This window comes from Gallinula chloropus (assembly GCF_964237585.1).
Source record: "Gallinula chloropus genome assembly, chromosome: 1".
In the NCBI taxonomy this organism is placed as follows: Eukaryota; Metazoa; Chordata; class Aves; order Gruiformes; family Rallidae; genus Gallinula; species Gallinula chloropus.
The window spans coordinates 178,349,809-178,493,987 of NC_140085.1; positions in this window are offsets into that span (position 1 = coordinate 178,349,809).

A 144,179-nucleotide genomic window follows, 5' to 3' on the forward strand; every position below is an offset into this window, starting at 1 on the left:
AGCCATGTCGTCTCTAAGTTCTGTAACCAAAATGACTTATGCAGCTTCCTAGGCAGAGGTCCTGTGGGAACACGCAGCCACCCAGGTGTCAAGCTGCAGGGTGTGCTCTACTCTTAGTCCAGTACAGGATGGCAGTGGTGACCATGCCCGTGGGAGGTATACCCAGGTAGAGGAACTCCTTCACTTACTGACACAGCTCCAGGAGGAGGTGAGCAGATTGAGGAGTATCAAGGAGTGGGAGAGAGAGAGACTACTGGAATTGCACCCTAGCTTCCTTGGGACAAGTCCAACAGGCAGACAGGATACACAATATGGATGATTCCCCATCATCTCTTCACCCAGCAGAATGCAAGTGTAAGGGATGGTGGACATGGGCTTATGAAAAGCACGTCCTGCTCACTTAACCTCATGTCCTTCTATAATAAAGTGACCCACTTAGTGAATGAGAGAAAGGCTGTGGATGTTGTCTACCAGACCTCTAGTAAAACCTTTGACAACATTTCCCATATCATTCTTCTTGAGAAACTGTCAATTGTTTGACCCCAGCTAGTAACTCAGTACCACAAAACCAGTTGTTCAATCATCCCGACTGGCCAAGGGGATGGGGAGGATAATGGAAAAAAAAAAACCCAAACAAAACTCATGGGTTGAGATGAAAACAGTTTAATAGGAAAAAAAGGGAAGATAATAATAATAATAACAACAGCAACAATAATAACAATAAAATAAGTGATGCACAAATACAATTGCTCACTGGATGTAAAAAGATAATAAAGAAATCTAATGCCCAATCTTTTTTTGGAGCAGCAATTCCATCTCCCAGTGAGCTTCCTGAGATATATATAGAGCATGATGCTATATGGTAGGAAATACCCCTTTTGCAAGTCTGGGACAGCTGGCCTGGCTGTGCTTTCCCAGTTTCTGGTGCACCTGGCAGGGAGTGAGAAGCTGAAAAGTACTTGACTAAGTGTAGACACAACTACCTAGCAACAACTGCAGACATCAGTGTGCTATCAATAGTATTCTCATACTAAATGCAAAACACAGCACTGTATGGGCTACTGGAAAGTAAACTATACCAGTTGAAACCAGGATGTGGTTCAGTGGTGTACTAGTGCTAGGCTAACGGTTGGGCTTGAATTTCTTACAGCTCTGTTCCAATCTAAACGATTCTATTATTCTATTATAATATAATAGAATGGGATAAAACTGAATCACAGCATTTGATATTACTGACTTAATTTCAGATGCCCATCCTTTATAGGAAACCTAATCTGTGCCCTAAGTGGTCATTGAGGATCATCAGCAGTGCAACCAAAATACAGAAAATAATGTTCAATTACATATTACCATTAAAACTGAATTTAAAAATTGTAAGCTCATTTGCACAGAATATTATTATTTTTCACCTAGCAAATTTAAATATGCTTTCAGAGTCTTTGATGAATTCTCCCATAACAAACAGAATACTTGCATGCAATTCACCCTTGAGAATCTCATCATCCTTTAAATGATTTCTGTACATTTCCTGAAAGTTACAGCATTGTTTAAAAAGCAATTTTAGATATTGTAGGATTAAAAATAACATCACAGGACTTTATATTTGTTTTCCTCCCTGAATACCCCTCATTTGTTGTTATTTGTTTGTTTATTGTATTACAGAAATTTATTCAGGCTCCAATAATGCAAGGGATCTATTGTGCAAACACTGCGCAAATACATAGTTAGAAACATCCACTACTTAAAAGATTTTCCTACAGTAATGACCAAATAACTGCCATAGCATTTATTAATGCTTCTTGATATTTCCCCATAAGACCCTGCTTCCTGTGTTTTTTAAGTTCTTTATTCTTTTATTTGGCCTGAAATCCTGCATGCTGAACTTTATGTGCAAAATTTATCTTTTCAAGGAAGCAAGGAAGGAAGCAAGGAAGGAAGGAAGGAAGGAGGGAAGGAGGGAGGTCTTATTCAGGGACCTGTTAATTTCTGAGACCAATTTTAGTGGCCAGACTTATGTTGCACTACAAAACAGAGAAACATAAATTTATTTTATTGACTCCTTGACTATTTTTTGGGAGTGTTCTGTGAAGAAGAAAAGCAATGCTATGGGACTTCACTGTCAGTAATGTGCTCTGAACTCATATGTTGAAAAAGTAACATATTTTTTCCTTTCCAGATATTTCATCTGAGACATGAGAATGCTTTGAAGAATTCCCGTATCCATTGGGTGACAAATGTAATTCTGAGTATCATGCAGAAATGAAGTAACACCACCTTTTACTCTTCTAACTGGAATGAAGTTCATATAAGTTTTCATAACACACTTTTGAATTACTGCATTTTCAGAAATATTCAAGAGGATTCAGAGTTACTGCTGGTTGCCTCAGGCACTATATGTTTCGCCTTCAGCTGCCCCCCACACACATCAAGCTTTTCTGCTTAAAGCTTCTGGGTTGCACAGAGAAGGCTTATGTTCAGACCTACTGTGACATGGAAAACTACATCAAATTACTTATTTCTAAAATGTTCTTGTTCGCTTGTTTATGTTACATTTTATGACTACTTTTTAACTTGTTACTATGTGAGATTTGTGGTATATAAACCAAGTTAACACAGCTTCTTATTATCGAAATCTATCATATTGTATGCCATAAGCTATCATTTTAAAAGACTTTTAGGGTTTAGCATTTATGTTAGTAATACATCATTTATTGCAGAAAAAGAGTAACCAGAAAACCCATTTCCTGTCCCCACAATTGCTTATTTTCCCTGGTTATGACAAAACCAAGGAACAAGCTCTTCCCTGTAACTCTAATAAAAGATTCCATCTGTAGCACTTTGAAAAACAGAAGTGCTCTACCAACAGGATAGAGCTATGCCTCTCAACTTGAACCATTTCTGTTTTCATGTTCATTAACTCTCTGGCTGTCCTGCTGAGGCAGTCATCAAGATTGCCAATTGTGATGGTGTTTCTGCTGAGAGTGCTTGTCCACAAGCAAACGAAAAACATTAACTAACATAAAGGACAGTGGTTTTAAACCTCATTCCTCAGACTAGTGAGAAATGTGTTCTGAAACAATATCAATGCTTTGCAGTGGGACCAGAGGAAAGCTTTAAAAGATATCCTTAAATAATTAAATGCCAAATGTTTTCTAAGTCCTTTTAATTAATTCTGAGTATCATTCAGAAAGTTTTTCAAAACTCGAACCATTTTACAGTAAAGATTAGGAAAAAATCTTTAGAGTCTGGGAAAGGTATTGTTGAGCCTGTAAGTATACTTTGGTTCTTGACACTGTGATCATAATTTTATTAACCATACACATCTATTTATATTGCACATATCCCTTCAATGAAAGCTCTTCTGCTCAGGATATAATTTACTAAAAAATACTAAAAGAAGTCTCACAGATACTTAAAATAGTCACAAAAAGAAAACATATTAAAGGCAGCAATAAAGTCAAAATACTAGCAAAGCCCACTCCACACAGGAATGTCAGTCATAACACATCCTGCCTTCAAGAATTCTTCATCACAAATGCTGTATTATCATCACAACACCCCCAATTAAATTACCTTTGCAACATTTGTTTGAGGTATGGCATATATCATCAACAACATGAGATCCATAATCCTGGTTATCAAGACCATACTACCTGAAAATTAAATTATTGTATTGCAAGTGCATGAAATAGTATGTTGTCTATCAGGGAATATTTGCATTTCCCTGAAAAGTACTGACTATACATTTCTCACTAAACACCAAATATCTACACTTTGATCACAGCTCAAGGCCTTACAGTTTTGTAACTTAATAAATTCACCGCTGATATCATTAAGTATCTGGAAGAATAAGTCCCTTCTTATAGGTAAACATTTTTTTTTCCAGGATTCAGATAGGACATTCTAATTGCAAAAAAATGAACAGTTTACATTTATTGTGCAGTTCAGAAACAAGAAAATTATACCAATAAACTTTTTATTCAGTGAGTTTTTAATATAAATATATAAAGCCACATTAAAAATCATATTTTTATTTCATTGATGTTGTTAGCAAGTAATTTCAGTCAAGATTTTGATTTAAAATAATAAATAAAATCAGTCACATCCTTGACACCAATAGTCAAGGAGTGCATATTCTCTTCAGTCTTGGATGTTGGATTCTCCAAGGACAAAAGAGCCAGCACAAAGTTGGTCTTGCACTCTTATTTTCATTTCTCATGAATAGCCATGAAGTAATATAATTAGGCATCCCTTATTTAAGTGACCGAGTTAACTAATTAGATTCTGCTAAAAAACAGCTATTCAAAGAACTACATTATAATTCATTTTTTTACTGATCAGTCTTGCAACAGAGAGAATCTACTTACTCCTATCCACACAATGGCTGATCTCCTAAATGCCTCTGTAGTTTTGTAGCAGTGGTAGACATCCATCTTGCTTCAGGAAATGCTAGTTCAGGTCCCTTGATAACTTGAAAGATTACAAGCCCAAGAATGAGTACACAAGAAAGTTGCATAATTAAACAAAAATAATTAGGTTAACAAAATGCATAAGATTCATCTTTAGTCAGGGTATTTACTTATTGATTTTTTAAGTTTAATTTCAAAGGGGAGTAGAAAATGCGATGAAAGCCAAATGTGTTCTTAAATCATATTTTTATAATGTAGAACAATGCAATGATATTAATAGAAGTAGATTTTTAGACAAGCAGTCATGTAATATGTCAGAGTTAAGTTTCACATTAGATATTAAAACAACAACATCAACAAAACAGGGGGAATTAATTTACCCATCTCTGCTAGCTGGTTTGTCATAATACAACAATTTTGCAAATGTAGTGCATTTAAATCTGCAGACAGTGGGATGCAAATCACTCCAAATTAAAGTCATGGATGGAAACATAAATCTAGAAATGGGGATCAGAGGAGTGCATTGAAACCAGAGTACTTTCTGAATAGTATCTAATGGGAAACAAAATGTACTTCTTTCTCAGCATCACACCTCCCTCAACATACTGCATAAGTGAGAAATTTACACAGTGAATATTATGCTAAGCACTCTGTAGCACTAATATTTTGCTTTATAAACAAATTTGTATTTATTTTTTTAAACTATCATATATTAATACTTGAGATTTTCCAACCTAAACAGTGGCACCATTCAGTAGTTCTACTCATAAATTGTTCCCAAAAATGCTTTCTGGAGATCATCAAGCTGATATCTTCCAAGTTTTTTTAAAAATTTAGCTGCCAATAAATGTATCAATTTCAATACATATAATAGCTTTCAGGAAGCTGAGATGAGGTTACATTAGTGTATATTCCTTGCAAAACCAGTAATAACATAGGAAAACGATTAAAAAAACCCCAAAAGCCTGCACACTACCAAGAAAATGTGCTTTTATTTTTTTTTCCCTAATTGGATTCTGATTCCACGCGTTGGTAAGAACTTCAAAATACCAGCCTTATATTTAATTAATATTTAGACAACACTCTTAAGAAAGAATATCATTGCTTTACTTTCACCACTTGATTGTTTTATAAGAGAAAAACAGATGTCTGTAGAAATAGGCAGGTGCTCCAAAGATTCTATCGTCTTTTCCCAATTTTGGAAGATGTGCTGTCAAACTGCATATTCCACCTTTATCAGTGTCCTCTTTCACTCTCTGAAGAAAAAAGCATATATATAAAAACTATCCCAAACAAGAAGAAGAAATAAAAACCTGGCAATACATAATTTTGGGGTTGTGTTTTCATTTTCTAGGCTTGGGTCAGATCAAAGTCAGTAGAGTTCTTTGATTTCTTCAATATCCCTATGGAGGGCGTTATCAAGGGACAGCTAGAATACATTCTTCTCTGCTGCAGACTGGCAAAGCAGCTGAAGAGGAGCTTCTGGGAAATCTATGACAAAAGATGAGAACCTATTATTCCTTCAGAAGAGTACAAACAGGACCAGGAATTGAATCATGTGTAACTTTGTAGTCTGAGTGTCACATTTGCTGTTTGATGAAAGCCAAAAGGCTTCTTTCAGCCATGAGCTGAAATACTGAGCTGCTGGAAGACCCAATTCTCTTGCATTAACATTTAATAATCTCAAAGCCAGACTTTGAATGTCTGGATTATACAAATACAGAAAGTATTTTCTGTAGCCCTTGTCTTGCTTCTTTCTTCTTATAGCTGTATACCTTCAGGGTTGGTACAAGGTTTGCCAGTGTTCTGTGAATTGTTAATTTGTGATGCTAAATATATTTTGGTTTCTGTGGAGCACACCAAAATTTGAAGACATCCTACATAACAAGAAATGGAGGAAAAGGCCAGTATTAGTGATCTGTTAATGAACATTGAGCTTAGACTGCACAAATATGAAGTCTGAAGTGCCTATTCCATTTCTTGTAAAGAAATTGATTAATTGGGAAAAAAGGTTAATACTATAGTAAAGTAATAATTAACCAAGATTTAATTCAATATAATCTGCCAAGTCCTACTTTAGTAGGAATGTCCTATTGGAAACCTAAAAATGAAAAACAAAATCAGGAAATGCTGTCTGTAATTTCCCAAGCACTGTTTTGTCAGTACAGAAAACAACAACAAAAAAGATATGTAAGTATGCCCTTTGTGCGGGTAAGCACAGGTTATTAATTTCCTCAATTTTAGTTACTGACTTTTTTTTATAATCACTTCCTTTTCATTCCGACCCCCAGAACTTGTAAGTTTAGTTTATTACTGTCTTATCCAAATGCCATATTTAGAGAGTTTTAACTTCAAAGCATGTATTTATAGGGCAGAAATAGGTGTCAAAAGGCTTTTTGTTCTTGTCTCCAAGTTTTAAAGCTTTATCAGAATTTGTATATTGTATTCTTTCCTACCAGGGACTTCACTGTAGAGAAAGAAAGAAAAAAAAATAATTTAGATACTGTGTTAGTACACTGGGATTTTTTGTTTCAGCTCAGACTATTTTTCTTCCACTGCCTGCCTCCTCTTACACACTCTTAGTTCTTCCTTTTCTACTTTGGTTTAAAAAGTAAAGCTGCAGTATGATAAATTAAAGGTAAACTTTATAAGTTAAAGGAGAGGATGTATCTAAGATTCTCTTTCACAAAGTCCCTAAAGAATAGTGTCAACTAATGTGCAGCACTTGCTCTGAAATGAAGATTAATGATTAGGTGAGATGTTTGAGTTGCATAAGCTTTTCTTAGCCATCTGTTTAAACATGAAAATAAAATGTTCAAGCTTAGAAGTTTTATTTCAGCAGAAAAGAGAAAGGCATAGAAAGGTAAAAATTGAAAAAAAGCAAGCACGATTTTTTTTTTTTATTTAAGGAACTGTTTTGTTATAAGCCATTAACACTTTCAGAAATGTTTATTCTGAGACTTGGTTAAATTTACAGCATTCTACAAGCATTGAATTTTCTTTGTACAGCAGTACACATGAGGCTGACTGATCTGGGATTATGCTGCTTTTTTTCTCCCAAAAACTTGGCAAGATTTTTCAGAAATTTTAGAGACCCAAGATAACAACTTTGAAGTTGGATGAACCATAATCCATGAATAAAATCAATGTAAGACCTAAGGTTTTGATACAAATCATACACAATATATTTCAGAAAACATAGGAATGAAGGAAAGAATGCACAACTAATCCAAAAACCTTAAGGGTTCTGAGAACAGATGGTTTTGTAGAATAAACATAAAAATTTCTATTAAGTTATACATCTCTTCTGTATAACTACATATAAAGATGCACAATGTGGCATGCCATTAATCCATGACAACTAAATGTGATGTGCTGTGCTATGCCCATGTATGACTTAAACAAATGTACATTATAAAATGTATTTTATCAAATTGGGTAGATGAAAGAGGCAACACTATACTGATTATGTAACTCAAAGATGAATTATATTACCTTCTATGTGAGCACAGAAGTTTTATTTCACATCTATTTGTTTATACAACAAACATTCAGTTTGTAAATACATTTCCAATTACGGAAAAATACATGCTCTGATAAATAATATTCATTTTCTACTATATTCAGGTAGTCTTGCTGTTGATTTTGGCTGAGGCTTTTTTGTTTTGTTTTGTTTGAGGTTTCTGTTGGGGTTTTATTGGTTTGGGTTTCTGTTTTTTTTCTTTTCCCCTGTCCTTACTATTTTGTTTTCATTCATTTGGTTAGTATATAAACAGCTGCATTCTAAGTCCTGATTCTGAGTCCTTCACATTCAGGTGCAGTCCAGCGAATTCAAGTTACTGAGTTGAAAGCTGGTAACGACATAAAGTATCTAGAATCCTTCAGTGGCGGAATCAAATTTTTGTTTACATGAAGGTAAAGTTAGGTGTGTTCACAAGCATAACAAGCTTACAGAAGCTTAGAGATGAGTCAAAAATTATGTTTCTAAACCATTTCGATGAATGTGGTCTATATCACGGAATCACAGAATCACAAGATCATAGGGGTTGGAAGAGAGATCATCGGGTCCACCCCCCCTGCCAGTGTAGGCTCCCTAGCTCGTATTGTACGGATAGGTGTCCAGATGGGTCTTGAATATCTCCAGAGATGGAGACTCCACCACCTCCGAATATCTCCAGAGATGGAGACTCCACCACCTCCCTGGGCAGCCTATTCCAGTGCTCTGTCACCCTCACTGTGAAAAAGCTCTTCCGCATGTTGGTGCGGAACTTCCTATGCTCCAACTTGCAGCCATTGCCCCTTGTCCTATCCCCACAGACCACTGAAAAGGGGCTGGCCATTTCCCCCTGCATCCCATACTTAAGATATTTATAAACATTAATAAGGTCCCCCCTTAGTCTTCTTTTCTCTAGGCTGAACAGTCGCAGCTCACTCAGCCTCTCCTCACAGGGTAGATGCTCCAGGCTCTTAATCATCTTCTTAGCCCTCCTCTGTACTCTCTCCCTGTCCTTTTTATACCAGGGAGCCCAGAACTGGACACAATACTCCAGGTGGGGCCTGACCAGGGCAGAGTAGAGGGGAAGAATCACCTCCTTCGACCTGCTGGCCACACTCCTCCTGATGCATCCCAGGATCCCATTGGCTCTCTTAGCCACCAGGGCACACTGCTGGCTCATGGACAACCTGTCATCTACCAGGACCCCCAGGTCCTTCTCCACAGAGATGGTCTTACTGAAAGCTGAAACCTATCTTTCTTTAGGGCCATTATTATTTCAGAATTGTTTGGTTTTCCTGACCATCAATTCAGTCTTTTGTGGGTATTAATTAGGCACCATTGCCTTGTTATAATATGTCAAGGCCATCTTTTTCTTATCTGCAGCTGACAAACAGTAGCTGAATGGACATATACAAATACTGAACACTAGAATAACTTCCACCAGCAACCCTTAATGGGTGATTTGTTATGAAATTAAAGAGATGAACTGGTTGCTCGTCTATCTCTCCATTTTTGATTATCATGCCACGGCATCCTCTGAGGAGCCTGTGTACGTGTATTGCTGACATGGGGACTGTCCATATCTGGTAATGTAGCTCTGACCAGGGCAGAAACCATCTTTTGGTACTTTATCTGCCTGATTACAAGAAAGATAAAGTGTTGTCTGCAACTGAAAGATTGATGTATGTGCATCAAATTAAAAAAAAAAAAAGGCATATATGGGTCATAAGTACCTGAACAAAAGTAATATATATTAATAAGCAGTTCTGAAAGTACTGCTTCTATGATTCTGAATCACTTCACTTATTTAATCACTTTTTAATAGCAAAACTTAGGAATTGTTAGCATAGGCAGTAGTGAAAAATTGTCAACTACTGAGAACATGTATGATATACGAAAAATGGATGGGGTTCTTAAAAATACAGCGTTAAAGACCTGTCTTGAGCAAAGTGTTATCCAATGAAATTATATCTAAATCAAAATCTAAGTGCAGACTTAGTGAGATTTCTTGATGGGCATTTGAGAAGATTCAGTATACGTGATATTTTTAAATTTGAGCCCATCACAGGGACTAATCTTTAATGTACATGGCAGACACTCAATCTTCTCTGCTTCAGCAAGGAAAATCTAAGGCTTCTAAAGCTTCTCTTAAACATTAGTAATGCAATCTCAAAACTTACAAATATTTTAACTCCCACATATTACTAATCATAATAAAACTGTTTTAAACACTATAAAAATGTTTATTTTTATACTTTTATTGCTTTTTCATGTATGAACCTTTGATGTTTTACTACATTGCCGAGTCAGATCACTGTTCCCACATGTTGATAACTGCAATGAAATGTTTTTTTTCTATGATTCACAGTTTTCCATGACCCTTTAACTCTTTTTGTACCAGTCACATTCTGCCCCCATGATTTTTTTGAAGACTCAGCACATTTTGTGTTCCAAAGTTTCAGCTAATTATATTTCATTAAAGAAATAATGATTGTACACAAAATAAAAATATTAAACAATTTGATGCTGAATTATGCCATCAATATCTTTGAATTATGCCCTTGGATTATGCATTGTGTCAAGTCCTACTGTACAAACCTGCTCATATTATTATGAGCAATATAGTACTAGCATTATTACTAGATATTCCTAGTATTATTACTAGATATTACTAGTATTATCCAATTTATCCAATCTAGTGTAAGTACTCATAAAGTGTGCACTGCTTAATGAAATAATGCAAATGGGGAAAGCTGGGGATTTGAATAGAAGTCATTTGTTATGATTTTAGAACTTCAGATCTGCATTGCCTCTTCACAGACAGTGAAGTTCAAATTAAGTGCTGCAAGTAAAAGAACCTTCTGCATGAGCAGAAGCCTGGAAGTCCTATTAGCCCCACTGCACGGGGGTTGGTCTTGATAAATTCCGTTTATGTTGCAACATTGGTTTCATGCTTCTATACTTGAAGTGTAGATGTAAAACAAATCTGCGAGAATTTGTGCCCGAAATTGCTCGTGAAGATTCTCCTCATGCCTTAGATTCCCCTCATACCATAAACAACAATCTCAGGGTTGGACTCTTCTGCTTATCTTCAACCAATGCCAGATCAAACTTTGCTTCCCAGAAAAAGATAGTGCTTTCTTCAATTCACCTCTTCAAGAAAAGTTTTTTTAAAAAATTTTCATGTATTTTCACGCAGAGGAAGGAGTATTGGCATGTTGCAAGGTTTGTATGACTCCGAAGTTATGATGTAGTGGCAGATTGAGAAACACTACTTAAGCACTGGACATGGTAGAAGAAAATAAGATCTGTCCTTCCAATTCAATTTGCACACTATTTGTAATTATTATTTTTTCACTGCACCATTAAAACATTACAAATATATAATTAAAGGAGGTTATTGTGACCCATCACTATGAGACTATTTGCAAAGAGAAAATGGACTACATACAACTTTGTTAGATAATTTCTGATCTATGAAACCCGTCTGAGTCATTTAACTTTCTTAGAAGCCATTTTAAGTGGCTTTGTTCAAGACTTCATGAAAAAAGAAAATAGGCAATAGTATGCATTAATTCTTTCTCATTGTCTATTTTTTACTGAAAAAAAGCCCCAAACAACTTATTACGCCTGCTTTTATGTAAATGAATGATAAAGTTCTATAATCATTATGGAGGCCGAGAAATTAAGAGAATCCTCACTCCCATTTCCATAAACTTGATTTTGGCTTGTGCTACCATAGCATATTTTTTTAGGTGTTTCATATTTCCTTTCCATTTCCCTCCTCTTGTCTTAGCTAACAGACATAACAACTGAAGGTCATCACCCATTAACATTTGGTATTCCTAATGTATTAGCAATTTTGTATTGTCGCACTATATTGTCAGTTGACAATATTTGCTACTTATTCTTATACTTGCATCCTATGTTGTTCAGCAATTTTCTGTCTTATTTTTGTGTCAACGCTATAAAAGAAAGGATTCAAAACAGTGAAACATTTTATGTTTTGACTTTTTTGTCAGTATAATCTTCTCTCCCACCAACTATTAGCTGGAAATGTAGTTCTCTAAACTAGTATACATGACACACTAATCACACTAATCCCCATGTGGGGAAGTTATTTATTACCGTATCTATAAAATAAATAAAAAACCAAACCAAACCAAAACAAAAACCAAAATTGCAAGCATGTACTTTAGAGGTTTTTTTGTTTTGTTTTGTTTTTCCTGTGAGTTCAATTGCTTAGAGTTAAGTCTGCAGTCTATCTTGCAAGTCAACTTCCTATGAAGGCCATGATAGCATTTTCAGATCCCATTCTAAACAGTATTAGTAATTTCTCAACCTGTTACATGACTATCCTGGTAATTATCACTCAGCAGAAAGTGTCCAAGCAGAAATTTGAATACATTCATTAATTTGTTTTTTATGAGTAAAAGGATAAGGCAAAGGTTACTAAAAGTATTTGAGGCAAAAAGGAAATAGTCTAACCAGTGTTCCATTCTGAAACAGAGATTTTTCAGGTAGCTTGCTGCAGGAGAAATAATTATAAAGAAGTTACCAGAGAGCGTTGAGACCCAAACTTTGCCCAGTCTTTGGTCTTTGACTGGTCTTTGGCCTTTTGTCTGTTTCTCCTTCTAAACTTGACATGTCTAATAATGCTAATGCAGCCAGCATAGATGTGTGTCTGTCTCTTGACATCAGGAATTGTAACGTGCTCTGTCATGGTTTTACCCCAGCTGGAAGCTAAGTGCCACACAGCTCACCCATTTTTTCCCCGTCAGGATGGTGGAGAGCTTCAGAGGAGTGAAAGTGAGAGAACTCCTGGGTTGAGCTAAAGGTAGTTTAATAGGTAAACCCAAAGCCACACACACAAGCAAAATAAAACAAGGAATTCATTCACTACTTCCATCATCAGGCAGGTGTTCATCCATCTCCAGGAGACCAGCACTCTCTTATGTGTAACAGTTACTTGGGAAGACAAATGTCATAGCTCCAAATGCCATTCCTCTCTATGCTCATCCTTCCTCTTCCCCAAGCCCTTTATATATTGAGCATGATAGCATATGGTATGGAATATACCTTTGGACAGTTGGTCATCTGTCCTAGCTGTGTCCTCTCCCAACTTCTTACATACCTTGAGTCATCCTTCTGGCAGGGTGGTGTAAGAAACCTTGACTCTGTAAGCACTGCTCAGCAATAACAAAACTATCTCTATATTATCAACACTTTCTAATACAGATCCAAGACACAGGTCCATACTAGCTACTATGAAGAAAATTTACTCTACCTTAGCTGAAACCAGGACATGCTCCTACTGACATTGTTTTAAGAACTGTCATACACTATTCTCCATTCTTTTGGCATCTTTCTTTAATTGAATCATAATAAACTTACCTGCTTCCTCAGTTTTTCCATTTATATGGAGTAGTAGATGGTGATGAAAGATAACTGAACTTTGACTTGATGAGTTTTACCAACATGGTATAAATAATCAGCAATTCATTATATGCAACTTATTCCTCATTTCATTTGCCATATCCAATGAAATGCTTCCTTGCAGTGGTCACGTCTGACAAATCACATAGCTGTCATGAGTCTGAGGAGCAGTTTGCATAATGAGGTGGCTTTGTCAATTTTAGTGAAAGAAACCATTTCTATTTTGTTCCACAGCTTTTGAGGAATGGTGCACACCAGTTCTCTTTCCACTTTCTGCTTGTCAATTCTCATTTATTTCCCAGCTTCTCATGAGTGTTGATTTACAGTATTGCAACCATGCACAAACTTCTTTTTTTAATATTAGTGTATGCAATATATGCACATGTACAGCCAGTGGCACATACGTGTCACACCATCTTGATTCATAATAAACTTTAATTTCTAGGATAGATTCAGGCCTTTTTTTTTTTCTTCTAATGAAAGACACATGACATCTCTGGGAAACACTGTTATACATTATTGCATTCATCGACCTCATCAGGGAAGACAGACAGAATATTCTCAGGTGTACACAAAGACAGGGGAGAATTCAGTGGATCCAAGCAAGACCAAGGAAAATCCTACTAAGATATTAGGCAAGGGGAGGAAATCCCAACAAGTGAAGTCAAACAGGTTGCTCAGAGAAACAGTGAAATCTCTGCAGATATTCAGAATGAAAAACAAACTCAGCAACCTGGTCCAAGTGAGCCCTTCTTTGAATGTAGAATGGTATTTCAAAGCCTACAGATATGTACTGGAGCAAATACTTAAATGCACCAAAGAAATTCAAACTTGGATTCAGAGTAACTGGTAGCATGTACCCCAACTCTTTTTTTCAATGTCTTTTGGAATACCAAAGTTGAGTTTCTGAAAGTTTGAAATAAGAGAATTTATAGTTTGAAATTAGGCGATTAAGAATAATGCCATTTTAGAGATAGCAAGAAGTTGCAGTATTCTTCAGTTGCAGTTTTCCTTTCTCGTAGACAATCTTACTAGGAAAAAATCATGAGGAAAATAACAGCAGGCGCTTTTTTTCCCCCATGCTTATCTTGTGTATGACATACGGCAGTTATTGTTTAAGTGGGTTTTTTGGGGTATTTTTTGGCTATTGTTTTTCATACTATCTGATCTTCCTGAAAAAAAAAAAAAAATCAGGTTTGTGCCTAAAAGCTACTAGCAGTGTTCTTAGGTTTAGCTCAGAAACAAAATTAGACAGATGCTTCAGTTGTATTAGGGCATTTAAGAAGGAAGCAGTTAAGAACTAGTTTTAGTGAGCTTTCATGTATCTAATTACTTTATTTGACATAATTTCTTCTTTCTTTTCTCCTTTTTTTTTCTTTTTGTCTGATCACATTACATTGCCTCTTGGAAATTATTCTAAAAGCTATCTTTGTGTGGATATGCAAGTCGTCATAAAATAGAGTGTAGGGTATCTCAACATTCTTGTGCAAGCTGCATTTCAGTTCTGTGGGTATTTTTCTTTTTTTGCCCCCTTTATTGTGGTATAATTATGATTTAACAGTATATTGGTCAGCTTTTATTTTCATCTTAAACCAAGAATGTTAGTGGTCCATTAAGATTATGACAAATTTTGCTTGCTGAAAATACTTCTGAACTACTTCTAAAGACCAGGATTATCTGAGACAGCACTTAATGACTGTTCTCATTTTAACTAATAAAAGAGTTTCTCTGTGGTTTTAAATTATTTTTAAATATTGTTATAAATACTTAAAAAATAATTTTCATTTATGTCATAGTTTTCAATTGGTGACAAAAATGCTTACTTTAAAAAAATTACCATAAGTAGCTGATCTGCAAACAGCATTAGGCTGCAGCCATACTGGTGTCTTCCTTTTTTTACGAATCTATATTTTTACATACTTGTGTCTTTTGGTTTTTTAATAGTTACTTCTTTTTGTAATGCAAAGTATTGCAATACATGTTTTCATTTCATGTATAGTTCTAATTTCTAAGGTTATAGTCATAATGAAGGCAAAAAAAAAAAAATATTTAAACGGGGAAAATTAAACATTCAGGGATTTTTGATTCTCCTGATCATAAAATATAATAAAGGATTTTCTGAAGGACAATGATGAAGGATTTTCTGATTGTCTGAAGAATTATCTAAATTCGTCCTCGGTATCTCATAAAGAGGCAATCAGTAGCTTCTTTCTTCCTTTTTATTACTTATTGTTCCACACCTAAGTCTGACCAAAGAAAAGTTATCTTCATTTAGTAAAATATTCAGACAATGTACATGGCTTCTTCTCTGGTTCAGCATAAGAAAGACATGTATAATTTCATACATACAGAAGTATACAATGTATATAAATATATAATACATGTAGAGTGTGTTGTGTGGGTTTTTTTTCCTTTTTTTTTCCAAACCTAATACTAGGGGCACAGTATTTAGTTATGAACCATGGCAAGATCTCATCTTAGTCAAACAGAAAATTCTTTAAATCAAGATTTTCAACACGTACACATACACATATACACACACTTTCATTTCTTGATAAACAATGCATTTCAGTGAAGGAAAAGGACTTTTTATAAGTATTTATGTCAAAATAAATAAGTTGTTTTGAATGTTTTGCATAATTCCTCTTTACTTGTTTGGAAACATTGTTTTCCTTTACTTGCATGAGCAAGGTAAATCTTTTTGAGTTGGTTCCTTTGTTGTTATGTATCAGGATTTTCTCACAGGCAATTGGCTCCTTACTTACTAAAAGAACTTGTCTTTCCCCCAAATGTCTATATGACCTTTTTTGTTCCAACTTCCACATGTTACAGCATGCTGCATATATTCTTTCCTAGAGAGGGACATAAAATTTTGAATATGCTATGAAGTAGTGGTTGCAAACTTAGTCCACTGTATTTTAGTTAAAGTACATAACACAAGCTTCAAAAAAATCTTGATATTTGGTCATTAATACTATATGTTTTATAAAACAAAATATAAAGTATGTAACCTAGTATTTTTTTTTAGGATTTATAATTCACATGACACTGTGTTAACTATTACATAATAAGCTGTAACCCATGAAGTTACATATGAGATGGTAATTAAGGTAAAAATACCTTCTAAATTAATATTAGTTTTTCATATTTTTATATTGCATGATTCAACTGGAACTGTTCTATTTCAAGGCTCTAAGGGAATGGAGGATATAGTTCAATTTTTTGGTGTGTGTTTTTGTTTCATTCAAATCTAAGCTACTGTAGAATTTGTTTCTGTGGTCTTAGTGAACAAAATACAATTTTCAAATAAATTTATTATTTTCTATAATGGCATTAAATTATATTATGCTATTAATGAAAATTACTACAGACATGCTTGAGGACATAAAAGAGACAATGAAGAGCAGAAATGAGATGGCCCAGCTATGTAAAGCAATTCTACATGAACACATTTGCTGGAATTCTCTGAGTTATGGGGCTCCGAATTAAGTCCCTTCTCTGAGTGCCATGTGATGGTGAATGCATAATCCACATCCCTAAAACTTAGTCAAAGTTAATCATAGCATAACAGTCTTTTGAAATTCAAACCATTGGTTTTGTTTTTAATTACTTTTACTTGATTGAAAAGTAACTAGATCTGGGTGAAGAAGAGCCGAGTGAAATATTCATTGTTTCCTGTTTTTGACTTAGCAATTGAAGTGGAACATTAAAAAATATTGAAAATGAAATGTCTTCTTGACATTTTAGCATAAATGTTTACGGCAGCGTGGCTGTTTGAGAAAAACATGACTGTCCCACTAGCTCACACTGTCACTTACTCTTAAAGAAATAACTGCAAGATAAAGCTGTAGCTGGTTTCACATTAAAAGATTACTTTAATCAGGGACTGAAACAATGACTATGTTTTACTTAATGAAATGTTAATATTCGTACATCTTTTTTCTGTAGAGCATGGGTAAAGAGTGGATAAATTCAAAGGAGGGGAAAAACAATCCCAGAGATTGGCATAGATTGTCTTGCTTCTTAAATTCAAAGAATTTTCTTTTTTTCTTTTTAAATTCAATCAGGGGTTATGCTTCTATGTGCTCTTTCCATGCCATGTTATGTCTGGGTCTGGAAGCAGAAGTGCCAAAATATTGTGAAAAGCTGTTCTCATGGCATTTTCTTCTAAGACTGAGACTGCTAAAAAATCTGACAAGAAAACCTCTTTTCAGACTTCTGCCCCAGTTTTGCAGACTTGAGGGACTTGTGTAGTCCTAATAAGCTTCAGCTAAGCATGTGAACATTTAGATGCTCATCTCAATCAAACCGAAATTCCAAACCTTCTGAGTCCCACCCATCACCAATCTAAACCTGAAAGCTACAGTTCTACCTCTGGCAATAGTGTTCAAATGAACGTCCATGCCTTTGAAGGAAATGTCAAAGTACACTAGGTATGTCAGCCTGCACTAAAGAAGCACATTTCCTTGATGCATTGTATATGGCACATCATTCAGCAGCTGAAAGTTTAATCATCTAGCCTCTAAGTTCTTTTCACTTTCCAAAGTTTTCTAGCTATGCCAGTGTGCATATCTATACACTATGCAGGACGTTCCATACTTTCCTGTGTACTTTTCAGACAGGAAGAAAAGCAATGAAAATTGTTCTTAATATAATGAACTAGGGGAATATATTTAGCCTCTTAAACTCCAAGTATGACATGTCAGTATTTGGAAAAAAAAAAAAGCCAAACAAACAAAACAAAACAAAACAAAACAAAACAAAACAAAACAAAAAAAAAACCAAAAAAAAAAGGAGAGGAAGGGATTAGCAAGTATAAGTAAAGAAATCTAATGGTTTTGCATAACACAGGTGTACTGAGGAGAGTTGAAAAGGTAGAAAAGGAAATGTCAGAAAATAGATTTCAGTTCTCTATTACATATTAAAAAAGTCAGCAGAGATAAAGGCATGGCAGAAAAATAAAGAAAGTATAATAAATTAAATTACACAAAAGAGAGTTCTTTATATGTAGTGTACTATTAGTAGCAGCTGAGAAGATTGCTTTGGTATCTAAAAGATTCTTTTTTTCTGGACAGAAGGAAGTTATATTGTTTAAGAATGAAAGAATAGAAAAGACTATATATTCCTTAGAAACTATGGCATTTATGTTTTATCCATTTGTGTAAGCTTCAACTAATTCCTAAGGGAGTACATGTAACACTCAGACTGGACCTGAAAATAAAAAACAGAGTGAGAAATATAAGATATTAGAACAGCTTTACTTACTGTTTGCAAATGTCAACCTGATTTGCTGCAATAGTGTTAGTTAACACTAACTACTTACTGAATCTGAAAGACAAATGTGTTATTCACTAAATAATAATATGTAGAGTGTTTTAAAAGTGTTTGTGAAGTAAAATACATCCAGAACTATTGATTTCAGTTCTATGTCTGATGACCTAGAATACGATATCCTATTTCTGTTCTCTAATTGGAAGCCTGGTTGGTTTATTTTCTTTCCTAAATTCCATTATTTGTCATAGATATATATTTAGGTAAACACAGTCTTAGTTACAGGCCTGAAATCTCCAGAAATTCTTTTTACTGTACTACTATGATGTGAAGAAAACCAATGAGATTAAAAAGCAAAAAAGCAAAACAAATCCCCAAAAAATTAAAATCCATAAAGAGTTAAAAAATTCCCATGAATAATTTCTCTGGCCAGCACCATTGCAGTTGCAAATCTTTTATAGCTGGTGCCAAGTCAACTGCAGTTCAATTTGGTTTACAATGTGCTCTCCCAACCAAGGGACATGAATTGCTTTTACTTTTCTAATGAGAACATAATCTTATGCAGACATGTTTTCTGTTATCTATGCAGAATTTTAGTAACTTCTATTGTTTTCAAGTAGAAAAACTGAAGTAGTGCATCAAAACCAGTTTTCTATTATCTATGACTACTTAGGACAGTGATAGGATTTACTCCCTAGTGAGCAACATTCAGATTGCTGCTGTAAGTGACCTGCAGTAAATCTGGATCAGGTTGTCTTCCTTCCTCATCTATCGTAAATTTCTTTTTTTACACTCAAGTTATCATGTACTCATTAGAACGTCAATGAAATAACACATGAAAGAAGACAGTAGTTTACATGAAGAATAAGATAGCAATGTAGCATGCAATATTTCATAATGAAACAATTCTAATATAGCTGTACAGAATGAAATATGCATTAAGGTGAAATATATACTTGTAATACATTAATGGAATGGTAACTTCTAGTTTCAATTTAAAGGACACATCCTAATTTCTTTTGTCAGAATTCATGAGACTTTCCCATAAAGGCTACTGAATTACTCCAGCATTGATGCAAATGCTAGTCCAGTAGCATAAAAATTGAATTTTTTCTAATACATAGCAGTATTAAAAAAAAAATAAAATTCTTAGCACACATTTCATTAGTATATAATAAATTGCATTCTAACAGTTAACTAAGTAAGCCAACAGTTAGCCACAAGTTTATGATAATGCTACATTACAGTACTGAGAAATAGATAGTTTTAAAAGAATATTAATAAATAAGAAACATTCTGAAATAGAAGAGGACATCAATAGCTCATTTCACCTCCATCACCTTAGAAGTCTAAGCAAAATTTACACAGCTGTACTGTATCAAAACCATATTTTGGATCAGAGACACCAGAAACCCTGGAAGGAGGATTACAGGATCAACATACTTGCTTTAGGTGGTGAAGATCTGTTGGCAACAAACATCTGTGATAGTTTCAGTCATTTGATTACAATGATTATGTTGGAAAAGAAATCCTTGACTTCCTTGAGTACTTATTATTTATCTAGAAATGCTACCCACTGCGTAAGCCCATTTCTTTATGGCATTTACTTCATGCTGTGAAGAAATAAAATAATGATGCAAGGATCCAGTTGTTGTTACAATGGCTCCACAGAACAAGGAACACAGGATGTTTGATGCCACGCTTACCATGACTTATCACAAAGGAAAGAGCATGAAGAGATCTGTAATGAATAGATATGATTAAGTAGGGCATGAACAAATTTGAGAAATATTGAAAAGCGCTAGGCTAAAATGACACATCCCAATACTCTTCAGTAGTCCAAGGAAGAAAAACATTACTTATAGAGAAAATTATCTATTTAAAATTATTATTTTTGTTTTCCCTTCTTTTCCATTAGTTCTTTAGCATATAAATGTTATTAATTTAAAACACTATTGTGCCCTAAGAAAAGAGATGCAGCTGAATATGTTGTAATTACTACCATCCACAGGAAATCTTTCAAAATTTCATTTTGTTTGTTTTGTTTGTAGAATATCATGAAGTCTACACTTCGTCATAAAAAATATTTACCTTTGGCACAACTTGGCCTTTAAAAATGAAACCCTCTTTCCTGGATCTTTTCTATTCCTTTAGGGCATCCTCTCCCCATAAAATAATGTACTATCTACTCTGTAGAGTACCTTTTTGTATGGCAAAACACTAGGAAGGGGACATCCTGCACTCACAGAATAGTCACAGATCTTGTGATCAGAAAAGCATACCTCATTTTCTTACTCTGGCTGTGTGTCTTTTCCCTCTTCAGGTACTGTAACTGCTAGGGCTAAACTACAAATGCTAAATGGGATTATATAGAGAGAATACAGTTAAATCAAACTTCTTCTATGACACGTTAAATCCTGTAGCCTGAAACAAAGACATCAGGGTGGAGATTGTAATGGATATACCTTTAAATTATACTAACCCTTGATTTGAGTTGCATGTGTGGTGGGTTGACCCTTCTTGGAGGCCAAGTGCCCACCAAAGCTGCTTTATCATTGCCCTCCTCAACTGGACAGGGCAGAGAAAATATGACAGTGTTGTGGTTTTGTATGTCTGGGTTCTGGTATATAAGAGGGGGGTTGCAGAGGTGTCTTCTTTAAGAAGCAGATAGAACCTTTCCCTAGGCTCAACAGAGTAAACACCAGCTGAGCTCAAGGACAGATCCCACCTCTGACCAAAGACAAGCCCATCAGTGACAGTCATAGAGCCTCTGTGAATCACATTTAGGAGGAAGAAATACACAAGTAGCTGCTTTTTGTCAACAGAGGAGGGAGTGAGATGTAAGAAACTGTGCAGGCATAGAAGTCAGTGAAGAAGGGGAGAAAGGGAATGAGGCTCTCCAGGCGCCAAAGAGCAAGATTCCCCTGCAGCCCGTGGAGAAGACCCATGGTCGAGCAGGTTGTCTGCCTGCAGACCATGGGTGATGACAGGGAGCTGAGAGCACATCCCATCTACAGCCTGTGGAAGACCCCAAGTTGGAGCGGGTGGAGTCACCTGAAGGACTTTGTGACCCCATGGGAAGACCACATTGCAGCAAGATCATGGCAGCACCTGCAGCCCATGGAGAGATTGACCCATGCCTGAACAGGTGTGTTGGGGGCACTTTTGATTGTGGGAGACCAGTCTGGAGCAGTCTGGGCCTGAAGGTCAGCACCCCATGGAAGGGATCCATGCTGAGGCAATTGGTGAGAAGCTGGCACCCCCGGGAAAGGAGTCAAGTTGGAGAAGTTCATGGATTACTGTCTCCCATGGGTGGGACCTCACAGTGCAGCAGGGGAAGGGTGTGAGGAATGCCCATCCCCCATTAAGGGAAACAACTGACTGAAAACTCCATTCCTGTCCCACGTCCCCTGCCATGCCACAATGTGGGGAAAGAAGGGAGAGAAATCATGAATAAAGTCTGCTAAGAAGGGAGGGGTGGGAGGAGGTGCTTTAAGATCTGGTCACACTTCTCGTTATCTGACTCTGGTCTCACTGGGTGTGCAGTGCAGTGTAATAAATTAGAGAGTTTTCTTTCCTTTATTCTGTTTTGCCCATGACACTAACTGCGGAATGATCTCTCCCTGTCCTTATCTCGACTCCTAAGCCTCTCAATATATTTTCTCCCCTGTCCAGCTGAAAAGGGTAGTGATAGCACGATTTTGGTGACCATCTGGCTTCCAGCCAGGGTCCAACCACCACAGAGAGGATTGTGGTTCTAGGCAAGACAGGGAGAGATTGTTCACCATTTACAATCACAGGCAAACCAGACTCCACCTAGAAAAACATTAATTTATTATGCAAGCAAACCAAAGTAGAGCAATGAGAAATAAACCCAAATCTTAAACTCCAATGTCTAAATGTCCACTCACCCCTCCCTTATTCCGATGTTCAGATATACTCCCAACTTCTCTACTTACTTCTCAACAGTGGTTCAGGGGTATGGGGAACATGGATTGTGGTCAGTTCTTCACAAGTTGTCTCTACTGTTCCTTTCTCTCAGAGGGAGGACCCTTACATCCTTCCTATGCTCCAGCTTGGGATCCTCTCTCCACAGGTCCACAGATCTTGCGAGGAACTTGCCCCACTACTAGCTTCCCATGTGGTCACAAGCTCCATTGGGTGCCTCCACCTGCTCCAAAAAGTCCTCCATGGAATCTTTGCTGCACAATCTTCCTCCAGGTGCTGGAGGAGGGGGTGAACAGCCTGCTTCACTACAGTATTCACCACAAGCTGCAGGGGAATCTCTGCTCTGACACCTGGAGTAGTTCCTCCCTCTCACTCTTCTCTGAACTTGGTGTTTGCAGAGTTTTTCACATCTTCTCACTCCTCTCTCTGGCTGGAAAAGTAGTTAGAAGGGTATTTTTCTCCACCTTAAAGATATTATCCAAGACACACTACTATCATCGCTGGTATGTCTTGGAGCCAGATTGTATTGGAGTCTAGTAAAATCTCTTAGCACCTTCTTGTGGAAACCACCCCTGTAGCCCATTATATTAAAACCTTACCATGCAAACCCAAAACAATGTTACAGGAATTACTATAGCAGGAACTGCCTGACCAATGGAGGACAAGCCTTATAGGAAGCAGTACGAGTATAGTAGTCATCTGATCTGAGCAGGCTTTGGTACCCAGAAACACAGTGCAAAACACCACCTCTCCTGTCATAAGTGACCACCATAAGAGATGTACCTCAAATCCATGGACTAAATTAAGTATGTAGAGATTTTGTGGACATTTTATGGAGAGTTCACAAGGATGGTTCATAGTCTAAAGGAATGATATCTCTGTATTTTTTCAAAAGTTGAGCAGGGAGATATCAGATAAAGAGGATATTCAGTGGTGTGAGACCTGATCATGATGTATATGGTATGCAATAAGGGGTGAAGACTGCTCTTGTTTTGGCTGGCATAGAGTTAGTTCTCTTCATAGTAGCTAATATAAAACTGTGTTTTGGATCTGTGCTAAAAGTAGCGTTGACAATAGAGGGATGTTTTAAATACTAAGCTAAACTCATGATAGAATTAAATCTGGACAGGGATGTCAAGGGCAACAATAATCTTCTATAGGTATGCCAGTGATAGAAGGAAGACTAAGGAAAATCTGCCCATGTAATCATTCCAGATTACAGGAGACCTAGTTGCCTGGGAAATGAAGAAGGCTCAATGACTGTCTTCACTGGCAAGTACTCTAGCCCCACCACCCAAGTTTCAGAAAGCAAAAGAGGGGACTGGGAAAATGAAGAACTGCCCACTGTCTTTCAGTGTCAAGATGAAAGAGGGTAGATTTAGATTAGTTATTAGGAAGAAATTCTTTATGGTGAGGGTGGTGAGGGCCTGCACAGGTTGTTCAGAGAGGGTGTGGATGCCCCCTTCCTGGAAGTGCTCAACGACAGATTGGTTGGTGTTTTGAGCAACTTGGTCTAGTGGAGGGTGTCCCTGCCCATGTCAGGAGGGTTGGAACTAGAATATATTTGAGGTCCTTTCCAAACCAAACCATTCTGTGACAGTATGTTTCTATTTACTATTAAGCTGAGTTTACACAGAGTCAAAGCCTTTTCTGCTTTTCACCCTACCCCACCTGCAACTAGGGTAGCGGTGCACAAGAGGCTAGGAGGGGACACAGCCACAAAAGCTGGCCTAAGCCAAGGCAAGGGATATTCAATACCATATGATGTCATGGTTTAGCATATAAAGCTGGGGAAAGAGGGAAGAGGGGGATGTTCAGAGTGATGGTGTTTGTCTTCTATAGTAACCATTGAGCCTGATTGAGCCCTACTTTCGTGGAGATGGATGAACATCTGCCTACTGCTGGGAAGTAGTGAATTAATTCCTTGGTTTGGTTTCATGGACAGCTTTTGCTTTACCTATTAAACTGTCTTTATCTCAAACCATGAGTTTTCTCATTTTTACCCTTCTGAACCACTTCACCATCCCCTTGAACAAGAGGCCATAATTGCTGGCTGGGGTAAAACCACAACAATATCCTAATGGGGATAGGATGTATATATTATTCACACATACATAATGACTGACAATATTAATAAATGAATAAATTAATAACTGATATCCATAAAAACACTACAGAAAAGCTCTTGTTCTGAGGTGAGTACTCAAGAAAAGCAAGTTTTCACGTTTTCAAGTAGAATCAGTTCACAGTCCAGAACTATCTTTAATGCAATAATCAGCTGTTACGACATAATATGGAACATAGTATGTGGTAGACATATACCATATGGGCAAAGAATAGCTCATAGCACATAATCACATCTTTATAGTAGCAAAGAGAAAGAAAAAAAAAAAGAAAAAAAAAGAAAGAAGGGAGAGGAAAGATTTTTTAATATAAATTATGCTGTTCCTTTTGACATACTTTTCCCACATATTTTCCATTAGATTTTTACATCTTAAAGTCATTCTCTAGTGTTTAAAATTGCTTACAGTAATCCATCCCATTATTATAAACCAGTATCTGACATTCAAAATGAGAAAAGCAGATTCTTTCCTAATTATATGATTCTATTAAGAATCAGTTTTTATGTTCTTTAATCTCATTAATTCCATACTTCAATGTATGTTCAACAAATACTTGACAAATAAAACAGGAAATTAATTCTCCATTATAAAAAGGACTACATACAAAGTAACCAGCATTTTCGCTCAGTGCAATTTGCATCTGTGGCAGAAATATGGATTATGGAACATGTTAATTTCTATTTGAAACACAGCTCTGACAATTGAGAAGCAAGAAGAATGCTATAATATCAGGCAAAGGGAGTCCTACTTCAGTCTTTTAGCTTATCCATTTGCCTGCTCCTTGTGAGCTTTTTTTTTTCCCTGCCCTTCAGCGATTACATAAACACAGTGGCCAGTGAAGGTAGCTTAAAAAAGTCTTTTGAGGAAGGATCCACCTGCAGTGTTCTGATTTACATGTCTCGTCCAAAAATGCTGTGAGCTGATGATGTATGATGAAACAAGGAGACATCCTGGGTTTTATGTTTCACATCATAAACACAGTATGGAAAACAGTTCGCCACTAAAATACTGCAGATGAAGCATCAGTCACAGGCTACCAGAAAAAGGAGCAATCCCAAAAGAAGTCCTAGGTGACGAACTAAATAGGTGGGACTTATCTATGACTATGGACTAGCAAGGCCTCTTCCTTTACCCTGGTATCTCTGTTACATATGCTTGAAGATATGTAATTTAAAAAAAATAATCCACAAGCAAACAAAACAAAGAAAACCCCAAAGCCATAGAAATGAATTTCTGTTTTCTCAACAACTTTGGGAAAATAAATTTGAAAGGAGACAACAGGTACCATGTTTACAGGGCTGCAGGTTCAGGCATTTGTTTTTCACTTTACCAACAGTGAAGTTAAACAGTGTGAATTGTAACACTTCTCTGGATAGTTACAGATACATATATGCATACAACAGCAAGAAATCTCAAGAAATTCTGATTCTGTTTTTCTAATATGATAACCAAATAACTCAGATACATTTTACTAAACAACTGTTCTTTGTTGGCTGTGACTCTGTATTTTTGCATTTGCTCATAGAAATACAGTCACAGGGAAAAAAAAAAAAAAGAAAAAAAAGGTTAGGGTTAAATTATTCTAACATTTCCAGTAGTACAAAAAACCTCAAGTCTTTCATAGAAACTAATTTATTCACACCAATTAAAATGGTTGATCTTCATTTATTTGCCTTATATGTACTTCAACAAGATGCTGAAATTGCTGTTTAAGCCTTTTCATATTAAACTAAAAGACTGTTCTCAACTCTCATAGATCTTTCATTTTTCAGTCACTACTCATTTTAAAGTTTCTATTCTGAATTCTCTGTAATAAGTGGATTTCCTCCTTGATAAAGTGATACTGTGGTCTCAACTCTTGCCACTTAAAAGTCTTTACATTATATTGATCATTCCTTTATGTTATTTTAAGTCTATGACTTAATATTCTTAGTTACCTTTTTAGATAATATAAAATCATTCTAATAATCTCTAGATAAAGCTATTGATCATAGATTGAAGATAGTGCAGGAGAATTTGCAAAACTATCTCCTTCCTGTACTTTAGCTTCCCCATACTCTGCTTTTTATTAGTCATACATATTGGCATCATCCTCACATGCAGGTGTCCTGTTTTTGGCTGGGATAAAGTTGGCTTTTTTTCCTAATAGCTGTATAGTGCTGTATTTTGGATTTAGTATGACAAAAATGTCGGTAACACTGATGTTTTAGCTGTTGATAAGTATAGCTTACACTAAGTCAAAGATTTTTCATGCCCTGCTGGAGGTGGAAGAATGCTGGAGGTGCACAAGAAGCTGGGAAGGGACACAGCTAGGACAGCTGACCCAAACTGACCAAAATCATTCCATAACATATAATGTCATGCTCAGCATATAAACTGTGGAGAGTTGGACAGGGTCACTGGGAGCACATGACACACATGCTTCTCAGGGGCTGTCTGAGCATTGGTCAGTGGGTGGTGAGCAATTATTTTTCATTTGAATCACTTATTTTTTGGGGGTTTGTTATTTAGTTTTCTTTTTTACTATTATTATTTTCATTTTCATTACAATTTATCATCATCATTATTATTACTATTACTAATACTATATTTCAATTATTAAACTGGTTTTGTCTCAACCTGTGAGTTTTCTCACTTTCATCATTCTGATTCTGTCTCCCACTGCACTGGAGGGAAAGGGAGTGAGGGAGCGGCACTTCAGTGTCAGGCAAGTTTAAACCATGACACAGGTCTCTTGCAAACATTGTTGCCCTGGGTTCAGCTAGCATAGGGTTAATTTTTACCAGAACTTGGGATGGGACACAACCATGACAGGTGACCCAAACTATCCAAAGGGGGTGTTTTATACCATATGAAATCATGCTTAGTATAAAAGAGAGCTAAATGGAGAGGAGAGGCATGTGGTCTGAGTTGTATGTTCATTGGTGAGAAAATGCATTGTGTATTATCAGATTTTTATATTTTGTTATAGGTACTATTGCTGTTATTTCCCTCTCCCTTTGCTGTCCCAGTAAACTGTCCTTATCTCAACCCACAAGGCTGGCCTTGTCTCCATTCTCAGCATCTCACTAGGGGAGGGGTAAGCAAGCAACACATGATGCTCATTAATGTAATATACTAATTTTAATTTCTTCTATTAATATTTGTAAAAATTGGGAAGAAAAATCTTCTACCTCTGGCTCCACTGAGAACCCACAATCAGTGAGGCTCCACCTCTAGTACTATTTTTGTGGTCCCTCCTAAAGGAAAGACATTAAGGTGGTGGACCATGTCTGAAGAAAGGCAACAAAGTGGTGAAGATTCTAGAGAACAGGTCTTATGATGAGTGGCTGAGGGAAATGGAGTTTTTGAGTCTAAAGTAAAGGAGGCTGAGGGGAGACCTTCCCACTCTCTGGTCTCACTGGGTGTGTAGGGTATATTTCTCCCCTGTCCAGCTGAAAAGTGATAGAGTGACTTTGGTGGGCGTCTGTCCTCCAGCCAAGGTCAAACCACCACAATATGTGAGCACTGCTAAGAAAAAAAACAAAACATTGATGTGTAATCAACAACTTTCTAGACCCAAGTGCAAAGCACGGCACTATATGAGCTGCTATGGGGAAAACAGAAATCACAGAAATCACAGAATTATCAAGGTTGGAAAAGACCTAAAAGATCATCCAGTCCAACCATTCACCTATTACTACTAGCTCCCACTAAACCATGTCCCTAAATACAACGTCCAGTCTTTCCTTGAACACCCCCAGGGTCGGTGACTCCACCACCTCCCTGGGCAGTGCATTCCAGTGCCTGACTACCCTTTCAGAGAAGTAGTGCTTCCTAATGTTCAGCCTGAACCTCCCCTGCCGCAGCTTGATACCATTCCCTCTAGTTCTGTCGCTGTCTACACGGGAGAAGAGGCCGACCCCTAGCTCACTACAACCCCCCTTAAGGAAGCTATAGAGAGCCATAAGGTCTCCTCTGAGCCTCCTCTTCTCCAGGCTGAACAATCCCAGCTCCCTCAGCCGCTCCTCGTAAGGCCTGTGTTCCAGACCCCTCACCTGCTTAGTAGCCCTCCTCTGAACGCGTTCCAGGGCCTCAATGTCTTTCCTGTAGTGAGGGGCCCAAAACTGAACACAGTACTCGAGATGCGGCCTCACAAGTGCTGAGTACAGGGGGACAACCACCTCCCTGTTCCTACTAGTAACACTATTTTTGATGCAAGCCAGGATGCCCTTGGCCCTCTTGGCCACCCGCGCACACTGTCGGCTCATGTTCAGCCGTGCATCAATCAGTACCCCCAGGTCCATTTCCTCCACACAGTCCTCCAGCCACTCCACCCCAAGCCTATAGAGCTGCTAAGGATTGTTGTGGCCAAAGTGCAGGACTCGGCATTTGCTCTTGTTGAACCTCATGCCATTGGCTTCAGCCCAGCTCTCCAGCCTGTCCAGATCCCTCTGTAGGGCCTCGCTACCCCCAGGCAGATCCACACTCCCAGCCAATTTAGTGTCATCTACAAACTTACTGAGGGTGCACTCAATGCCCTCATCTAGGTCATCAATAAAGATATTGAAGAGGACAGGCCCCAGCACCGACCCCTGGGGAACACCACTCGTGACCGGTCGCCAGCTGGATTTAACTCCATTTACTACCACTCTCTGAGCCCGGCCCTCCAGCCAGCTCCTTACCCAGCCGAGGGTGTGCCCATCCAAGCCACGGGCTGCCAGCTTCTGCAGGAGAATACCGTGGGAGACAGTGTCAAAGGCTTTGCTGAAGTCTAGGTAGACCACATCAACAGCCTTTCCCTCATCCAGCAGATGGGTCACTAGATCATAGAAGGAGATCAGGTTGGTCAAACAGGACCTGCCCTTCATGAACCCATGCTGGCTAGGCCTAATCAAAAACTAACTCCATGCCAGCAAAACAAACACAAGCTCCAGGTAGATGTGCTTTGTTTGGTCAATGTTGGTAATTTTTTCATAAAAATTAAAAAAAAACCCAAAAAACATAACACCCACACAGACACACAGACACACAGACACACACACACACATTTTGTCTTTAAATTATTGCAGGTTCCTGCTAGACTGAATTAACAGGGAAGGTACATTACTGATACGCATTTCCAGATGTATTTGGAGAAAAGAAGGTAGAATTTTCTTAATGAAACTATAGAATCTGAGGAAAAGAAAATGTGAGACTGAAATATTTATATCAATAAATTATTTTAGGTAATAAAATATGATTTTGAAGCTTCTACTCCAATAGTATACATAATTTCAATTATTTTATTTATTTATTTATAATAGAAATTATGTTTAACTGATTTTCTTAGAATAGCAAATTTAAAATTAAATAATAAGGAATACTATTGAGTTTTTTTCTTAAAACAACTGTAATAATACAAGAGGCACAAATTCAGACAGCAAGAACAAGAAGGATATGAGCTGCTATTCCGCTAATATGCTTACAAACAACATCTGGCATCATGTTAGGAAACTGCACCAATAATAAGATTCTCTCTAGCACCATGTGATACACGTTGATTGAAGAACATAATAATCAGATCGATGTGCTTCATAACTCTTAGAACTGTCTGTGGCTTTATTCCACATTTTCAGACTTCAAATAAAGTAGGACAGTACAATCACTGTATCATAAAGAAGCCTTTTCTATTCATCCATAAAATCAGATCTACCATGTTTTTAATTTACGAGCAAATTTGCTATAGATTTTCTTTCTCAAAAAAATATTACCTGAAATGTTACTAGCCTGTGAAGTTAAAATTAATTCCAAATTGCATTTAACAAAATAAAATGTAATTAAGTCAGAACTGAATTATACTGCTCTTATTTTTATTGTATTAACTATTATTCATGTATAATTTATTCACAGAAATAAAATGTTTTGCCATGATTCTATCTCATATTCCAATGGAATGTGCACTATGATATATTTCAATGGAAATCGATGATTTCAATATCCCTTACGCAGAATATAATGGCCAGAAGACTGTTTGAGACTGCATGATTGGAAAAAATGATTCTGACAACAGCAGTTAGAACGATATCAAAAGCTGTTCCACCAAAGACGTTCCAGAAAGTCTCTCAGTTTTGGAATAATAGACAAATATAGCCATAATGTTGTAAAAATTTAAACATTGTGGGCTGTATCAGTGGAAAATCAGTAAGTATAAAAAAGACCAAGACATGAAAGAATTTACAATGAAAAGTTTTTCCTCCTCTTCCGTTTTCTCTTCCTATGCTTACTCGTATCCTTTGAATGTAGAGTGGGAGAATGTGTAAAAGAACTGTTACATTCTATGAAAAAACACAGCTAAAATACATAATTTCCGTCATTATTTTTTGTGCAATATTCTAAATATTCATTTTAAAGCTACATCTTTAATTAGTTTCTAAAGAAAATATATCTGTCTACTGTCATACCAATTGAGAGGGAATAAAACCCCGTATGATTATTAATTTTGCATTACGATATTGGCAAGAAAAATAATATCAGAACTTTAATACTTTATACAAAGTTAGCCAAATCTACCTGGTCAAAATACTGAGAAAAAAATTCTTATGAGGACAGATATCTCTCTACAGGCTTCTTCTTTAAATTTTAGATGGAAATGCAGACCTGTGAGAAACACCACTACTTCTCTGATAATCTCTACCTAAAAAACCAAAACTGTTAAAATTCTAATGTGTATGAACAATATAGAAGAAAAAGAAATGCTATAACCTTGCTAAAATTCATTTGAATACTAGAGAATTTTAAACATGAACCATGAAATAAAAACACTCATACATATATAAAAAAAAATAAACCTGGAATATACCCTCACAAAAGTACATTACAAGAGTTAGTATCGCTCATTAAAAGTCTAAACTTTCCACGTGCCTTCTGGTGTAGTACAGTTATCTGAACTATTCAAGCCTTACTCCAAGATACCACCAAGAAGTGAGGTATTTTCTTCCATGCTTATATTTTCTTCATTTTTCTTTTTTACAGAAAATGGCCCCAGCTGGGTATCCTTTATGTGTGAAGAGAAAGAAACCAATGTTCTGTTCATTTCTCACAAGCACCTGGTTAAAGTTTAACAACTTGTGGGAAAATATTTGGGTTTATATTACCAATTGTTAGAGTTCAAAGTTAAAAATGGAGGAAAAGCAGTTAGACAAGTTGAAGGAATATAAATTCTTTAAGGCTGCTAAGGACAGTTTTTATAAACTTTTTCAATAAAATCCTTGAGATTACATTTAACCATCTATTAGAGTAAGTAGTATTCTGAAAATTATTAAGTTAATTTTAAATTTTAGCAGAGATATTTGAAATTAAATGTTTAAAAATTAAACAGTACAAAAAAAATAAAGAATTTTTTTCCCCAAAATTTTTGAAGTATATATATCATGTGAAAAAGTTTAAATGGGTTGTATGCTATGTTTTAAAACCAGAAGAAGAAAAGCCCTCTTGGCATAGGTCTCATAAAGTAACTGTTCCACTGTAGTTCCCTCAGTTGGCAACAGTGTGATTTTTATCAATCAGACTTAACATTAAAGAGTTTTTTGTGGGGTTGTCTTTCTGGGTTTTTTTTTTGTTTTTTTTTTTTCCAGTACATAGTTTATGGAAATTTCTTTATTACTTAATATCACACTTTATCCTATCCCAGCAGGATAGTGAACACTTCAGACTGGCCTGTGGAAGGAAAAAAAAAAAAAGAAAAAAAAAAAGATTGTCATTAAAATTCATGACACTCAAGTTTACTATTCTGTTTGATATCTATGTTATCTGAACCCACTGCTGATAATACTGGCTTTAATTTGAAATTGATTAGTGATGAAAAAATGTTATTTGTTTTCCTTTAAAACTCAGTACTGAAAGGGTTCTTACCATGAGGTAAAAAAGGAATTTGACAGAAAGTACACAGGTCAACCAGAGCCATAACCCATGGGATTCTGACAAGCAGGTGTTTAAAGAGGTCAGATTTAGCTCTCCTGAATTCCAGGGTCATAATCTCACTTCCATGCAGGATCTTGAACTCCACCTCATGGTCATTGTAGTCAAGATTACCCCCAATCTTCACATCCTCAATCAGTCCTTTGTTAGTATAAGGTCCAGCAACACCCCTGTCCTTGTTGGCTCATCTAACACCTTTTATGATCAGTGTTCTACAGGAACTTCCTGGGCTGTGTGTGCCAGGTAGTGTTGCCTTTTTTGCTGGTTGCTAGCAAATATCAGGGTGGTTGAAGTCTCTCACCAGGGCATGTGATCATGAGCCTACTTCCATGTGTCTCTAGAAGGCCTCATCAACTTCTAAGGGGGCATGAGTGGGATGCATTTCCTGAGAAAGCTTTTTCCTCATTTTAAAATATAAGCAATGCTAACAATCTCTGCACATTCAGAGAAAGATTATGAACATCCTATTTGACCTAAAAAATGACATGGTATGCACATAAAGTAGATTTTTCAGAGCTGGCAAATAACTCTCCATTTTGTAGATTCCAGGATGTTCACATATGGGACCACATACTAGAAGAAAAAGCAGAAAGTAGATGAGAAACTTGACTAAGGAGAATTGCTAAAAGAAAGATTATTTTTGTCCTTTGTTTTCATCAGCAAAAATAATTTATTATCCTGCAAAAACAGGTTTGTTGTTTAGAAATTTTCATCTAAGTAATCTCATCCAAAATCTATCAATATTGTAGCCACAAAAATACACTCACATTTTATACTAATGAACTTGTTTTTTCCTTTTATATTGTGTTTTCTAAAACAAATGTAAATTTGACACTAAACACACTCTGGCAGATTTAAGAGAGTGCAAGCATATGTGCTATCTGTTAAATTAACCTGGAGAGAAAAGGTGAAGAGATGCTCTCCGAGAGTGATATTCTCTTCAAAATCTTATTGACACCAGATGTTAGTCTTAGCAAAAAAGCCTTTTTGTTTGTTTGTTCGTTTATTTATTTTTGTAAGAGTAGGAAGCTTCATTTGTCCAACAGCAGAGCAAGCGTGTTGTTTTAGGCAAGGAGAGAAGGAAATTAAAGAGGAGAAAAGCCTTGGGGCAAGTTTTAATATACAAAAGCAAAGAGTTACAGCCATCTGGCATTTTGACAGAATGGATCAACTTCCCTCCTGTAGCTTCTTCTTTCCTTTTAATCTGCAAGGTTAACTGCTGGCCTGCCTCGCAGGTATTTATAGTAAAAACATGCAGGTTTCTGTCTGCTGAGCATGCTTTATGTTTACTCTACTTAAAACAAAAATCCTGAACAGCTTCACTATCTGTTTAGATCACTGAACATTACCACTACTGGTCTACGCTTGCAGCCTTCTCTCATACAGAAGTCCCATTGAATTTAAAGGGATTTTGCGTAAGAACAGTGGTATCAGCTTCATATTTGCATTCTGTCTTTATGAGATAAGAAGTGTTCACAACTGTTTTAATGGGAAATATTAAACTACTGTTACGTGATTGCATGGGCTTTCTTTTGCAAGACTGAAGGATTATTATACCTTCAGCTAAAGCAACTTCTACAGGCATTTTGTCGACAGGTAGCATGCTGAATAGCAGTCAGTAATTTGTTTATGTTACAATGGCTGGTTTCCACTGAAAATAACAGCCACTACCATAACAACAAAAAAGGCTATGTTTTAGGTGGCTCATTTTCACTGCAGACAGAAAAGTAATATATATGTAACAGCATTTGTTACCTGCAGGTCATTTAGCTCTCAGTGCCCACACAGTTCCCTTAGGCTCCTTCTTGGTACAAGAATTCCTGAAAAACACAACCACAAATTCTTCATGACGAGAATGGTTACAGAAACATATAATATGTCTTCCCTTGTGAACACTGTGTTATCTATAGGAAGACAGTAGTATCATTTACCTGTAAAACAAGACCAGTTTGCTCATAAAAGACCAAGGGGATACAAGCTCTGTTAGATACCTCAAAATTCAGAAGTAGCTTAACTCCGAGTTTCTTTTAGATTGACAGCAGGATTTCCAAATTCCATTTACATTAAGATGTCTCTAAATGTCATAAGCAGTCAAAAGAATTTAGATTAAGGATACTTTTTTAAAAAATGTTTTAGATTTCCTTAAAATTATTTCAGTACTTGAAAAAGATGTTAGCATAAATGAATATATGCCCCCCAATCTCCAAAAGCTAACATTTCTTAGGTTTTCAAGGTTCTCTTCCGGAAACTGGGTAATGCATGAGATATTGTAAATGTAGTGGAAATATTTTTCAGTTGATACTTGCTTTCCCAAAGACTGTGTTACAAGGTAGTTTTGAATTGTCACAGATGCTTATAAAATAATACCTATAGGAGTGTAGGTGGTGAAACTGCTATTGTTCTAAACTGAAAAATATAAGAAGGAAACAATGTCTATTCTTTTAATAGAACTGTAGCTGAAATGGAAAACATCAAAGTGCCTTTGCTTAACTAGCTTGGTATAATAATCAAGATATGGCAATAATCTGGAAACATGTGGGACCTTGAAATTATTTCTAATAAATAGTGGAAACATAACACCACATACTAGCAATAGTAAGAAACATAAGCTAAGAAAGCGAAAATCATCCAATCGCATTAAGGTCTTCGCTCTCAGGTAAAAGAAATCTTGCTCAAAAGCCAAGTTCAAAATTAAGAATGAACACATTCTTAGGCATTTAAAAAAAACATTTGTATAGTTATTGAAACTAAGCGTTGTTGGTGTGGGGTTTCTTTTAATGATATTTTATATTCCCCGTATATATGTCAAATTAATGTTAAAATAAAAAGAAAATGTGTTTGATTCAGCTTCCTTCTTTATTCTAGCACACATTTAACTCAAAAAGTGGAGATGTAATCTGAAGTAACATCCGCTTCCTCTGCTTTTTTGTAATGTACAGTCACATTCTCAGGAGTTTTGCAGCAGACCGTAATCAGAAGGGACATTCCAACCTGAATGCCAGAGGCAAAACTTCAAAAATTCTGCTGAAGAATATGCCCAATGCCCTTCCCCCTCCCCTGGAATGCTCCCTGGACACTGAGCCACAGCTTCAACAGTGACCAAAAAATTAAGTAAAAGTGCAGTCATGGACCTAAGGAACTCACAGTTCAGATTTTGTTTGAAGTGATTGCCATTTTAAAGAAGCATTTGCAGTTCTAGGATTCATGTGGAAGAAATAAAGACAGAAAAGACAATCGGGCACAGGGGAAGAAGAAATTAATTACACATCCCTGATTCAAAGGTATTTTTTATAATAATAATAACAATATTATTATTATTATTATTATTATTATTATTATTATTATTATTATTATTATTATTATTATTATTTCCTCTGTTGATATGTACGTTTCTGTGTGTGAGTATGTACCTCACATTTGCCCTTTCCTCTACAAAAGGACACTGATAGAATAATGTAGGAAATTGAGCTAAACATTCTTTATTTTTTAGTTTTTGTTTTATTATCAAGTGTCTTGACAGATTGGAACTGTGAATATTTTAGGAAAAAATTAGTTTTATCTATGGATAAAAATGAATTGTTATTATATATCTTCAGGCACTGGAAACCTATAGCTGGTTGTGGAGTTTTAATATTTTTTTCCCAAATACATCTTTTAATTCCATATATTTGAAAGAAAACTATTCCTATTAAATATATTTAAATGTTAAGTAGATATTAGATTAATTAGGTTTGGGATTGCTTTTCTGGATTGAGAAAAGACCCCAAAGTAACTAAGACATTCAAGTCCAGCAAATGAAAATATGTACCAAGTTCTTATGCTGTTTGTTATGAACTCTCTTCCACCTTTTGCTTTGAAGTCCATGAACATCTTTTAGCCAAGACTCTACTGGCCACCACAAATGTACTGTTTGTTTTCACTTTGGCACAAATTTTTTTCTTTCCACTACCTAAGAAATCCACCCTAGTAAGTTTCAGTGTAATCAGTCAAACAGTGCTCTGCTTGTTAGCAAGCAAGGGTGAAAATGTACCTATCTTTTCTGTCACCATTATTTTCCTAGCATGCAGGACATAATTCATGTTTTCCAACCACCACTATTGAAATAAAATACAGTCTTACATTTTGGCGCTCAGAATTTCTGTAATCTGTGTTCTTGTCTTGTTTCTTTAGTGACATGATATGACATTGATTCGCATTTATTGGAAATTTAAGAAAGTTACAAGTCCTCATTCTTGCCAGTTTTCTTGGGGTTTAGGCCAGGAAAAAAAACACAAAAAACCCCAAAGAAAAACCAACTGACCAACAATAAACATTGAAAAACAAAAAAAGAAAATGTTATGCTTCTTATATGGAGGTACTGTGATATTATTAATAGGAGAAGAAAAAATATTTCATAGTTTTATAGCACTTTGGTTTTCCAGCACTTTGGTTTTCCAACAGTTCTGCACCTAACAGCTGACACAACTCTATTTTATTGATCTTATCTTTGAAATTAGGAAAGGACTACTTTTTTCTGGTGCTAGTTCATGCTAAAATTTATTCAATATTCTGATATTGTGTATTCATAATGAAGGCTTGCTGTTTTCTTAGCACTAAGATATTTAATTTGGTTACATTTCAGGCTAAAGTCAGTCATGACTGATATTTTACAGGCACTTTTAGAGATCTTTTAAAAGAAATTGTTGTTGATATTTATGTGTAGATGTTTAGGAACATGGTTTAGTGGTGGACTTGGCAGTGCTAGGTTAACAGTCGGCCTTGTTGATCTTAAAGGTCTTTTCCAACCTAAAAAATTCTGATTCTATGATATTTCAGAGTTGAAAAATAAAAAAAAGATATTGTAGCACACCCAACCCAATAAAGCAGCAGTTCAAAGTACTGGATGGTCCATTTCTTCCCTTCAGTATATGCATTACATGTACATATGTATTCTTTCCCGTTTCCCACCATCTGTCCCTCATACAGACACTTCTAAATTTTTGAGCAGACAAGGTGAGGGATATGAATGTTTTAGACTGTATAGCTTGAAGACACAATTTCATCCTTTAATTACTTTCAGAAAATCTAATGGGAAAATTCACAGAACATTGAATATTCTAGTGTACCTGTCCTCCTTGCTGGATATAATGAAAGGCTGATTTACAACTGAAAACAGAGTTGTCTAATAAAGGAAGAACAATTCCATATGAGCAGTTAGTAGAAAAGGATAAATAAGGTTTCACTGTTCAGCATAACTTTTACCTCCTACACCACTGATTGGACTGAAATGAAGCTTTGATTTGATTTTTCATAGATTACATGGAAAAGTGATCTGTGAATTCACAGCTGACTAGTGGTGGACAGAGAGACATTTCTCTTAAGCATTGCTGCTTTCTTAGTCATTTGTTTCCAACTCAACAGCCTGTTGAGAGATGCTGTCAGTTCGCCAGCTCGCTGGCCAACTCTACCAGTTAAGGAAAATATAGAAGTGTCTGCCACTTGCTTCAGGAGAAAAAGGCAGACCTGACACTGTCCCTTTGTTTGTTGTCCAGTTCAGTTCTATTTGTAACCTTACTGTGTGATTACCACTAAGTCATATTTCTAATCCAATGGAGTTACAAGTACATTTTATGTGCACAACTATATTGAGAAAATAGTCAAGAGTTTTCATAAGTCATATATTCCTAGAAGATGCCTGGAATAATTTTATATTTTTCAAAGTTAGAACTTCAAGTGTGAGTTTGAAAACTAAACTACCACTTTTCCAACTTCAGCTACAAGTACAGTTTCAAACACAAAAGTAAAACATGATGGTAAAGAGTCATTGGCATGATGACTTACTAGAGAAAAATACAAAGTATTTGCAACAGCATGGGAAGTAGAAGCCATATGAGTAAATAGATTAAATAGAATTTGTGCTGTATGGCTGAGAATAACTGGATTGTTTGGGTTACTTAATGTCATATATAATAATGAACTGATGTTTACAGAATTGCTAACGGCTCAAAAGAAAGCAATTGAACAAACTGACAGAATGTTAACGCTTCTCCTGCACTGTGAAGTGGCTGGAATTTTTGCTCACTTCCTCTCATATTACAGACAGAAAATGTTTTAATATTCTTACTATCCTCCTACACCTGCTTTCTGAAAGAACACCAGCTGAATTGAGAAAGCCAATCTGCTTGCTGGTATTCAGAAATAAAAGGTACAATTTAATCAAAGGTGGTGGTCTTTAGAATAACAAGGAACATTAAGAAAAGGATTTTCTGCTCTTCAGAAATATTACAGAAAAGAAAACCCAGGTTTTTGTGCAATGATCCTGCTATAATAATATGACTGTTGCTTTACTGGAGATCAGAAGTGTCTACAGCTGTGTCAGTCTATATTTATGACTTTTTACAGATTGCTCCTTCCAGTATTTCAATGAGAGAGAAAGTCTTTCCCTTTGTAGGCTAACATCATCTTCTTTCAGTACGTTTCCTTTTTTCCTTAACTTTAAGCCACTGACACAGTAGGTGGTTGAGCCAACTGAAACAGAGTGGTGTGTGTTCTCTCATGTACTTAGGCAGACATTTACCACAGTCCTCAGATCTCATAGCTCAACTGTGAGACTTTTTTTTTTTTTTTTGCCTCTGCTCAGTAAAACCTTTTACCCTAGGGGATTAAAAAAAAAAAAAAAAAGCAGCCATCCAGTATTGCTCTAGTTAACTTTCTAGGTAACTGTAATGAACAAGTACCATCATTCTGTTATTGATTATGACTGCGGACATTTTTCTCTCAGGTATTGTTACTACTAAAATTTGAAAACAAATTTAAAGAAAGAAGTACTTATTATGACTTACATATTAAATGTTTTTAGTTACAACACAGAACAGATAGATAAAAAGGATATAAAGTTTGATAAAACAATGGTAATAAGAATATTTTTCATAGAACATTATTAGAAAATTGTTAATTATTGTCATCTTCATTATAGCAGTGATATATAAGGCTTTCTACAAACCTGAAGTGATCAGCTTTGTATGCAAGCACCTAAAATATCCTGGAACAATATTATTTTTGGTAATGATGATACTTTTGTCAATGTAAGAATAAATTAGATTAATTTCCTTAAGGGAAAATGTGAAATAAGAAATGCAGCTAATAGAATGATTTGGGAAGGCATAAAGTCATATCTTTTTAAATCCTAATTCAAAGACCATTAGAAATGACACACAGAAACAAAAAATAGTAGCAGATTTTCAGTATCATACATCCTGAATTTAGATATTATTTTTTTTTTAAGATACATTTACTACAATTAAAACAGCATCATTGTTTATATCATTGCTTAAATAACCCAACAGTGTCTTCCTGGTTGTTCCAAATGTTATTTCTTGTTTTCCAGCCTGGCTTCTCTTCAAATAATATATGTAAATACATATGTAAATAAATATTCTCAAGACATAGCATACTTATTTGGGTTGGAGCATATGTGGTAGAAATCCCAGAAGGAGATAAAGTGATGGGACATCTACTGCAAGGTACGAAAAGCAAGGAATATTTCTCTCTGCCTTTCACCTCCAGCTGAATATTGGTTTTGACATATGTTTTGGTCAGACTACTTTCTCTTAACCCAGGCAATACTAACGATCTTAGAAGCTATTATTAGACCTAACCTATATAGAACAAAAATTTTAGTAAGTCATGTGTTATATCTATAAAATGCATATGAATCAAACACACTTATTTTTTTGCCTGCATTCTGTAGATACTGAACGCTTCCTTACTGTCAACAGGCGGGGTTAAACCACAGCTGAAAGCTTCTCCCTTCAAACTTTTCTGGAAGGAATTTGTTCTCCCTTTTGTCAGGTACTGAAGAGAGCCATATACAGCTAAGAGACCCTGGCTTCTGGTTCCAGTCACTCATCCTCAGCAGCCCAAAATCAGCATGCTGAAATATTCAGCTGTTGCTGCAATATGCCCAGAAAAGCTACAAAATGTGGGACATTTCCAATATCCTCATACATTTCAGAGTACTATCCTGGCTTGAACTTTTAACAACTACAGCATGTGTCTATGTTTTAACTCGGGCCTCCTGTTGATGTATCAAATTTACCTTAAAAAAATATCATCTTGTTAAAACATCTAAATAATGCAGATTTGTTTCCTGTTTGCTTAAAAATATTATTTATCTATTTGTTTATTACTTCTGCTTGTTAATTTTAAAGGTCCAGTAATACACTGGTACACAAATTGTCCATCCAAAGTGATATCCTGTAGAAGTGAAAGCCAAGTACATCACTGGCCCCCAAAAATCTATGTTATTCACCACAACCTGGGAAAGAGGCAAGACCTAATTCCCATTTTAATTAACTATTAAATAGAATTCAGAATTTTGGATAGAAATTCACAATGAAATGGCAGCTGGTCGAATGTGCTATGGTGTATCTAGTATCGTTTTTTCTCCAAATTATTTGCTTTTTTAATAATTGTTGTGGTTTTATGTGGCAGGGTTCTGGTAGAGGAGGGAGGGCTTCAGGGGTGACTTCTCCAAGAAGCAGCTAGAAGCTATCTGCAGACCCTACAGAGCAAACACCAGCTGTTTCAAGGATGGAGTCATTGCTGACCAAGGCTGAGTCCATCAGTGATGGTCATAGTTCCTCTGGGAATCACATTTAAGAAGAAAATGCAAGCAGACAATTTTTGCCTCCAGCATAGGGAGTGACAAGCTGTTAGAAACTGTCCAGACACCAAGGTCAGTGAAAAAGATGGAGAGGAGGCGCTGTTAGAACCAGGGAGAGAGATTCCCCTGCAGCCTGTGGAGACAACCCATGGTGGAGCAGGTAGTCCCCCTGCAGCCCATGTAACATGATAAGCAGCAGGGACCCCACCTGAAGCCTATAGAGAGGTCAATGTTGGAGCTGGTGGAGACATGTGGAAGACACTGTGACCCGTGTTGGAGCAAGATTCTGGCAGCACCTGCAGCCCATGGAGATATTGGCCCATGCTGGAGCAGGTTTGCTGGGGGGATGTATGACTCCATGGGGAGAGACATTCCATGATTTCACAGAATCACAGAGTCACAAGGTTGGAAAAGATCATCAAGTCCAACTGTTCCCTTTCTATGCTAAAACATATCCCTAAGTACCTCAACTACCCTTTTTTTAAACACATCCAGGGAAAGGTGACTCAACCACCTCCCTGGGCAGCCTGTTCCAGGCCCTGACAACTCTTTTAGCAAATTTTTTTTTTTTTCTAATATCTAATCTAAACCTGCCCTGGTGCAGCTTCTTCCCCTTGTCCTATCACCTGTCACCTGAGACATTGAGAGACCATTGTCCACCTTTCTACAACGTCCCTTCAGGTAGTTGTAGGTGGTGATAAGGTCTCCCCTCAGCCTCCTCTTCTCCAGACTAAACAACCCCAGCTCCCTCAGATGCATATGATTTGCCCTCCAGCCCCTTCACCAGCCTGGTTGCCCTTCTCTGGACTCGCTCAAGGACCTCAGTGTCCTTCTTATGGTGGGGAGCCCAGAACTGGACACAGTACTCAAGGTGCGGTCTCACTAATGCTGAGACCCTGTAGGGACACAATCAGCTCCCTAGAACTACTGGCCACACTATTTTTGATACAAGCCAGGATGTCATTGGTCTTCCTGGCTGCCTGGGCACACTGCTGGCTCATATTCAGCCTGCAGTCAACCAACACCCCGAGATCCTTCTCTGCCTGACAGCTCTCCAGCCAGTCTCTCCCAGACTGCATCCCATAGAAGTGGCCCATGCTGAAGCAGCTGGTGAAGAGCTGAACCCCTGAAGGAAAGGACTCACATTGAGAATTTTGTGGAGGACTGTCTCCCATGGGTGGGACCCCACGTTTGAGCAGGAAAAGAGTGTGAGGAATGCCTCCCTGCCCCGCACCCCACCCCCACTAAGAAGGAAAACAACTCATAAGGAACTGATGGAAATCCCCATTCCCCATCCCACCCTCATTCCACCTTGGCAGGGAGGAAGGGAGAGAAATCTTGAATAAACTTGAGTCCATGAAGAAGAGAGGGAGGTGTTTTATTTCTCATTAGCTGACTCTGTTTCCATTGTGTCTGTGTGTGTAGGGTGATAAATTAGATGTTTGGGTCGTTTTTATTCTATTTTGAGTCTGTTTTGCCTGTGATGCTAATTGCAGAGTGATCTCTCACTGTTCTTATCTCTACTCCAAGCTTTTCAATATATATTTTCTCCCCTGTCCAGCTGAAAAGGGGAGTGATAGAGCAGCTTTGGTGGGTGTCTGGCCTTCAGTCAGGGTTAAACTACCACAATTATAAAGAAAAAACAAAGAAACAAACATAATGAAAGAAAGTACTCACCAGCCAATCCTATTGTAACATAAACAAAAATGAAAGGCAGAAGTACATGTGGAGTAGAATGCAAGATGGCAGAGATGTTTCATGACCAGTGAAACCTAACTGTATCACTGCTCACCACATCAGCAATAAGACAATATGAAAATGTGTGCTTCTATGGTACCTTGGACACCTCTAGACCTAACTAATCTGTGAGAAAGACTCAGCTTTGAGAAGTTTTTTTCTGTGAATAAGTTACAAGGGAAGACAATGGAAAGGAGGAGATATTTGGCAGTGGGGGCGGGGTGGGGAGGGAACAATGATCTAAAGTACTGAGGTGCTTTGGACCTTCAAGATCATCATATTCCAGTTGGAGAACCAAGGATTGACTTGATTATTTTATGGCTGACATGCTGAAATAAGTCAGTGTTTGCAAAATGTACAGAAAAGTATTCATGCAGATAAATGTATACTTTCCTATAAACTTGAGATAAGGTATACAATATAGCCAAAGGGGATTTTAAAACAGGAGAAGGTCATACAGACTTGTAGGAAAAGTGCTTATAAGGAAATGTGTGTAATATAAAGTCATAAAATACAGTAAAAGGTTTTTGAAAAGTCTAGTGAATCAATGGTTTAATGTGATGGCTCTTTTTAAATGCAAAGAAACCAAGGCCAAACTGAGCTATTATATGACAGGACCATTTGTAAATATGATTAACTAACTCACTTGGGTTTTTTCTCTCGTAATTTCTGTGCTAACCTTTCTTAATTGATATTCTTTGAAACTAATGGAACATTAGGTTGCACAGTCAGTTCTACTGGACCCATCCAATATATTTGACACTGCTTACCTTGTGAAAGTGAATTGAAATCCACAGGAATGAAGTATAATATTGCATATATTTCCTTTCTGAGTAGTTTGGCCATTAGAGTGGCTCAATATTTTATATATATATATATATTTAATAAGCAAAAAAGAAGTTTAGAAAGTCTGCTTATGTAACTACATTGACTGGTCTCTTCTTCAGGTTTCAAAAGGACAAAAGACTGTAGTTTAGAAATTTCTCATAACACATGATATGGAAGTCTAATGTCAGAAAAGTAAAAAAAAAAAACCATCATGCACAAAGTTCTTCCACCTTAGTTTTGCAGAAGTTGGAGTTTTTAGCATCTTACCAGTTCAAAATATTTTTTAACACTCAAAAAAAAATTCAAGGGATAAGCCAAAGAGACAGATGGGATTTTCCCTATTGCAAACTATTGCAATATGAACTTTTGTTGAAACCACAGTGAACAGTACCAGAAGGTTCCTGCAGAAATAGTCTTAATTTCAGTTTGAGATATGATAACCATATGCTTGTTCCTTGTTCTAGGTATCTAGCAAGTAACTGCATGAAACTAAATTTTTAGCCTGCATGAGAAGATTTTCCTTCTGTTTAAGTTTGTAGGTGTGGAGTAATGTTTTATGCAGACAGCTAGTCAGATAGCTTACACACAGATGTCTACACTTTAGGTTATGTATGATGCACTAAATGAGTCCTACCCAAAATGCGCATCTTGGACAGGATTCATCTCATTTAACTCTAAACTTCAGAAACTTAGGCATCTGTGACTGAGTTCATCACTTTCTTCTCTTTGTAGTTAATGGAGATTAAAAAGGAAGTATTGAGAGAGTTTTTTCACCCTAAGATAAATATACAAAACCAAACACTCTCCAGAGGCCTGCAGTGAAGACATTTTTGTTTCTATTTTGAACATGGTCATGCTTCCTTTACAGTCAGAAGTGATAAAAATTCTCCTGTATAGTTGAGAAATACTCTTCTAAAAACCCAAATGAAAACAAATATTTTGACTTTGTTCCAAACTAAATATGTGTTTCTTTCAACACAATTTAAGAAATGCAACTTTGGCTTTAAAATAGTTGGCAATTGATTTGAAACTTGATAATTTCAATTCAAATAATAATTGATCTGTCAAAACTTTTTTTTTTCTTGTACTTAAGTTGTGCTTTTTCTTTTTTTTTCTTATTTTTACCTAGAACTGTCAAAGCCATCATAGAACAGTGGCATTAGTATCTCAAAAATGCCCCCTTCTATCTCTCAGATGATGCAGTTATCTTATTTCTATGTTGGGATCTGTTTGTATTCATTACAAATTAACTGTTTCCCCTCCTGATGTGTCTTTTACTTCAGCATAGCAATGTGGGGGGAATGCAAGAGTTAATCTTCTTGCTTTAAACATAAAGCTTGTATGAGTACACTTAGTAGTTAGTGTTGAGACTTTGATGTAATTGTAGAGGAGTTATTTGTTCAGTTCCGTGCACAGTACAGTTAGAATTCAAGCCTTGACAACTCTGGCAGAGTTTTGTCAATTAGAATTTTTTTACAATATCCAGTAGTTTTTCCAGACATTATTAAGGCAAATAAATGAAAGCAAGAAAGAAGCAGTTATTAGTTCCAGATGTGAGGTTTAAGGAATCCATGATGTCCTGGTTTTGGTCAGGATGGAGTTAACTTCTTTTGTAGCAGTGGACGGAATGCTGTGTTTGAGAGTTAAAATGGAAGCAGTGCTGGTAACACCCTGATGTTTTTAGTTGTTGTCAAGCAGTCAAGAACTTTTTCAGTTCTTCATATTTCCCTATTAATGAGAAAAGAGGGGACGAAGCCAGGACAGGTGACCCAAACTGGCCAAAGGGTGTATTCCATGCCAATTATGTCATGCTCAGTATAAAGGGGGCTGGTGGGAGGAGGAGCGGGCGGCTCCAGGACGCACGGGTTTTGGGGGACGGTCGGGTTCCGGGTCGGCTCTGGCTGGTACGGGCTGAGTTGTGGGTTTGGTGAGAAACTGCTTTGTGTATCACCAGCTTCATATATTTTTTGCTCTAAAGTCCTGTTAGCATTGTTATATTTTATCTTTCTGCTATGCTAGTAAACTATCCTTATCCCAACCCACGGGCTTTTGGTTTCTTGGTTTTGGGTTGTTATTTGCCCCTTCTCTTGCCTCACCGCCCCCCGCCCCCCCCCCCATTCCCCTCCCTTCTCCCCCTCCTCTTTTCCTTTAAAGAGCAGGCAGCTGCGTGGATCTCTGCTCTCAGCCGGGGTGAAACCATGACACATGAGCTGTTACATAAGATAACATCCGAAACCTATCTTCTTCGATTATTATATCACTTGCACTCACCTGCCCTCTCTGCTTTAAAAGAAGGTGCAAATTTCCATCCTATACAGAGTCTTTATCATCGAGTTTTAATATTAGAAGTTGTCAATGGAAGTTGATGGTCTGCATCCCGATGTTTCATACTCCATCCACATTATATATCTTTTAAAAATAATAATAAAAAAAAAACTTGTTAAACTTTTGATACTAGTAACAGTTTTATAGCAATTACTAATTCTAAACTATGGGAAAGCTGGTCAAACCTCTATGAGAGGTTTTGGTTGAGAAATCCTTAATCCTTAGTCTTCCCCACTTTCTGGGACAGGAGAAAAAAACTTACCTTTTGGACAATGTTATTACGGTTTTCTTGTTCGCTACTAATCAACTGCAAAGGTCACATAGATGAAAAGGTAGTTTTATTGTCCTTCCTTTAACTGATTAAGATAAATGTTTTTAATTAATTATGTTTGTTTGTTTGTTAACCACAAGAAAGTACATTTTTGTCACAGACTTTACAATTCTAGAAATCAAAACTAGAAAATTTGGTTTTGCATGCCATTTTGCAAGAAATATGAAGATTAATTTCTAGAAAAGTATAAAATGTATGCAATTATTTGTCTTACTGTGAAGGCCAATGTTTCAACATTTCTAGGGACTGTTTCTCTTTTAACAGTCTCTACAGTAGGCTATTGCTCCACAAAAGGAAGTACTAGCACTGTCTATAAGGGCAAGAAGTGTTAGTGGAAGTCAACCTCTTGCTTTTAATCTAAACAGCTCTCCTCACATATCCTGATTAATTAAGATTATATTACAAAGGATTTCACTACTTTTACAATGCTGTGTTCCTTGGCAGCTTCATTCTCAAGTCTGTAAAACTTTCAGTGTATTTTTTATTAATGTTTCTGCTATTAGATGAATAATCCATAATTCTTTATGTAGCAAATCTGATTTTTTATTAGTGAAGGTATGTAATTTTTTTAATAGCTTTCATAGGGTGGTAGATTATCTATACCATGGTTGTAGTAGTTGAGAATGGGGGAAAATACCAATACCCAAGCAGTTTCTTATTATTTTTGAAATATCTAATAACAATCTTGACAATTAAATCAGCATTAATCTATGTCATAGTGCTTTTATTCATTATCAGCTGACTTAGAAATCAAAAAAATGTGGACCTGTGCTTACTACTGCCCTTACTAAGAATTTGGAATTTGTATTTACTGAGAGCCTTTTATCAACTTTTGGCAGAGTTATAGGAAGATCAGAAAGACCACATTAATTTATCTGTTTATCCCTGAGCAGAAGATTGACTTGAATGTTTGAAAAATATTCCTTAAAAAAGTGTCAGCATAGCTGTTGTAAATGTCATTATTTTTGTTTTCCTTTGGAAAAAAAAATATAACTGTTCCTTTCTATTTGCACTGGAGTTAATTTTGCCTTTGTTTTGACCATGGGTGCATGGCTGTTTCAAAATATTGGAAAAGGGCAAGGAGCCAAAATCATTATCTTCACTTGAAGTGTTTAATACTGAACGTAAATATTGGAGGGGCTTGAGTGCCCAAGCCATCCCTCCAGGCTTTATGCATCTGATTAGAAATGTCCCTGCTGCATTGTCAGCTGGTCCCCATCATGACTTCAGTCCAGTGTTGTCAAGGAAATAATAACATAGAGTCTTCCATTGCTTATCAGAATGGAGGCAGTGCTTAAGGAACACATGGGCTGATTTCCCTTCAAATATTCCTGTATAATAAAAATTGTTATTAAGAAATTAGCAAAATTAGAAATAGACATAGAAATCAGGCTGCTTTAGATGCTAATTATTCCTGCATTTTTCATGCAGCATTAAAACATTTAGTGTCCAGTGAGATACTGTGCATAAAAAGAGAAAGTAAGCTGATCACTGCTTTCCACTTATACTTCCAGTGGTCAAAGTTTCTGTTCTCTGGTCTAAAAGAACAAAACAAAGATAATAGCTTTTTTCACTTCTTCATGGAACAGTAGCACCTGAGAGAGACAGAATTTATTGCAACAATCCATTGCCAGGAATACATTAAGCACATGGAGGAATAAAGGACATATGAGAACGCTTTTCTTTCAGAGAGAAAGGTGGAATACAAAAAATAACACCATTTTCCCAAACACCATCCCTTAAGATTTACAGGGTTTTTTTCAAATTAAATTCTTTCTGGTCATTACTTGTTCTTACTTTTCTAAACAGTGCAATGTATTTCTCAAATTATTTTCAGAGTACCATGAAGTTCATAACAAATTTTAAAAGAGCTATGTTTTTTGTTTTATACTGACTTAACTTATTACTATGTGCTGTTCTCAATCTAGAATCTTGTAGAGATTGTAAAGGAGTATATATACTTCAGTGTGGGATAAACATTTGTAATTGAACTTTTAATCTCCAAGGACTGGGGATTTATGATTTTTAGAGCTGATGTGAAATGGTAAAAATATGCCAGACTAGTGTAGTCCATTATTTAACTTCACACTGCATAATGTGTATCATAATGCATCTTCTTATCAATATATCTCATCAAAGCTCATATTTCACCTCAAGCTGGATGACTGTGTTAATACTGCCTTTCAGCATTTTTTATTTAAATAGGTATTGGAGTAAATTTTGAGTTTGATTTGTGGTTTGCTGTTATTTGGGTTTTTTTCCCCCCATGTTTAATGAATACATATTTAAATGTAATGTTACATCTTCCCAAATAATCAGCCCCATCTTTGCTTTCTTTAAGTTTGATATCTGCAATGTAATTGATCATACCAAACCAGAAATAGCTGCCATAGTACTATTGTCTCACAGTTTTGGCGTATACGGTTTGCAGGAAACATTTGTGATATTCTGGATTAGAAAGAAGAGCAGAGGAGGTGTGACACCTGAAAGAGATTACACAGGTGCATATAGGTATCATGCATTCAATTAGTCAATGAAGAGAATGTCAGGAAGACAATTTGATTGACTTTAAGGAATAGAAAGTGACTGTTAAGGAGGCTATATATTTTCACTGAACAAACAAGATGACTAAGATGTCTAGCTTGCCTTATGGCCACAAATTCCAGGTATTTGCAGTAAGCAGATGAGCTTGGAAGTCAATGCTACCTGATTCTCACTCATTTATAAATGCATGAAAAGGTTTTTATGTTATTAGTTTCCTAATGTTTTATTATCCAGTCAAGGAGTAGAAACAATATCATGAAAGAGTAATAAGACCAAAAAGAAAACCTCAGTATCATCGTCAGACTTTTTGATATATGGAATCAAGTCATCACATTAAACTAAGAAAATAAGAATTATTTATAGAAATAATTCAAGACAATAAATGCCAAGAAATTCTGATTTATTTTTGCAAGCAATTCAGAAACAAGGAAAATGATGCCAGCTAAGTTTGTTAAATAAAAAATTCCATTCCTCTGATCTGTATCTTGTGTATTCATTGTGACTAGTCAGTGTTTTGAACTGCAGTTGTCTGAAGGAATAACATAGGATGATAGGAAAAAAAAAACAAACACCCCTAACATTTATTTATTTATCTATTTATTTGTTTACAATCTTATCCAAGGCATTTATTCATAGAATTTTAAATTAATTGCTGTGGAATACAAATGCAGTTGTACTCATATTAATGGAATTCTGTTTACTTAGCCCTACAATTATTTTGTCCCACTAGATAAGTAATCTGGGTAACAGTATTTTCAAGAAAATATTCTTTTTCTGTTGATCAAGAGGAAATGCTACAGAGTATTAACAGTTCCACCCAATACTATTAAGTGTGTTTGGTTCTCAAAGCTTGCGTTAAAACACAGTTTCTTTGCTCACAGGCCTGAACTCAAATCACACCTCTGTCTAAAGGAAAAGGTTCTGCATTGCCTGGCGAGCTTCTCTTTTTGTGACATTTTGGGACTGCTGACAGGAAGTTTTCAGGTTATGCTTGACATTTTGATAAGTAACATCACATGAATGATCTTAACTTTGCCTAACTCATGCTATGCTTCTTTTCCTTGCTTTTGAATTCTTCTGAGAAAGAAACAACACTCCTAATACCTTTCTTTGGTCTTTTTCATAATAGGTGATAGAACACACAATTTCTTTACATTTGCTGTAATTAAACTTAATGAAGAACTTTCATTTGTTCTTTATCCAAACTTACTATTTCATCATAGTTCTAGGTTTTTCTTTCAAACCTAGAATGAAGAGAAAGGGGGCAATGTTGCATAAAAGGGTGAGAGTCTGATGTGTGGCTGGGGGAGGCCCTCCCATTAAGTCATGAGGTTCAGAAAGGACCCCCTTTCTTTCTAAACTCTTTCTCACAAAGGAGTCTAAGTGCAACTAGGTCCAGTGTCGTCTTAGACTTGGTCAGTGGTTTATGTCTAAAAGATTGTGTGTGGCCACACAGCAATCAATGTTTGCCTGTTAGAGCCCCCTAAAGGTCTTTCACTGGAACAATTTTACAAAGTTAAAAATGGTAATTTATTACAGGGACAGATATAAAAAGTCCAGAATTGCCATTGATAAATGCACTTACTGCCATAGTGGTAACATATGATTATAGTGCCAACGAAGTGCTATTCTAAATATTCTTAACCAAAAGGTGAAATCATAATGCTTACCAAGAAAATGCCCCTATATTGGGTGGAGGAGATGGAGCAAATCCCAAGGGTGTTTTCCTCAGTATGCTTTATACCCTAACCTTAGCTGCTTCCCTACCTTTACACAATTTAGGAGGGGAGTCAAACACTATAGTCATATATGTTTAGCATGTAGTTCTTCTATGTCATCATCATACTTAGGGGTATCAATTTTAATAATTAATTTAATGGATAATCAATAAAAAATCTCATTCCAGACATTATGGCCATCAAGATTCCATGTAGAAACTGCCTGTCTGATTATTTAGACAGAAATGGACCATCTTGCTCCTGTAAGACTCCCTCCTTTGACTGCTTCTTGTACCAACCCTGTGGATCTCCATCTACAATGTTTGCATAAGACATGAGCAGACACTTGTGTTTTTAAACTCTTATGTGAAATTCTCATATGATTAGACATAGTTGACTATCTTTTCACTCGTTTTGAATTCAAGGTGGAATGAATTTATTTTGTTGACCTGCTCTAATTTACTAACATCTCAATGTGATTTGTATGTAAGAGTTGAAAGATTTCAGGGTGTATAATAGGCAAATTTATGTTTAGAAATCACCTTAAGATCCTTCTTTGCAATGATTTTTTCTCATTATAATGAAAATTAAGTTATTAACTACCTGTCTTCTGCATCATATTTACCCAAAACTTTCTTCAACCCTTGAAAATCAAAAAAGTCATTAAAAATTCCCTTTTCCTAGGTAGTGTAATGGAAGTCAGGTTGATATTTCAGTGATTTTCAGAAGCATAAAAACCCTGACATAATTTTACTGGTCTGTGGGGAGGAAAGCAACTGAATCAAGGGTTTGCTACTCTTTACTGGTTCTTATAGTATTGCAAAACATGTACCTCAGAAGAGTCTTCCTGTACTGGGAAAATAAAGGCTGAATTTGGAAGGAAAATAAGTATAATAATGGTGTGAACGTTAACAGTTTTAATATATGTAAATTAAAAAAAAAAAAAAGAAAAAAAAAGAAATAAAATTAAGTCCATGGCTTTGGCATTTAGTTATAAAGAAGAAAAGAGGATCCACGGTCTTGTAATAATCAAAGGAGTTGTGAAGTAACTAGTATTTTTGCTACCAGAAACAAAGTTGAAGACTCCTCATAAAAAGATTCAGTGCATTTAATGGATATGTATTTAATGGTTTCTTGGAGTTGAACTGCAAAGGGTGCCCTTGACTTAAGGTATTTTTGAAAAAATAGGCACAATCTGAAATATTAAAATTTGATGAGAATGTCTTTTATTGTTGAGGATGTGCACTGTATGGATAAGATTGAGGGAAAACATGTTAAAATTTCTGGAAATTAAGTGTCAGACAAGCAAGGAGGGTGTGACAGTTACTGTGACCATCCAAGTGGCTCAGTATTCACATATAATTTATAAGTGCAATTGAGCATATGAATAGCCTGAACCTCCTATCATTAGATCAAGGCTGTTCTGCTCTTTTCAGTCAATCACATTACTTCTTTATCATTTGTCTCTTATAAAAGGTTTAGTAGTGTCAGGGAAAATCCTCTAACGTGTTGGTAACTGAAGAGTCCACTGTGATCAGCAATGGGAAAAAAAAAAAAACCCACCACAATCCACCCCCCCAAAAAAATCACACAGCAAAAAGTCAACCCCACTCTAAATTTGAGCAACTTACTAGCTGATGTCTAGTCAGAGAGCAGTTCAGTGGCACAATGTGGTATTTGAGTGGTATTTGCTCTGTACATATTGTGTATTTATTCATTTGAGGTTATGAACTGATGTATGAAATGGAAGACTATCCCTTTACCCTGTGAACAATAGATTGTTTAGCATACGCTGGTCATAGAAAAAAATCACTTTCTCATAAGTGAATCTGGAATACTTCCCAGAACAGAAATGCCTCTCAAACATGTTACTTTGGCTGAGACTGCTGAACTTGAAGGGAAGAGTGGGATGCTGCCTCTCTGTGCAAGGCACATTTGGGATTTTCCATCCCCCTGAGAAATTTCTGATTTCCTCTTGCTGTTCAGTTCTGAGGAACCAAAAAAATAGAAGTCTGATGTTTTGGAGTTTTATGATTGCAGTAGATACTGGGTCTGCTTTATGTCTAAGTATGTAATTCTATTAGTTTTCTTGTGAAGAACCTATTTGGTCAATTGTTCCAGCAATAATATCTTAACTAATATTTTACCAGAGTAATTCCCCAGTTAAATGATACTGGAGAAATGAGTCAGGTAAAGAGAAAGTTAATAGTTTTTGGTTTGCTTGTGCCTTCCATCTGCACTCTCCACTTTTATCTTTATTATTTTAGCAAATGAATAATAGTTTGGTTTTTTAAAAAAAGGAAATTCCACAGTAAATATGTTAGATTTTCACCCTTCAGATTAATGAATAAACACTACTGCTTTAAACCTTATCTCATTCCTGAGTACACATTTCAATTTTCTTTCTGATTTTACATTTTTATTGCATGTATAACTTGAAAAAATTAAAATGTAAGAATTCCTTGGAATTTCCTCTGCAGAGATTACTATGTGGTTAGTTAAATGCTAGGGAAGTATGTATTTTTTGGTGAATGAAAATCCTGAATAATTAAAAATCTAATTTCTTAAATTTCATGCTACTTCAGGCCTTCATCAGGTTCACTTAAAAGATAACTTCAGAAATTATACTTTTCTATGGAAGAATTTCTGTCATTTTGTCCTAAGAGCTTCCCTGTTAAAACAACAAGGATGACAATTTAACTCGAGGACTGATAATCTAAATGAAGCTGTTTAAGTGCAAATACCTATGTTACTTATGGACTCTGTTGAGGTGTCTGAGTTTCTAGTGCAGCCTAGTCAACACAATTCAGTCTCAAGAGCTGTTCACCTCTCCTTGATATGACACCTATGTTTTGTGAGCTGAATAGCTTTCTAGAATACAGTGACTTTATCAGGCTCAATTCAATCATGTCTGTCTTAGAGCATAGAATCATTAAGGTTAGAAAAGACCTCCAAGATCATCTAGTCCAACCATCCCCCTACCACCTACATTATTAACAAAACCATGTCCCTAAGTACCTCATCTAACCTTTCCTTGAACACCCCAAGGGACAGTGACTTCACCACTTCCCTAGACAACCCATTTTAATGCCTAACCACTCTTTCTGAGATGAAATTTCTCCTAATTTCTAACCTGACCCTCCCCTGGTGCAACTTGCAGCCACTCTACCTTGTCCTGTTGCTAGCTGTCTGTGAGAAGAGGCTGACCCTCAGCTAACCACAACTTCCTATCAGGCAGCTGTAGAGAGCAATGTGGTCTCCCCCGAGCCTCCCCTTCTCCAGACCAAACAGTTCCAGTTCTCTTAGCTGCTCCTTGTAGGACTTGTGTTCCATATCATTCACCAGCTTAGATGCTTTAAGGTATCCTATTTGACGTTCAAGTGGTGCTCTAAATATTTTTGCTGTCTTTTAGGTTCATCAAAGTGTTTCCAATCACATGCAGATGTCCTGGATACTTCCAAGTCTTAGATTCTAAAAATCACAACACCCTATACTCTGATGGCTGTTTCATCACTCATTACTGGTATGAATTACACCATCCACATAACAAACTATGTATAAGCAGTAATCTCCATGCAAAATATTGTCCAGAATTTAAGGTGTTTAATGTTCAGACCTAAAAACCCCCAATAATTCATCAAAAAAAACAAACATAGCCAAAATAGGAGTAATATATTTTTCAGTGATGCAGTGACTTCGTCACAAGCAGTATACCCCGCCAAGACTCACACTGAGTAACTTCATCCAACAGTCTCCAAAGTATACTAATAACAAAGAATGATCAGTGACACTATGCCTCTATTTTTGGACATGTAGTCCAACCCTCATGCTCTTTTTTCATACCAAAAACCTGTAACTTTTCACCCTGCTTCTCCCAGCTGCTCCTCTGTTCTTTAAATAATTAAAACTTGCTTAGACCATGTAAATTTTTTTCCAAGTCTAATTGCTAGAATTTGGTTTCCTAATTTGATGTATGGAGAAGTGTGGTTTATTCCGTTCTCATGTTAAGTATGACATGACTAGTAACTCATCCTCTTCCTCACTTTGCCACTTAGGTTTTCTAGGAATTTATCAGGAACTTACCAGGAACATATGAAGAATCTAAAGGTCAATAGTTTGGGTGCCTGAATTCCTCTTGTGTCTCACTGTAGAGCCTAGGAAAATAATGGGACAATGAAGACTCATATGGTTGTTGCCTCTGCCCTCTTGATTTGTTAGTCAAAAGACACCCTTATCAGAGACAGAGTTTTGTATCAATTCATTAAAAGAGAAAGCAAGAAAGTAAAAGAGAAAGTATAATGGAGGAAAGAAGGAGGGAAAGGAGATCAAGTCTATGAAATCATCCCACTTTGAAACATCCTACTTACATGTGCACATATAAAAATTCCTAATAGCTCACTGTTAAAGCAGAAGTTAACATTGTCAATGTCTATTGGTATCAACTAATTATGACAAACTCAAGCCAAAATCACTCTGATTGCATGTTAGTGGACAGGCTTCTATATATTACACAAAGTTTTAAACATTAACTTTGGGAAAGTGTCTTCACCTAGATGCTATTTAGATACATGAGGATGGAAATTGGGTTAGTTTGCACCACTAAGTAAAGCAGGAGAACTGTGTTGGCTTCAGGCAAGTGCAGAGAACAGGAGGTTTGCCCTGAGGATATGCACTAATTTAAGCTTGCCTTCTGTGGTCAGTGGTTCACTCCCTTTCAAAAGAGTGCACCCCAGAGTATGAAGAGCTTCCCAAGAAAAAAACTTTTTCAGATTAAGGTCATCCTTCACCCTTGCAATTGTGAAACTGAAAATACTAGTGACACAGGGGGGGGATTAATAGTTACCAAATAGATTAAGAACCAAGAGTATACCTATGAAAAAAGATATCCAGGGAAAATTATTTCATCGAAGAGAATCTCCTTACCAATACTTTTGGTAGTTGTAGTACCAGATGAATTGAAAAGAGGTGGTAAATGTAAAGAGCACCCAAACCTATTCTTTTAAGTATTTATTGCACTTGGAAAATTCCTAAGAATATTTAGGAATACAAATAGGCCCTCATAGCCATGGTCCTTCACAGCAGATGTCATGTGCCTACGTATGATGGATGTTAAGTTCTTCAAAATACAACACTGTTGTGAAAATAACTTTGTCAATTGACTCTGTTCAAATTCAAATTCCTTTAGTTTACAGTATACATTTCCCTTAAGGCATGCAATATATTCCAATTTTCTTCTTGAGTGGACTTCATTGCATGTAACCCTCCAAACATTAGAGTTACCTCTCCAAGAAGACTACTAAACTTCCCTCATGTGTGTGCCTGGTGTCATTTGTGATATCCTTGGAGGCTTTGGTGTCTTATAAGGGGATTCTGTGTCATGTCCTTGAAGATACCTTAAGTACCTCAAGTGGTCCTAGATACCTGTGAACAAATAGTTGAATTTGAGTCTGAACTTCCTGTACAGTTGTTGAATAAAGAATAGATCAAGAGATAGCCACATGCAGAAGCCTAATTTCTTATCACAGTACAGGATAAATTATCTTCTGGAGGTATATTTTTCCCTCTACTGACAAGAAAAGTGAACAATATAGGTTTGATGAGCAGGTCCTAGAAAAAAAAATTAGGTGAAAGGATTATTTCAGCAGTGGTGAAATAATGCTGACTGTGTATACAGAGGGTCCACATTTCTGAAATGAAATTCATAAAAACTTGAAGCTTGCTGTCCAATAGCAAAACTTCTCCACTGAAATGTTTGGACCTTTTGTTTACGCTGTTATCTGCTTATACTGCTATTTGTCATACCCCAGGCAGACATTATTCCAAACTGTCTGGTGTACAAAAGTGTCACAGAACTTCTCTTCAACCTAAATGAAATGATAAAGAAACTACAGGGGAGCCTAAAGGCTTTTTTTTTTATTTAAAGTCACATAAATATGAAGTATGAATGAAAAAAATCTAGGTGACATGATTATTCAGTAGTTTATAAAGATCTATTCAGATATTATTATTGTTTAGTTCCAGACAGCAGCTAAGCACCATGCAGTCTGGCACTCTTAGGCAGTGTGACTTCAGGCTGCAATAGTCTACTTTCAGCCTCCACTCTCCATTGGACTTATGCACTGAAGTTGGAGGGTGACCAGATTCTACCAATCACTCCCTGACTCTCCAGTTGATAAATCAGTTTCTGAAAGGGAGTCAGGGATTCTCTGTTGGTGCAGTATTGATGTCTATGCACCATCACGGTAGTAATTTGTACCTGCTGTTCTTTGACCTGACCTGGCGGGAAACAGGACATCCAGGAAAGTGGGGCTCCATTGTGCACAACGATTACTTGGGGAAGACAAATGACAACACTGCCACCCCCTATCCTTCTTCTTCCCCCTTATAAAACAGATCATGGTGTCATATGGTATGGAATATCCCTTTGGGCATTTGGAGTCAGCTTTCCCAGCTGTATCCCCTCCCAAATTCTTGTGTGCGCCCAGCCATCCTGCTGGCAGGGTGGTGTGAGAACTAGAAAAGTCCTTTACTCTGTGTAAGCACTTCTCAGCAATAACAAACAACATTTCTATGTAACAAAACTATCTCTATATTATCAACACTGTTTCCAGCACAAATCTATAACATAGCTCCAAGCCAGATACTATGAAGAAAATAAACTGTCTCTCAGCTGAATCCAGGAGAGTTTATTGATGTTTGAAATTTATTTCTCTCATTATACTTATTCTGAAGTAATATTTTCTAATTATACTATTAATGCAGGTTTAACACTTAAAATAATGTTTGGAATTACAAATGTGAGTATTTCTTACAATTATTTCCTGAACTTTTGTGCTTCTCCTCTGTTTAGCTTTAGCCTCGGAGCACATAATAAATATCTTAATTAATTTCACTTGGTTTTGGTTTTATATACATACATAAATAAAATTTAAAATTATATCTAATAAAAATTAATACATATATTGTATATTAAAATAAGAAATATATTTAATTATGATATTATTTTCATAACAGAAAAAATGTTTCATCTAAGATTTTTTTAATACACACTATGAAGCTGAATTAGTATTTCACAGTATGCTACTGCTGCAGAATTTTAAAATAAGAATAAAAATTATAACACATGATAAAACACATCTTAACAGTACAACTGTCATTTAAGGGTTTAGATTACACAGTGTTTATATATTTTTGATTGTCCTTCTGTTTGATTGTTTTCTTTTATATTTCTGTCAAATCAGACACTTTATTAAAGGTCCATTACTTTTAGTACAATTTCTAATTAAAAAAAAAAAAAAAGCACTGGAGCAAAGGATCTCTTTTCCTTTTGATCAATGAGTCTATATAAAAAGGGAATAATGCAAAGGATTATGACAGGTAGCCCTGTTGAAATTGCAAATTTGTATGTCCCCTGCAGTTCATATTCTTTGTTTATTTCTTGATCCTTTCTTTCCTAACGGCAGATGTTTCCAGGAGCTCTAAGACTTTAGTTATTCTTTATTTTGAAACAGGGATCTGAGATTTGACCTTTGTTAGCAAAATAACAATTTGAAAGTGAAGTGAGCAAAGGGTATAGAAAAGATTTAGTCCTCATTGATCCATACTGACAGCAACACTGAAACAGGCAATCCGGTGCCTTTTATATTTTAGTTCCACTACATTTAAACTGGGATTCTTCTTATTTATTTATGAGGATACATTGTAACGTGTAACCATCTGGTATTTGAAACCCAGCTTCGCCTGATAATTTTCTCATGTCTATGTCTCTGGATGGTATACTGAATTATAGGAGATCTGAAGTATGGAGATTTAACAACTCTCTAATTAAAGCTGCAGCATTTGTGCAACAGATGAAGACTATTTCAGAATAAATTAATATCAATAAAAACCAAGAAACTAGCCTGGGTGTTTTGTGGGAAGCTGCCAAAGCAGTCATGAGGGGTAGAATAATTTGCTTAGCTGCAGCAGCAGTACAAAAAGTATATCTTGAGTACCAGTGTAAATTAGAAAAGGAAGTTAATGAGATGAAAAAAGCAACATAAAAAGCAGGTACCCTAGGACCCTCCAACTTTTGATTAAACAGAGGGAAACTAAACGCTTTGTGGTGAATAACACAGACAATGTGTTAAAGCTTAATGAACAAATGTACTATGAAAAGGGGAATAAATTCAACAAATTATTTGCATATGATCAGGATAGAAAAAGAAAGGAAAACTTTTTCAGTTTGAGAAAGAAAAGACATAGCAACAGATCATAATCCAACAAATGTAATGAGATTTCTTGCATGTTCTTTATAAAACTGATTTATCCTTGCTAAATATGGGTCACAGGGAGATAGGCTCCTTCTTATCTGAAATTCAATTGCCACGGATTAAGGAAAGAAATAAGATGAAGTTGGTTCTTCTGGGATCAGAAGTTAACAACTAGCCATTGATGATTCTTCTCTCAGGAAAAACAGCAGGCCAGATGGAATCGCTATTAAAAAAAAGTTGTCTTTGTTTGCATGATTGAGAGAGATTTATTTATTTGACTTCATTCTCTCTTACATAAATGCAAGCATTAAAATCTGTAGTGGAAAAAAAGATCTTATGTGATACATCACGTATCATTTAACTATGGCCTTGGTACAAGAAAATTTTCACATATTCAGGTAATAGACATTTTCCCTGTTATGGACTGCATCGGTCAGGAAAACATAAGTATCTTCCTCAACACAGATATTGGGGCTTGTTGCTGTAATATTATAAGTTATATATCATGCATGAAGCTATTAAAAGCATCATTAAAGTAAAATAAAAAGGGTAGATCAAAGTGCATTTAAAAGAAAAGAAAGATCTATAGTCTGGTTTTCACAAAGTAATTTTTTTTCACAGAAGTTGAAGCCTTTGAGGTACTTCCAACATTTTAAGAAGTGCTGTTCCTAGGGGACTGTATCCAAAGTTGAGTATAAACTTTCACTTCTAGAATCTGTCAGCGTAGATTTAAATCATAATTGTTGATTGTTGGAAAACCTGCAGTAGGTTTATGTTTCTTGTAGGATGTGTTTTCTGAGCACAGAAGAAACAATTTATATGAAGATGTATTTCACTTTCACATGCCCATCAGACAGTATAACTGAGAACTCAAACTTGAGGCAAAGCAGACTTAAGGCTGCACAAGGGTTATTTGACTCTGTAGATAATATAACCAGCTGATCTGTAGGAGCTGTGCACACATGAAGTGAGTGGTTCATAAGAGACTGCAGAATTAAACCTGGCAGTTGGATTCACTTTAGTTGTCAGTGATCCAGCTCCTGCAGATTCAATTAGAGGTTTGGGTTCAATTAACCAGAACTTTCATGTGCATCTCCCATGTTCTCAGAGCAGAACCTTATAGCCTTCCTGAGCAATTCTTCACAGGCATGTAAAAGTCACATCTGGCAGCAAAAATAAATGATTTGACAGGGCAAACAAGACCTTAAGTTACTTCATAGGGGAAATCATAAGTGTAGCGGAGGCAGTTCAGGGTCCACACACAATGTGTATAGGCTCATCTGAGCTCAGTGTTGGCATACAGGATATCTGGCATCTAAGGTCACATGCAAATAGCATAGTAACATCACTTACCTAATTGTTTTTGGGTCACACTGAGCTAAATACTCATCTGGAGAGAGGGAGGCAAACAAAGGGCTTGTTTAATCATGCAGCTAAGTGTCACTAACACAGGCAAAACCAGTACTGAAATAGGGATAGCAGTAACCTTATTAGCTACTGAAATTGCTCTGAAAAGAGTACACCATATCGATTATTAATGTTCACAAGAGTCAAGGCCCTTTGTTCCACAGAATAGACCTCAGGGAAAGGAACATTAAATGATAATAATTGGTCTGACACATCCAGAAAATAGTATCTTGTCTTCCCCAACTCAAACACTTCATAGCAACAGTGACTGAAATCTATAAATCACTAGGACCAATTTTCCCCCTCTGCTTCCCTCCTAACCTGTTTCTCTCAGAAACTGTACCTCTGAGACACCTTAGGTGGCTGTAATGAGTTTAGAATATGTTGTACTTACATACTTACTAAAAGGGGTTTACTGTTGTTGGCATCTAACCTGGAACTGAATACATGGGAAAATAAATTCTTCAAGATATTCCAGCTTTTAATTATAGTCAGAATTCATAAAATTTGATTGGAATGGACCTAAAGATCATCTAGTTCCAAGCACCATGCCATAGGAAGGGAACACCATTTAGTAGACAAGGTTGCCCAAAGCCCCACCCTATTTGTCCCTGAAAAATTCCGGGGATGGGCCATCTACCACTTTCAGAATCATAGAATCATAGGACAGTTTGGGTTGGAAGGGACCTCAAAGATCATCTAGTTCCCACCCCCTGTGCAACGGGCAGAGACACCCTCCACTAGATCAGGTTTCCCAAAGCCCCATTTTTTATCAGGTATTTTTCTAAGATTCCTTAAAAATCCACTTCTTGAAGTGAGAAACTTAAAACCATTACCCTGTCCTATCACTACATGCCCTTGTAAGCAATGTCTCTCCAGATTTCCTGTAAGCCCCCTTCAGGTACTGGAAGGCTGCTCTGAGGTCTTCCTGGAGCCTTCTCTTCTCCAGGCTGAACAACCCCGACTCTAACAGTCTCTTCTCATAGGAGAGGTGCTTCAGCCCTCTGATCATCTTTATGGCCTCATTGTGACACACTCCAACAATTCCATGTCATTCTTGTACTGTGGACCCCAAAACTGGACATAGTACTCAAGGAGATGAGCAGAGTAGAGGTAGCAGAATCACCTCCTTTGATCTTCTGGTCATGCTTCTTTTGATGCAGTCCAGGATATGATTGGCTTCCTGGGCTGCAAATACATGTTTACAGCTCATGCTGAGCTTCTCATCCATCAATAGCCCTAAGTTCTTCTCCTCCAGTCTGCTCTTGATCCATTCTCTGCCCAGCCTGTGGTTGTACTTCGGATTGACCTGGGCCTTCTACAGGACCTTGCACTTGCCGTTGTTGAACTTCATGAGGTTCACACAGGCCCACCTCTCAAGCCTGTCAAGGTCCCTCTGGATGGCATCCCTTCCCTTCAATGTGTCAACTACACCACAGAGCTTGGTGTTGTTGGAAAACTTGCTGAGGGTGAATTCAATCCCACTGTCCATGTCACTGATATTAAACAGTTCTGGTTCGAGTGCCATACCACTTGTCACTGGTTTCCATTTGGACATTGATCTGTTGACCAAACCTCTTTGAGTGTGACTAGTCAACCAATTCTTTATCCACCAAGTGGTCCATCCATCAAATCCATGTATCTCCAATTTAGAGATAAGGGAAAGCATCAAACTCTTTGCATAAGTTGAGGTAGATGACGGCTGTCACTCTTCTCTTAGCCACCAGTACTGTAACCCCATTGTAGAAGGCCACCAAATTTGACAGGCATGGTTTGACCTTAATGAAGCCATGTTGGCTGTCACCAGTCAACTTCTTGCTTTCCATGTGCTCGAGTGTAGTTTCCAGGAGGATCTGCTCCATGATCTTGGCAGGCACAGAGGTGGAACTGACTGGGACTTCCTTTTTCTTTTCCCTTTTTAAAATTTGGGTGATGTTTCCCCCTTTCCAGCCAGTGGGAACTTCTCAAATATGATGGAGAGTATCTTAGCCACTTCATCAGCCAGTTGCCTCAGAACCTGTGAATGCATCTCATCAGGTCCTGTGGACTTGTGCAACTTCAGGCTCTTTAGCTAATCCCTTGGACAGTCTTGAGCCTTATGCCACAAAGGATATGAACACAATAAAAATTTCATAGATAACTCACATTTTAGAATTTATGTCATTTGTTTTTTAAGGCTGGGGTAACTTTTCTTCTTTAAGAAGAGAACTGGATATTTTCCTATATTTGAAGATCACACTGTAGTTTATCTTTTTACAGCCGGATATGAAAATGTGACTTCTGACTTCCTATTTAACTTGCTCACAATTTCTGAAAAGTGTTAGGCAAGAAAAATACTATATGTATTTTTATATTTTATATTATATGTATTTTAAAGATTATGTCTATCTGATCACTATAAATATCCCTTGGATTTGGGGAAAGTGGAAAAAGTTCATAGTGTTTAACTTTTTTGTCAGTCTTGAGGTGATACCATGAAGTAATATTACTTCAAAAGATCATACAGTTCTACATTCATTTTTTAAGTATTTTTTACACTATGTTAAGAATGTACCTAATCTGAATTACAGATAGATTAAAGTATTGGTCACAATAGCAGTCAAAACAGAAAAATAAGTGAAAAAAATTGGGTTTGTAGATTGTTTTTTACAGATAACTCTATTATTGCAAAATAGAAACTCACATATATGATAATTGTTTTTTTCTTTAGTTTAATTTTAAAATATTATTTTCTGTGAGTATTTTGTTGGTTGATATAAGGTCCATTTATAATGGAACAGGTAAGAGACAAAAGTTCTCTAATTGAAACATCAAGCTGAAAATAGTACATCTGAAACAGGTAGATGGTATAATTCATACAGTTTCAATAAATAAGTCATAACTTTTGTCAAACTAGAAAATTAGAAATGAAGTTCAGTATTTTTTAGAGGGAGATATTAAAGAGGATTTTTAACCTAACATAATTAACATATATTATAGCGGGCTGTTTTTATAGATCTGAGAATAATACTCAATTATATTCACTGAATTTAAATTAGGACACCATAAAAAAAACTTTATATCAAATCAGATCTGTTTTATGGGATTCCTTCTCCACTAGATTCATAGAAATTTCATATACATGAACTAATTTATTTTGCAGTGTCTGAGTTATTACTTTTGCTTTCTAAAGAGAAAGGAAAATGGAATGGGGTGGAAACAGGATAAACTAACAAAAAAGAAACAGACCACATGCTTACACACACAAGCTAAAAACACATAGACTTGCGCCTGTGGTTATTAATATTCCTCTTCAGGGTATGCATAAGAGGAAGAGAAAAGATTATCTGGGCTAAAGTAAGATGGCCGGAACACTAGAAGAATAATAGTTGCCCACAGACAAATACCACTTATTATTATCATAACATCTCCTAATATTAAAAAAAAAAAAACAAACTTCTAATAGATATTTAGAACTCTTGGACTTTGTACAATATCTTTTGGTTATGAGAGGTGAAATCATAATATAGTTTTTCTAAAGTCAAGGGGAATTTTACTGTTCCCTTCACTGAAAACAAGGGCTTGGTCCAATCTGCAAATGTTCACTAAAACAGAACAAGGTTTGCTGCAAGTAGAATCCATCCATTGCCATCAGTATTTATAACTCCAGTTAATATTTTTGACTGAATGAGGGATTTATTCAGTGCGGAATTTCCTGACCTGCCACATTCATTGTTGTGATGAGAATCATGCTGCTTACCATCAGTCACCTTGCATACTTCACCTGACAAAGCCTGGCAGGAAGCTTCACAACAATGAGAAGACAGGCTGGAAAATTTACGGTAATCTGTTCCCTGAAGAGGAAAAAATGCTTTTAGCAGGATATATTTTTTGGGGGGAGGGGGCGAGGGGCAGATGGGGGGCTGTGGTCTTTTTGTTTATTTCTAGATTTTGCTTTAGAGGAAAGAGTATCAGCTGGCTGAGTCCTAAAACACATACTGTGTAGTTCATTACTCTAGCAGGGGTCCGTGAAGTACCGTATTTCCTTGGAGTAAAATACATAAATAAATCTCCCAATGTTGTCTAAGACAGAGTAGGAACCTCTCTGCAACACTTCTGCCTAGAAGGCTTCAGCATCACCTCCTTGTCTGCAGAGCAAAAAGGTGGAATTAAGGGCTGGAGCACTGTGATACGGATGTGTAGTTGTAAGAGGCAGGCCATAGGGCTGACTGCTCAGGGAAAAAAGAAACCAATAAATAAGGGAAAAAAGGTAAAAGTAGTAAGCATTGCAAGAAATGGTCATAAAATTGCAAATACAGTGCAAAAGGCAGATTTGTACTTTAAATATTAATTCAAACTAATGTGAGGTTAATTTTCTATTTAATTCACAGGTGTACTCTTACATTTTTAAGCTGATATAACTCTGTCACGTTCAGCATATTCAGCTGTTGATAAATTCATGAATGACTGGTCTCCTGCACTTGTTTTATTTCTAATATTGAAAGATATAATTTGTCACTATATTCCTATACTGTAAATGCAATGCAGTTTCATTGGAGTAAAAGTGGAACACTCTGGCCTAAATCAGCTTCCACTGTATTTTCAGTATGGTAGAAAGGTTAGAAAATAGGTTTCGTCCAGTTCAACTCTGATACATTCCCTTTCTCTGTGCTGACCTGAGTGTTCTCAATTTTTGTCAGCCATAGCTTGCTCTGGATTTTTTAGAATCTGGTTCTGTTAATAGTGAAAAATCAGTTCTCATTAGTAATTAAAAAAAACCCAACCAAACAAAACCAAACAACAACAATGACAAACACCCCTAAACAAACCAAAACCAACAAAACCAAAGGGAAAAAAATAAAGAAAAATAAGCACAAAGAAAAGAAGAAAAATGTGTGCAGAGTAACAGTGAAGTGCCATGAAAACCACTCTGATGTAAAGCAGTTAATTTGAAAGTTAAGGACAGCTGTGATTCTTTCTGTATGCCATATCTCTTTATTCTTCTCAGTCCACTCTTGCATGGTAGAAATTTCTTTCCACAGCCAATGCAGTGTGACACATTTTCCTTGCTGCTTAGCAAATGCTTTTAATCTATATTATAAGATTTGTGTGGTGCTACAAAAAATCATGTACTTCTTTTACACTGAAATTGTCTCTACGTTAGAGATAAAGTCAACATTAAGATATAACAGTTTAAAATGTAATTAGGAGTAAAAATTATGAACATGCATAGTTTCATCATCTATTTCCTAAAGCTATCAATTTAATCTATTTTTAATTCTTCCCTTAATATGCTACAGATGTGAGTAATGTCCCTACTGTCTTGAGTTACACTAACATGTATTACTCCCATAAGAAATCCAACTTTAGTACAAAGCATCTGTGCAAGAAAGGTTAAAGGTCTTCTCAAGGAAAAAAAAATAAATCCCATATGTATCTGGTATTGCTATAAAATAAACCTGTGATATTTGAAGAAAAAATAATTTCTAAAGAGGTAGAAGTAGAAAAACACTGTAAATTCAGAAAAAAATAATTCACAACAGGACTAGTCTGGATTTATATCACTGACTGTGGTTACAATTTATCCTAACCTTATTTAATATCTAATTTATGTGATTGTGGTCCAGTACTCTTTCATGTAGCCTTTTTTAAAAAGTATTCACGGTATCAGAATCACAGCTCTTCTTCTAGAGAAACTGAGTTCATGTCAGATTTTAAAGTGCAGGTAGATGCCTAAAATATTAGAGAGGCCCCGAGAGTCTTTTCAAAAGCCCTCAATCTCCACTGAAACTAATCAGCATTGAAAATGAGTCTGGAAGCAAGACTATGCTCATGTGCCATGAGATTATAGAGTGATGTTTATTTAAATCTCTAAATCAATGAATTTTTAATTAGTCCATGAAAAGTAGAGCAGTTGCAAAAGGAAACATTTAAAAAGATTTGTACCTTATTTTACTTGTCTGCTGATGACAACATAAGGTAAAACAATCAAATTTGGAAAACCTTGTACAAGAAATCAACAAAATCACAGGGCAGGGAGGACAACAGATTAGAAGGAACCTGACTGGTCAGACTTGAAAGCACAGTTGTCTTTGTGGTAAGAGTGAAGGACACCAGTAGTCCCATTCCTAACATTATTAATTTTAGCAAAAAAAGTCATTGGATAAAGAAGAGACACAAATTTTTAAACAAAAATTGTGCAATTTTATCTAAGTGTGGAAGATGCTTTGATCTTTGCAACTTTCTTTCATAGAGAAAACTACCTGTAAACCTGAATTGTAGGCTTCCAAGTTCGGGAGAAGAAGTTTATCAGGTATTTCCTATCGTCAGTCCGCATTGGCTATTACCTGTTCTATGTTTGAACTCCATCTCTTTTATCTTTGGCATCTTCAGGTGAAAATGTATGTGCTCAGTTCTATGAACTTCACTATCAAAATGAGGCCCACACTTTTTTGACGATAACCATTTTAGTGTCACCAAAACTAATTATCCTTGGAATAAGGATAAACCCATGCCTTCATAATTAAACCTGAAGCTACATCACCGTTAAAATTCTTATTTAACATTAACCTACCTAAATTTTTGTGATATCACTTAAGTCACTTTAATTTTAAGAGCAACAAAATACGTAACCTGTGACCAAAACAGGACTGCAAATAAGAACTGCAGCCCTGCAAGTAATTGATTCAATGTATGTCATCACAAATCTGCTGTGCAGACACTAAGTTAGAAATGTTTTATACCTGTGAGATATACTGTGCCTGCACAATATGGTTCTATATCACATGCAGAGTTAATCTGTTGCTTCGAGGACAAATAAAGCTGACTGAACATGTGCCGCTTACTGAAGAATTGCTCAGTATGTCATTCTGCCATTTTGCAGCATATTTGGACATTCAAGAATCAGAGTGATAGAGCACTGGTAAGGGCAGTAGGGCAGTGGACTTTCAAGAACAGCAGCACCTACAAAAAATGTGGTATTGGCAGCTGAGTCAGTCTAAAATTCTCAACAATATACCTGTACACAGATTCTGAGAAATGACAGCCTTTCAAAATCCATCCACTTTCATAGCTTTATACATGCTATTTACAGAAAGTGTTTTAACTGCTCAGAGCAGTACTAAAGTAATAAAATAAAAAAGGACGGTTCTTTGAAATACAAAATTCATAAGTTCATAGCAGTACAGAAACCTCTACCTATTCATGTGCAGGGGGGTCTGTATTAAAAATGTACTTAAAGTAATAATTAACATAATGCCTACATAATACCTGCATGATACCTGCATACCTATTAGCATAACCTACATATTTATCCTTGCTTTGCTGGGGAATTCACTTTAACAACTTCTGCCAGTCTAAGAAATTAATAAATTCTTGTTTATATACTCATAGTCAAACTTCTCAAGTCATTCATGTTGAGATTATAGGAAGAAAATCACAACAAAATAATACGTAGCGATATTCACGGGCAAATCTAGCAAAGAGACCAAACCAACTCAAACAGCAGAGTAAGGAAAAAATTAATTTGAATGAAGAATGGAAAAGACAAGCTTTAGTAAGAATAAAAGAGGAAAATGGGAAAAAATATCATGAACAAATGAGAAGCAGCCTGTTAAACAATAAAAACAGATGCCACCTCTGACGTTTTCCTTTAGGACAAGTCACAACCACTGATAGAGAATGATTACAACCAGCTCACTAAGTGCTCTGATAACAAATTAATATTGTGCTAAAATGAGTAGGTGGGGTGCTAGAACTGCTGGTACTTTGAGAGAACTGGATCTGCATGTACGTTTTAATACATACAACTAAATACAGTCATATCTGGTTATATTTAAGGAATGTGAGATCAAGGTTTAAAATTATCAAAACTTTTCAAAGTTCTCTTGAATTCTATAGAAAAGAGATGTGAGGGGGAGGGAAGAAGGGAGTGAGGAGAAAGTTTCAGATACTTTGGATATCAAGAAATATTGAAAAAATTTTGAAAAAAAATCAGACCTTCAAAATGGGTTAGTATCACCAAAGAACTACAATATTGTTCTGTCAACCTTATTAGTTTTGATTCTGTCTTTAATTATGTCTCTAATGGCTTTTGAAAGCCTTCATATTAAGCAGCTAAGGATGTATAGGTGAGGTGTCTGCATTCCAATAAACATTGCCTTGAAAAATATATTTATTGTCTTTTTTTAAAATATATGTGTACGTGAAGGTCTATGTGGCTGTGGGTGTAGGTGTAAATATGATGTACATAAATATACATATAGATATAGATATATTTAACTACAGGCCAAGAGTAAGTGGATATTTGTTTCTGAAGACTCACTGCACTGACATTCCACCTTTATCTTTTTCCATGAGAGCTATAAACACTATGGATTATCAAAGCAGAAAAAAAAAATCCAGGTTTAGAACCTAAACTGTACTTTTACAACTTCCCATCAAAGTACTTTATAAAGTTGCTTTGCTATGAAACTGCCATAGCTTTCTCATCTAAATGCTATAATTTCATGATGTGGGTCTTTAATGTACCTAAACTTAAGTATACTGGCTCTGTGTGCACAGCTATTCATATAAATGGTGATGCAGCTATTTATATTGATACTTAGAGTGATAATCATCTCACCTAACTTTAGTTGTCTATAATGTGAAAGTCTACATCTGAGACACCCTCCCTAAAATCTCTTTATAATTCCTCCAAGTGAAGCAAAGAGGCATCTTAAGGAAGCAATTTGTTCTTTCTATTTTAAGCTGAGATTAATTGTTCCCTACAAGTGGTTCTTTCTCTCTCTATAGGAGCATAAAGGAATATATTAAGAATACTTAAGGAAATTAGTTTTGGCATAGATATTCAGAAGGAGATGTCGACATTTAGACAGATGAAGCTTGCCTTCTGATTCTGCATAGACAAACATAACAGCAAAGGCTGTGATAGTTAAGAAATATGCTTCCAATTCCGTCTTTGCTTTGTAAGTAGGAATGTCGTATTTGAATGAAAGTTTTAGCTAAGAAAGCACTGCAAACATGTTAATGAAGAATGCTTCCTACAGGACACGTATATATGTTTTTAAAGGTCAGCACAGATTAGTGACTCAGGTTTCTAGGGAAGCATCAATTGCTTGAAAATGTTCTTTAGTTTAAAATTATTTTATCAAGTGGCTTTGCTTCTTGGTTCCTTAGTTATGTTTTCCTGTTCTTGAGACAATTTAGAGTTGCAAAATTGGTGAACAGTACATAATTTAAGTCTTATTGGATGGGATTCAGTACAAGACACACATTCATATTTGCATGAGAGATAGGTTATGAACTTCCATTATGAACAGTGGAAATATTGGAAATGTAAAATACCTCCATTCCAATTTTGATTGACTATACTATCAGAGATTAAATAAAATTTTAAGCTATGGTAAATGACCACTAGATTCACTATTACCTGTTTTAGAAAGCCACCAGGGCCAGAGTAGCTGGATGTGCAGTGTTTATCTCAGATAACTACCTGTCCTGATTACACAACTGTGATTTATATTTCTGAACAGAAGTGTCCACAAATTTTCTGGTTTTGCTCAAGGAATATTTAGCTGTTCTTCCCAAGATAACTAAAGATGTAGCAGTGTCACTTTAGATCAGAAATTATGCTTAAAAAAATACTTGTTTGATCAATAAAGAAATAAAAATAATTAACAGAGCATACATTTAAAAAGGAATACTGACCAGATTTAGTTTTTCCTCATATAATCACATAAATCCTTTAACTGTGACAATTCAATAGCAAATGCATGTCATATAAAAGTATACTTTATAGGTAGCTCAGTACACTGAATTCTGAGCACGGCAGGAGATGTGCCACTTGCAGATACTGGAATGAAACACTGATGATAGCTATCAACAGTTGCTTGAGTGAAACAAATCTGTCTTCTAACACAAAGCAAATACAAAGCAGTTCATTAGAAAGTATTGGGCAATGGTATCTTGGGCGTAGTTTACCTCCCTGTTTTCAAGTGAAATTTAAAGCTTTTGAATCAATAATATTTTCTGCTGTGGGGTGCCATGATTATCCTAGTTAAATTGGTCATAAAAGAATGAAAACAAAAAATGTATTCTCTTTCAGGGAGAAGATTTTTAATTTAATTGTATCCATACTGTTTACTGAAGACATCTCAAGAGGTATTCTGAATACTGCATACCCAAGTTCTATAATTCACGAGTGTTATAGCACAGCTGGCGTCTCCTTGCATAGGATATAGGGTCTGTATATCTAGTGGTTTAATGCACTGCTAGATATGTCTAAATATCTCGGTGCAGTCATGTAGAATAGATGTAAGCATTATGCAAAGCAATCCATAGTTACAGCTATTTTGGAGGCTATCCTATACCCAGAAATTATGTCAAACTTATTTGTTTTCATTTTTAGAAGAGTAATTTACATGTTTTAACTTAGCATTCCATTTCAGAAGTTATGGAGGCTTAGAAAATAAATTAGTTTGATTGCCTGAGTACAACACACTTTTGACACTAGAACAACTAATTCAGATTCTTTAGTGGTGGAATAAATGTCTTATTGTTACCCTGGGCTGTATCTAAAGAGTATTGCCCTCTGTCCCACAACCCTTTTCCATAGATAATAACAGGAATATGTTTACAAAGTAACTGAAGAAACATAATTACTTCAGTTATATGAAAATACCCTCACATTCATATAAGATCATAGTTACAGCACAAATTTTTTCTGAGATAGTGAGTTTTCTATAATGGAGATAACTTAGCTTCCTTCAGGATTGCCAGAAGATCAAGGAACAGAAAAAGTATTACCCTCCTCACAAATCCTGACTTTAAAACATCTTTGCTGAAATTTGTTGAATTTCTTTGTCTATGAAGGGATCGGGCTAGCATTGTTACTGTAAACACTCTTACAGACACTTTTACAAACACCAGATCGACATTATCCAAAAAAATGTTCCATTCAACAGATATATCTGCTATCTGAATTTAAAGTGTTGTGTGAAGCAAGGGAAAATATCATATGGACTGGTATCATTGTGAGAGGACACTAATTCACCTGAACTTCACTGGCATATGTTTTTGTTGCTTAGATTACTGATTAGTGTGTTAGAAGCCATTCACCCGAGTTTGTATTCTGTATTCATAGTTCTAAAATCCCTCTTTCATAATTTAGACAGTTTATCTAAGCCCATCGGTAGTCCATTCCTTTTTCAAATGCTCCATATTTCACATGATGTTTGAAGCATTCAGAAGGCTTACAAAAAGTGGAGCCAAAATAATAGAAATAGCTAAAATCTAAATTAGAACTTAAGATACTGTAACACAAAGAACCTTTAACTTCACTGAGCAAAGAGCAGATCATGTAAGACATTGTCACAGAAGGGGGTCAAAACTTTCTTCCTCTACAGTGTCTCCATCCGAGTACTGAAATAAGCAGTGCATCCCATGGTCTGCTCCTGAAAGTAGATTAATGATAAAAGAGTAAGAGTAGAACTAAGGCTGACTCTGTGCTCTGACCCCTCTTCCTTCCTTTTTGCCCTCAATGAAATACCAAAGAAATGGCAAACGGTCTGTGTCTCTTTAACACTGAAGCTGCACATTTTGTAAAGCCAAACTGCTTTACTACTTCTCACCTGACAACAAAACATTATATGTGTGCCAATACAACCCTTGAAGCAGAATCATGAGCATCACAATGGTCACAGTTCCCCCATCACATAGGTTAATGTCCTCAGTCCCCTCTTTCATAGTTTACTTTGCTTTAATAAGTTCATCCTGATGACCTCAGTAAGCACCTCAGAAGGCTGTTCCTCAGTGCTCCTCTGGTTGGAAATCTATTAAACCAGAGTCAAATGAATCCTACCCTCTAATAAACGAACACTAGAAAGAATCAACAACCTAAAAATGAAGTCAGTGCTATCATGCTACCCACAGACTACCAGTCTTTTCTTTTGATGTGGTTTTTTTTCACACCTGAAATGCTCAGTGCCCTTACACGAGTTTTATCTCCAATTATTCTTGCATAAAAACTATGCATATCTAGCCAGATATAATAGTGCTTCCCATACAGATGAAGTGCATCTATTTAATTTCTTCTTTCAAAACAGATATGAAGAATCATTTTATCTCCAGGAAACTAGCCGGCCTCAAAGATATGGTACATTGTTAAAGATGCATGCAGGGTACAATTAGGAAAGAGAGAAATAAGAGATATCATGCTCGGGATCAAACTCGCTGCATTCCATTACCTAGCCTGTGAAAGCTTCAGATAGACAAACTTGGAATAAATATTTTTTACCCTAGTACAAACAGAACATGGCTTTATCACTGCCTTCTAGACATACTTGTCTCAACATTGCTAGTATTTTCTAGACCAATGTTGCATCTATCTCATAATCAATTTGTCTGCCTAGATTCATGTAAACTTGCAGACTGTATTTAAATTGGGATGCATGTGGAATAAATATATGTGAAAAGGACAGAATACTTAAAAAAATCTGCTGCTTTGTGCACTTTTAATCCACTAATTAGAATCAAACAGCATGGAATCAGCCTTGAGGGGATTCAGAAGAGTCAAGTCATGCACAGGATCAGATGCTGCTGTCTTGTTTCAAACAGGTTAAAAAGATAATTATCTATCACATATTACCTAGTCCATTTAAGCAGGCATTCTTCAAAGATTTGGTGTCAGCCAGACAAGTGGTGCTTCAGTAGATGCAGACTGATCTTCTGAAGGTTGGCTGCATATTACAGTACCAAATGCTCTGTGCCCAATCTGGAGCCTTAAATAGTTTAGAAGTTCCATAAGGTCATTCCTATGACCCAATCAATTTAGTATTGAAGTATCAGAGCTGGGCAAGTGGGAAGAAATCCAACTGTATTCGCTTGTCACATCAGACATTTGGTCTTGCACTTAATCTCCCTAATGAATTTTGTTCTCGGAAAGCTTAAAGGATCAGATGAAGGATGTGCAAATCCACAGAGACCCTCAATCCTCACCCACCCCCTCATCATGTTTTAATACACCAAGGCCTCAAGCTGCCATCACAATTTATCTGTCAGCAAGCCACCTGGGCTTTGTAAACTTCAGTGTCTATGCTGGATCGCTGCCACAATTCATCAGAACCACGTAGGCCTCCTGATGACTATGAAGAAATAAAAGCACTTGCACAAAAATCAAAGAAAAGAAAGAAAATAAAAAAGAAAGACAGAAAATCACCCACCATACAGACACAACACACTGCAAGAAACAATTTAACAACTTAACAATTTTACATTTGAGAAGAATTTTTAAATCACACATCACTCTTTTTTTTCTCTTCCCCCCACCCCCATGAATTCCTGAATAAAAACAGGTATCACTTTCCATAAAAGACAAGGAGCAGCAACTCAGGATGTCTGAGGACTGGAGAAAAGCCCCACAATCTTTCTTTGGGCTGAACTAACAAAATTCAAGCTTCTATTCAGTGTCATTTGATTCTTCAAATGCATGTGCAGATGCCAGAGACAGAGTAAAGGTAGGAAAAGAAGGTCCTGAGTCCAGGAGAAATTCACACGTATGAATGGGATGAGCATTACCAGTCCTGCAGCAGCAAAAGCTGACACTGTACGAAGAGACAGACTGATGAACGCCACAGAATGCCAGTCACTGAGATGGAGCATGAAGCAGATATCTCTGATTTAGTATTTGTAACAAAATTTTCAGCCATATGGCATAAAGTAGCTTACTTAAGAAAATAGGTATGGCAATCATAGTATGACCCCATGACTCAGCTTGTAAACTTTGCCTGTCACAATTATAATTCAGATTAGTTTTGTTACCGTACTGAGTTAGATTGAATGAATTGTTTTCAATGAGTAAGCTCCAGAGTTAGCTTCATCAGTAGTCACTTATGTCTGTGTGAACAGTTTTCCATTCTGAAAAAAAATTAAACCAAAAAGGTTTTGCTTCTTCCATTCACAATGTACTAAGCAGCTAGAAGTCAGTAAAATTCCAGCAAACTTGGCACTGACATTGGGTTAAAGAGTTGAGAGAAAGAAAGGAGAAAGTGGTAAGAGGAAAAGGAAAGAAGGCAAGTAAAAGGAATGGCAAAATAAAGAACTCTTCCATGGTACACCATCTGGCGTTTAACCAAGTCTTGCATCTGGTCATCCTGTGTCTGGGTAAGAAGACTGTCTGCCTCAGAGAAGCTGAATGACACACTTAACTGCTTAGCAGTGAGAACATACTTCTAGTTTTGTTTGTTTTCATGATACTTTCTCCCATATTGTCATCTTGCTTGTCAGGCAAAACAGAACTAGGAAGGAACCAGAAATACAGTCACTTCCTAAATGCTATATGAACCCTAAGGGATAAGACCAGAGCAGAGAGAGTCACGAGGAAGCTGACCTAACTGTGCACATTCAGAGAAATTGTAAGTTAGTTATATTCTCTGTTTTAATGGATTTTTTTTTTTTTTTTTTTTTTTTTGTATCTAGCAGTCTGGCAAGAAATTATGATGTGTTTTGTAAAGTAAAACCTAATCTCTTGTACACATGTTTTAGCTTCTGCTCGCAAGTTATTTTGCGAACTATGATGTATTTTCATGACAGAGACATTCACCTGTTTTCTGGACAGGGAGGTTGTTTTTCCTTTACTGTGTTGTTTGTTTTGTGGGTTGTTTTGGTTTTTGGGTTTTTTTTGTAAAGAGAATGTGTTGTGAGCTTCGATAGGTATGGAATTACTTAATCATACACAGTGTTTCTTGTCAGCCTACCTCTTTGAGTTGTAAGATAGGAGGAGAGATGTATTGTATAAACAGAAAGGTGTCAGAGTCCTCTTTAAAGTGAAGTGCTGAACATTACCAGAGATATAAAAGGCATCTTTGTATATGCTAATAATACCACCCATACTCAATATGCAAACTGATAACATGCAAAGTAGTAGAAAACTCTTGTTTGCCAGGAACATACTGTGATGCTGAATCACTCCTTTGACATATTGAGCTCCATGAGACACTATTTTTGCAGTTTTCTGAAGTCAAATAATGAGAGTGCATTCTCAAAGCTGCCCAACTAATGAATATACTGACACTACAAAAAGAATGTGAACAGGCTGGAGAGGGTCCAGACAAGGGCCACAAGGTGATCAAAGGACTGGGAAGCCAGCCATATGATGAAAGGCTGAGATGACTGTGTTTGTTCAGTCTTGAGAAGGATTAGGGGAGACTTTACCACTACATTCCAGTACTAAAAGGATGGTTACAAACAGGATGGAGACTGTCTTTTTGCAAGGAGTCACATGGAAAATATGAGGGGTAATGGGTACAAGTTAGTCCTGGGGATATTCCAATTGGAACCAAGAGGAAAACATTTCAAAATCAGAATGTTATTCCATTGGAATAATCTCCCCAGGGAAGTGATGGGACACATTAAAATTCATCAGGACAGGTTTCTGGGACATCTTGTGCGGACTGTGCTTTTGCCAAAAAAGGTTGGAACAAATGATCTATGAGGTCCCTTCTAACTCAATATTCTATGATTCCATGAAATGCTAAAAAATCATGTGTTTTTTGTTGTTTGTTTCCTGATCAAAAGTGAATTTTCCTAACTTCTATATTAAATTAATACATTTGAAATTGCTTTTATATTAAAATAGTATTGCTTTAGAACTCTGAATCTAAACTTCATTATTCCACTGTACTTTCATTAACAAATGACAACAGATCAGGTTTTTCTGGAAAATAATGCATTCAGACTGCAATACATGCATATGATCCCTGCTAGTGAAATTACTATCACCCAAGGAAATTATATGTTAAGAAAATGCCAGCAAATTTGCCCGTGTATTTTCCGAATATTTCAATATATTTCAAGAAGGGAAATGGAAACAGAAATGGAAAGGGAAGGGGAATTGACACATATATTGGCCAATAGCAGGTAGCCTCACTTTTACTTAATCTGCAATACAGTATGTAGATAAATACTTGTATCACATTTAGAAGCAACTAATAATGAACTTTAGGGATCAATACTTAAAATGAATTGTAAGGAGTTCTGACTGCCATTAAAAATGTGAAAGTATATTACTGAGTGACTCTCTTTATCTGTGAAAAAATTCTAAGAAAAGAATCATAGAATCATAGAATGGCATGGGTTGGAAGGGACCCCCAAGGATCATAGAGCTCCAACCCCCCTGACACAGGCAGGGACACCAACCTCCAGCCTGGATCTACACCTGGTTGCCCAGGGCCCCATCCAACCTGGCCTTGAACGCCTCCAGGGATGAGACATCCACAACCTCTCTGGACAGTCTGTTCCAGAACCTCACCACTCTCTCTGTAAAAAACTTCCCCCTAATACCTAATATAAACCTTCCTTCCTATTGCTTTAATCCATTCCCCCTTTTCCTACCAGTGTCTACCCTTTTAAAAAGTTGATTCCCCTCCTGTTTGTATGTTCCTTTCAGGCACTGGAAGGCTGCAATGAGGTCCCCCCGCAGTCTTCACTTCTCCAGGCTGAACTAGCCCACGTCTCCCAGCCTCTCTTCGTAGGGGAGCTGCTCCAGCCCTCTAATCATCTTCCTGGCCCTCCTCTGAACCCTCTCCAACAGTTCTACATCTTTCTTGTATTGGAGGCCCCAGATCTGGACACAGGACTCCAGATGAGGCCTCATGAGGGCAGAGTAGAGAGGGACAATCACCTCCCTGTCCCTGCTGGCCACTTCTCTTCTGATGGAGCCCAGGATACCATTGGCCTTGCGAGCTGCAAGAGCACACTGCTGGTTCATGTCAAGCTTCTCATCCACCAGAATCCCCAAGTCCTTCTCAGCAGGGCTACTCTCAAGAAGCTCTTCTCCCAGTCTGCATCTATGTCTGGGATTCTTCCAGCCCAAGTGCAACACCTTACACTTGGCAGTGTTGAACCTCATTAAGTTCCCCCGGGCCCATCTTTCCAGCCTGTCAAGATCCCTCTGGATGGCTTCCTTTCCTTCTTGTCTGTTAACCACACCACTCAGCTTGGTGTCATCTGCAAACTTGCTGAGGGTGCCCTCAATTCCATCATCGATGTCATTGATAAAGATGTTAGAGTACCAGTCCCAAGACAGACCCCTGGGGGACACTGCTTGTTACCAGCCTCCACCTAGACATAGACCCATTGACTACCACCCTTTGTCTACATTCTGTCAACCAGTTTCTTATCCACTGGATGGTCCGCCCATCAAATCCACATCTCTCCAATTTAGAGAAAAGGATGTGTAAACTAAATGTACATTTTGCAATATCATCAAACAGCACAATATCAGTAACTGAAAACAAAATAGAGGTCAATTTGCAGAGATGAAAAAGGAAAAACAGTTCCTGGTCTCTACAATTAAATAGACCAAGTCTTTAAAAACTAAAATAATTAACCACAGTATTGTAGTCAATATAATTATCATGATCTTTTAGTTAGGATTAAACAAAAGGTATTACAGTTTCATGTAAGTATAATATAAAGCCTCATTATTCATTGTGCAAATACATAAAAAAAGATTTAATTATCTAAATAAAAAGACATGTATTAGGCACATTGTCTATGCCTTTTTTTCTTTTTTTTTTTTTTTTTTTTAGATTTACCCAGAACAGGTAACAATCTGACACTTCATCTTATCTCTTTTTCTCGATTATCTTCATCAGCACAATTGCAAATAATAGATCAGAACATATGGACACCACCTTAGATAGTCTTGAGGGTAGAATATATATTTCTGTGGCATATCTAAACAAATAGGAAGAAATAATTCTATTTTCTTATTGTACAATATACTATGAGAACATCTAGCTTGTTATACTTTTCCCATGATTGAGTTAATCAAACTATTGAGAAACTTCTGAATAATTCTGAACTTCCAAATGCAATAACTTTAAGGTAAAAGTATGAAGTAAATATAAATACTAAAATTTCCTAATATTAATTTGTTATATTTGGATAGGATTGGACAAAACTCCTCAGCTTACTTGAGCCTCGCCACTCTGTCCATTAAGTTATAATACTAGTTTTGAACTGTGTAACACTATAAATATTGCAGGACACATGTAATTTTTTAAAAAAAGCAAAGAAAAAAAAAACAAAACAAAACCACCAGAAACCAGAAACAAGACCACTCTATTTCTGTGAAATTTTTGATGAATTGATATTTTTGACAGAACATTCTTCCATCATAAAACATTTTTCCTGTTGTAATAACAGTGATGATTATTGTGACAGCATGTCATCAGAAACACTTTCCTCACACTATACCAACTCTCAGTGAAAACATCAGATCACAATTGAGTTTGAAGCTTGATTAAGCATAATCAAGGAGCTAAGAAAATTTTAATGCTGTTTTCACAAACTCTAAGTCTCTCTGGTCATCATAAACCTAGTACTTTTTAATAAAATGCTAACATTTAAGTTAAGATGATGGCTGATAAAAAATTAAAAAGAAGCAGTCATAGGTAAGGACAAAAAATGAAATTTCCTAAGGATATGTCACACTTCAGAGACATTTTTGATGATATCTCAAAATATGCTTAGAATACAGGCTAGTGTATCTGTATGCACACATACATGTATATACATCCTTCACAGAAATACGGGGACAAACTTGTGAAGCAAGATATGCACTGCACAAAGAATTTCTCTCTCTTTGTTCTATTTCCCTTTTGTGTGTCCCCTACTTCACATACATACAGAGTTATTCTGATGATGCCTGGCAGAATTCTCTCTTTTTCTTGAGAAAAAATGGGTTTTGTCCACTTTTTATAGGCCTTCATCTTGGGAAGCTGACAGTTTCCTTTGATGCTTATGGAATATTCCAATTCAATCTTTTTTTCCAGCACTTCACAGTATATCACAATGCAATCCTGGACAGTTTTAATTAAGCTGGATTTCATTTGAAATGTACATTTACATCTGCAGTAGAAAATAGTGGTAATTCTGTTGGTTTTGACTTGTAAAAATAAATGGCAAGTAGACACCTCCTTGAACATTTCTAATTCATTCCTGGATTTTGTAGATATTCAGTGCTTGTTGGAACTATTGATATCTGCAATTATCCTGTTTATTTTTGGTTTGTGTGACAAGGTTTTCATAGATAGGTTACTACAGGGATGGCTTCTGTGAGAAGCTTCTAGAAGCTTCCCCTAGATCCTACAGAGCTAATGCCAGCTGGCTCCAAGATGGACCTGCCACTGAGCAAGGCTGAAACAATCAGCAACAGTGGTAGTATATGTGGGAGAACATATTTAGAAAGAAAAAAAAGAAGGGGAATCAGTTTTTGCAGCCAGAGAGACGAGGAAGATGATTTGAGAAACAACTTTGCAGACACCAAAGCCAGTAAAGGAGGAGGAGGTGCTCCAGGTGCTGGAGCAGAGTTTCCCCTGCAGCTTGTAGTGAAAACCACAGTGAAGCAGGCTGTCCCTCTGCAGCCCATGGACGATGCTGGGGATCAGAGATTCACACCATGCCTGAGCAGGTGGAGGTACCTGAAGGAGACTGTGACCCCATAGGAAGCCCTGCTAGAGCAAACTGCTCGAAGGACCTGTGGGTGGAGCAGGTTTGCTGGCAGGACTTTACTGGCTGTAATTTATCATTTATTTTAATTAGGAACATTTAAATTAACTATTTTATTTGCTTTTATTCCTGTTTAAGTGACGTATTAATGAGTCCAACCTTTCCAACACACATAGCTAAAGCATATAAATGTGAATCAGGATAGAAAATATTTTGCACATTTTACATTATCTCGCTTGAAAACAAATTTGAAATTTTACAATACATGCTTTCTACTAAGCAATTTGAAACTGCACAGGGGTTCATTATTTTTCTTATTAGCTAAATTTCCATAGCAGTACCATGCTGATAAATATCATCAGTGATGCCATAAATTTTACTTAAACTAATACAAACAATGATGCTTTATTAGTATGTACAATGGAGCACGTCTTAAATAATCATTAGATTCAAAAGACTATTTTCTTCACTCTTCTAATCTGCTGTATGCATGTCCAGAAATTTGCCAAGTATCTTTTCAAATAAGCATGACACTGAAAGCCTTATCTGCCCTTTGTTCTGCCCTTCTATGGTTTAGAAAGCACAAAGGCACAATAGCCCTTAGGAAAAGAGTGAGATGTTTGATTCCAGAACACTTAAACAGGGAATGTGGTAGTGAGAAAGCCATCTGCAAATGATGTCTCAGATTAGTCAAGGAAAAGGGATGGAATAAACCATTTTTTTTCAGAAACCAGTGAAATACATAAGGGAAAGAAAGCTTCTTATCTCTCAGAATAAAGAGGTAGACAGACTGTATAAGAAGGCAGTTCTGAAAAATTCTTACTCATTCAAAGAATGTACTCACTCTCTTTGCTGCCCTGATTAGACCTTGGAAACACACTGCACTGAGGGTAACTCGTGCCCTGCCTGCCTTCTCATGACACTGAATGACTGTCAAGAGCTTAGCCTCCTAATTTATGCATCCACGTGTCTCCTCAACTTAAACCTCCCCCCTGCCTGAAATGGAAAAATAATCTATTGTCTTAAGAATTTGTTGCTTTGTCACAGACAGAAACTAAGACACCAAGAAAAGTAAGAATCAACTCAGAGGGAACAGTGCGCCGGCTAAGATTGGCTAAGCTATGCAATTGTGCTCTGAAGAAGGAACTGAACCTTACTTTGAACCACTTCAAACAACCGAAAAAGAAAAAAAAAAATCCTATCAAATCTGCCATGAGGGAAGCATATGTGAACTGCACATGGACTAAGAAATGGGATAAAGGATGTAAATAGGCCTTTTACTGTCTTTATGCCCTGATTCATGGAAACAGGAGAGTACTTAAACACATGCTTACTTGCAGGCATCTGCTTTACTTTTATTGTCTTCAAATGAGAAAGTCAATAGTTAAGTTTATATGTGGTCGTGAATGGAAAGGAGCATAAACTACTTTGTCAGCATGGTTCTGACTTAGGCCCCTACCTTTGCAATACAATCTGAGCTAGCTGCCTAAGTTAATTGCAAGTTATTTTTTGACAGGAAACAAGTAAAATGTCTAGATTAGCTCTCAGATGTAAAATACAAAAACTCCAGGTGTATACTGTGGCTTGCTTAGTCTAATATATTAGGTTTCACCCACCTGATAGGTGTAAGATGTTGTATAATTGCTTAAGATGACTCTGCAGAAAGAAGATTTGGGTATGTGCAGGTGAAAAATTATCAATAGATACATTTGAATGTTTGGTACATTCATTTCAACACCTCAGTTTAAGACAAATGTTTTATCTCTGTTTGCATTTTACTGTGACCATTCTGTGACTCACAAAAATGTTTACTTCATCTGTGTGACCCTCTTGTGGACTAAATAACCCCCAAGTCATGGACTGCTTTAAAAAAAAAAAAAAGAAAATCCAAAACAAAACACTCCACTGCACATAGTCCTCCCCCTGGGGAAATGGTGAGGGAACAAAATATGTGACAGATGTTACTCACATTGGTTAATGCACTACTGGAAGGCGCTCAGATACTATGGTGATGAGTGTGGTATAAGAACCTATATAGATTAGAACCATTAGTACGATGTATCCTAAACAGACTCATTATGTAGCTATTACTGCAAAAAAAATCTGTGAGAAGGTGATGCATGAGTTGTAGAATAGCAGACTTGTAAATGTCTTTGAATATATATGTTCTCTTAAAAAAAGCCTTGTGTTTATTATTAAATGATAAGTAGAACAATTGTTTTCAATTTTGGATCATTTATCTATGTTTTAATTTGCCATTCTGTTCATGAAGCATCAAAGATGCAAAAGCAAAGCCTTTAGAAAAGCTGCTTAGCACAATAATTAGCTTTTGCATTGAACATTAAGGGCAGACATGAACCCAGAATAGAACAGTAATAGTTGAACCAGAAAAAACAGGATGTGTCTGCCAGAAAAGATGGGACAGTACAATTGGTTAAAAAACTGTCCATTTCCCTCTGTATACACACAAGACAAACTGTGCAAATTTTGTCATGTCTTTCAATGGTTACAAGAAATTTTCTTAACATAAAATCTATAGTCTAATTAATGGGAATTCTGGTGTTGTTTTTTCCCGTCAGTAAATTTCTAAGGGATTGGTTTAGGTTATCAATGAATAATATAAAGTTCTTCTAACAAAGTTATCCTAGTACGCGACAATTTCCAGGTCTTTAGAATCAATGTCTATAAAACAGAGGGTGAAAGCTTCTGTTGCTTCTCAAAATTTTGTAATCAACTCAGTGTTTCAGTGGTAAGCCTCAGTTATGGTACTCTAATATTTTTGACTATTCAAATTACAGAAATAGGAAAAGAAACCATTTTGTTTGTTTGTTTGTTTTATATTTATTGTTCTCTCTGTGCTTGTGGAATAGAATGTATTCATCACCTATGATGATCATGTACCTTCTCCCTTTTCTTTGCCAGTTACTCCAGTTATCTCAAAAAGTGTGAAATGATACTTTATTGTAAGCCAAGTATTGAATAATGGCTTGTAAATTAACAGGACTGCCAAAGTCAATTGCAATTATAAAAGAAATTTGACAATCTTGGATGCCAAAAATAAAAAATATGTACTTCAGAACTTGCAATTATTTAAAGTTTTTCAATAGAATCTTAGAAAACTCATTAAATTTTGGATATTTTTAAAATATCTGTTGAAGTTCCCACATTACCAACATGTTTTTACACTGTGTCACAACTAACCGTTCATCGAGAATATTCTTGATACGCTTTTACTTTTAAGCTTCAGTTGCTTAAATCTACTGAAAAATTTTACGTAGAATTACTTGAGTTTATCTAGGTATGTGAATCTAGTATCCTGGCAGTCACCTCAGAGTAGATGATTGTCTAATAGTGAATTCATAACAAAGGAATCCTGTGCTATTAATAGTTTAAGCAGTCATGCTTCTATCCACAAAGTATAGATTTTTAATTTCAGAATGCTTTGAAAATTACAAGTGATAAACCCTCAAATCACTCTTGGGAACAGAAAAATAATGTAACTATCCTTTACAGAGAATTTTCTTATGGGGAAACTGACAGTGCTAAGCATGTTGTTGCAGGACACAAATCAAGCCTTTAAGAGAGCTGGAATTTGAAGGCAGGAACTCCTAATCCTATATAACTCCAGTGGGCAACATTGTCCCTCATGCCTTGCCTGAAGCACTCAAAGTATGGAGTGCTTAACTTTCTGCATGTCAGCAGGAAAGATAATGCTCGCTTTCCCAGGTGAGCTCGTGTTGCTGAATGAACATTCAGAAATAGTCAGGATAGACAGAATAAGCTGGACTTCTTACTTCAAATCCTTATCATGAATGTTGGATGCGATGTCTCATACATAAGGATGAAATTCACTTCCTTAAACTTCTGTTTGAATTGATCCTTGCTAAGCTAGTCCTTGCTGAATCTCCATCTCAGGCTTTCTGATCATCCATGCACCCGTGGCTGTCAGGCAAAGTAAGAGATCTGACAGAATAAAACACTATTGCACCCTCCAGAAGACAGTCTTTTAGAAAAATATCCAATAGGACCCTAACAGATAGGAGTCATTTTAAACAAATTTTATTAAATTCTAAAAAAGAATCTGTAAGTCTCAGCAAATTTTTCTTCCAACTTCAATCATTTAAAAAGAGGGTCTAAGTCTAAGCTCATCACCATACGTGCTCTCTAAAGACAGTAAAGAGTTCTAAAAATCTCCAGAAGAGAACACAGCCAATCCCAATATATATGTGACATGAATGTGCAATGAGACAGAGAATTAAAGCTGCAGCAAATGGACCTTTTGATCATAGATTTCACATCAGGCGTATTGCTTTCAAAAGATGATCCATTATGATGGGTTAAACTTGTCTGGCTGCCATATATCCACCAAGCCACTCTCTATCTCACCTTCCTCAACAGGACAGGGAGAGAAAATAAAAAAAAAAGCTTGTGGGCTGAGATACAACAGAGTGACTCATTGCCATCAGAGGGAAGAAAGGCTCAATTTGTGAATCATAGAATAATCGAATGGCATGGGTTGGAAGGGACCACAAGGATCATAGAGCTCCAACCCTCCTGCCACAGACAGGGCCACCCACCTCAGGCCTGGATCTACACATTAATCTGAATGATTAATGTAATTTACTGCCAGTGAAAAATACAGTATGATGGTGAGAAAACAGAGACAGCCCTAAAACTACCATCTCCCCACTCCCCACTCTTCTCCCTAAACTAATTTTTACAGTTTTGTTCCTTATTCACTCATGTTCTCCTCCTCAAGTGGCACAAAGGGGATGGGGAAGGGGCACCATAATCAGTTCAGACCACTTAATCTCTGCCACTCCTTCCTCACACTCTTCCACTGTTCCAGTGTGGAGTCATCTCCCAGGATGCAGCATGGGCCCTTTCCATGGGGTGCATGTGTTCAGGAACAGACTTCTTCATGGGATACCCTTCCCTACAAGGCCACAAGTCCTGACAGAAAATCTGCTACAATCTGGTAATGGAAAGGAGACGTTTCACGGGTCCTGCCAGGAGCTTGTTGTTTTGTGGCATCTCCATGGTTTGCAGCTTCCTTCAGATCATCTCCACCTTCTCTCGTGTGGGATCTTCCACAAGCTGTAGTGTGGATACCTGCTCCACCACTGTCTTCCATGGGTTACAGGGGACAACCCGAGTCACCACAGTCTTCCCAAAGGTTGCAGGGAAATAAAATCTGCTCTGGTACCTGGAGCACCTCCACCCTTCTTCTTCTCCTTCCTGTCTTCATTCCTCTCTCAAAGCTGCTGAGCAGCATTTTACCTTTACTTAAATATGTCATCACAGAAGTGCCACCAGCTCAGCTTTGACCAGCAGCAGGTCTGTTTTGGAGAGGGCTGTCAGATATGCAGGCAGCTCTTGGTCTCTTCTCACAGAGGCCATCTATCCAGCTCCCCCCAGAACCCAAACCTTCACACGTAAACACAGTATAACCATAAACATTTGAAAACTAGTTTTCATCTGAACCTTAGAGAAAGTCTTAGGTCTCTACTTCTGACAAAGGTTATCATCAAACTATAACATACATTAAATGGGGAATGTAGGGTAATAAAAGCGGACTTATATATTTTCTGTTGTGATGTTCTTGTTTTAAACATAGATTTCATAACAGATGTTAAATTAATACTATTCGGTTTGTTGGTTTTTTGGGTTTCTTTAATCACAGCTGATGTAGTATAACACAGGTAGAAGATATGAGATAGCTGCTTTGATCTTCTGTTTTGCAATGCTAGAAAAAATCTATTTAAAAAAAATGCATAAACTTATACTCACAGAAGTCTGAGGGAGGGCTATGCTTCAATGATTACAGCATCCATTGGACATGCTTTGTCCAGAGGAAATTGTACTAGCCTATTAAATTTATTCTTGTAGTGGAATGGTTTCTTCAATGTTTTTCTAAGAGTTCTCATATTTTCATGGCATAAGTATTTTTCTTTTAATTATGCAGGTATTCAGAGATGTAAAGTTGTTCCACTTTGCTGTTAACCTTTTTCTACCTGAGTGTTTCTTGTAATTGCTTCATGAAACCTAAATTTTCCTCTGTCAGGAAACAAATACAACATAAGTAAAAGCATACTATTAGAAATTAAAAACAAAAATTTAAAAAAAGGAAAAAAAAAAAGAGCATAAAGTCTGTTTAAATGAAAACATTCTTTCCCTAAGTATACTTACGTATTAACACTACAGACTAATCTCCCTCAATCTTCTGCATTTTGAGGAGACCATTATGGAAGCCTTGATGTATACCAGAGAGCCCACCAACAATTTTACCATTTCATTCTCAGAGAAAGTAAGTCCTCAGCAATAGAAAATGCAGGAAAGTGGGGTGGCTACTATGATAATCAGCTCTTTCTAACAATTTCCAAGGGCAACAGCAGCTTGCAAACAACACTTCTGTACCAATATTTTCCGTATCATGTACCGTACTGTCCACCTGGGAACAGCAACAGCTGCTTCAGAGCTTCACAGCACCAAAGCACTAACACGTTAATAGCAACAAACATCTTTTGTATTGGCAACAGGTCCAATTAGAAGCTGGTCCTGGGAGAATGATGGATATAGATAAATTTTCAAATATAATAGTATATCCTTTTTAGTTTCTCATATTTCATATTTTTGAATCTGTGCCACTACTATGGACTTCCCTTATGTGGACTCTTTGCAGAGGAAATCACTGCTTTTTTCAGTTACTTATATGAAAAGATGTGACCACAGAACATCAGATTTATAAAGATTTATGGGAACAAGTTCCATTTCCCTCCGATTTTTTCCAAAATAGAAGGCAGTTTGTACAAATATGGTAAATGGCTACTTGTTTCTCACAAGTGCCTCCTGAGCAGACAAAAATTATCTCAGATTAAGAATATTTAACACAGAAATGCTATTCCTAGAGAGTTATAATAGACTGACATTAAAGTTTCTTTACAAGTAGCCTAGGCCATGCCCACCCCACCAGTCATACAAAAGGCTACCTAAGAATGAGTGTAGACTTCTACCAGTCTTCAGTCACATGTTTAAATACATTCAGCATAAGAAAATAAATATATATTTAAAAGAAAAAAAAAACCCAACAAACCCAAACAATATTAAAGCTTTCCAAGTGTCACAGCTTTACAATAAATGAACGACACAGGGAGAGTTTCTTGGGAAACAAGTAGCCGGGTAAACATGCATAATGTTCAACCCAGGGAAATGCAATTTCACCTGTAAGGGCTGTGGTCATATAATAAAAAAATATTCTGCCTTTCCCTTGGACATACCTATGCTTTTCTACTGTTACATTTGCTCTGTCTTATGTAAACGGGAACTGGCTGCTATCAAATGAAATAATACCAACAAAGAATTTCACTGTTGTTGATGGTAAATCATGCAGAAAGAAGGTTATGTTCTTTATTTTTCCTGCTTAATTCCCGTGAAATTCAGGTGGCAGTGCCCCAATTATTGTTTCATGAAAAGTGTAGTCAATGTATTTTACTTTTCCTACCAAAATATTTTCCCTGTTTATTCTTCGCAGTGATAATAAAAACAGGATGTATACTAATGAATTAAAAAGAAACTCACATAAGGAAAAATAGTTGGCATATACTAGGCCATGTATGGAGGCAACCAGAATTAGCCAGCACATCCGTTTTATAAAGAAGTAATTTAAAATATTCATAATGTTGTTCTGTTGTTGATAGTGATGATATGTTTTTAGACACAGCTAGTTCCAGTTTACATTGACATACTGTCATCAATTATGCTTCACCATCTGTGGACATAATTAAGTTTACCCTTAAATTTGATTTTAGAACATATCATTCACAAGTGACTCGTGTTTACTAAACACGCTTGGAATAAGCAAAAACTGAGTATTATGCATTTTGAATAAACTAGAAATAATTTTGCATGCAGGTCTTATTGGGTCATAAACGTATATTTTACACATTCTCAATGTATAACACACCTGAGCCCTTTCCAGGATTCAGGAACTCACTTAAGCTTTGCATGCTGTTATCCAAATCTCATTTATACTGTTGCCATTTTCTATGATTCTGAATTGCAAAGAGGCCTTAAAATAAATGTAAGAGCTGTTGACACCACCTTGATGGTCAGGGTCTCTCAGTTAAGAAGAATCAAAAATGATATACGCTTCTATTCCAGAAGAAGTAAATGGTATCTCACATATTATTTTGCCAATTTTTCAAAATCCTCTGGAGTACTGAGCTCTGTGGGAGGTGTACTACAACATTTTTGTGAAGTGCTCTACATCTATCAGATCATCTCAGTAGTTCATATCATATGTATTCTGTTCCCTTACCAGATAAGTGTAATATTTATAGCCTATGTAGGATTGCTTCCTGTTTGAACAATTGGGAATTTGTGAATTTCTGTATATATTGTAAAACTGTGCTTGAAAATTAACTATTTAACTGGATATGTCTTCCTGTTGACCTATTTGCAAAAATACACATGGAAAGCACACACCACAGGGATTCAAAATTAGTCAAAGTGAATTCATTTAAAAATTCAAATGAAGAGTGGTGAATTTTATTTTTATTTTTTTTTAGTGCTCTTCAAGATCTGATCTTGTTAATATATTAAGAGGAACACTAACAACATAAAGTTGTTTAGGTCTCCTAAGTGGAAGCCTTTCAGAGGGAGTGAAAATCTGAGACAAAAATTTATTATTAATATACAATTGTGTACCATCAACCCAGTGGGACACTCCTACCTCTTCTACAAGTTTGAAATAACAGAGTTGATAGCACAATCTTCAACCATGTCATTACCATAATGTCTTAACACCTCTGAATCTTCATAGTATTATTCATCCATGAACACATCCTCATCCCAGATTGCACAGGAGAAACTAAGACATAGAAACTAAAGACCACACTTCAAAATACATTTAGAAGTTTAAAAATACAGAAGTCCATAGGAAAGTAAAGAATACTGCACTTGATAGGTGAACATTGGCAGCTTCTGTCCCTCTGTTTGCCACAGGACAAAGAGAACCTTCAAACAACTTTCCTGTGTAGCTTCTGTTGAAGCACATGGACTGCTAGGGTTGTTGAGTCATGCCTGGTTTTAGGACTAAGGTTTAATTTTTCAGAAATGCTATGTAAGATTACAGGATAAGACATATGGAATATAAAAAAAAGTACTGTTTTGAAAGGAATTTAATCACCTGCATGAGGAATGGGAAGAAGGTGCAAATGAAGCAGTGTGCTTTTTCTGACAGATCTTGAGTTTTGTGAGCCATAGAGATCTCATACCCTAAACCTTTGGGGTTTTTTTTAAATCCTTGATTCCAGATATAAGAGAGATGAGAAGTAAGTTGAAAACTAAAATCAGAGGTTGTAGAGATCAGTCTGAAATGGATGTCCTGCTACTTGGAACCAACTGGTCCTAGCACTGAATAACATTCTAAGATATCTCCATGGACTGCAGCACAACTCAGTCCCATCAGGTTGTGTTGTGCACAGTCATTCCTGTGGAGGATTTTGGGATTCTTCATAAACCATTCCTTAGGTGTGACTAAAAATTTCTGGATTATGTATTTATGATTGATGTATCAGAAATAGAATGGAAGAAGACCTGACCTAAAAAGGGTTTCATATTTTTCTTTTCCTGCTTACATGGGCTTTTACAATATTTCCATTTAAAAAACCTGGCAATGCCAGTATAATATTGTTGCTACATTTTATCCTTCATGTTCTGAGGTTTATGATTTTGCATTTTGTAACCTTGTATCTGATCTATTTTATCTGATCTTTTAAAATGATTTATATATACCTACCCTTAAAGATGTTGACTCCTCCCCCATGCCAGGATATTAAGCACATAAGCATGAGTCAATAAGGGAATGCTGATAAGAGACCTCTAGAAAATCTAGGCGGTTTTACATGGACCTCTAGGTATAAACTGAAGCAGTTAACTTTTAAATACTGAAGCCTTAATATTTCTTGGCTACAATCAGTTTCTGAAAAAAAGATGAAATTTACTCAGCTCATATATGCCACCTAAAGTTAAACAAAAGAGCATATAATTGCTAAAGGGAAAGTAAGGTCAAACAATTATTAGTCCTTTCTAGTCCTTAAATTCCTAAACCTCTCCTGTTGTGGGAAAGTAAGAAAGGGAAATCTCTCTATAGAGATTAAGAGATCTGTAAACACCCATTGTGGATTAGCTGTTAATATGTGTTAAGAATGTATTCCAAATGCTCAAAGACTTACTCTTCTTATTTTGCATCAAGGAGTAATTTTTTTTCAGTTGAGATAGACTTTGTCAAGGACACTACCTTTTGCTTTTTCCCTTACCAGTCTCTGTTTTCCAGGGTTTATCACAAAGCATATGTAAGTACGAGACACAGATGTAGATAGGTTTAAAAGAAAAATAGAGTTTATACAGGCCATAGCAGAGAAAGATCTGTTTAGAGGTTAATATTTTCATGTCTTGTGTATGAAGTGACAAACTAAAGAAAAGCTAAATGGAATTAATCTGCAAAAAGTACATTTTATAAAGTGAAAGCTGCTCTTTAGAGTAAGAAGTGACAAGGATGAAATTTGAGACTAATGGCTTAACTTCTTAACTCATCTTTCTGTCAAGCCTCTGTCATCACACCACCTTATAAATCAAGTCCAAATGAATCCCCCATAAGTGAGATTCTTCCTCAGAAAAAATTACAAGTTAGGATTCAGAGACATTTCTAAAAGCTATCAGGCCTCATAGAGTTTAATGCTCCCATTACACACTGAGGAAGACTTCAATTTGAGTCTTCCAAGGGTGAAGGTAGTACAATAAAATATAGATTTTAGTATTTGATATAGCTTCTGATCTTAAAGAGATTATTTGCTTAGCTTACATTGGAAACAGCTGTTTTAAAATAAATATAACATGGAATGGAAAAATCAAGCTGCTTTCCTTTTTGCCTTGTTTATCCTGAAAAGAAACAAAGATTGTAGATTTGAAAAATAATTCTGTTTTTTCCAGCTGATATACAATCATGGCAGTCTTCCTCATGCCTTTAGACTTTCAAAGGAATGCACATGAAACTGAACTGCATAGTAGTCAGTACAACATTCAGTGTAGTAGTAGGCAGGTTTGATTCAAAATATAATAAGCAAAGTTCAAAAGTGTTTTCTAAATTTCACAGAATCGCAGAATCACAGAATGACAAGGTTGGAAAAGGCCTTTAAGATCAGCAAGTCCAACCATTCCCATCCTATGCTAAACCATATCCCTAAGTACCTCATCAACCCTTTGTTTAAATACATCCAGGGAAGGTGACTCAACCACTTCTCTGGGCAGCCTGTTCCAGGCCCTGACAACTCTCTCAGTAAAAAATTTTTTTTTAACATCTAATCTGAACCTGCCCTGGCACAGCTTCATGCCATTTCCTCTTGTTCTATCTCCTGTCACTTGGCTGAGGAGACCATCACCCACCTCTCTACAACCTCCTTTCAGGTAGTTTTAGGTGGTGATAAGGTCTACCCTCAGCCTCCTCTTCTCCAGGCTAAACATCCCCAGCTCCCTCAACCGTTCCTCATATGATTTGAGCTCCAGCCCCTTAACCAGCCTGGTTGCCCTTCTCTGGACTCGTTCAAGGACTTCAATGTCTTTCTTACGTTGAGGAGGCCAGAACTGGACACAGTACACAAGGTGTGGCCTCACCAATGCCAAGTACAGGGGCACAATTACCTCCCTAGACCTGCTGGCCACACTGGTTTTGATACAAGCCAAGATGCCATTGGCCTTCTTGGCCACCCAGGCACACTGCTGGCTCATATTCAGCTTACAGTCAGCCAACACCCAGAGATCCTTCTCTTCCTGACAGCTCTCCAGCCAGTCTCCCCCAAGCCTGTAGCACTGCATGGGGTTGTTGTGTCCCATGTGCAGCACTCTACACTTGGCCATGTTAAACTTCATCCCACTGGTCTCAGCCCATCAGTCCAGTCTGTTCAGATCCCTCTGAAGAGCCTCCCTACCCTCAGCCAGATCAACACTTCCTCCCAGTGTCATCTGCACACTTAAGGAGAGAGCATTCAAATCCTTCATCAAGATCATTGATAAAGATACTGAACAAAACTGGGGACACCACTTGTGACCGGCCTCCAGCTGGATTTTATTCCATTCACCACCACCCTTTGGGCCCGGACATCCAGCCAGTTTTTAACTCAGCTGAGGGTCCATGTGTCAAGGCCAGTGGCAGCGAGTTTCTCAGTCAGAATGCTGTGAGGAATGGTGTCAAAGGCTTTACTGAAGTCCAGGTAGACACATCCACAGCCTTCCTCTTGTCCATTAAGCGAGTCACCTTGTCATAGAAGGTGATCAGGTCAGTTTGACAGGATCTACCTTTTGTAAACCCATGTTGACTAGGCCTGATCCCCTGGCCATCACGCATGTGCTGCATGATAGCTCCCAAGATGACCCTCTCCATGATCTTCCCTGGGACTGAGGTCAGGCTGACAGGCCTGTATTTCCCTGGATCCTCCTTCTGACTATTTTTGTATATGGGTGTAACACCTGCCAGCCTCCAGTCGAGGGGAACTTGCCCAGTCTGACGGAATTGCTGAAAGATAGTGGAAAGGGGTTTGGCAAGCTCATCTGCCAGCTCTCTCGGTACCCTCGGGTGGATCCCATTTTTTTCCACACAAGAATATAAATTTTAGTTAGTATGTGAGACAATGGAATCTTACAAATAGCTGTAGTTTCCAAAATGCAACTGTACCATATTACAATACGATAAAATTTTTATTCCAGGTAATGGAAAGTTTCTTGGGTTTCTCCTTTTTTTTTTAAAAAAAAAAATAATGTTTGCTTTAGAAGTGTCTGAATTTGTTAAGCATCAAAGTCTTTTTATATCATTTTATCGAAGAAATCCGGGACTTAGCGAAGTTTACTCCATCTGAGTGTGAGACAGCACTCAGACTGCATTTGAAATATCAGTTTAGTTAGTTAACAAAGCCAGAAGATGAAAAATGTTGGTTTGCTGGGTTTTTCTTTTGTTTGGGTGTTCGGGTTTTTTTTTGTTGTTATTTTTTTCAACACAAATGCACACAGGAGCAACATACTAACTGTGTTAGGTAAGGAATACAAATAAAGAAGCTTTGATCATAACTGAAAACACCAAATCCCAATTACGAGAAAAAACTGTTTTCCAGTCACTGAGAAGTGTAGTGAATTAAACACCTGCCGCACTCTCATTAATAAAAAAATGATTGATTTATTTGTGATAGCTACCTGTTTGGACTCATATCAGGTGAGATGTTGGGTACCAGATATATTCAAAGGCTCTTGGATATGAAATGGAAATCTTTGGATTTGATTTTTACTCTAAATGAAACACTTGTTTCAGAGCCTGATTATTCTCCCCTAACGTTCTTTTCACCTCTAGGCTGATACTGACCTTAGTCACTTTCTGACACTATGTATTTTCTGCTTTATAAAATGTTTGCTTCAGCCTCCTTATAACACTTTACATTTAGATAATATCCAAATAGCTGCTAGAATTCAAGCATGCTAATTTAGACATGGGCATTCTTAAGAAGAAGAAAAGAGAAGTGATTCTGAAAAGAACCTTACAAAATATTTATCACCTTCAGATAGTTCAATATAATAAAGAGGATTCAAAAGTTCTATCATATGACAAAAAGTAGCAGTAGGATCCATATGCATTGGTCAGGAGAATGGAGTTGTAAACATTACGTGGTTGTTTTGCCTATGAGGGTAATTGGTGTGTGATCTCTCCCTGTCCTTATCTTGACCCACTAGCCTTTCATTATACTTTTCTCTCTACAGTGCAGCTGAGGGGAGTGGCAGAGCTGCTTAGGTGGGTGTTTGACATCTAGCCAGAAACAACCCATCACACCATGCATCAGTATATGCAGGTGGGCAACTGCCTGGGAAGCAATTTTGCCAAGAAGGATCTTAGTGGACAGCAAGCTTACTATGAGTCAGCAATTAACCCTCACAGAAAAGGATGACAACGACCTCCTGGGCTGCATTAGGAGTGTTGCCAGCAGTTTGAGGAAGGTGATCCCCTCTGCTCAGTACTGGTGAGTTTTCAGCTGAAAGGGTGTGTTCAGTTCTGGGCTCCCACTACATGAAATATACAAAATTAATGGACAAAGTAATGATCCAACAAAACTGATTCAGGGACTGGAGCATCTTGCTTATGAAGAAAGGCAAAAAGAGCTGTAAGTCATCAACCTGGAGAAGGTTCAAGTACATATCATTGGTGTATATAAATACCTGAAGGAAGGAGATGAAGGGAGTTGGACCCTTCTTATTAACGCTTATTTACAGGATACATTCAATGGACACAAATGAAAACATACAAAATTCCATCCAAACATAATAAAACACTGGAACAGGTTGCATAAAGAGGTTTTACTGTCTCCAGTCTTGGAGAGAGTCAAACCCCAAATTGGACCTGGTCCCAGATAACCTGCTGTAGCTGCTCATTCTTTGAACAGGGGAAGTTGGACTAGATGACATTAAGTGGTTACTTCCAACCTAATGATGCAGTTATTTCTGTCTTTAAATATATTTCCTTATTTGTTTGATCCTTTATTTAATATAGTGAGGAAAATAAATAGACAGAAGAAATACATTTGAAGATGTGGAAAGGAATGCAGAAGAAAGAAATGGAATTTAATCAGCAAGAAGTGTCAGTAGGCCTAAGGATAATTTATATTACAATTAAAAGATTGTTAGGTGAGTAAAAATGATGGGTTTAATGTTAACTGCTTTTACTGGTTTTCACTGAGGGAGTTAGAGCGAATGTAGTAGTACTGTACTGCTGTGAAGGAATGTGATGTATAGCATCAGATGAACAGAGCAACAAAGTCTCTGAAGGTTCACTGCAGAGCTGTGAAACCTGTCAGTTTTGTCCTTCAGAGAAACTAGAGCTTTTTAAACTCTGACCTTCTAAAGCTGGATAATTTGGCACAATAAAGAATCCATAACACCTAACCACTAACTGCTTGTAAGTTTCAAGAAAGAGCCAGGAAAAGGAAATCAGTGTTAATAGCCAACTGTCTTTTTAATCCTTCTACAACTGGCTCATTTCTGCACCTGGTATTGTAACCTGCAAACATGTTTGGCTGACTTGGTATATGAGGAAAGAGCAGTGGATATTGTCTATGTGGACTTTGGTAAGGTTTCTGACATTGTCTCCCATAAGAGTAGTTGATGGTGGGCTGGATGAGCAAACAATGAGGTGGACTGAAAACCAGTTAAATTGCTGGGCCCAGATGGTAGTGAGCAGTGGTGGGAAGTTGAGATGGAAGACAGTGACTAGCGGTGTACCCTAGGGATCAATAGTAACTACAGTCCTGTTTTGCATATTCATGAGTTGCATAATGGGGAAGAGTAAGCCTTAGTTATTGGGTGAAGTAGTTGATGAGCCAGAGAGTTTTGCTGTTCTCCAGTAGGACCTTGACAGGCTGGAGGAACAGGCTGAGAGGAACTTCACGAAGCTAAACAAGTGGAAATGCAAAGTCCAGCACCTGGGGAGGAACTACCAGAGGCACCAGTGCATGCTGGGGGATGACCAGCTGGGAAACAGTTTGGCACAAAATGACCTGTGAGTCTTGGTGGACAACAAATTGAACACAACCCAGCAATGTGTCTTGTTACAAAGAAGGCTAATAGTCTCCTGGGCTGCATTAGCCAAAGTATTGCCAGCAAGTTGAGGAAAGCGATCCTTTAGTTTTATCCAGAACTGATGAGGACACACCTGGAGTGCTGTATCCTGTTCTGGGCTCCTATGAACAGAACAGATATGAAAATACTGTCAGGAGTCCAACAAAGGCCACCTGGATGATGAAGGGACAAGAGTACCTCATAGACAAGGAAAAGCTGAGAAGAGTGGGATTGTTCAGTCTGGAGAGGAAAAGGTTCAGAAGGATATCAGTGTCTATAAATACCTGAAGAGAGGACGCAAAGAAGATATAGACAGGCTCTTTTCAGTGGTGATCACTGACAGGACCAGAGGCAATGGGCACAAAGTGAAGCACAGATTTTGTATGAACATCAGGAAAGACTTTTTGTCTTTTTGTCATTGTGAGACTGACTGAGTGCTGGCATAGGTTTTCCAAGAAGACGTGGAGTCTCCATCCTTGGAGATAAGTGAAAAGCTATAAGGATGCAGTCTTAGGTACCTGGCTATAGGTGGCTCCGCTTGAGTAGTGGGATTGGACTAGGGTGTCTCCAGAGGTCCTTTCCAACCTCAGCCTTTCTGTGATTCTGTGAAGGCTCTCTATCTTGTCCTGGACAAATGCTTTAGAAAAGCTTAGCACAATCTTTTTTAAATTCGTTTCAAACAAATGTAGCTTATGAAAATGCATTATCCTGCATGTCCAGATTTATGGATTCAGAGTATAAAAAGGGAATCACTGATACCAATATAAGAAATTGCTTCTTCTATTATTTCAATGCATTACTAATGGAAGAAAAGATATAATGCAATATTTCCTGGCCTAGAAAAAAATATTAGAAAATATTATTCTTAGACATTAGTATAGAATAATTTTAATTACTATACATTAGATTGGCCATAATACTACTACTACTACAACTACTACTACTACCAAAAAAACCACTCCAAACCCCCCCCCCAAAAAACCCAAACCAAAACCTAATCCACAATTTTTTGGTAAACTCTTACGTGGCCAAACACAAAAATGCAAAAATCTAGCATGAATAACTTAAAGAACTCAAACATTTATCATGCCATGGGAAGACATTTTTACACATCATCATCATATTGATACTAGTTTGTAACAGCAGTACAGATTTTGTGAAAAAGTGATGTTGGTTTCCTAACTCCATACAATAGACTCACAGGCCTTTGAAACTATGATTCTGGTAACAGCTCATGACCATTCAGTTTAAATCTGGACATCTGCTCATTCTACTGTATATTTGCCCCCTTGTTGCTCGTTATTCAACACCAACCATGTATATAAACACAAGAGAATGTATGAGCAGCTGTACTAGATGAGGCTGAAGGCCGTTCTAGCCAAGTATACCATCTCCAGCAGCATCTTATAACAGATGGTTAGGGAAAGGGTAAAAGGAGCAGGGCAAGTATTAAATGACTGTTTCCCCTTCCTTGCTTTCCGCAATCAATGATGTAAGAACTTCATGAGCTCAAAGTTTCATCTGGATTGTAATGTGTAATAGTTATCTGCAGAATGATCTTTCATCAATTTTTCTAATTCTCTATTGAACTCAGGGATATTTTTTATTTATTTGGAAAGTAAACGTTGTAACTTTAATGCAGGAGGAACTGTGGAAATGTACCTAACCATTCTGACTAAAATTTCCTCATAGTATTCCTAGTTCTGCAGCTATCAGAAATTCAGAATGATAATTTCCAATTCAACTTCTCAGTGCCATTCTTGATTAGTCAGCTCTACTCTTCATGTCCTTTGCAAGATGAGCAATTCTAATATCAGTTGTTTCTTCAAAGAGGCTCTATCTCACATACAAAGTAAACCTTGCTGCATTTTGTTCTTTAAGTTGTAAAGGGACTAAGACTAACAAGAACTGCAAGAAGTATGTAAGATTCAGACACACCCTGAATTAGTTCCATGATCAACTACAATTTCATCTCAATTTTGTCTCCAGCTCATTAGTTCAGATTATATCTTTGAATTCTACATGTGATTTTTAATCACATTTATATTGCGTGCCGTTCCCTATGATAAAGCATAATCTACTTCCCATAAATAATTTATATTGCCAGGATATTTGTGCTACCTTTTGATACACATCGATCAAGTGCTGTTACACCTCAGTAACCTGGGCAGTCGATTGTGAGAAAGGTCACCAATCACCAACTCTGTCTGTCTGGACTGGGAGATAACTTATCACCTAATAAGCAGACTAGCTGATGAAGGGAACACTTTCAGTACACTTACCATTCAGTTTGCTAGTCCATTGTAGCCTAAAATAGCTAGGTAAGTACATTTTCACAATGCAAATATATCACTATTCCATCTTAAAGTGGTGCTCTAAAGAGCAAATACAGTGACACCAGGTTACCAGTCTCACTATTTTTCTTATAATAAAAAACCCCAGCAGGTTATACTAACTTTATGTTGAGTTTAAATGTAAAAACCTGCAATTAAGGAAAGTTATTTGAATCTTGTAAGTAGCTGCAGTGGAGTCTGAATTCCTGTGCTCTTTCTCAGCTTTTGTGTGGTTTCTTTCTGTTAATAGACCAGCACCTCCTTTCTCCTGTTTTTATCACCACTCTCATATTTTTCTGTCTTTTTTGTTTTCTTTGATTCAAGTTCCCAGTTGCTATATAAATTTAATACCTGTTTTCCAGATAGAAGTTCCATCATGTCTACCACAATGACAACTTTATTTCTCTTTTTGCATTTCACTATGACTCGATCCTTCTTCCTGCTTTTTCCACCTTTCAAGCTGTCATGGTGCATAGTACACTATACTAATAATGTATTAATCTAAATACAGGTAATATATTATTTACTATAGATAAACCTTTTCTTCCAAATTTCTAGTCTGCCAGAAAACCAGGCACTGATTCTGGGATCCTAGATATCCTTTGTTGTATTCAATGGTATGTGAATGGAAAGAGTATACTAGTCATTTAGAAATTTTGAGTAGGAAAAGGAAAAAGAATCTGTGAACCACAAAAATATATATGACTAAATTCTCCAAGTTCATTATGCGTTATTTTTACCCTGGAAACCAGATAATAATTCTGAAGCCTCTTAAGCCATGTATTAAAATAGTCTATGTAAATACCTATAAAATAAACTCAGTAGAGAGTACATATTGAAAGCACTAAGGCTCATGAAAACCTTGGTGATCTGTTGCTATGTGATTTGGTTTCTATGAAGTCTGAAGAGCTTTTTTTTTTATTTTATGGCTAAAGGCAGGCAAAATCTTGAATAAGCTCACAACTGGGAGACAGGATTAAAATAATTTTGAAGGCTTGGATAATATATTAAAATAGAAAGGGAAAAGCAAACACATGTATAATTCCCAGGATATTTTGGAACATGCTCACTCTCAGATTTCCAGAACAATGTTTATTCAGTAGTCAGAATTTGCTTATATTAAAAGTCTAAAACTGACAAACAACCCCAATTACATGACCTCATGCAAATACATTATGACTATTTCTGTATGGAGGATGCAAGAATATTTCCAGAAACTAATGAGGGAAAAGCTTTTGATTCATTATTCTGCAACTTTATAAATGTGTAATTCAATTCTTTGAGCTTTCTCCAACTTTATTGTTATTAAGGTTACCATTGCAAAGCAATCAGTTTAGTCAGTCTCACATTTGTTCTGTAAGGCAGTAGAGGTAGTTCATCAGGCTATCTACACACATACATGACGCTATTTATCCTAACATTGTGTTGAATTCCTCGATGAAGAACCATCTATTGTTTACCAACACGGATACCGCAGGATTCTGGATAGGAACTCCATAATCTCTCCTCAGGTACATGATTAAGTAGCAAATGACACCCACCAGCATCTGGTGAGCTGTCAGGTGCCAGAAGGTGTTTGTAGTGGTAATTTGGCCATCTGCAATCTGTGTTGTCAGTACATTGTAAGTTATCACTGTCTCAGGCAATATTAACTTGCAATGTTCTTCTGACATTTCTTCAGTGGATTGTGAAGCGGACATATGGTACAAAATGCTTCCTAGATGGCTCCTCCCACCTCTCCAATAGAAATGACTTCTGTTGCTTATCAGTCAAAAGTACTGTAGACTGTGCTCAGATTTCTCTTCAAGGTACTTTGACATTAATACTTACACTCTGTTTTACGTATTCTGAGTCACTTTTGTGACACAGTTCCACATTGTGCAGAATACAAGACATAGGAACATATGGCCCACTGTAATTACATATATTGCAAATTACTTAGCAATTATACCTGAAGTTATCAAGTAGTTCAAGAGCAATTACCTTATAACTTGCTTTCAGGTTCCGTAATAAGGCTTTAAGTTTATATGGAAAAATAACTAGATAATTATTTTATGGTTATATAGTCATTAAACAATGGCTTAAATAATTAAGACCTTTAAAAGTTTTGTGTGTTTTTTTTTTTTTTTTTTTTACAAAACAATGCACCTGGCTAACAACTTCTGTTAATTAAAACCTTAAAGCATATTTTTGAATTATAAAGCTCAGAAAAGAAATGTCAGGCAACCCTTGATTGTAATTAGTTTGGACCATTAGCTATCTATACTTACTGGGTCGTGCTACAAATATTATTTTTGTTTATGTTTTTATTTTATTTTTGTAAAATATTTTCTCATAAAATGATTATCACACACAGAAACAGTTTAGAATTTAGAACAAAATAATGAAGATAGGAATCCTCCAACCACTCATTTGCAGTAGAAAACTTAACTGACCATAACTGTGGATATATTAATGTAACATTGCAACTAGAGAAAAAAAAAAAAACTGATGGATGCAAATACATTTTTATTTTTAGACCAACAGCTTCTAATACGGAGAATTAGAATGAGAAAATAGGAGTCCTAATGACAAATACATTGTGAATTTATTTAATGGGAACTGAGCAGTTCAGGGAATTGCTAATAGTATTCAGGGGCTTTCATCACTGAGTCAGTAAGCTTGAATCTTGCCCAGGTCTGCAATGACTGAAAATCATTACAATTTGATAGTTCTTCAGTGCCCTATGCAAAATGAATGATGTTCTTACTCTGAAACTGATGGTCATTAGAAAAAATTACCACTCACTGGAGAAGAACAAGATAGATAAGTATGGTAGGAAAGGAGGTTGTACAAAAGTAAGGTTTCTTATCATACAATGAGAAGGGTTTACGTAGGGTATATCAATTAAATAATATTAGGAATATTAATGTAGATATCAAAAGCTTTCCTTCTAAAGCATTTTATTCAGGCACAATGAGGTGTCTTTTCTTATTTCCTCTCTTCCATTCAAAACAAACCATAAAAAAAAAAAATCTGGCTTTTTGTCCTTGTTAAAAACAAACCAGTTTGAAACTTTGGTTTAATTAGTTTTAGCACTGTAATCCAACCTAATAAGCAAACCTCCAATCGTTTCTAACCCTGTAATGATTAGTTCAGCAAAATGGAATTAGCTCTTAACTTCATTTGGAGAAGTTAAAGCTACTTGTAAACCTGGCATATTTGAGTGGTGACAAAGGAAAAATCACATCTCACCAAATCTTTGTTTTATTCCTTTTCTCTTTATTTCTTTCACTCATTTAATGCAACAGAAATTGTAATGTGCAAATACATTTGTTGGATTATTTTTATTTTTTATTTTTTTTCATGGCTTTTTTGTTTTCTGTTTGCCGCTTTTTAATTTTCCAACACTGTAGAAATATTAAACATTTTAAGAATATTAATTCTGGCTACTGATAAGGGAATAATGAGTTCTACTTATCATTTATTATGACTTACTCTGTGCTAAAAAGGAGAAAAAGTGAAAAAAAGAATCCATATAAATCACAGAGCTTTCAATTCCTTTGGGGAAGAGGAAAAGAATCACAGGAATGGAAAATGGTGTTGCACTTCAAACATTGAAAAAATATAATCAGCTTAAACATTTCAATGTTTCATGAAGATTTTTCTTGTTTCCATCCATCCATCTCTGTGGAGTGCTTTGCTGAAAGCAGATCATCAGGTTTTTTTATTCAAGAGAAAGTTGATTTACCAAATAGAAAGAACACGAAGGCAGAAAGTTCTACACAGACACACAAAGTGAATTCATTACTTATTAAGATTGAGATGGTTATGTATATGCTTAGTATGCCATGGAATGAATTCTGCCATCTCAAATGGGAATTGTATTATTCTTTCCTCGGTAACATTTCATGTTTCAATTCTCCTTAGCCTGCCTATACGAATTTCCATACAAGCTCCTTCAAACTCATTGAAAGAGTAAACCAATGGTCAAATTGGCCAGAGTGTAAAATGGGGTAAAATAGAGGGGAGAAAGCAAACTGTCTCACATAGGCATTTTCTCTGCTATGGCACTACAGCTCTACATGAGTATACCTAGAGCCCTCCTATCATACCCACGCTTGCTAGAAGACACATAGGTGGAATGGCTCACAGAAGTGGCTCTTGACCTTTCACATACATATCAATGCCGGTAGCCTAAATGGGAAAGGTAAAAATAATGTAAAAATAATGTAACTTTTTTTTTTTAATTTTCCAGAGCTGATCTGCTGATTTTCCCCAAACTAATCTCAGAATGTAACTTGAAGTGTTTAAATAGCATAGTAATGAGAGCTCAGTTAAGCTAGAAGAAACAACAAAAAAAGCGATGCCATGAGTTAAAATCTCGACAGTAGGTTAAACTGCTTTTTAATTCTTGGGTAAAAGCAGAGACCACAACTAGTAGGAAATTACTGCTTTCATTCTTTTTTCAATGCTTGAAGCACTCAAAGCAACATGGAAGAGTTAGCTTCCTAAAATCAATTACATAAAGAAAGAGACTTTATTATATATATATGTGAGAATATTGTTGATTACATAGACTCCAAAAGGAACCTAAATTATAAATAAATCCTTTATCACTATATTATACTCATACAATTTTTATAAGCAGTCATCCTGTATAACCCATTAGGATATTATAGTCAAATATTGTATAAGATTTTTTCAGATGACTTTACTACAGCTCTTTTTTGACACAAAGAAATATGATAAATAGTACATTGAATAAAACAAAGCTGCTATGAGTAAAACTTTATATAATGTAATTCTTTCAAGAAGAAGATAGAAAGACATACAGGTGTGTAATGCATTTCCTAAATTTTATTTGGTTCCTCTAAAGGAGTGCATGCATATATATCTGATGATTTTTACGGAAGCATTTTTACTGGTAGATATGATAGGAAGGATTTCTGGTTTCCATTTGTATTTGTAGCTGTATGATCCAGGCCTAACTTTTGCTAAAAGCGAATGGACTGATTATGACATTTGTAACTATTTAGATGTATGTCCCTTTCTTTTCATAATTACGTATTATTTTAACTGAGCTAGGCTTAACAAAATTCCAGTGCAGTTTTTGAGGAATATCTGCTCAAAACAAAAACTCATATAGAAACGTATAAATATTATTTTAATACTATTTTAATTTATAACATACTATTCAAATGTACTACTTCCAAATTCCATCAATGGTTTCAAGTAGATCCCTATTGGGCATGCACCATATTCCCCCATGAGGTCTTAGCATCTTTCTACCTACTATTTCAGAGTAGGGAGATTAAAGGGAGTTACATTTTCAGTAACTTTTTGTGCAACTTCCTTCTGATTAGTGTTCAAACTGTGGGCAAATTCAGTTCTTCAAAAAACAGATACCCTAAAAACTTCAGACTTGTGCAATTCAGTCTATACTAAAATAATTTACTTTCCATGAACAAAGGCTGAATTCAGGCTGCCTTCTTTTCTTTCTCAGGTAAAGCAATCTGTCAGTGATTTGTATCACCTTCTTGGCAGAATACTGGGCCCTGGCCGCAATAAATGAGAAGAATATTAAGAACTCTTGCTATTCACAACAAATGCAGTGATTTTCTTTTGATTTAATATACTGCACACAAACTGGAAGTGCATCGTTATACAAAGTTTTCCTAACTTCATAGTAGATAACAGTTATGCTGATAGCTGCACTGAAAGATGGCAACCAAATGAGTGCAGGCTCACGACTGTCGAACAGAATCACAAGGTTGGAAGAGACCTTTGAAGATCATCAAGTCCAACCATTCCCATCCTAAGCGAAACCATATCCCTAAGTACCTCATCAACCCTTTTCTTAAACACATCCAGGGAAGGTGACTCAACCCCCTCCCTGGGCAGCCTGTTCCAGGCCCTGACAACTCTTTCAGTAAAAAGTTTTTTTCTAATATCCAATCTAAACCTGCCCTGGCACAGCTTCATGCCATTTCCCCTTGTTCTTTCTCCTGTCACCTGGCTGAAGAGACCATCGCCCACCTCTCTACAACCTCCCTTCAGGTAGTTGTAGGTGGTGATAAGGTCTCCCCTCAGCCTCCTCCTCTCCAGGCTAAACATCCCCAGCTCCCTCAACCATTCCTCATACGATTTGCCCTTCAGCCCCTTCACCAGCCTGGTTGCCCTTCACTGCACTTGCTCAAGGATCTCAAACATTCCTTCTTGCATTTGATGTGAAATGAGGAACTTGCCAAGTGGTGACATGTACATCCTATGGTATTCTCTGAATCACCATAAGAGCTACAAGCTGGCTAACAGTCTTTTGCTACATTAGCTCACTGGATAGGTGTTCACTTGACAAAAATAAACCCCTTTAGTTACTCACAGACCGAGAGTTTTGAGAAGAGAAATAGTAGTAGGCTGCTCTTTTGTGTAGTCAGTAGAATGATTCTGACACTAGTAACATTCTTTGTATCACTGGGGTATCAACAATAGCAGGTATTTCAAAGGAATGTTAATGAACATATTCAGACAATGATGAAATGAAGTACTTCTTTTATTAAATTTTCTAAAACAGCTCTCAGAAATATTGCATACAGTAAAACTTCTACAATTGCACAAATGAAAATCTTTTATTAATGGGAATCAGTAATCTTTACAGGTTAATAGGACTTAATAGTTATTTGGACATTGTTGCTAGGAAAATAAAGAACCAGACTGATAAAACATGCTTCCAGAAAGATCCGGGCTGTAGAACATCACCTTGGAGCAGTTGTAAAGGAGATGCTCTAGGCTTTCCTTAGTGACTTGAAAAAAATACATTCTGAAAACCTGACTTTAGTCTGTGTCTTCAGAGTACATCATGCCTTAGGTAGTTAGAGAACATCATTACTTCACATGTCCTGTTGATCAAATTACAGATGGCTGGATTTTCTGCAGTCCAGAAAGCAACTTTTCCTATAGCCATGAAACCTAAAGATTAAATCTTCTACAAAGATTCATAATATATTAAATCAGCCATTCTTTCCACTGACTTCTTTTCATTGGATCCTACTAAATTTTACATGCACTGAAGGATTTACTTCTCTTAATTTCATTATTTCATGTTAAAGACATGGTTCATTTTTACCTCTTGTTCTTCTGGCACATGGAAAAGGTGAATATATGTTTTGGGAAAAAAAAAATCCCTGTTGCTATAAGCAAAAGAGAATCTATCCATAATTGAGGATAGCACTTGGTATCTAATATACTATGCTTTTACCATGTCAGTATTAATAGTAAAGCTGATACTAGGCCAGACTTGGAAGCTGAAGACACAGTGGCTGCCTCAGATTGTAGATCTTCTGTCCGATGAAGGACTTTCTGGGAAAAGGTATGTTGCACCCTATGTGGCATGGAAATTTATGAAGAAAAAAGAATTAAAATAGGTCTATTGTGCTAGACAAAAAAACCCAAATATACCTATGCCTGTGCCTTTCACGTCTGGAAATTCTATGGCCTAAAATGAGCAAACTGTCTCAAATGTCCTTGACTTTCAAAAGCTTCCCTATATAAACTCATTTCCAAATATTATACATTTTTTAAATTACAGGTTTTCTGTGGATATGTCAATAATAACAGTTAACTCCAATTCATGGGTAGAAAGAAACCATTTCTGCTAAAAAATTCAAGGCAAAAGCACAAAACAAATCACTGATTTCCATGCCCTGAGAACTAACCTGACAACTAATTTTTCTTCATGTTCTTATTTGGTTCTTTTCCGCCTTTTGCGATGACACAAGAGTGGAATATGCACTCATTCATTGTTTGAAATATTTGTTGACTTCAGGGAGTGTAGATTCTTATTTAAGTATACTACTTAAAAACTCTTTGACTTCCTGTCATCCTTTCAGTACATGTTTTAAAAATATATTTCTTGACTCAGGCTAGGGAAATAGTTCTACAAAGTAAGCAGGCTCCATAGGCTCATATTTCTGAGTGGATATATATGTTTTGCTCTCTCCAATGCCATACTGACGTGTCTTTCTTTTTTTTGTCTCTATAACTTTTTTTCCTAATACTATCCAGATTCTCCTTCTTTCAAGATGTGTCAGTGAAGGTTTAGGCCCCTCATTGTACACTTATTCACGACTAGACAGGATTGCTATTCTTTGGGGAACACTTTTGGACATAGTCTATACAGAAAACTGGTACTTCATGGTTCACATCAGTGCAATACAACATCCCACAGCAGAACTCTCACAAAGAAATGTTTAGACATTTTTTATTTTAGGAACACGGGGGACATAAATACAACTTTAAAACAAATAAAATAATTAAAGCCAAGATGAAACATAAAATTCCGATAATTCAATTTAAGAACAATTGTTTAAAATATTTTCTGAAAAGTCCATTTTATTACTATTGCTTTATGGTCCTCATGGATGATTCATTTCTCTTTGTCATTCAGCTTTTCTGGGATTGCTGATGTTTTTTCTGGGGGAAAAAAAAAAAAAGGAAAAACAACCAAACAACCAAAACCACTAATTTTTTTGATAAAGACTTCATGAAAGTTTTGAGCAATAAATTCTTGAAAGTTTCAGAGCTAAAAAGCAGAGGTTCAGCACAGAAAACAAAGCAAGTTCTTGAGGGTGATAAGAAGTGACAGTGAATGTTACAGCACTGAATGAGTTTCCTGTAGGTGATAGTTACTCAGTACGAGCCAATGCACAACATGGCCTTTCTGGATGTTAAAAATAAATGCGTGCAAATTAAAATGTACCTTTTTATACTGACAGTGTGGCATGCTTATATGTTTCTGATAGCATATAGCAATATATGGAAAGCAAAGTGTATGCAAAAATATCACTTATAGTCCAAGATTTGATCTTGCAATTGTTATTGAAATCAAACTCCAATTAATTTCAGCAATCAAGCCTTGGAAAAGTCTGAACAGTGTTGTGGAATTTGTTACAGCATGTTACAGTCATTTCTTTACAGCTAACTTTTATTTAGGGATGTTTCATTTATTAAACTTTTCCATGTAATGAAATATCTAAACCAATTTGAGATCCTGAGCACAGGGACAAACAGAGACTTCTGACCTCTACCATTTTTTCAGGGCACACATATATCAAATTAAGGTTCTTAGTACCTGAAGAAAGATCATTTTTCTTGGTGTCTGGAAAACAGAAGTTGATACAGAAAGCAGCAAGGAAGCTTCAAAAGTATCAGTGCTCCTAAAAGAAGCTAAAGAAGGGGAATTTGATTGATTATTTGCTTAAAGAGACATCCTGCTGTGGAACAGTTTCCTCTTGCTTGATTATACCTGTGTTTAGAGAATTCAAATTGTACATTCATTGCAAATATAATTGCTGATTTGCTTAAAAATATATGTTAATATTCCATCATTTCTCCTTGTAAAGAAAATATTGATATGTGACTACATTTTAACAAAGCATTCAAACTAGACAGGGATTTAATGGGATGATGGAAAGACAAAACAATAAAGAAATGGAAAGTATGTTTTTCCATTGGCCTTGTTAAGTAAATATTAGCATAAGAGTTGTATGTATTTAGCATAAAACTAAAATGCTTAATTTAAACATCTTTATGTTTTTAAAAAAATGAGAATACAAGGACTTAAGCTACTCAGAAACATATATCTGTCCCATCTCTTTAAGTCCCAAAAGATATGATTCACATCCAGAGCGAAATAATTATTGCTATTTTCAAAATTAAATTGTGGTTTTCATGCAGCATTTGCCTTATATAATAAAATCCAACATCAAGGTTAAGAAAGACAAGTCAAACTCAAAAACTTTGACACAATTTATTACTTGAGCTTGTAAAATTATTCCATCACTATTCTTAAGCATTTCAAAGATTTTATTGCTGCTGCATGACTACTCCCTTTTGCTTTCACATTTCATGACTCTGTCTGATGTTGCCCACTCACAATGAATAGGTGAACATTGAATCAAAGCAAAAGGAAAACATGGAGCAACATTTTCAGAAACTTCTCAAGATCTTTTGAATATATGAGGAATTGTCTCACTTTGAGTATATGCAAAAATTAACTTGATTTTGCAAAACATCTCTTAAATATCACAGTGGACACTGAACATAATCTAGGAGTGTAAAGTGCATGTATTGTGTAGGAATTTATAATTATTGTAATTATTATCATTATTCCTGATAATTTAATTTCAGTTAAGAAGAAATATTCCACAGGATTTTTATGTAAGACCAAAACAGCTTGAAAGTTAACTGTTTACAACAACTGGCCACAAACTAGCTACAGAGAAAGAATTATTCACAGGAATTATTCACCGAATGATTGTGAATAATGAGCTAATTTAGGAAAATCACAATCTGTTCATGGACAATTTGTAAGCTGAAGAGAGTTAAAATTCATCAACTAAATTATTTGTTATAAATTATTCACCAAGCTCTAATGAGCACCCAAAAATATGGTTGCTTCTCCGAAACTTATTTAAATTATCCAAAGTGCTTCTGTCTGTATAAGAAGGCCAGAAATATTCTTTTGTACTTCTCAATAGCCACTGACAAGTGTTTTCATTTTACTTAACGTTCCAAGCTAAAATATGAAGTGCAGAACAACGCAAAACTGAAAGATTAAAAAAAAGTAAAGAGAAAAAACCCCCCTATCATTTTCACACATAAGTTTTTTCACTGATTTTAATTCAAGTTTGTAGTGAAAACATACTATATTTTAGTTCATTCTTTTAATACAGTAGCTTACATTTCTGTAGTTCAGCCTTCTGATTCTGTGATATCTAATAAGAACAACTGACTGAAAATGTTATTGGAAAATAAATTTCCGTATCTTGTATTCCCACCAGTGTCAATTCAACTTTCTAAGAAAAAGATGCCTCACCTGTTGCTGTCTTTGTCCTTAATAATGTAGCTTTTACTATATCTTTTCATTCACCACATAAAAAGTGAATACATCACTTTTCCCCTTTATCTAGCAATGCTAGCAATAAATATTTCAGTAATTTGTGACTTTTATTTGTATCTTGTTTACAATGGCTATCAAAAATAATGACAAGTACCACATTACAAACAATAACGTTCCTCAATTTCAATTATATGGATCAGCCTAACAGCTTAAAGTGTGTTAGCTATTAGATAAAGCACAAGCACTCTGTGCACATTACATGCAACTGTGTCTGCAGTCACCACTGAACAAGCACAGCAATAAATAACATTATAAATACTTTGAAGCCAGAACTGAGAGTTACTGAAGAGAATGGAAAGATTTTATTTTTTAAAAAAAGGAACTGGATAAAAATTTTGGGTGGCATTTGTGGTGGGTTGATGTTGGCTGGCTGCCAGGTACCCACCAAGCTGTTCCATCAATTCCTCTTCCTCAGTGGGACAGGGGGAGAAAATAAGATGAAAAAATGATATTTGTCAAAATAAAGACAATTGAATAAATAAAAGCAAAGCCATGTATGGAAGCAAAAAAAAAAGTAAAAAATCTATGCTTCTCATCAGCAGGTGATGTCCAGGCACTTCCTGGGAAGCAGGGCCTCAGAAAGCATAGCAGTTTCTTCAGAAGGCAGACATCACAGTAGGAATGTTTTCCACACCCTCTGTCTTTCTCTTAGCTTTTATTGATGAGCAAGATGTCATATGCTATGGAATATCTTTGGTCAGTTTGGATGAGCTGTCCTGGCTGTGTCCCTTCCCAATCTCTTGTGCAGCCCCAGTCCACCAGCCCTAGATTATAGAAACAGCCCCAAGGCAGTGGCAGCACTGCTCAGATGTAGCCAAAACGCTGGTGTGTTACCAACACCTTACCAGCTACCAATACACAGCTGTGAGAGCTGTTGTGGGGAAAATTAACTCCATTTATCCCAGGAACAATTTATCTTGCATAATTACATGTCCCTAATATCATGCCCCTAAAAGAAGGGCAGTTCATTTAATAAAATTTCTTACAGCTATAATTTTTACTTCAGACTAGTCAAAATAGACTCTCTTCCTATTTAGTGTCAAGAAAAAGGCATGTTAAGAAGCTGATTTGTCAGACCTGTTTTAGATGTCCTTCTTAGTATAAGATTAATTGCCTTGAAGAAGAGTGCACTGGTCTACAGTGGCTAGAGAACTCTGAATCGATTATCTCAGACATAAACATCTGATTTCTAGACACCTATGATAGAAGACATGAGCATGATGTCATATGCTATGTAATATCTTTGGTCAGTTTGGATGAGCTATCCTGGCTGTGTCCCTTATAGTGTCTCACTATAAGCTGAGACTAGTTTACTTAACTCTTTTTCTGTAGTCATTGGAAAGACTCATCTAGAAACTGACTTAAGAGCTTAGCTGGTCTGACAAACACCTGAAGATGTTTTTTCACTCTATTGACCTTATAGTAACATGAATTCTAAAGGGGGAGCTTCAGTGATATACAGAATTTATAGGAGAAGAATGGGATAGAAACATCAACTTCAAAGAGTTTAGTTGAATTTCTAAATTTTTTTTAAATAATTGTGGGCCCTAGTAAATGAATTTTGACATGATGGGTGGATATTTTGTTCCATGAAATTTCACACATGACAATTTTTACCTTTTCCTACTAGACCTCTGGCATTTTGTGTTATTGGTGGTGGGGTTTTTTGTTTTCTTTTTTTTTTCTTTGGTTTTGTTTCCCCATCCTAGACTGAGAACAAGAGAGCTTTATTTCAGCAACTACTAATATAGACATGACTATTCATCCTAATATATGGGACTTATTCTCAAAGTAATCTTCAGATTTAGGCTGGCATTCATCTCTTATTCACCTAAATGTACAGTTCTTAGTACTGAGTTTGTCTTCAAAAAGTCATCTGTGCTCACTAAAGTGAAGCAGCCATTCCCAAAGTATAACTCAATGCCTTGGTGAAATTAGAGGCAGGTAGATAAAAGCCCTGCTAATATTCTTAATGTTAACTCACTGTCTGTACTGATACAGCAAGTCTAGGGTAATAGTTGAGATTTAAACATCTAAACTTTAGAGGTGCAAAAAGGTACTAATCCTAATGTTGGTGTTTGGTTTGGTAATTGTATAATGGGAAGAAAAACACTTATTTGCCTCACCAGACTGCTGTGAGGAAAAAGAGAGGATGGGAAGTTATGAACACCTAAGCAACATAGATTTTCCACTATCATACCCCTTTGTAGCTACATGGGTAAACTTCCAGTAAAATAAGCTAGGTATCCTGAATCATGCATGATTCTGATTTCTCCTATAAGGTCCCAATGCAATTGTGAGACGAAAATTCTGTGCATTTATTCCTATCTATGATGGATTTAAACACTCAACTGAGAGAAATAAGGCTGTCAAAATAAAGGTGAATTTTAATGTTATGATCTGGAAGTGGGAGAATTGCCACCCTGGGAAATTGCTGGACTTTTATGATGTCCAGGTTTTATTGAAACTTTTAAAAGTTGAAATGTTGGTGGTTGGTTTTGAGCAATAAGAGATTTCTTTGTATTCAAATTCAGAACACCTGGATGAAAATTGGCATTATATAGGGAAGCTGAGGGAAATATGGAAGTGTTAGTGAAAACAAAGATCTTTTTTGGAACAAGAAAGAATTTTCAATTTTTTTCAGAAGGGAAAAAGCAGGAAAACCTTTTTCAAAGCTCCAGGTCTTCTTACTCCGTTCTGATTTCTGACTTCGACATTGAGGAACAAAAGAAAGGAGTTGACTTGAACCAAAGAGGGGAGTTGAACAGAACAGAATCACAGAATGACTAGGTTGGAAAAAACCTTTAAGATCTTCAAGTCCGACCGTACCTGTCCTCTACTAAACCACCTCTTTAAGTACCTCATCTACCCTTCTTTTAAACACATCTAGGGACGGGGACTTAATCACCTCCCTGGGCAGCCTGTTCCATACCTCAACAACTCTTTCAGTGAACAATATTTTCCTATCATCTAATCTGAACCTGCCTTGGTGCAGCTTTGTGCCATTTCCCCTTGTCCTATCATCTGTCACTTTGGCTGAACAGACCATCATCCACCTCTCCAATTATCCTTTTGGGTAATTATAGACAGTGATAAGGTCTTCCCTCAGCCTCCTCTTCTCAAGACTCCAGCTCCCTCAGCTGCTCCTCATATGATTTACCCTCCAGCCCCTTCATCAAACTGGTTGCCCTTCTCTCAACATGCACTGGGGCCTTGATGTCCTTCTTGTAGTGAGACGCCCAGAACTGCACACAGCACTCGGGGTGCAGAACACCCATATTAATAAAATTGAGAGCCACTTTTCCCAGATCTGTAGTAGATTCACAGTTATAGCTGTTGAACCTGGTGAAAGAATGCTTTATTGAACCTTTCCACAAATTGAAACCGGCAGCTTCACTTTCAAGTATCTTGTTTATGCTTTGCTCTATATCTAATTAGAAATAACTATATAAGGAAAGATGAACTACTGGTTATATAACAAACAATGCTTGTGAAATAAAAATTGAATTTAACTGCAATATTTTACCTAAGTAATCTATGATTTGGGCAAAAACAAAAAAGTATTTTTCTGTCTCTTGTCTTCCACTTTCAAAATGAGGCTATTGACACTTCACAAGGACATTATACAGGTGAGTATTCTCTGACATTTAGATACTATTGTGAGAGGGCAATACGAAGATAGATAGATAAGGGTTACATGACAGACCATTTCTACAGTAACTGCTCAGTATCACTGTTCCCACATGGATTCTCCAAAATTCATCACTGTCTACTAAACCTCACGCTCTCATATGTGGCAAAGATGAATAAATAAGATAAAGTACCTCTCACTGAGTAAACCCTTATTTTGTATTGCTTAGAGCCTTGCAAGCTTCTATGTAACTTTCCCACTAAAGTAATAATTGTGTCCTACAGTTTGCATTTTGTGGCTTATTAATGGGAGCTCTATGGTTAGCATCACTTTAATTTCTTCTTTTTTTGGGTAAGGCAAAGATATTATGGAAATTATAAATCAAAAATGTTTGATCCATATTTAATTTTTAATTATCAGCAGCATAAATACAGAAGACATGAGGTCTTAAAGTATTTTACAGAGGCACACAGAGGTATGTGCTCTTTAATAGAATTCACTTTATACATACACACACTTGACTTTACCAGACAATGACTATTGAAAGATCAACATTTTCATGACTGCAATTGTTTTGTAACTTGACTATTGAGTATCTCATTATACAAATAATACTGAACTTCTTTTTTTTTCTTAAATCTGTCTAATCAATTTTCTTATAACAGTTTTATTTCAGTAACTCTGACACTAGAGAAGCTCATCGTGATTATGTTTCAGAAATCTGTAACAGTGATAAATTGTTCTTCTATTTGCTTTAGGATGATGTCTATGTAAATGGACTAAAGGAAGCTAAACTTTAATTGGAAAAGTTAATTCTTTAATGAAACAGTAGATGAGTTTGTTCACTTCAAGCTCAATTAGAACTGCAATTGTTGAATGCAGTTGGGCTGATAATACAACTTTAATACAAGGGGCACATGCACCTTACAAGTCTTGTGCTTCCAATTAAGCATGTCATAAAACATACATAAATAATGGGCATATTGCCAGACCTCTAGTTGCACAATCTACCTTGAAATCTCAGTTCTGCAATATCTGTTGGTCTATCTATCTATGATTTACACCTTACAATTACTGCCATAGCTGCTAGCACACCCAAACTCTCTCTGCTAAGGTCCAGCAGACATAGAAGTTGTGCAGTTGTACAGGCAAGTGGGCAACATGAAAATGTAGGCTTGTTGGTAGCACGTTCAGGTTAATGATTGCAAGCTATTAAGTTAAATAACTGTATTAGGCCACAGTTCCCTAGCACATTACAAAGTCAATCTCACCCCCGCTGCTGAATTCAGAAGACAGCCATCATGTGTCTATCTTTAGACTATGAATTCCTACAAAGTTTTAGATAAGTTATACTGACATGAATATATATATTCTGTTTTACTCTTTTTATAGTAAAAAGTCAGATGTATCAAAAAAATATAGTAAAAAGTTAGGTGTATCTAACTTAGGTTAAATTTCTCCCTTTATTCCTGGAAAACAAGCAACTGACACATTCTGATAGTTCTTCAAAATCTGTTGCTGGCCATTCAAAAACTGATTTTTCACATGTATTCTCACCTGGATTTTCAGCTGGACATCAGTGGCTCAGCAGTCATCGCTGACTAATTAATGTCTGTGTTTTCATCTTATAGTACTTTGCTTTCACTTTCATGCTTTCATTTTTATGACTAGGCAAGAACCCTTTTTTCTGTTTTAGGAGAATATCTTATTTGTACGGACCTCGCGTTTATTAATTTTAACTATGTGTGTCAGTTTTATGTAGCTAGGTGATGATAGAGAAGGGGGGCTGTAGAGATGGCATCATCAAGAAGCAGCTAGCTCTCTGCAGGCCCCAGAGAGTAAACATCGGCCAATTCAAGGCCAGAGTTGCTGCTGACCAAGGCCGAGCCAATTGGCGATGGTCCCAGTGCCTCTGTGAATCCCATATAGGAGAAAAAGGTCCGCAGGCAGCTGTATTTTGCCACCAGAAAAGGGAGTGAGAAGATGTAAGAAGCCATACAGACACCAAGGCCAGGGAAGAAGGAGTAGGGGGAAGAATAAGGTGCTACAGGTGTCAGAGAGAGTGAGATTCCCCTGCAGCCCATGGAGAAGACCACAGTGAAGCAGGCTGACCCCCTGCAGTCTGGATAAGAAGGGGGAGCAGAGAACATCTACAGTCTGTGGAGAGACTAACCCATGCAGCAGCAGGTTTGCTGGGGGACTTGTCACTCTGGGGGAACCAGGCTGCAGCAGTCTGGGCCCGAAGGTCAGCACCCGATGGAAGGGAGCTGTGCTGGGGCAATTGGTGAGGAGATGATGCCTTGAGAGAAAGGACTCAGGCTGGAGAAGTTCATGAAGGACTTTGTCTCAAGGATGGGACCCCACGGTGCAGCAGGGGAAGGGGGTGTGGAATGACCCCTCCCAGCTAAGGAGGAAAACAACTCAAGAGGAACTGACTGAAAACCCCCACTCCCCATTCCCTGCCCCTCCCCGTGTTGCAATGTGGGGAGGAGAAGAAGGGAGTGAAATTATGACTAAAGTCTGAGAAGAAGGAAGGAGGGAAGTAGAGGTGTTAAGATCTGTACAAGGAAAGTAGATTGTAAGGAACTGACCGAAACCCCATTCCTCCATTCCCTGTCCCTCCCCATGCCATGTTGGGGGGAAGAAGGGAGCAAAATCATGACTAAAGTGAAGTCTGCTAAGAAGGGAGTGGTGGGGGAATATGCTTTAAGATCTGGCAGCGCTTCTTATTACCCGACTCTGGTTTTACTGGGTGTGTAGTGTAGTTGTAATGAATTAATTTTCTTTCCTTTATTCTGCCTTGAGTCTGTTTTGCCCATGACACTAATTGGAGAGTGATCCCTCTCAGTCCTTATCTTGAAACCTAAGCCTCTCAATATATATATTTTCTCCCATTTCTGGCTAAAAGTGGAGTGATAGAGCAGCTTTGGTGGGCCTTTGGCCTCTAGCCAGGGCCAAACCACCTCACTATGCCATCTATACAATCTTCAGAAAATGTAACTTAGTTGGTTTCTAGCTCTATCCTCAAAAATGCCAGACCATGGAAAGACAGAATCATGGGCAAGGCTTTCACGATATATTAGCTCTTTCAGTAGGGCTGTGCAGGTTAGAAAGGAAGTAGTATTCTAAACAGAATTTACCTAGTTGGTACAAGTCCCTTCTCACCCTGCACTGCACTTTAGTTTGCTGAGCTTGTTCAGTAAGTGCAAATGAAGTAGCCTATTAAGCAGTAAGATGTCTTCGTACCTCCCCTACATACAGATAAGCACAGAAAGTCTGCCCCTTATGTCACCTTACCAAATATGTCCAAATGGCATAAGGGAACAATGTCAAAAGGGGTGACTGAAAAGAAGTAGCCACCTACCAGGATAAGTGAATTCCCTAACTCTAGTAGTTGTTGATGGGTTGGATTGTTTGACCTATAGCTCAGCATGATCTTTACAAACCTTCTCAGCAGTAATTTTTAGAAGGGCTTTTTTGTTGGGTTCATAAAATCATAGCTTAAAATCTCCAATGAGAGAAGACAAAAATAGGGATCCCGTTACCAACAAGAAAAACCTATATTTTTACTATAATTTTTTTACAAAGAATATACAGACATATGCAGAAACATGTTTCCTTCTCTAAACTTTCCTTTAATATCTAAATTGAGTTTATAAATAAATAGAATTAACCTATCACATGTAAACATCAGACCCTTTCAGTGAAGTTCCATGCCATTTAATAGAAATATCTAAGTAAGGAATGGAGAAAACCAAGCTCCTTTGTAATTGATAGGAAAAAGAGACCACAAAGAACTGAAATGTAAGAGGAACAGAATCACTAAGTGCAAAATTATTTCTATATATTTCTATATATTTCTATATATATTCTATATATTTTAATTATATTTGAAGCCTGGGCTTCTTCACATTTAACTTTAATATTTAAAGGTGTCATCCCTCTGATCTTTTATGGGACTCTATTTTTCACTTTAATAAGAACTATTCCTAAGGGAATTGTAGGACAAATAGTAGACACTGACAACTCAGTTTTTAGTATCTCCTCAGTAACACGATGTAAACATGAACCCTTCAAGGTTATTCCAGGAACTGAAGTAATTTTGGCCTTTGGGAGAATTGATGACAGTCATATCAAGAGCCCAAGCTATCTTTGTCAAATACTGTACCTTTCTTTACATTGTCCTTTAGGGTCTTCCTTTATGTTTTCTACCTGCCCCGTTTTCTTTACTGCCTTTTAGTGAATGTCAAAGTTTTATTTGCAGATAAATGGCTACAGAACCAGAAAACAGACGACTGTGATGAGCTACTGCTATTTGCAGTATAAATGTTCCTTCTCTGTAAAGAAGGCAGAGTTCTTGACTGAGATTGACTATTTGCTTGCTGCAGCTGTCAGCACTTGAAGGTGCATGTTCCTCTCCTGTCAGATTTGAAAGTGTCCAAAGCACAAGAAACAATCTTGAAATACAAGTTTTGTTTGACACAGTTTAAACTAAGGTCAGGGATTAGTGATAAATCTGCATCCTTGGTATAACCCTAGAATAAAATTTAATAGGAGGAATCTAAGATTCTTATATTAACAAGGTAAAAATCCACCCCTCCAGGTGTCCTTTTTCTAAGACTTCTGACCTTATGTTTTGCTCAATCCAGCAATGGCATAAGGGTAAAGACAACACCCAGTGACAAAGCAGAATACACTGAATTACACTGAAAAAGAACAGATCACTCCATGAACTCCGGTGTGGAAGAGAACTCTCCTTGCAGATGGTTAACAAGGGAATGTCTGTAGCATTGGACCCAGGAATGGTCAGGCTGGTCCACGTTTTCCATACACAGCCTACAAGTCGCCACTCTATTACGGGCTTTTTATCCTGCACTAGTATCTCAGGTCTCAAGGCAGACAGGAAGGTCTTTAGTTTGCTGTACAGGGGTGCAATGTCTGTTGTTGACAATGTACATCTTAGAGCAGACAAGCTTTAAAAAAGCTGGAAGTAGATATGAAGCGAAAGGATCAAAACCAAGCCCTAAGAGAGCCCTGATCTTGGCAAAAGGACAGTGCAAGGCACGCCACGGTGGTAGTTTGTCAGAGGATTGAGGCTGGTTAAACTCTGGGTACTTTACACTGAGGTTGCCACAGGAACACTGACACAAAATCACCAGGCGCTGGAGGAATTTCAGCCAATCAGAAGCAGGTATTCTGTACCCACCCCTCATAACTGATGTGGAGCAGGGACGTCATGCACATGTCAAATATATCTCTGACTAAATGTTCTTTGGTAGCCAAGCCCAGTTAGTCTCCTCAATCTCTTCATGACATCGTAAAGTAGTAACAGCCACATGCCAAAAATGAATCCATGCAGCAGCAGGCAGCCCACAGCAGCAGAATGGGGATATACCATTAAGCACATAGGTATATATTTCAAAACAAAAACTAATCCCAAGAAAAGCAGGATTTTAAGATCTTCTTGTCATTAGGAAGAAATAGTGTTCACTCCCTTCTTGCCTGCTCAACTTTCACTGACAAGAGTTTTTCTTGTCCAGATTTACGTCAATATTAATACTCATCAATTTGATAAACCTTTGATTTACAGGCTGTTAAAACAGATTGCACGAGCCAATAGAGGAATGTTAGCAAAACACTGAAATAATTAGTTGGCTTTTTACTCTATACTTCCTCTTCTTCAAAACATCCTTTGGCCTTTCTTTTTCCCTTGTCTGTCTTACTGAGATTTTTCTCCCTCAGAACTTCATTTTTTTCTTTTCTCTGCCTTACCACCATCTTAAGCTATATGGCTTCTATGGTGATTATGACTCACAAATCTATTTCTTCAATCTTGATTTCATTTCAATCCGTTATTTCCTGACACATTATCTGTGATGTCCATTTAATTGTCAAGAGTCATCATGTGAAAACTTGAGCTTTTTCTCTTTTTTTCCCAACCGTACTCCATTTTGTTCTTCTCTGTTCTGCTCAAGAGAGCCATTTGGCCTGTCACTCAGATTCACTGCACTAGAGTGATTATTATCCACTCCTTCCTCCTCTTCAGCATCTTTAAGGTTCAATTGCTTCTCTTTTTTGCACCATACACTGGAAAAATCCTTCCTTTAGATACCCACAGGTAAAAATGGAAGTGTCTCATACTTCTGTGTCTTTTGAGTCATAATGACAATGTGCTTAGATGTACTCCCTGAAAAAAATAACCCTTTTGAAAGTTTTGGTTTTTTGTTTGGGTTTTTTTTTTTTTTTAATTTATATATGGTAATCTGTACATGGATACATCTCTAATATTTGTTTTTAAAAATAAATTATGGGTAGCATGCATGCTTTATGAATCACTAATTTTTAGAGTAGAGTTTTGGTGATTCATCCTGATTGACATATATCTTTTAATTAAATGTGCCATGTTATTTCATCTCCTTCCCTGCCTGACCATACACAACTATGGCAAAATCTTTTTGCTTAGAAGTAACAATGAACCTAATTTTTTTTTTTTTTTGGGGGGGGGGGGAGGGGGAGTGAGGGGGGGAGGGTTTAACATCAGAGTCCTTCAGCAGTTACATATTACCTTCGTTCTGTAATGCATTCAACTTTTGTATGTTGGGACCAGAAAAAAAAAAAGCAAAACCAAACTTAATGGATTAAGAGAGGTTAAAGTGGACATTAGAGGCATTTTTAGCAGATGACAAGCTTGCAGTATACTGTCTCTTGATGATCTTTATCAAGTATATTTTTTTTGATTTTCAAAGGAAGTGATAATTTCTAGTCCAGCAACACCTGCACTGCAGTGAGATTTAATATAACGTTTGAATGTTGTATGTATAGAAGCAGCACCAATTCCCACTACATTTATAATAACTGTAAAGAACTGTAACTCATCTCCTGTCACAGAAACCTGGATATTGTGAAAAATGTAAGACTTGGCCCTTATTCTAGATTTGCAAATCCATCTGAGTCTACATATTCTACATTCAAGGCACATTCAATATTTATAGCAACTATAACATAGTTTTCTGTTTTCATACATCTAAAATCAAGTACTTTATGTCTTTGACTGATGTCCTTCTTCTTTGACCCTGACACTTTTGTACTGTTTACATGCTTTAAAATTTGTTTTATTTTTCATAGTACTACTAAAGTTAATTCTTCCTACAGCCTTGGCTTCTTGATCTCCAATACACTGGAAGCAAACCACCATTTCCCATGAAGAGAACCTACTGTTAGCCATATGGCATTAAGATTTTAACACTTACCTTTGCTGTGTCTTTATTGTTCGCTCTTTAGATTTTGAAAGATCTGTAAATCTCTGCTGAAACTGCTTATTATAATTTATAACAAAAAAGTTTGTTTGAGACACACACAAAAGCCTTAGCAACACGTAGGAAGTTGACCTAATAAGAGTTGTTTACTTGAGTAAACACTGTTGATCATCTCTGACTCTGTTCTTGTAAAAGCCATAATTTTGCCATGTTACATTAGAATAGCACAAAAATAAGTAGCTATTGCTGCTCCCCATTCCTGTTATTAATAATAATCAAAAGAGCAACAGTAAAACATGAAGTGACATAACCCTCATTGTTTAGTAAAATTCAACGTATGAAATAGGGTATGATTCACCTTGATAACTTTCAAATCCTTGTAGTATGAGTTTAGAAGAAGGAAACTGCAATCTACTTGGTAGAAAAACAAAATAACCATTCTTTAGAAAAATGTCATTACTTCAACATTTGTCTCAGCATGAAACATGAATGATTCACTTTCTGCATTAAAATATTACAATATAGTAGAAGTATGATATAGACAATATTAGATGTTTCCTACTTTACAAAATAAGGTGGAACAATACCATTAAGTGATGCATTTTTACTCCCTTAAAAATCATTTGTCATGTCAAATTTGGATTATAAACCCATTTATTTTCTTCACTACATGTATTAAAAATGAACATTTTACAGTAAAATGTATTTTCTGATTAAATGTTTCAATAGAAATGTGGACTATTATCTACCTGTTTCTTAAAAAAAAAAAAAAATAAAATCCCCAAAATATCATTTAGTAAACTTATTATCAATTTAGATAAAGCAAGCATTTTGGAGATTTTTTTTTTTTTCTTGATCTGAACATTTATATACACCTGTGTACAGGAATTATGTCTTTTAAGTAAAGTTTTACAGAACAATTAGTGTGAAATTTAGTACTTCAGTTAAGTACACTATTGATTCTGTACAGTGGTCATTGGGTCACAACCTGAAGCAGCTCATCAGCTGAAAAATTAGATTTTAAATTAAGGGATGATATTGTTGAGATCACCATCTTGAAACAACAATTGTTAACACTATTAGATGTATACTCTGAAACAAACTAGACTTATTCTTTCTTCTACTCATTGTACACAGTCATTTGTTTCATTTGCAGAACCACAAACAGACACATATGGAATATTTACATCTAAACACAATAATCTATACATGCATGATATTTTCAATGTACCAGAGAATTAAATTAAATTTCCCAGACATCTCTGTTTACTATATTGTACCTATCTCAGACTGTTTTTCTAATTCTTACCTAGGTGCTAGGGGTTTAGGTGGGACATTCTTATTTGATTCTTTCTTATTAAGTTGTGCAGCAAACTGTGATAGAAAAAAAAAAAAAAAAAGCAGCCAAAAATAAAATTTAAAAAACTCAGCCTATCAGGCGTAGCTATTGAAAAAGAAGGAGAGAAAGGAGAGGTTGCACTAGTGAGAGCTAGCAGTTTACTTCCAAGGTAAATTGCTTGCATTCAGAGCCGAAAACATTCCCGTGAGACTGTCACCTCTGCAAACAGTGCAGTTCAGGCTGGTAGATTTCATGACATTATGTTACATTCTATGCAGTCACATGCCAAAAATATATCATGCCTAATTAATTCAGTGCTTTGTAGATACAGTAATTTGGAAATGCTTATGACAACAGCCCCTGGCCAGGATATTCAGAAACACGTTTTTGTCAATATGGCTCGCAGAACTTGTCGCAAAAAGTAGGTTGCAAAATAATATATGAGGGAATAAAATTTCTACAGGTGACCTTGAGCCTTTGTATTTTGCTTCCAAACATTTATTTTCCTCTATGAAAAGAGTATTAGAAGTATAATTCCTATTTTGCATAAAATTCCACAGCTATATTATTCTATTTTAAAGGGCTAAAGAGCACAGGAACTTGATGGAATTAAAAATTGTGTCCAAACTTTGTGTTTCTGAAGCTTCATACATGCTTCTTATACCCTTTATCATACTAGCTTGAAATGTATCCTCCCTTCCTCCCATGCTATCTCTCTTTCTTTTTATTTTAGTTAGGTTATACTAGATCATTTCTATCACCTAGTTTAAAATGTAGCACCAAAGATTTGCTTGGGTTTTTTTTTTCCCTTGTAGATTGGATGTAACTGGCAATGAACCACACAGTAGAGTTGTGTGCAATACTCATAGAAAGGAATGAGGAATTGTGTCATGAGGAAATGCTAATCTCTGTGGAGTTCAATAAAAATAAAGAAGATAGTGTTCGAAACAATTTTCATTTCCACATCTTTATTAAAAATAAGATTACTTAAAAAAAATTAAGAATGTGAACAAGGATTTATTTCTGTCTGTGCTGCCTAATTCCATGAAGCACATACCAACAGAATGTGACAAACATTAGACAATCACCTTCAAAGCAGGACCCTGAACCTTCTGTACAGTCTGAACTGTGACATGAAAGGAGACCTTTGCAGTTTACAGAATACATGACAAGCACAAGAAAGACGATGTGAAATAAAAAGAATTTCCATGGCACCTACTTTAATTTCTTGTTAATTCATATCAATTAACACCACTGCTTGCTGAGAATACAAATGACTATAATTTGCTCATAAAGTAATATGTTCCTTTGTGTATGGAGTGTGTACCTCTGACTGCTCTGGATTCCATTATATTTCCACTCTAACTTGCAACAAACCAAACTTCATTTTGTAATGGTTTCATTTCACGCAATTCCTCCTTTGCCTTTTGCTCTTAGCATTAGTCATTTGAAATCCTCTTGGAATTACATCTCTTGCTCTGCTGCATACTGTGCAAGAACACCTGTCTAGGCAAGAAAATAATAGTAGTCAACAGCAATTTTCAGGATGATGGGGGTCTAATTAGAATAAGTTGCAAAAGACCTTAAAACCTCCAAAAAAGTGCAAGTTTAAAGAGATGTTTAGGCAAACAATACAGGTTGAAACATTTATGACATGTATCACCTCTTTTTTATTTTATTTTTAAATTTTTTATTCAGAGGACATTTTCCAATGTTATTAATGTAGTAGATGCATTTATCTGAACTTTATTTGTCTCTCTTACCTCTTCTGAGAGCATAGAAAGAACGGAAAGAATTTTATATGAACAAGGAGCTGATAGGATTAAAATGTGATTGTTTTACTTAATGATTCAACAGGCATTATCCATTTTATAAAGGCAGGTACAGAGCTAAAAATGGTTTCTAATAAGCATTGAGATCTGACCAGCACATTAGAGGTATGATAAGTTAAGAGTAACTACATGATATATACAAGTTATCTTTCTCTTTAAAAAGAACATAATAAAAATATATAAGAAATAATAATTTAAAAAATTCTTAATAAACTTTATTTGCAGAGGTGAAAGATGTATCTAGGAATTATGCCTCTATTTCAAGGCACTGAAAGTCTCCTTCCATTCTATATTTGTTTTGAACACAACACAATTCAACCATCACTCCAGGTTCTGAAAAAGCTAAATACCAGTTAGTTGAAAAACTGCTGCTTTTGAAGCAAACTTCTGTGTTAACAATATACTACTACAACTGAAATGAATTCTTGGGAGAGCATGACCTGAATTCAGATTTAAAAAAAAATTAATGGCACTAATAGATGATTCATACTGTCAATACATAGAGGGCACTCATCCATTTTCATGCTTGTGGATCTCAGCAATATCTGATATTGTGATTGCTAACTCATTTAAGAGAAGTGTCAAGTTCAAAGGAGAACATTAATATTATTTGATTTATTTTTGCGTTCAGTATTTGTGTCCACACTGTGGGAAAAGTGTGTAATATTCTTTGTACATTACAATTTTAGCTCTCTGATTATCCAGAAAGGATACTGTTGTGGTTTTGCCTCAGCTGTCAACTAAGCACTATGCAGCTGCTCATTCTTTCCCCCTGGCAGGATAGGGGAGAGAATCAGAAGAGTAATCAGAAGAGTAAAAGTGAGAAAACTCCTGGGTTGAGATAAAGACAGTTTAATAGGCAAAGCAAAAGCTGTTCATGCAATCAAAGCAAGGAATTCCTTCACCAATTCAGCAGGCAGGTGTTCAGCCATTTCCAGGCAAGCTGGGCTCCATCAAACTTAATGGTTTCTTGGGAAGATAAAAGCCATCACTTGGAACGTCTCCCTCTTTCCTCTTTTCCCCATAGCTTTATCTGCTCAGTATAACATCATATGGTATAGAATATGGTTTGGGCCAGCTGTCCTGGCTTTGTCCCCTCCCAGCTTCTTGTATACCAGTCTTCTCCTTGACTGTGTAAGCACTGATTTTAATAATAATGATAACAACAACAACAACAATGACAATAACAATGACAAGAACAACAACAACAAGAACAACAACAATAATAATAATATCTCTGTTATCAGTAACAGTAACCACAGCCCCATACTAGCTACTCTGAAGAAACCTCACACTGTTCATTTCAGGCACAAAACCACAAGTGTCCAGTTCAGTGCATATGTTCCAGAATAAGCCTGTATTCCTTGGTAAGCATAATGTCCTACATATTCTATCATTTCTAACTGGCTACAAGACTCCAAACTGTCCAGCAATATTTGTGCAACCCATCCAGCTTCAAACAATCCAGTATAGAATGATAGAATCAAAGAATGTGTTAGGTTGGAAGGGACGTCTAGAGGTCATCTAGTCCCACTCTGATGCAGTAAGCAGGGACATCTTCACTAGTTCGGGTTTCTCGGAGCCTCATCAAGCCTGACCTTGAATATCTCCAGGGATGGGGCCTCTACTACATCTCTGGGCAACCTGTTCCAGTGATCCACCATTGTCATATTGAAGACTTTTTTCCTAATATCCAACCTAAATCTAACCTTTTCTAGATTAAAACCATTAACCCTTGTTCAACTGCTACATGCCCTTGTGAACAGCTCTTCCACAGTTTTCTCATAGGTACTTTTCAGGTATTGGGAGGCCACTATAAAGTCACACCAGAGCCTTCTCTTCTCCAAGCTGAACAAGTTAAACTATCTCAGCCTGTTGTCATAGGAGAGATGCTCCAGCCCTTTGATCATTTTTGTGGCCATCCTCTGGAGACACTCCAACAAGTCCATGTCCTTCTTGTGTTCAGGGCTCCAAAGCTGGACACAGTCCTCCAGGTGAGGTCTTACTGGACCAGAGTAGAAGGGAAGAAACACCTCTCTCAATCTGCTGACCACACTTCTTTTGATGCAGCCCAGGATGCGGTGTGCCTTCTGGGCTGCAGATGCACATTGGTGGCTCATGTCCAGATTCTCATCCACAAGTAGCCCTAAGTCTTTTTCCTCAGCGCTGCTCTCAAACACATTATCTCCTAACTGGTATGGATATTGGGGGATTGTCCCAATGAGAGGTGGAGGACCCTGCACTTGGCTTTGTTGAATCTCATGAGGTTCAGCTGGGTCCACTTCTCCAGCATGTCCAGGTCCCTCTGGGTGGCATCCTCTCCTTCTGGCACATTAACCTCACCACTCAGCTTGGTGTTGTATTGTTCCAAATACCATTTTGTGGGAACCAGGATGAGTGATTTACTTCAAACAATCTGTCTTGCAAGATAACAACCTACAGAGGCAGGATAACATTTTCTGCAGTGGCTCTTGCCTTACAAGGGGCTTGATCCTGCAAGCATCTTCAAGGCCTCAGACTAGGGCCTCCATCCTCCCAAAGCTGTAAGGGACTGTAGACTCTTGATCTCAAAGCAGCCACTCTGACAACCTAGACATTAAAGTTCCTCATTTGATAAACCATCTGGACACTGTCCCTGCCAGGGCAGCCCCTCATTCTGTAGCCACCATGATAGCCAGGATTCTGTCCTTATCCAGTAAGGAACAGTGACAAGCAAGAGGAGCCCTGCAAAGGCAGAGAGCCTTCTCGCTGAAATCCGGTGTGAGGCCACTGAGTGGGGTCATTGTTTCATCAGCCCAGTTGGGGGGTCAAATGACCACTTGGGCACCCCCTTCCGCACTGTCTCATTTCCAGAACACTCTCTAACTCAGCACTGAGTCTGCACAAGATGTGCTAGGCCTCCCCAGAAGGGTGGTGTCAGGAAGCATACAAGATGCAAATTTGAGACATTTGGTGCATACCCATCATCTATGAACCAGAACTTTATGACAATCTATGCTGGATCCTAGGGTGGCGACATCTTACTTTTTCTCTTTTACTCACTTTCTCAATCTCTTTCTCTCAATCTCACTCTCTTCTCTCTATTTCTGACTTTATTCTCTCAATTTCTAACCTTAATCTCGGCACAAAATAGTAACAGTGTTTCCAGTTTTTCTAAATTCTACTAATTGTAATATGTCACTCCGAGTATATAGTGTAGTGTGGTTTTGTCTGCAAGCTTTATAACTGTATTCACTTCTAAGTAGAGTTGTGGTTTGCTTGGACCTCCTGGATAATTGTTGTTACTGCTGAGTAGAGTTGTGGTTTGCTTGGACCTCCTGGATAATTGTTGTTACTGCTGAGTACCATGCAGAGGATTACAGGAGCTAATCTCACTGGTGTGATTGTTAAAACAGACTAGCTAAGAGAGGGTTAACCTGGCCTTTGGGACAGGTAGCAAAAGTTAGGTCTGCACATACCCATCTGCTGGGATGGGACAGACAGGTCTGAATCTCCTTGGTTTGCCTGGTTGGTGGGATGTGACAGGTGTAATCAGCAAACTTGCTGAGGATGCACTCAATCCAACTGTCAATAGCATTAAAAATGATGTTGAACAGCAACGGTCCCAGTAAAGACCCTTGAGGCTTCAGGGCAGGCTGAGTGTGGTTGGGCGTTGAGTGGGTCCTCATGAAAGTGCAGTGGTCCCTGTTATCACTGGGTGTATGTATTCTGCCCTGGGCTCTGTTGTTCCCCTTTCGAGGTACTGTGTCAGTAAATTGTCCTTATCTCAACCCATGGGGCTTTGTGTTTCACCTCCTGGGGAGGGGTGAGAGAGATGTTTCTTGTGCTGGGGCCTGAACTACAATAGATCTACACTAATGTAGATCTACCCTCTTTCAGTTTATTGGTCTTTTACTTCAGTTTATTGTACTTCTACCTGAAAGTGGTAGAAGATGGGAGAAGTAAGAAACTATGGAGAAATTATACTGCAAGAAAAGAAATGGATGAAATGAAAGGGCAAATATAACTAGGAGGAAAAAGAAAGGAAAAACTTTAGAAAAAGGATTACTGACGTAAAATGGGTTTGACTTTTAAATTATTGAATTTACTTTTTCTTTATCTTTGCATTGTACTAACCTCTAAGGGAAATTTTCTCTTTTAAAACACTTTGATCAATACATCAAGTTAAAGTAGTTATGAATTCAAAGAAAAGAAAACCTGCTCTTTTAAGAATTTATTTTTCTGTATTTATACACTGTAACCAGCAACAAGGATCTAACATGGTGTTGGAGTTAGTCATGGATGCTTTTGAGGAAGTACTTTTTGAGATTTCTCAGAACTGCAATTTAGATTTCAGTCAATGTGATCCTTATTAAATCACATTGTACACAAGCTGAATCCTTTGTATCAAATTTAGTCACAGTGTTTTTTGCTTGATTTTACAAATGTAGACGTTAGGAATGCAGCCAGGTAAAGATCATATGAACGTACTTTCCTCCCCACTCCCCTTTAGTTCTAAATAACCCAGAACTAGTAAAGAACAAGCTTAAAAAATCCTTGAATGTTAGGAGGAAAATTACTATGTTAAGAGTACATTATGGTTAGAAAGTCTGGCATTTGCAGCAAGCAAGCTTATGACCTGCCAGCCTTTAACTTAAAACCCAGCTTGAATTTACATTACCTTGAAGCATTTCTCAGACAATACAATACTAGTTCTATACCTTGGGGGGAGGGTGGTGTTATAATAAAGAATATACTCATGCAACATTATGCAATATTGTGTTTTATTCTGCCTAGTATGGTCTATAAAAGTTACTTATTTGAAAGAACATTGCAACTGCATTTAAATAACAGTCTTGTTTCAAAGATTGAACAGTTCTGAAAACTTGCTGGAAAAAAACAAAGGTTGCTCAAGGCTACAATTACATTAGTTTTGACTCAGTATCCGAATTGAAGCTTTGAAAGTTCACACTGCATATACATCACTAGGTAATTTCTTTTCTACTGCTATATAAATTAGCAATCAGACTAATATAAGAATTTCTCAATTTAATTTGTCTATCTTGGTTTCTTTAATTTAGATCCCAAGTCTCTCATTTTACACTCAGAAAAAAAAAAAAAAAAGCAAAAATTAAAGGCTGAGAAAATCACAGAATCACAGAATGGTAGGGATTGGAACAACCTCTAGAGACCATCAAGTTCAACACCCCCTACTAAAGAAGGATCACCTACAGCAGGTTGCACAGGATCACATCCAGGCAGGTTTTGAGTATCTTTAGAGGAGACTCCACAGCTCTCAGAGCAGCCTGTTCCACTGCTCTGCCAACCTCAAATGGAAGAAGTTTTTCCTCATGTTCAGACAGAACTTCCTGTGTTCCAGTTTGTGCCCATTGCCCCTTGCCCTGTCACTGGGCACCACTGAATAAAGTCTGGCCATATCCTTTTGATATTTACCCTTTAGATTTTTGTAAGTGTTGATGAGATCACCTGTCAGTCTTTTCCAGGTTAGATAGACTCAGGTCTCAGCCTTTCCTCATGTAAGAGAAACTCAAGTCCCCTCATCATCTTTGTAGACCTCCAGTGGATTCTCTCCAGAAGACCCTTGTCTTTCTTGAACTGTGGAGCCCAGAACATTGATACTTCATGGTTAACTTCTTGTCTAACATAACTTCTTGTCCCTCTCCACAGAGCTGCTTCCCAGCAGGCCAACCCCTAACCTGTATTGGTGATTGGGGCTATCCCTCCCTAGGTACAGGATCCTACATTTGCCTTTGTTGAATTTTATTATGTTTTTCTCCACCCAACTCTCTAAATTGTCCAGCACAGCCTGGTGTTATCAGCCATTCCTCACAGTTTTATGTCATCAGTAAACTTGTACCCTCATCCAGGTCGTTCATGAATATGTTGAATAAGAACAGACACAGTACTGACTTCTTGGGCATGCCACTAGCCTCAGGCTTCCAATAAGACTCTCCACTCTTTATCACAACCCTTTAGACTCTGCCATTCAGACAGTTTTCAACCCACATCACTGTCCACTCACCTAACGCACACTTCCCAAGCTACCACTTCTTGGTAGCTGCTGCTTTCTTTCTTTTCATCATTGTGGTGGGTTGACCTTGACTAGCTGCCAGATGCCCATCTAGCTGCTTTCTCACTCCCTATCCTCAACAGAGCACTGGGAGAAGATAAGATGAAAAAGCTTCTGGGTTTAGAAAAAGAGAGGGACATTGCCTACCACATGGGCAAACCAGACTTAATCTGGGGGAAAATATTTTCATTTATTGCCGGTTGAAAGTGTAGACTAGTGAGAAACAAAGACAATAGGGGCAAGGAGAACAAGGGTTGTCCCTACATTTTTTCTTTCATTCCTAGCTCCTTTACCTCTTGCATGGGAAGTGGGGTGAGAAACGGGAGCTTGGAGTCGGTTCATTCATCTCCTCTCCGCTGCTCCTTCATTCTCACATGCTTACACATAGGTACTTCCCACAGACTGCAGTCATTCGGTAAATATTCACCTGCTCCAGCATGGAGTGCTGCATAGATTCTCCAGAAGCTACAGAGGAATGTTCCGCTCTGGCATCTGGACCACCTTCTCCACCCCCTTCCCTGACCTTGGTGTCGACAGGGCTCTTTCTCCTTCCAGTCTCCCCCTTCCCCACCATGCAGTGTTTTTCCCATTCTCAAATGCATTTTCTCTGGATGTGCAACTAACTTAGCTGGGGGTGTGTGTTGATCTGTATCCTGCATTTGGAGCCAGCTAGAATCATCTGTGGGGCATCCCTGGCCTCCCCCTTACCAAGGCCCCTGCAGCCCCCACTGCCAGTGCCTGGGCACCTGCACCCAGTACAATCAACATATTGAAATGAAAAAGCCCCACATTATTAAAATCTAAGACTAGACAAATAAACAAGATAAGATATTGGTACCGTGATGACAAAACAGGACAAAATATGGATTACAGTCAAACTGGATCTCATTTAGCCCCACAAATGAATTTCTTCTCTGCCTTTTCAATTCTGTTAAAATAGATCTAATACAAAGATAGCCCTAGTAAAAGTACCCAGTTAGAGGCTAATTAATCAACAAGAGGAAAGAAAATGATTAATTGCCTTTATCAATAACTATTTAAATGTTAAAACCTTAAAAAGAAAACGAATCACACAGGCTCCTTTTATAGTTTACAGGAAAAAAAAAAGAAAGACGGGGGAAAAAAGCAATTCAGAGAAGTAAGATGACTCAGCCCTTAAAGATGACCCCTCTTGTCATGTTGATTATGAGTAAGACCTTGATTAGCAAAGAATCTTACTAGTTGTTAGATGCCTAACTAGCCTATTCTGGTGGCTGCTATTAATTGAGATTAATCCTGACTCAAAGGTCTAATTTTAACATCAGTGAATCTGAGTATTCATATTCTAATATGTATTATGACTATTACCATGCCAAGTTATCCTATTCATCTTGTTCTTTTTTTTTTTTTTTCCTATTCTCTTTTCAGTTGTTTCATTCATTTTTGTTCAACTGTAAAATATTTGATCAGGACTATCTTTCTCCTAATGAATTGTGCTGGTCTTACAAGAAGGACGTGTTAGTCCCTGATGTGTGGAGTCTCCCTAAGATACAAATAATAAATTTGACTAAATGTCCATGCATATAGACAATTATAAGTGGCATGCTTTCCTTTCAGGTTTCTCATGCACAATAAACCATCTTTTCCAGGTGCTGTCCCATACCTTGGTTTAGACTGAATGCTAATGGATTTGATGGGTGGTCCATCCAGTGCATAAGAAACTGGTTGACAGAACATAGAAAAAGGGTGGTGGTCAATGGGTCTATGTCCAGGTGGAGGCTGGTAACAAGCGGTGTCCCCCAGGGGTCTGTCTTGGGACCGGTGCTCTTTAACATCTTTATCAATGACATCGATGATAGAATTGAGTGCACCCTCAGCAAGTTTGCGGATGACACCAAGCTGAGTGGTGTGGTTGACACAAAAGAAGGAAAGAAAGCCATCCAGAGGGATGTTGACAGGCTGGAAAGGTGGGCACAGATGAACCTAATGAGGTTCAACACTGCAAAGTATAAGGTGTTGCATTTGCACCAGAAGAGTCCCAGACATAGATGCAGACTGGGAGAGGAGCTCCTTGAGAGTAGCCCTGATGAGAAGGACCTGGCTGTCAAGGTAGATGAGAAACTTAACATGAGCCAGCAGTGTGCTCTTGCAGCTCAGAAGGCTCCCTCAGAAGAGGGGTGGCCAGCAGGGACAGGGAAGTGATTGTCCCTCTCTACTCTGCCCTCGTGAGGCCCCGTCTGGAGTCCTGTGTCCAGATCTGGGGCCCCCAATACAAGCAAGATGTAGAACTGTTGGAGAGGGTTCAGAGGAGGGCCAGGAAGATGATTAGAGGGCTGGAGCAGCTCCCCTACAAAGAGAGGCTGGGACACCTGGGCTTGTTCAGCCTGGAGAAGTGAAGGCTGCGGGGGGACCTCATTGCAGCCTTCCAGTACCTGAAGGGAACATACAAACAGGAGGGGATTCAACTTTTAAAAAGGGTAGATAATGGTGCGACAAGGGAGAATGGATTAAAGCTAAAGGAGGCAAGTTTTGTATTAGATAAAAGGGGGAAGATTTTTACAGAGAGAGAGGTGAAGTGCTGGAACAGGCTGCCCAGAGAAGTGATGGGTGCCCCTGTGGCAGAGGGGTTGGAGCTCTATGATCCTTGGGGTCCCTTCCAACCCATACCATTCTATGATTATTTATTATTTGTTTATGTATTTATTAATTAATTTATTAATACCTATCGTAACAAAAACATTACCTTGTGGGTAAAATACCCAACAATTAATGAAACATTTTGTCTTCTGTCCAGCATGAAAGCATGGTTGTGGGAAGTCAAATTTCAGTCTTTAAAGAGCTTTAAAAATTTTGTTTAGTAAAGAACCCAACATTAGCATACATGACTTGGTTGTGACTTTAAATCTTTAGACCTTTTGAATTTAGATCCCTTCCTATAGTAATATCGCTGCTTGCAAGAATTATTCTGGAGAACTCACTTGTAACTGACAGATTCTTGCATCATTTCCTTCTCTTTTCACCAAAATATACTCTGGTTGATATTTTCTTGTTTGGTTGGGGTTTTTTTGTTTGTTTGTTTGTTTGGGTTTTTTTTTATTCTGTGTTTTATTCCAAGAAACTGTTGGGCACAATTTAAGCTTGAGCTCATGTGGAATGACATATATATATCACATATATATATATATCTGTTAAGTCAATATACAAATTTGATTGATAAAATATTTTCTTGAGTGCTAAACACTTCTTTTTCTTTTGCCTTGCTTTGTGTATTGAAAACTGAATTTAATATCTGATGTATTGAACAGCACACAGACTCAGCACAGTTCCTTCAGCTGAAAGCATTGACAGAGACTGCTTTAAAACGCTTCCAATAACAAGCTTCTATTAGCTAAATTTATGTGATATAGATTTAGTGTGTATATGTTTCTAACATTGTTTTTTTCCTTAACTTTGTTCTGAAGCTGCTGAATAACAAATAACATAAATACTGTACAATTTTAGTTATTTGTATTAGTGAGGAAACTGGAGTAATTTTATATAATCTGCCTGGAGATCTTTCAGTAATTAAGGCAAAAAGCATTTATAAAGAAACTAAATGAGATTTTTTAAGTGAACAAAACTAGTTTTACATAATAGCTTAAGAATTAAGATTTCACAGCATGATGCTGCTACATAGATGCCAAGAACTCATATGGATTTGTATGGATTATTAAAACACAAATGAACTTTAAGAAGCTATAATGATCTATATACTATAAAAATGTTTAAATGAAAATAGAAAATTAAATTTTAAAGCATTACTTCATGAACATCAAAGCTAAGGATACAGCCAAGTTCCAAGAGTTTAATACATCTGAAATAATCTATGAAGTAATTTCATTCTTAAAATCTGTAGTGTGGGGAACTGCTCTTTACAGAGGGTAAGTACTCTACATGATTTTTTTTTCCGCACCAGCTGGATGCATCTATTGCAAACCCAGGTTATCACAAAGATAGAGAGTTTGTTGCTAGCAGTTTCCTCTTTCATACAGGCAGTTAGGAGGTGAATATTGAGAAAAGGGTAGTAATTTGTTGTTACTAAAGGTCAGAAGCAAATTACACTTACTGTTATTCCTAGGGTTTCTGTACTGTATACTGAAATGACCTTATCACCCAAAATCTAGAAACAGGACTTGGCACCTAAAAGCATTTAAATGAACATTTTGACATACAACGTATCTCTACAATGCATTAAAAACTAATGAAGACCTTGGATGAGGTCAGTTGCTGACAAATTAAGTGTCTAATGCCATTTGAGTTATCATAGAGTTGGCAACCTGGACATGGGAGGAGGAGATATGACGGCAGATCTACAGGAGGCCCATCTGGTATGACAGACAGAAGCTTATACCATCTGAATAGCACTACACTCCAATATCAGGCAATGAAATATTTACTGTAGTCAATAGAACCAGTGGTATCTGTCCAGGTCCTCCTAATATTGATATTTATATTTGGAAGTTTTTGATGTTATTGTCTGTAAGATTGACTAAATTTCAATTTGAAACTTGAGATCGATTTGAAATCAATTTGATCTTAGAGGTGTCATAAACCACTTGGAGGCCTCCTATAGAAATCTCAGATACAACAACTTTTAGCCCAGTGAATCTACAACAAGAATCCCTTGTTGTTTTCCCCTTGGAAGATGTTAAAAATAACCCCACCCACACTCTGGTAACACCACATAAAAGACTGGTTGTCTGGCACCAGTATGGGACCATTCATGTCATACCAGCACTAATGGGCAGAGTAAATTCCAGTGCGTCAGTCAATGTGGATTCTTACCTCTTCACAACTAGGGACAAGAGAAAGATCAAAGCAAAAGAAAATGTGGTAGTGAATAGAAAATATGCCAATCCTTACAGGGAAACAAGAAAGCAAGAAAAATTAAAAAAAAAAAGTAGAAGAAAGGAATAATGAAAAAGTATATGAAGTACTACCCTCTCTTCTCTAACTTCATATGCTTTGCAATAGTGGCAGTTTCATTAAAACCATGTATAAGTAATTGAAAACCATTAGAAGCATCAATGTTGCTTATTTTTCTCTGAAAAAAATCTCCAGGTTTTTAACTTCCTTGAATGAGAATTTGGAAATTTGAAGTCAAATGAAGATAGCATAAGCACTGAGCATGGAATACTGGTCTGGAAATTATTTTAACTTAGTAGGAGCTATCAGAAGTGCAGTGATCCCCCAAATTGACAAAGATCTGGATAACCATAAGGAACTGTTAATGTTCTGCATGCCAAATATGCACGTTCATGCATGCATGATAGTTACAAAATATGCCAATGTAACATTCACTTTTGGGAGAGAGGATGGGCTAACAAGCTTAAATGTATTAGGTGGGATGCCAAACCACAAATAGGATTTTGCTTTATTGAGTGGATTCATATCTACACTGTTTTTCATTATTTTTCCTGATTTCATGATTTATAGTTTAATTTTATATAGCTATTTATGTTTCATTTAATGTAATGACCCCCTCTATGAGCTGTATATAATTTATACTGCTGGTGGTGGTTAAAAAATAAAGCTGATACTTGATTGTTGGTTTCTAAAATATTTTTATTTTCTTTGTGCATGTATTTTTCTGGTTTATACCTTTCAAATGATTGACATGTAAAGGATGATATGACAAGAAACATGTAATTAACAAGAATGGGTATGTGACAGGTAAAGGCCACTTTGGGAATAGCAATCATGAAATGATAGTTTTGAATTCTTGGAGAAGAAGGGGAGTTCAGCAGAACTGGTACCTTGGACTTCTGGAGGACAGGCTTTCACCTGTTTAGGACACTGTTTGGCAGAGTCCTGTGAGGTGGAATTCTGAAGGGCAAAGGAGTCCAGGAAGACTGGACATTTCTCAAGAAGGAAATTGTCAAGGTGCAGGAACAGGCTTTCTCCATGTATCAAAAGACGGGCTAGTGGGGAAGAACAGCAGGCTGGCTGAACAGAGAGTTTTGCCTAGAACTCAAGAAAAGAAGGAGAGTTTATGGCCTTTGGAAGAAGAGACAGACAGCTCAGGAGGACTACAAAAATGTCGTGAGGAGGAAAATTAGAAGTGCCAAAGCAATGTTAGAACTCAATCTAACTACTGCAGTCAAAGACAATTAAAAAGTTTCTGTAAATAGATTAGTGTGGTGGGTTGACTGTTGCTGGAGGCCAGGTACGTACCAAAACCACTCTATCCCTCCTCCTCCTCAACTGTACAAGGAAGAGAAGCTGTAACAAAAGGCTCATGAGTTGATAAGGACAGGGAAACATTGTTCATCAGTTGGTGTCATCCGAAAAATTTCGGGGGGTGTACTCAATCCTTCTGGCTATGTCCTTGATGAATATATTAACCATTGCTGATACCAACACAGACCCCTGAGTGACACCACTCATCACTGATCTTCTTGGGATCATTGTGTTATTGACCATGTGACAATCCAGCCAATTTCTTATCTACTGAATAGTTCATCCATCAAATCCATCTCTCTCCAATTTAGAGAAGGATCTTGTGGGGGACCATGTCAAAGACCTTACAGAAAGTGTTGTGGGTTTGTGTGGCAGCAGTTTGGGGGGGGGGGGGGGGGGGGGGGGGCGGTGCTGCAGGGGTGGATCTTGCAAGAACCTGCTAGAAGGTTCCCCTAAGTCTGACAGAGACAATACCAGCAGACTCAAGGACAGACCCACTGCTGAACAAGACTGAGCCAATCAGTGATGGTCACAGCGCTGCTGTGATAACATATTTAAGAAGGAAAAAAACTGCAAGCAGATGTTTTTTGCCACCAAAGAAGGGAGTGAGAAGACGTAAGAAACTCTGCAGACACCAAGGTCAGTGAAGAAGTGGGGGGATGAGGTGTTCTAGGCACTGCAGGAGATATCCCCCTGCAGCTGGGGAATAGGGATCCCAGGCTGGAGTGGGTGGAGACACCTGAAGGATGCTGTGACACAGTGAGAAGCCCATACTGAAGTAAGATGCTGGCAGAACCTGCAGCCTGTGGAGAGAGGGGCCCATGCTGGAGCAGGTTTGCTGGAGACTTGTGGCACCATGGGGGACCATACTGGAGTAGTCTATTCCTGAAGGTCTGCATGCTATGACAGCCATGCTGGGGCAGTTTGTGAAGAATTGAAGACCCAGGGGAAGGACTCAAGTTGGGTAAGTTCATGGAGGACTGTATCCCATGAGTGGGAACCCACATTGGAGCAGATCAAGAGTGTGAGGAATCCTCCCCCCCTATGAAGGAAGGAGCAGCAAAGACAACTCAAGATGAACTGATTGAAACTCCCATTCCCCATCTCCCCCTGTGCTTCTTGGCAGGGGGAGGATAGAGAGAAATCATGAATAAAGTTGTGCCCAGGAAAAAGGTTAGGGTGGAGGGAGTTGTTTTAAGATTTGGTTTTATTTCTCATTATCTTGCTCTGTTTTCATTGGATACTTCCTTGGAGGGTGTGTGTGTGTGTGTGTTTGTGTGTATTTGTAATAAATTAGATGCATTTTATTCTGTGTTGAGTCTGTTTTGCCACAACACTAATTGCTGAATGATCTCTTCCTGTCCTTATCTTAACCTGTAAGCCTCTCATATATTTTCTCGCCTGTCCAGTTGAGAAGGAAAGTAATAGAATGACTTTGGTTAACGTCTGGACAATAGCCAGGGTCAACCCGCCACAGAAGTCCAGAGAGATGACTTCCGTAACTCTTCTCTTGTCCACTGAGGTAATCACTCTATTATAGAAGGACCCTAGGTTGATTGGACAGGGCTTGTCCGTGGTAAAGCCATGCTGGCTGTCTTGAATCACCTCCCTGTCCTTAGCATAGCTTCTAGAAGGATCTGTTCCATGATCTTCCCACTCATAGAGGTGAGGCTGAGAGGTCAATAGTTTCCAAGGTCCTCCTTTTAAAAAATGGATGCACTATTTCCCTTTCTCTAATCACTGGGGACTTCATCTGACTGCCATGACTTTTCAAATATCATGAAGAGTGTCTTGGCAACTATATCAGCCAGTTCCCTCAGGACTCTGACATGCATTTCATCAGGTATCACAGACGTACATACTTTCAAGTTCCTCAGCTGGCCTCAAACCTGATAGTCTCTTACAGTGCGAGAAACTTTGCTCCCCCAGTCCATGCCTTGTGGTCCATCCACTCAGGAGCTGTGGGAAGACAGATTGTCAGTGAAAACTGAGGCAAAAAATCTGTTGAATACCTCCTCCTTCTCATCTGTTATTATCAGTTTGTCAGTAATATTCATCAGTGGGGATAGACTTTCTTTGACCTTCTTTTCTGGCTGACTGTCCTGGTTTAATCAAGGATAGAGTTAATTTTCTCCATAGCAGCTGGTGTAGTGCTGTGTTTTGGTTTAGTATGACAATAATGTTGAGAAAACACTGATGTTTCTTGTTGTTGCCAAGCAGTCAAGGACTTCTCAGCTTCTCACAATGCCCTTCCAATGAGAAGGTGGGGGGTTCCCAAGAAGTTGGTAGAGGACACAGCCAGGACAGCTGAACTAAACTTGCCAAAGGGATATTCCATACGATATGACACCATGCTCCCTATGTAACTGGTGAGTGGGCTAGGAGGCAGGGCAGCTTGAAGTCTTGCAGAGCAGTGATTTTGCATAATAACCAATTGTACTACGTGTCATTTGTTTTGTACATCTTTATTATTATTGTTATTATTATTATCGTCATCATTTTTATCATAGTTTTCATTTTTTGTCCTTTTAAACTGTGCTTATCTCAAGTCAAGGAAAGTGAGAAAATGGCTGTGTGGTCATATTCCAGGATACCTGATTTGAATCATAGAATCAAAGAATTGTCTTGGTAGGAAGGAATCCTTTAGGTGATCAAGTCCAACCATTACCTTAACCTGACAAAACCGCAACTAAACCATGTGCCTAAGCACCATATCTAACCATCTTTTAAATACTTCCGGGGATGGAAGTAGGTAGGTTATCAATTTAAAAAGTATTTCCTTTAATGACGATATTTGTGATATATTAAGTACAGAAAAAAGTTTTAGAACAGTGAATATATGACTACCTGAAAGATAGTTAAATAGAGGCACAATAAGGTGGTTGGTTTGTTTGTTTGTTTGTTTCTGAAGTCACTGTTATGCTATCTGAAGCTATCCTTAAATAATTGTTGCCAGTGTACTGGGTGTCAATCAGCAGGGAAACATCAGGAGTATTATCTGCAAGGTGAGGCTAGACGCTGCCAGCTGGAACCAGGCACACATGTTTCTGGCAAGTTCCAGCCAGTTTCAAAGGACAAGTTGCAAGACACATACGACATCAACAGCCAAGTATCTTGGGGAAAACATAATTAAGAAAGGGCAAAAATTTGCACCACAATGAGGAGTAAGGGCGGAAAATGTTAGAGGCGTACCTGTATACACCAAGGTAAGAGAAAAAGGAGGGGAGAAGTGCTCCAGGTTCCAGAGCACAGATTGCTGTGCAGCTCGTGGAAGAGACCCTGGGGAATACATAGACACACTGGAGCCTGTGGAGGACCCCACAGTAGAGAAATGGAAAAGTGTGGGGAGGAAAGAGTGGGAAAGAGGAATTCTGGGGCTGGAAACTTCCATTCTTCATCCCCCTCTGCTGCTCATTGGGGAGTACATAGAGAGTTCAGTAAGGGTGGATTGATGTTAAGCCTAGAAAAGGGATGGGTGAAGGTGCTGGGTTTGTTTTGGTGTCTTTTGTTTTTTACTTACTATTCACTTTAATAAAAAAGTAAATACTTTTTCCCCAAGATAAGTCTTTTTTACCTGTGAAAGTAAAACGGTAGGTTATCTCCCTATCTTTATATTAAGTCACAGTTCTCTACTTTATATTCTTTCCTTGCCCTGTTGAGGAAGAAGAGTGAAAGTAGCTTGGTGTGTATCTGTCAACCAGCAGTTTTCAATATGTGTCGTATATTTCCAATAGACTATGCAAGTCTATTTTACAAGCTAGACATTTTCATACTTTACTTACTTGAAACACTGTGAATTGTTATTATTATACAATCATAATTACTTTATTTGATATATTTGGTTCTGACTGAGAAACTGGCTGCCACTGGTCTAGACAGGTGGACCCTCTGCTGGATTAAAAACTAGCTAGATGGCGAGGCCCAAAGGGTGGTGGTGAATGGAACCGAATCCAGCTGGAGGCCGGTCACGTATGGCGTCCCCCAGGGCTCAGTCCTGGGTCCAGTCTTAGTCAACATCTTTATCAATTACCTCAATGAAGGAATTGAATGCTCCCTCAGTAAGTTTGCAGATGACACTAAACTAGGAGGAAGTGTTGATCTGCCTGAGGGTAGGGAGGCTCTTCAGAGGGATCTGAACATACTGGACCGATGGGCTGAGACCAGTGGGATGAAGTTTAACATGGCCAAGTGTAGAGTGCTGCACATGGGACCTAACAACCCCATGCAACACTACAGGCTTGGGGGAGGTTGGCTGAAGAGCTGTCAGGAAGAGAAGGACCTGGGGGTGTTGGTTGACTGCAGGCTGAATATGAGCCAGCAGTGTGCCCGGGCGGCAAAGAAGGCCAATGGCATCTTGTCTTGTATCAAAAACAGTGTGGCCAGTAGGTCTAGGGAAGTAATTGTGCCCCTGTACTGGGCATTGGTGAGGCCACACCTTGAGTACTGTGTCCAGTTCTCGGCTCCCAACCATAAAAAGGACATTGAGGTCCTGGAGCGAGTGCAGAGAAGAGCAACCAGGCTGGTGAAGGGGCTAGAGGAGAAATCCTATGTGGAGCAGCTGAGGGAGCTGAGGCTGTTTAGCCTGGAGAAGAGGAGGCTGAGGGGAGACCTTATCACCACCTACAACTACCTGAAGGGAGGTTGTAGAGGGGTGGGCGATGGTCTCTTCAGCCAGGCAACAGGAGATAGAACAAGGGGAAATGGCATGAAGCCGTGCCAGGGCAGGTTTAGATTGGATATTAGAAAAAAAATTTTTACTGAAAGAGTTGTCAGGGCCTGGAACAGGCTGCCCAGGGAGGGGGTTGAGTCACCTTCCCTGGATGTGTTTAAAAAGGGGCTGATGAGGTACTTAGGGATATGGTTTAGCTTAGGTTGGGAATGGTTGGACTTGATGATCTTCAAAGGCCTTTTCCAACCTTGTGATTCTGTGATTCTGTGATAATGATTTAGCAACAATAGATTTTGACAAATGATCTTTGTTTTGATTTGTTTTGTTGTTTGTTCATTTTTGGGTTTGTGGGTTTTGTTTTTTTTTTTTTTTAATTTTCAAATTGTTCCTGTAAGAATATGCTAAAAAAATAATGCTTTAAAGAGAATAATGATCTAATTGGTTTATTTGAAACTAAAACAAAGTGGAAACTGGGATACAAAAATGTGAGGAGAGAGAGTGTACAGAGAGAGTTTGAATTTCACAGAAAAGAAAAAAAAAAACAGTACATCACCAGTCATTCAGCTTTGCACGACGTTCACAACCATTTAAGAATAATGTGTACTAGTGTATATCCGGTAATACCTTGTCACCAATAACGGTCAGTACATTTGAGAAAGAAAGTACCTGGAACACTTTGAACAAATAGGGGATAAAGTTCCCTTTAGAAAGCCTTTATTTAGCATATCTATCCTCTTTAACATGGATATTCAGAAATCCTGCAAACACATTAGGGTATCTGCATCAGAAAGGCAGAGATGTGAATGGATATTAATGGACTATCATACTTTTTTATGACAATACAGGAAATTATTCTTTATAGGAGACTACATTCATGGCACAATCATATGCTTAGCCATTTAATACAGACGCCAAAGCAATTTATTTCTCCATTATTCCAGGCTTTTTTATGATCTAGTATAAGTGTGTGAAGACATTTCATTCATTCCTCTTTCCCCTACACATAAAGCATATTAAAAAAAAAAAATAAGTAAAAGATTTTGAATGTAAGAAGAGTGAGAAGAGGGATCTCTTTCAATTTTCACACCTTATTTCCATTAAACTTTTTTTTTTATTTTTTTTAAATAAATATCTCCGTTTTACCTGCAAATACTAGGAGGATTACAAAGCAGATGGTTAAATCTGGTATGGTCAAAGTATTTCACCAGCCATTAAAATCTTTAGGTGTATAACACACTGAAAGTATAACACATGAACTAGAGCTAGAAAATCATGCTTTAAAAATAACTGATAGAAACAGCTTTTAAATTTCATATGAAAACTGCTCTGCCAAACGTTCCTCTTTTCAGATGATTCACTGCCTCTAGGCTTAGGCATTATGGCCAAGATAAACATTTTCATTTTGAATTTTTAAATTTCATTAGTTAAATGCATGGTCTGCAAAGCATTTTGATATGATTTTTGTAAGTTTCCAATTACTCAAAACTTATTATTTGATTTAACTGAAGACCTTTTCATATGTTGAGCCAGAAGGAGTAAGCAACATGTATTTATCAAGGTAAACAAACAAGTGATGGAATCCACAACTGCTGTTTTCTGTGATTTGATATCAGCAGAATGGCTCATGTTACACAAAGGATTTTTTTTTTCCAGTTTTACTGTAAATTGAATCATCAATGAAGCCATATATACCTGCCAGTATTGTTATCTAGGTACATGCCATGGACATAGAAACTGATATATAGAGAGTTTAATCCTTCTCATGTTTCCTTCCAACAAGAAAGTCATCATTGTTGGAGTCAGAGACAAAATTCTGAGACTTCTAACTAGTAGTCATCCAAAATGTCAGCATTGTCCTTTTCTTCAAAACAGTCTTCTGAGAAGCTTGCAAAGGTGATGCAGCAGCTAATCCTGGAAACCACTTTCAGGAACATGAAGGACAAAGAAATAATCAGGAACACTCAGCAAGGCTTCACCAAGGGGCAAGTCATGCTTGACCAATTTGATAAACTTCTGTGATGAAGTGACTGGCTTGGTGTATGAGGAGAGAGCAGTGGACATTGTATACCTGGGCTTTCTTAAAGACTGAGACACCATCTCCTATAAAATTGCCCTAGACAATCTGTTGAAGTCTGGGCTAGATGAGCAGACAGTGAAGTGGGTTAAAAACTAACTGAATGTCCAGGCCCAGAGGCAGGAAATCAATGGTACAAAGTCTAGCTGGAGGTCAGTGACTAGCAGTGTACTCCAGGGATCAATACTGGGTCCGGTCCTGTTTAACATCTCTATTAATGATCTGGATGATGGGACAGAGTGCACATAAGCAAGTTAGCTGTTGACACAAAATGAGAGGAGTGTCAAATATGCCAGAGACTTGTGGCGCCATCCAGAGTGAGCTTTAAAAGCTGGGGAAGTGGGCTGAGAGGAACGAACCTCACGAAGTTTAACAAGGAGAAGTGCACAGTCTTGCACCTGAGGATGAAGAACCCCAGGTAGCAATACATGTTAGGAACCACACATATGAAAAGCAGCTTGGCAGAAAATTCTCTGGGTGTCTGGGTGGACATCAAATTGAAAAGGTGCCCAAGGTGCCCTTGATGCAAAGGGCAGCAAAAGGGTAAACATATCCTGGGTTTCATTAGGCAAAGTATTGCCAGCAGGTCAAGGCAAGTGATCCTTCCCTTTATTCAGAACTGAACAAGACCACAGATGGTGTGCTGTGTCCATTTCTGAGCTCCTCATACTAAAAGTGACATGGACATGCTGGAGAGGAGACACTCCAACAAACAGCCACAAAGATCATGAAGGTACAGTAGGATCTGTGCTAAGATAAAAAAGGTTGACAGAGTTGGAACTGTTCAGTCTGAAGGAAAGAATGTTCAGGAGGGATTTAATCAATGTCTATAAATACCTAAAGGGAGGATCTAAAGAAGAGTGAGCCAGATGCTTTTCAGTGGTGCCCAGTGATAGGAACAGAGGCAATGGGCACAAAGTGAAACACAGGAGATCTTGCATGAACATCAGGTAACAATTTTCATTGTGAGGATGACACACACAGTGTCATTGTGAGTGTGACAGGTTGCTTGTGGAGGCTGTGGAGTGCCCATCTTTGGAGATACTGAAAAGCTGTCTGGACATAGTCCTGGGGAACTGGCTGTAGGTGGCCCTGATTGAGGAAGAAAGTTGGGCCAGAAGATTCTTCTTAAGTCCCTTACATCCTCAACTGTTCTATGACTCTGTGTGTCTGTGACTCTGTGTAGTCATGATCTATATAAGAAGAAGTGGATTTTCTTACTCCTTTACCATCAGATGAATATTGTTGTGAAATAACTTGAAAAAGGGCAACCTGTAAAATGCATGCAACGGTTTTTTAAGCTAGAAGAAATAAGATTACATACCACAGAGTTCTGTCTTGTAGACCTGTCAGTCTTATAGGTGTTTACTCTTTACTTTGAATGGACTTTATCTGTTGGACTAAGAGTACAACTTGGCAAGACTAGAATCAGCCCAAAGTAACTTATTTTAGTTTGGATTTTTTAAACACAGTATGATTTATTTCCTGAGAAGTTTTTGGATATATTGAATGATGATGCATTTGAAAATGGGAAAACCAAGACCATTTTAAGGAGAATAAAAAGGGCCAGAAAAAATCATCATAATGGTACAATATCTTATGACAAAGGGGCAAAATAAGTAGGAAAAAAGCTATGAAGGGATAAATTGAGTGAAAAAGACAGAAAGCAAGAGACAATTTAATAGATTCTTGCTGTAAAAAAAAAGGTATCCTCTGAATAGTTCTGAGGTAAGTTTTTATTTACTGCCTTTATTCAGCAATCTACTTACTTTGCACAATATTCCATTTACTGAGATGAGAAAGAGAACTATAGTGAGAAAAAACAACTTGAATATGCATCATAATATTAAAAAAGTTAGCAATGTATATATTAGTAAAGGAGGAACATAAGTTATAAATTATGGATTTCTAACTTTGTCTTCCAGAAATCAGAGAGCAAAAAATAGTTCTTCCTGAAAATTTTCATGCTTTATATTACCTGAAAAGTTTTTAGTAACAAACTACACACTCTTTCCTTTGATTATACAGGATGAAACTGGAATTTTGGAAGACACTTTAGGAAACACGAGAAGTTTAAAACTGTGAATGCTTGTGCAGTTTTAATTTTACTAGAACGAAACTATAAAGAAATCCAGAATGTAATAGATGAAACTACATATTACTGAATAACAAAATTAGAAAAATTTGGAAAAAAAAAAGAAAAAATAAAAATAATAATAAAAAAGCAACCAACGACCTGCTAGAGGTCTTGTGTGTATGAATTTATTGCAATGGAAATTAAGAGAATTCTAA